Raw genomic sequence first — 144,179 nt, 5'->3', positions numbered from 1 at the left:
ACAGAAATCGTGAGTTGGTCAGGAGTATTGATTGATGGAGGAGTTGAAGCCTCATTCCTCAGCATGTTCCCCTTCCCTCTTCCAAATGCCCATCTTCAAACTCTGCCTTTGCCCCTTGGATTTATGTAGAAACTGCCTCTAACTCTTTGAAATAAGGGCTGGATATAAATCCTAAGAAATAAATAATGACTAATATATATTGAGAGCCAAATCCATGCCAGGCACATTGCGTGCAATAACTCATACAATGCTCACAATAACCTCCCAGTTGAGTTATTATTATCCCCATTTTCAAGATGAGGAAGGAAGGATCTCAGAGAAGGTGCAGCTTCCAGTGACACTCGGGATTTGAACCCAGGCCTCTGTGCCTCCAAAGTCCTCCTGCCTTTGCTGATGCTCGCTCATTAATGGAGCTGCCTCTCTTTCGTAAAGCTCAGATAAAGTTTCACTGGGAAACTGCGATTTCCGGTGGCTCATTCTCCCTCTCCCTGGTCTTCAAAACCGGTGTCAGAAAGGTAAAGGAAGACAGCGACTACGATATCCACCAGTCTTGCCCCCTTTTATAAAACGTCCTGGGGGAGACCCAGAGACGCTGGACACAGAGAGGTGTGTCACTGCACCATCCCAGCCAGGGTCTTGTCCAGAGCAGCAGTGCTTACGTGGGGACCACGGTGATAGGGACAGATGTCTCCTGGGGCTTAGGTGAAGATCAAAGCCGGAAGTGAAGTCTGTTCCACAAGGTGAAAGGCAGGCCATCAGCCCACCTACCCTGTTCCCCCACCTCACCGCAGGGCAGCAGACAGCCCCAGAACCCAGAGCCATAATGGCTGCTCTCTGAAGCCATTTCAAATGCATCTGACTGCCCGGGTTTCATTCATCTCCTTTGAGGTTTCAGGAGTTGACCTGACCCTGGGCTGCAGACCCGAGGCTCACCTTCAAGGTCATGAGTACGAAATACAACACCGATCCCTGCCCCCAGCCTCCAGTCAATCCCCAAGGTCTTGGACAGCCTGCAGGAGCCCAGGAGGGGCGTGCAGACAGGCTTGACCAGGGCGAGAAGGGAGCACGTGACCCTGCAGGGCTTCTCATGCCACCACATTAAAAAAACATGCGATAGGTCAAATTTCATTCATTTCTCCTGGTTTATAGAAAGCAAGTCTGAGAGTTTGGGCGGGAAGGCAACACAGAGGAAGGTCCCTTAGGTACAGAAACCCAGACAGCCTGTGTGTACGGAGGGGAGGGCGGGTGACACACTGTTTGACAAAGGTGTCATGTGATATTAAACACGGTCTCAGACCTGCAAACACTGACCTTTGCCCCCTTTCAGCCCCACCCCCTTCTCCCCCCAGCTCCTCACCCCCATTTCAAATCTGAAATGTAGATTTAGCTTGAATACAAAATACCTTCCACCCACCAGAACTGAACGTTTGCATACCCGACTGCATTGAAATGATACAATGCCGGGGTCAGAGTAACACAAAATACTAGGACCACCAGACATAACACAGACTCTCTATTTCTAAACACCGTTCTAGCAGTTGGCAGGCCCCAGCCCCCACCCTCAACCCAGGGCTCAATGGAAGAGAATTTTCACTTTATCTCCTCAGGCTTGTTTTGCCTTCACTTTCATTATTCATTCAGTGTCTTGGTGCTTTCTTTTTGCTTTTATGAAAAAAATATCGGGACCTGATCTGGCGCTTCAGCCAGCCTTTTGAAAACAGCCCCAGTGCAGGGGAAGGCACCTTCAGAAAGCGTGTGGAAATCTGTTTGCAACGTTCTAGAGTGTAATTCTAAACCACAAGGAAGACTATCCTTCCGCCCTGTGCAGCTGAAAAATTTAACAAACCACAACTGCCTTTCCCACTCAAAGGCAAGATACCCCTCCAGCTGAAAAACTGGATTCTGAAGACAAGGACTTACAGGAAAATTACTCACAAAGAGGACATGATTTTCTCCAAAACACTCACCTTTGAGTTCTTAGTGTCTAGCTGTGTGTGTGTATGTGTGTGTGTTTGAGTACGTAGACATATGTACGCATGCGTACATATTCGTGCAAGTATGTACAAGTGAATAAGTATATATAAGTACACATATGTGAATGAGTAAATTATGTATGTGCAAGTGTGTATACATATGTGTACAAATGCACGTGTTGTGTGAATGCATTTGTATATGTGGGAGTGTAAGTATATGTGTATATGTGTTGGTGTGTGTTCATGTATGTGAGTTTATGAGTGAGTGTGTGAACATATGTGAGTGTGTGTTCCTGTAAGTGACCATACATATGTATGCGTGAGTAGTGAGTGTGCGAGTGTGTGTGTCAGTGTGTATTAGTGTGCATGCATGTGTGCATGTGTGTACGTGTTCATGTGTGTATGTCTGGGTTTTTAACAGAGAAATCCAGCATCTGATTAATCAGCTGGACTAGGGGTCTATTGGCCCCACCTGGAACCTGCCCTCCACCCCTTGCTCCTTAAGTTAGGGCAAGATGGGGGTTGAAGTACCTGAAGGTGTGCCATGAGCCAAGAGCCAGAGAAATACAAAGCAGCGAGCACTCTAGGGAGCCAATTCTGCTGTTGTCGAAGACACTCTTGACATTTGTGGACTTGGCCTTGAGTCGCTGGAAAAGCCTACCTCCAGAGGGAAAGCCTATCGCAAGATGGGGCCATGCCCTAGAAGGAAGCAGGGGAGAGGGCGGGACTCACAGCACAGCTATTTGCTTGCCTGGCTCCTCAGTTGGTCCATCTGCCTCAAGTTCACTGGACCTCCTACAGGGGAAGGATGCCCAGGCATAGGGCCTCCTGCATTTCTACTTTTGTGGGGCGAGAGACTGATACTTCCTGATACATCCAAACTGGTTCAAACCACCTAAAACCCTCCTCAGTCCGCCTCTACCCAAGCATTATCCTCCATCCTTCCAAGTCCCCAGCACTCTACCCACCAAATGACAAAAGACTCGGAATTAAATTTTCCTTTTTTCCCCATAAATTCATGCTCTTCACTATATATTTCTAATCTCCCAAACTCATTTAATTACGTCCAGAGTAAATTAAACTTGCTATCAGGGGGCATCGGGAAGGAAAGTTAATACATTTTAATTTGACTTATACAATGAATATTTGATCCCACATACAATGTGTGGGGTGGTTCTTGTATACACACCTTCCTGCGTAATATGCTCCTGGGGATCGCAGGTTGCAGGAGGTGCTTAGGGTGGGAGCTGGGAGGATTCACCCAGACATGCTAGGAGACCACGAACAGCATGTGGACAAGACCTTGGGGTGAAAAGGGATTAGTGGGGAGTATTAAAACTGGGAAGGGTGGGGCTTCCAGAATCTCAAACAACCTTTTCACAAAACAAAGTCCCTGAGATTTAAAACAGACAAAGATCTTCCTCACGAAGAATCGAGGATTTGTATTTCCTTTTAAAAGCAGAAGGGAGTGGGGCAAAAAAAAAAAAGATATGTGGCTTGTACTGAGCCTCCCTCCCAAATTGAATTTTTAATAAGGCTCTTTTCTGAGCTAGCCTGGCAGGGAAAGGTGGGCACAAGCAAAGGTCCCCACATTCGCATTCCGAGCAGGGGTAAGAGATGGGGTGCCTGCCCACCATAGATACACACCATGTCTCTGTCCACACACGTGCCAAGCCATGCCCGCATCCCCTGTAAACCAAGAGGAATGAGTCCACATGACTTAGAAAGAACCCTGAGGCTGGAGGCACTGACTGGGTCCTGCTAGACACTTAACAGGCTGTGTGACACTGAGCAAGTCCCTTCCCTACTAGTTCCCTATGACCAGCTAGCCTCAATTTGACCATCTGTGAAGTGCAGAATTGAATGAGAAGCTTGCCAAAGGCCCTCTAGCCAGGATATTCCGTGATTCCATACCTTCTTGCTTCAGACCTCCCAGAGAAATGTGCCTCCTGGTGAGAAGGGTTGTAGGTCAACCTCTGCTGGCAGTAGAGTTCCCCAGCAAGGGACAGTAACCCACATGGAGACAGTTAGCGTAACCGAAATCTAATCAAATAAATGGCTAAAACTTAATTGTTAAGTGGGAGCCTGCCTATGCCATCTGACAAATGGCACACTCCCTAATCCTGCAGCTTACTGCACTGCTGGACTCCATCTGAGGGACAGGGTGGGACCGAAGCAGTTCCCGCTCACCTCCCAGTTGGCCCCAGACCACTCACGCTCATGCATTGCTGAGGCCACTTGTCACCAGAAGGCCCCATTATGCTAACAAGCAACCGAGATTAAACGTGTAACTATTTGAGGGGGCGAAAGATCCCTGGTGGGAAAGGCTCATGGTGAGAGAACGCACCTCCCTGGAAACAGATGTCCTGATCCTATAACACAAATTGCAGTATCACATCCCCAAAATACAAGCCCTCCCATAAATCATTCAGGGGAGCCTGTTTCGTTTTCCTGTTCTGATGAAAGTGACCCGTGTGTGGGGCTCAAGGCCAAAAGTGCCACACTCGAACGACTCCACACTTCCCCACAGCTTACTGTAAAGGTGCTGACCAAAACCACTGTGGCGGGGACCGCTTCCCCGGCTGCCCTTTCGAAGTTGGCATTCCCCCGGGTTCTGTCCACAGCCAAGCCCCTGCCCTTCCCCTCCTCCTGTGCCAACCCCAGCAAGCCCTCAAGGCCCATCCACGCAAGTCTCCTTTCTCCCCACCTTCCCAGGATCCTCCCACACAGAGTTGGGAGCTAGGTCTCATCTTTAAATTTCTGTGGTTCTCCTTCTGCCCCGCTTGTTTGGGCATTCTCTCTTACTCTGCCTGGCAATGTTTGTTTCATGCCAACATGTTTTCTCTCTCACTGTTACAGTAGTCCCCCCTTATCCCCAGTTTCGCTTTCTGTGGTTTCAGTTACCCACGGTCAACTGCGGTAGGAAAATATTAAATGGAAAATTCCAGAAATAAACAATTCATAAGTTTTAAATTGCATGCCATTCTGAGGAGCATGATGAAATCTCATGCCACCTAGCTCCATCCTGCCTGGGACGTGAATCATCCCTTTGTCCAGTGAATCCACGCTCTATCCGCTACCTGCCCGCTAGCCTGTTAGTTAGGAAAAAACGTAGTATATATAGGGTTCGGTACTGTCCACAGTTTCAGGCATCCACTGAGGGTCTTGGAAGGTATCCTTCGTGAATCAGGGGGACTACTGGACATTTTCTTTAGTCAGCTTTATTAGGTGTGATTTACATAAATAAAGCTCGCCAATTTTCAGTGTGCAATTCAATGAGTTCTGACAAATGTACACAGTCATGTAACCTCCACCACAGTCATGTGTAGAACATTTACGTGACCTCTCATCCCTTTGCAGTCAACGCCCCCCATCCAGGCCCCCTGATCTTGGCATCCTGTGATCTGTTTTCTATCACAATTGTTTTGTATTTTCTAGAATTTCACTTAAATGGAATCATTCAGTGTGTACTCTTTTGTGTCTGGCTTCTTTCACTTAGCACAATGTTTTTGAGATTCATCCATATTGTTATATGCATCAGGACTTCTCCTCTTTTTATTACTGAGTAGTATTCCCTGTATAGCTACGTCACAATTGGCTTGCCCATTCATTAGTTGATGGATATTTCAGTTGTTTCCAGTTTTTCACTATTACAAATAATGCTGCCGTGAACATTTGAGTACAAGTCTATGTGTGGATGTATGTCCTCATTTCTCTCATTAGCAGAGGAATTGCTGGGTCATACGGTCAGTGTATATTTAACATTATAAGAAACTGCCCAACTCTTTTCTAAAGTGACTGCAGCATCATGTATTCCCGTGAAAGGGAGTTCTAGTTGCTCCATATCTTTGCCAATGCTTGTTATTGTCTGTCTTTTAAATTTTAGTCATTCTAGTACCTACGCAGTGGTATCTCTTTGTGTTAATCTCTTTAATTTACATTTCCCTAGTGACTCATGACATTAACTAGCTTTCCACGTGTTTATTTGCCACTTATATATCTCCTTTGGTGAAATGTCTGTTGTTCGTCTTTTGCCTATTTTTATTGGGTTGTTTGTTTTCTTATTATTAAGTTGTAAGAATTCTTTATTTATTCTGTATGCAAATTCTTTATCAGATATATTTTTTACAAATATTTTCTCCCTGTCTCTGTCTTATCTTTTCATTTTAACAGTGCCTTTTGAAGAGCATAAGTTTTCAATTTTGATAATGCTCAATTTATCAGCATTTTATTTTATAGTTTAGTTTGTGTATGTGTCCTATTTTAAAAGTATTTGTCTCACCCAAGGTGGCATAGATTTTTTCCTATGTTTTCTTTTATAGTTTTAGCTCCTACATTTATGTCTATGATCCGTTTCGCATTAATTTTTGCGTTTGGTGGAGATTGAATGTTTTTTGGGTTTTTTTGTCTGCATATAGATTCTAATTACTTCGGTTCATTTGATGAAAAGATTATCTTCTCCCCATTGAAGTATCTTTGTATCTTTGTAAAAATTCAACTGATGATATATGTGTGGATCTATTTCTGGACTCTATTCTTTCTACTGACCCACATGTCTGTCTGTACACCAACACCACAATGTCTCGATTATTCTAATTTTAAGTCTTGAAATCAGGTAGTATAAGTCCTCCAACTTTGTTTTTCTCTTTCAAAATTGTTTGATTATTCTAGGCATTTACATTTCTATATAAATTTTAGAATAAGTTTGTCAATTTCAACCAAAAAACCCACCGGGATTTTGATTGAATATGCGTTGACCCTATTGATCAATTTCTCTCCCCATTATGTTTTAAGCTCTTGGAGGACAAGGAAACTATCTTACATTTTTCTATGGTTTCTGAGTCAAACGTCTACCTCTCTGTGGAAATGTGGCTACGGTTGGGGGCAGGGAAGGCAGAGGGTAGAATGGGAGAAGGCAGAGCTAAAGGAACCCAGGCGAGGAATGGTGTGGAGTCAAATGCAGACCTGAGAACAATGAATGGGAACTCTTGGGTGGTGTCATATATCCTGGAGGTGGCACAAGAAGGTAGTAACTAGGAAGAATCCAGTTTCTCTCACAACCAAAGTCACTGTGTTTCACAATAAGGGAAAGTTCCAAGATGCCCAAAACTTGGAAATTCTAGAGGGAGAAGCTGGGGTTCCCAGAGGCTGGAATCTGATCAATCACCGAGAAATGGAATAGAAATTGATTTCATTTCTGTCTGAATTCAGCTTCCCCCTAGAAAGAGTGGGAAAGGTCTAAGAGACCATCTAGTCCATGTTTTACAACTGAGCAAAACAAGAATTAGAGAGATTGAGGTCACAGAGTTAAATAGTGAGTTAGCAGCACAACTAAGACTAGAAAACAATACCAGTCTTCTGTCCCCAAGGTCAGTGACCTTCCCATTGTATCTCAACCTCTTTTTTTGGCAACGTGTGTCCGCTCCTGTCTGTCAACTAACAGAGCCATTTGCTTCACAGAACTGGGGCTCTAATCAGATGGTTCCCGAAAGTCAGAGACTGGTCTACGGGTTCGCCTGATACTTCCTCCCTTTCTGTCCATCCTACAGCAGAAGCCATTTTCAAGAGACTTTAGTGGCTTCGCCTCAAAATCCTCAAAAGGAGCTAGTAACCTAGCTCCTTCTCTCTGCCATATGCTTCAAGCCGTCTTTGGCTTTCCCAGGTGCTTTGGTGAAACAGGAAAGGCTCTGAATCAGAAGTCAAGAGACCTGGTCTCTGGACCACCTGCCCCCCGCTCACCAAAGTCACTGAACCTCTCCAAGCCATGGTTTTTCTCCTCTGTCAAATGAGGACTGTAACACCTACCCTGTCTGCTTGAAGGCATCGTGAGGATACAGTGAAAATAGAGCAGAAGTGCCCTCCAATGCCTGTCAGGACTAACAACGGAGATTTAGGGGCATGTCCTGCATGTACGCTTTCTTCCTGCCATTAAACTCCCTCCCTGCTTGTAAGAAAACCTGATTTGGCCCTTTCATTTCCACTGTGTGTGTGCTTGGAGGTTTTGTTGGGGGGTGGGGGGTGAGTGAACATCCCAGCTCTCTGACAATCTCTCCATCTCCCTCTCTTTCTGGAAATAGGACCCCCTATTTCCACAAAAAAAGAGATATTTAAACTCACTTTTGCTCTGGTCTTGGAAGCCCCTCCCACTCCCAGATAATTGTGCTTCTCAAGTCCTCAACTCGCAGCACCCTACTCCACCTCTCCAGTCACTCCAGTGTCCTGGCCCATCGCTTGAGAGGCCTCCAACGGTACACTGATTTGTCTCTTCAAAGCTGCCCCAGGCAACCCATGGCTAAATTCCCCCATAAGCCTGCCACCATGCCTAAACTGAGGTTGTTCATTCATTGAACAGAGATTTGAGCCCACGTAAGTATTAGTAAGTGGGAAAGATCCATGAGAGCCATCAGTGGTCCGCTCCTGATACCAAGCACTGACCATTCTAAAATATCCCAGATAAAACTCCATCTGCTTCCCAGAGATGTGCTCCTTTCGCTTGCCTTTCTCTCCCCAGAAAGGCAATCCCCCATCTCTGCTGAGACTGAACCCTGCTCACATGAATATCCTTCTTCCTGGTGACGCAGGATTCAACTCCCACTCCCGAAAGGCCCAAAATTCAGTGTGCCTGGAATTGACCCCAGGCTTTGCTATCTCTCCTGCTAGTAGCAATTTAATTACTAAATTAAGGTAATATCATTGTTTTCCTAACCACAAATGGTGTTAAAATAATCAATGTCACTAATGGGTAGCTGAATCTCCCTCCAGCCACCTCCCCCCCCACCTCCTAACCCCATCCAGTCCCGTCCCCACCCTCCCACCCCCGCAAGGAGAACCACACAGTCTCCTCTCCTAGTGAGAGTGCCACATTTCCATGCAAATTGAGTGTCCAGAGTGAATGGGGTGGGGGTGGTGCCGGACTTTCTCCATGGCTGAGTTGTTGGAGTATTTGCATAATAAAATGCATTAACAGCTTGGAATTAATCATCGCTGCTACCCTGGATGGCCTAAAGAACTATTTTCCCGGCCTTCTTCTGTGAAAACTCTGGATGGCATTTGTAAGTAATAGAGCCTCTGTATATTTTCCTAATTATCACTGTATTTTTCTATCTGTCTCCAAAATATGCCCCATCCCAGAATATCACAAACTGTTATAGGCTTGTTAGGATATTTTTATTATAGGAAAATCTTTAAGGCTCAACAAATTAAACCATGCATGCCTTGATGCATGAGGATTACACTGGAACAGGATGAGCAGAAGTTTGCATGATATAGGGGACAGAGTACAGGCTTTGGAATCCAAACTACCCTGGTTTGAGTCTTCCTCCATGGATGATTTAGGGGCAGTCACACATCCTTCCTAAGCCTTGGTTTCCTCTGCTATAAAAAGGGGATGTGGTAGGCAGCCTTAAAAATGGCCCCAATGCCTGGGCCTTCCGGTATTCACACCCTTGTGTGTCTCTTCCCCTTGAGTGCGGGCTGGACCTAGTGGCTTGTTTCCAACAAAAAGAATATGGCAAAAGTGATAGAATGTCAATTCCAAGATTAGATTACAAACAACTGTGACTTCTCTTTCTCTCTCTCAACTTGCTCACTCTGATGAAGCCAGCTGCCATGTTGAGAGCTGCCCTATGGAGGCCCATGTAGCAAGGAACTTAAGATGGCCTCCAGCCAACAGCCGGTGAGGAACTGAGGCCCTCAGTCCTTCAACCTATGAGGAACTGAATCCTGCCAACAAACACTGAGCAAGCTTAGAAGTGGATCCTGCCCGGTTGAACGTCAAGAACACCTTGATTGCAGCCTTGTGACGGACCCTCAGGCCACCTAAGCTGCACCCGGATTCCTGATCCATAGAAACTGTGAGATAGTAAATATGTATTTATGGAAGTGCTAAGTTTTGGGGTAATTTTTTATGTAGCAATAGATAACTAACACCGGAGATCAAACTATACAAGCTACTTCACAGGAATGTTTTCTCCTATGAGGTAATAGGGTTTTATATAGTAAGGCATTATACAGATGTATATTATCATTTGTTTTCAACTCAAGAAATAAGTTATTTTCCTAAATGCTTAACTTGCCTCCTTTGAATAGCCAGTGGAAGTTCTGCTTGCCTCTTAAAGTCCCCATTCATATATTTTTCATGAAGTTTTATCCCTGTGGTGACTTTTGCTTCAGGGCTTGGGGTTCATTTTGTCCGGATTGTGGGCAGGACCACCTCACAGAAGATAGTGGGTAGGCAACGGTGGGAATGTATTGAGAGCAACCAGAAGGCTGTCCCCACAAAACTGTTGTTATGTGAGCTTTGTCACCAACAAACTTCTACTACTAGTAAATAATAAGAATCATAATGATAACTACTACCATTTATTGAGCAACCACTATGTGCAAACATTCTTTCAGATCCTCACTACAATCCTGAAAAAATTCAGAGGGTTTAAATCACTTGTGCAATGCTGAGAAGTTAGAATGTGTCAGAGCTGAGGTCAGAACCAAACTCTTGTTGTGTGTATTTATTCCTTGTCTTTCATGTCTGTGTGCCTAAATAAACTATTTTTAATAAAGTTAGAATTTATTTGTTTTGTGTCCATTTTTTTCTTCTTAACACTTTATTGTGAGCATTTTCCCATGTCATTAAATATTTTTGAAAACACTATTCTTTTTTTTTTTTTTTTTGGTGAGGAAGATTGGCCCTAAGCTAACATCCATTGCCAATCTTCCTCTTTTTTCTGAGGAAGATTAGCCCTGAGCTAACATCTGTGCCCATCTTCCTCTATTTTGTACATGGGATGCCACCACAGCATGGCTTTATGAGTGGTGCTTAGGTCCACGCCCAGGATCCGAACCTGCCAACCCCAGGCTGTCAAAGCGGAGCACACGAACTTAACCACTATGCCACCAGGCCAGCTACGAAAACACTGTTTTTAAAGGCAGCATAATATTCCATTATCCAACAGACTGACCTTACCCTTATTATTCAGCATTTAGGCTGTTTCCAGGTGTTTCGCTATTATAAATTATGCTGTGATAAGCACTCTTGTACATACATTTGTGATTGCATCTCTGATTATTTCCGTAGGATAAAGCCCTAGAAGTGGGACTGCCAGGTCAAATACGGAAACGTTTTTAAGGCTAGTGATGCACGTTGCCAAATTGCTTTCCCTGAAAGGTTGTACCAATTCATATTCCCAAGGAGATAAACATTTAACTTCGAAAGCAAAGGGAGTTTAAAAATGTGAGAGAAGTCAGCACCTTGTTTAAAGGAACAACTCCTTAAGTTCCCTGCAAAGGCCCTCTGAGAACCCCTGTGAACTGCTGGCTGAGGAAACATTGTTTCGCCTTCCTGACTGGCTAAATTCCCATCGTCCCAGATGTCATTTTATTCACAGTTATAGGAGGGGATTGGGTGGGGTAAGAAGGGAAATGGAAGCATTTGCATGATAATAAACCTGAAACTTAATAATCATGCTTTTACAAAACATGTATATGGTCCTTTCTTGAGGCAGCTTTTCGAGAATTGGATGACCTTCTCCAAGGGGATAAGGATATTTTTCTCTGCCAGATCTTAAGCTAGGGCATTGAAATTATTTCTATACACATACACAAAGAGAAGGAGGAAGCCAAGGTGCAAATATTTAGTCACCCAAAGATAGGAGAAAAAATACCACGGTGGCATTAATTATCTAGATGCTACTTAAGGCCAAAGGAAGATTCAGAAAGAATTTTTTTAATTGTTAAAATTCTCCACCCCAATTTGTTATGCGTTGACATAGCCAAAGAATCATTGGTCTATTTTAACCTTTGAACATTTCCATTTTACTTCTATAAATTGGGAGAGAGAAGGGAAAAGAATATTCACAAAGACAATGGGGGAAGGATGGCTATGGGAAGCAGACAGAAACAGAAGAGGGGAAAAGGCTATTTCAATTCCCTGTAGTTACATGAGTTTTCAAACCATAGGCTAGGTCTTAAGAAATCGAAGTTGGCTTCACATACAGGCCAGGTAGGGCAGGGACTGAGTGGTATGGTTTTAAGAGGCCAAGAAGATTTCAATATTCTGCTGCTATTTGAAATGCCCTTCATTGGTCAAGGTAGGCCAACTGCTATAACAAACAACCCCCATTTCAGCAGCCTAACACAATAAAACTTTATTTATTGCTTGTATCACTGTCTGATACAGGTTATCGAGAGGGTGGGGGGTGAAGGAGGGCCTGTTCCACATCATCATTCAGGGATCCAGGGAAATGTGAATTAAACCAAGACCATACCATTCTCATCCATTGGATTGTCAAAATTTGAATTTTTACAACAACAACAACAACAAAATATATACACAAATTGTGAGATTCAAATAGATTTTAGAAATTATAAAATGGCTGCTCAGTGTTCTGTGCCCCCAGAACATATAGAGAAGGCCCTTGTAAGCAAAGCTGGGAGTAGAAGTAGAATTCGACGAGGGAACCACCTGCATTGCTCCTCAACTCAAAAGAGGTTTAGAATAAAGGGGAAAATTGGCCCCAGCCCCAGAAAAAGGTGGTCATATCCCTACAAAGAGTAGTGACTGGCAACAAGGAATAGGCTGTGCCAACACAGGCTCTTTTAGACTCCTATGGCCACTCTCAGAACCCTCCCTCCAAGAATAAATCACCCAAATCAGGACATCTCAGATCCTGGGCAAGAATCATCCATACCCACCTCTTCCGGCTCCTGCTCTCTTGTGGTCCCACATTTCTTACTTAGCAGCCCAGTCAGAGCATCAGTTGATGTTACTTGTTCCCAGGCCCAGGGTGAGTGGTGGGAGGGTATGTGGGAACTGGGGCATTGGACTCAGTTGAATCTTCCCTCCCGCCCTGGACAGGTGAATGCTGGACGAGGAGGCAGTGGTGAGTGAGAAGGTGGTTTCAGGGACCTTTGGTGCAAGACCCATTAGACCAGGGCCACACTAGTCTCTGGGATAGGAAGTTACTCAGTTACTCAGGCCTGGGGACTGGGGGAAGTAAACCTTTCATCATTTAAATTTCAATATTTGTCTAACAGAGACCTGAAGAGACTTCCAGGGAAATACGGTAATTGCCAAGAGAAATTGGCACTTTCTAGAATTTTTCTCATCTCTTAGTGATACCTTCACTGGCCCTGACTGAGCAGCACCTTAACGCTAAATTGGTGGACACTGTCCTTCTTAGTGCGACCACCTCGTCCCACTTTGCCTAGACCTTTGCCGGTTTTAAAACTGAGGGAAACCCCTCCATCTCAGGCAAACCATCATAGTTGGTCATCTTAGTGCTTCTACACAATTTTGCTCACAGCATCAAATGGGAGCTGTTTTACCCAAAATGACAAGGAATTAGGGCTGAACCGCTGACATTCTCACCTAGAGGAGTCAAGATGAGGGTGGGGTAGGGCCACTGTCTGTGACTCTGACACAAAGTGGCATTATCTATCCTACGAGGAGACTGAATTCACAACTTTGGCCTGTAGTCATAGACTTGGGAGGGAGCTTGGAGATTATCTAATGCAACCGTCTAGATGGCAAATAGGGAAATTAGGATGTAGAAACATTAAGGAACTTGCTTAAGGCCACACAGCAGGACGGTCCAGGGCAAGGCTTCTTTTCCAATCTGATGCTCTTTCCGTCACAAAAACACCCAAGCAACCAAATTAATGGGGCCCACGAGATAAACCTGGACATGCCTCCCAAATCCCAGGAGAAATGCTCCCAAGAGTCACCAGCAGTGGCCAAGGAGAGGATGACGGTGGCAGGCTTCCCTTGGGGAGCATCAGTGTGGTGGCTAAGAGGCCGCACCACACCACCGCAAGCCGCCGTGTCCTTCTGGGGCCCCACCCCAGCCTCCAACCTCTCTTGACCAACGGTGGAGCCCAAGCTTTCCCGTACTCCCCTCCCATCCCACCTCCTTGGGGTTATACAGGGCTAGGAAAAATGGTGAAAAGAGGGGTCATGGGGTGCAATAAGTCAGAATCACCACAACAGCCTCCCCAAAGATTTCTTTAAAGTTTATTGGCAACTTTTGATAAGCTGAATGATGTACCCTGCTCAAGTCGACTCCACAGAAACATTATTTCTGTTCTCACAAATCAAGCCAGCAGCCAAGCAACTACTTCTTCAACCATAGAAGCACCTTCTTACAAACGTCTTATTTTTAAAGGGAACAAAAAAGCTTTTGATCACACACAGAAAGGAGTCTGTGCAGCTGGTAACATATACCCCTTGGGAACACAGGGCTTTTAAAATCATTACTCTTATGGCTTCTCCTATTATTATTTCAGATTTATTAAGCCTCATCTGTGTAGATGTACCTATAGAAAGGTAACTCAGGTTGGGTATAATTTCAGGAAGCATGTGGAAATTGCCATAAAAAAGTAATTATTTTATATTCTCACCCCTCCCAGCTCTCTTTCTGGCCTTAGAGACAGTCACTACTAAGGCAGATGGAAGTAAGACAATACAGGTTACTGCCACCCTCTCCAATATTTTGGGGATTGAAAGGCCATTTCAGGTAGATACATTTGAATTCAAAAGGCTGTGACATTGCAAAAGTTAAGGTAACTATTCTGGTTTTACCTCTGTACCTCACTGTTCCCCAGCCACAGCTTGTCTGCCTCTCCTCTCTGTGCTCTGTCCCTGCAAATCTTTCCTATGCTCTGAGATCCAATTTAAGATCCTCCCGAGACATCTCGCCAAGTCTCTCCAACCCACATCATTCTCCCTAATTTGAATTCGTGTAGCTCCGAAAGCAGCACTTAATTACAAAATGTTATATTGTACTTTGTTTCATGACTGTTAGATTTGTCTCCCTTGGAGCACATAGAATGCCCCACACAAGGCAGCATGTTTGATGGGAAATGCTCAATTAATATTTGTTGCATGAATGAGTGAATAAGAACAAGGATTTTGGAGTCAGAAAGACCTGACTCTACCTCTCACTAGCTAGATGACCTTTATCAAGTCACTTAACTAGTTTAAGCCTGTTTCTTTATCTGGAAAATGGCAACAATACTCCGTAAGCTCAGAGGAATAAATGAAATACCAGGTGCTCAAGACCAGAGTGTGCCCTTGACCTTTGCCCAAGTGCCCGATGAGTCAGCATTCATTTACCAATTGTCTAAACCAGTTTGTATTCCAGACTCTTTTTTTTTTAAACAGTGTTTGTGCCGGGACATATCTACCAAATTTTGATTAGGAGAAAGTTTGGCCTATGGATCGTGAAAAAGTTTCCAGAAACCAAGACCAAGTCTTGTAGCAAAAAGACATATGGAGGTCACAGAGTAGACATGTTGATGTGCCTTCTTATCTGAGAAGGAAAATTCACAAAACTTAGTACAATTCAGAAAATGATTGAGTCACCTGCTGTGGCGCTGGTATTGCTCATTGCTGTTTCCCTCAAAATATCCTGTACTGTGTCTTGCACGTAGTAAGACGTAGCAGGCCCTCTGTTTTGTGTGTGTAAACTGAATTATAGCCATGATTCAAAAGTGTTGGGACTTCAACTAGTTGGAGTGGGAGGGAATTGTATTCAAAATGCATTTGATTCTTTTATTTCAATGAAACAAAACTCCAAAAGATCACCCCAAGCTGTAGCCTAAACAGCCCTGGGCCACGAATTGTTGAATGGTGTCCTTTCAACCCTGCCGCATAAATACTCCCAGCCTGATGAACCCATGCCCCCGAACAGCCCCTGAACTGGTCTACTAACCCTAATACACGTTAAATTTATGATTTCTAAACAACATAAAAGACCTGATTGGATTTATTTCCTTAAAAAAAAAAAGCATTCCGTTCCTGACCAAGTTGAGACCCTGAGCTGGGTTGTTTGCTATCAGCACCTACTTGCCCATCACTTAGGCAGAACCTCCTGTAGCTTCCCTGGTCTTTTTAAGAGTCACCTTGCTTCCCCGACTGGCCCAAGCCTATCCTCTCACCGTGGATGGCTCCTGGTAGCGACTCCTCGTGGATTCATTGATTCCTCCTACGGCTGTGCCAAGTGACTTCCTCTACCCTGGTCACCACCCGGCAGTGTTCTCCCAGGTTTCCCTCCCAGGTTCTCCCTTCTGGGGAGAGTCACAGAAAATCAGAGTTAGAAGTGACCTTAGAATTCATTTACCCACTTTATAGATGAGAAACCAAGGCTCAGAGAAGAAAATGAACTGAAAGAGCAGGAACTAGAACCCAGGTGTCTTGGTTCCACCAAGTGCCACCAGACACGTGGCCTGAAGACGTCCTCAGCAGCCCCTCCCCCAGCACATGTTCCAGTTGGATCACGTGTGAAGTCAGGCAGGTTGCCTTCAGTGCCTCCAGCTTAGCCTCCAAGATGTCTGCCTGGATAGGTTCGTTGTGGCTGCCACCCTCCCTCCCAACGCCCTGCCCGCTCCAGTGTTATCTTAGCTGACTTCCCTGCATCTTGTCTTCTCCAGGTCAGAGTTTTTGCTTTTGGAATGGTTCAAATGAGATGACAAAAACCTCACAAACTAATCCACCTGAGGAAAGGAGAATATGAAACAAGGGCCTTCTGAGGGAAATGGCTTGGCTATCCAGACCAGAACAGTAACTTTTAAAGAAGGCATCTGAACTCGGAGGGTGAGGGAGTGAGCTGCCCTCTTAGGGGCAAGGCGTAGGAGCTGGCCAGGCTCAGGAGTGGCCCAGAGGATGCAGGTTGTACGTAGATCCTCCTGCTTTCTCGGCCTGAATGGAATCACTGAGAACCACACATCGGTATCATGAACGCAACACTCACATTCCTTCCTTCCAGGAAAGGGTCTGTCCTCAGTTCCCATCACCTCACCGTGGCAGGGTTAGGACCAGCCCCGGTGCGAGCATGTCAGCACCTTCAAGAGCCACTCCCTAGGCCCACACTTATCCCACTACTTCCAGCACCCTCCCACTAGCACCTAACATGAGTCTAAACCCAGGAATGGGCATGTCCAGAAAGGACAAAATTAAAAATCCCAAGGAAAATCTGCAGGATGGGTCACAGTACCTGGGTCCTAATCCCTACCTGTTCTCCTAACCAGTTCTGTGGCCCCCAACAAACCGCTGGACTGCTCTGCACCTCAGTTTACTCATTAGAGAAATGAGGCTAATGCAATACCTGGATAGCAAGAGGACAAAAGGAGAAAATAAAAACTCTTTGACGAAGTTTAAAATATTTTTCAAAAGTATGATTATATCATTATGTTACTAGTAATAATACAATCACTTCCTTGCCCTCCTCCCAGACATATACTCACATTTCTTTGCTCAGAGAGAACTCCCAGATTAACCAGGTAGCTCATATGAATTAGCCTCTACTCCTGCTTAAATTTCCTTGCAGCCTGTATCAACTGATTTTTTCAAAAATAAGATAAAAAGGGAAGATTTGACCAGGACTCAAGACCCAGACAACAAAATCATTTGGAAAAAATGAATTCCAACTGTCTGCCTCCATCACCAGAAAATACATGCTGAATGCTTCCTGAGAATAAGTCACAGTGTTGAGGGCTCAGGGTCATTTGCCCTGGTCTCAGAACGTTAACTTCAAGTCTCTCAAGTTCCTTTGCTTTTGAGGCCAGTTCTTGACCTTCAAGTTCTTAAAGCCCAACGGCAACCAGACAAAACTCTTGCCTGCACTCCGTTTTATCTCAGTGTTCACACCTTGCATTCTGTCTACAGACTTGAACCTTCAGGGCTTGACAGGCAGGGAGTTCGACGGGTGAGGACAGTGATGCAACCAACTTGTCGCTTAAGGGTGAAAAAAAGGGGGAGAGAATTCTAAACAAACAAGCAATGACCACACAAATTAACAGGCTGGGTGTGATTTAGAATGTCTTCCCTGATCCAGCCTGAGGACGTGTTAGAAAGCCAGATCGTGCACTTTTCTTAAGGGAAACTTTTAGAATGATAAAAGTAGATTTCACCAACTCACAGTAAAGAGCCCGGTTGTAGGGAACATCTTAGCTGTCTTTGGAATGCGCCCTGAACTTGAAGGGCCCCCACTTCTTGCGCTCCCTAAGTGCTCAGAAGTTATTCAAAAGTGAGAATATAATTAGAGGGAGCAGCAAGCGTGGAATTTGATGACTTTTCCCAGTTTCCTCCCCAACAGAAGCCCTCCACTAAAGTAAATGGCTCTGAGGGCGCAGTTCATCTGGAAAGCACTCATATCAACCACCGGCCTTAAAATGGACATTAATATCAGGTCAGTTTCACAGTCGTTTATCCCACTCTCGGGATAAAACACATAAATAAACTGGAAATGGACACTTCTCCCACCCCAGGGAGGTGATCCCGCCCGGGGCTCTGGGCACAGTGTCATTTAGTGAAAGAAAATCAGCTCTTCTCTGGCTGAAACTGGCTGGGCTGGTTTCCCTGCGGGAGTCTTGGACCTGGAGAGTGCTAGTCTCCCCCACAAGCCTGCAGACCCCCAGGCAAAGCGCTTCCCAGCCCTTCCCTTTCCCTCTCCTCTTCCATTTCCATGCCCTTTTCTTCCAGGCCCAGCCTTTACCATGTGCCCTTTACGCTGTGAGTCTCTGCTTGCCTTGCCTCCTCCTTTGCTTATTTTGTTGTTTGTTCTTGTTGTTTTCTGTTTGAGTTTTGTTTGTTTACTTTTTTTTAACAGTTTTTTTTTACGGTGGTAAAATATATATAACATAGTATTTATCATTTTAACCATGTGTAAGTGTACAATTCTGTGGTGTTAAGCATTCACAATGCTGTGTACTCATCACCACCATGTGTCTCCAGAACTTGTTCATCATCCGCAACATAAGCCCTGTGCCCCTTCAACATCCCCCTTCCCCTCTCTCCCCGGACCCTGGTAACCTCTATTCTGCTTTCTGTCTCTACGAGTTTGCCCGTTTTACGTACCTCACGTAAATGGAATTATACATCATTTGTCCTTCTGCGACTGGCTTATTTCACTAAGCATGTTTTCAACGTGCATCCACATTGTAGCATGTGTCAAAATTTCCTTTCTTTCTGTGGCTGAATAGTATTCCATTGTGTATATATACCACATTTTTTCTATCAGTTCATCTGCTGATGGACACTTGGGTTGTTTCCACTTTTCAGCTAGTGAACATAGGGGTACAGATATCTGTTTGAGTCCCTGCTTTCAATTCTTTGGGATATATACCTAGGAGTGGAGTTGCTGGATCATATGGTAGCTACCTAGCGCTGATGAGATGCTTCCAAAGTTTGCCCAAGGAGAAGGCACTGAACCAACTTATTGTCTTGGAGGGAGGAAAAAGCAAAGCAGAGGACTTGAACTTGTCAGAGAAACAGTGGTCTACAGATCTCGTTTTATACCATCCCTACACAGTACTGAAACACCTGCCCTGGGACTTGACTTGACTTCTAACTAGCTGTGAGATCTCAGGAGAGCCCCCAAACTGCTCTGAGCCTCAGTTTCCCTGTCAGTGAAATGGAGGTAATAGTACCTGTCCTGTATCTTATCACAGGGCTGCTGTGAGCACCAAATGAGAGAATGTTGTGAACTTTTTGTAGGCAAATATTTACACAAATGCAGGGAGTAGCAGTAATAAGAAAATGGCTGGGAATCTAAACAAAATTAAAGCCCTCCATGAACTTCTTCTCATGCCTCCTCCAAAAACCAGGGGCAGCTTCCCCAGGACTCCACGGCTATCACTTGAGCACTTCTCTCAGGTGCTCAGGGATTGTTCATTCTGATCACACACGGCAGAGTCAAGCACCTAGAGCTCTCCCTTCCAAAGGAAGCACCTGGAGAGATGGCTTCTCAAAGGTCAAACTGAAACTGAGGCTAGAGCCCGGATCTGAACTGTTGGAAAAACATGAGCCTGTTAATCCACATATTTAGAAACGTTAATTAACAATCCCATTTCCACCCCCTCCTCAATCCCCTGCCCATCTGAGAGCATTTAGATCAATCTGATGGGGTAATCTGAACTTTGAGAGCCTCATGAAAAATATCTTCTTTGCTTTTAAAAAATGGAAGAAAAAAACAAGTAAGTTACTAACTCCAGAGACCTGGATGCATGTGGGCTGTCCTGGTGATAACACAATGAGTAAAATTCACCGGAGCGGGTTGGGATTATCCCACCAAAGGTCTTTTTGGCCCTTCCAAAGGGCCACTTACATCTGGGCATCTGTACAGAGAATTATGTGCAGACACTGTGCTTGCTCCAGGGAAAGCCTCAAAGTGTGGGACAAGGACAAGTGGAGAGATAAGATATTTAAATGCAATGCTCCAATTAACAAAGCCCTAGGAGACAAGCTCCTGTATGTGAAATAACTTGGGTTTAAAAACAAAAAATAAAAACCTTCATTGAATAATGCAAAACTGAGCTGTGGCCTTTGCAGCTGCATGACTAAAATTCTTCCTTAGATACTTCCATTCCTTTCCTCAGTGTGAAGTAAACTGGGCCCCACTCATGGCTACAAGAGCGCAGTCTTCAAAATTCATGTTCTGCACCCAGCCCTCTTCTCGTTTTAGCCGAGTCTGTCAGCCCAGCAAAACCAGGGCAGGTCCATCTCTTCATGTGTCGAGGCTCGAGGATTGATTGGCTGGTTATTCTCTAACTCATTCACACTTAAGTACTACCTCAACCCAGCCTTTGCCGTGTAAGCATTTTTCCCTCCTAACTGAGTTATGAAAAGATTTTCATCTTATTAAAGGAATGTCAGGCATCGGCAGGTTAGTGGGAGCAGAGTTAGTCCAAATAGCCTCTGAAATCACTGAAGGCTTACCCAGCCTGCCTCAAGGTCAGCAAGTTTAATCATCTAAGGTGGCCTGGGGGTCCCCGCCCTCTGCCCCTTTCCTCTCCTGCCTGCCTCTCTAACTTCCACTCTCAAGGAGGCTGCTGGCAGCCTATTTCTGGAGGGGGCTAGGCAGGGGCAGACCACCCTTACGTCCACAGCTTCTTCTAGGACTTCAGCCAACACCATCACAGCAAACATGTCCCTTCAGCAGACCCTCTGTGCCCCCATGGGTTGGATGTCCCTTCTCTCCCCAGCCAACGTCAAGGTGACCCTGATGTTGTCTCATGTAGTATTTAATGGTGTGTCATACTTGTGCCCTGACAACCTGCAATGCACCCCTATGCTTCCTATAAGATTTTTTTCTATCACAAAGATTTGACTCCCCACCCCCTACCCCCCCAAAAAGTAGATGTTTGGAGAACTCTTTCTTCGTTATACAAACCCTACAAACCCTAAATGATAAATGCCAAATGAGGCGCTCATGCAATAGGTCAGAGTGTGGGCTTGGCTATATTTCTCAGAAGTTAATGCACATCATTAAAGTGCAGATCATGACTCAGTAGCTCTGGGGAGAGGCTGCAGGTTGTGCATTTCTAACTGGCTCCCAGGTGATGCCCACGCTCTGTGGTCCACTGATCGCACTTTGAGTCTTAAGGGGGAGAGATCCCTTCCCCCAGAACCTCCAGGTGAGGAAGGCTTCTGACAGGAGGCGAGAGCTGAGGCTGTTGAGCCTCACAGGAATGGCCACCTGGAGAGATACGGGGCACAACCTCACATTGTCACCCTGAGAGGGAAGCATAATTCACCTACTCAGGGGTGGAAGTGGTGGCAGGAAGTCCGAGTACACCCAGCAGGCTGTTTGTGCCACCCGAGGAAAGAGGAACTGACCTTTTTCTTATGGGGAAGTGCATCTTCTCTTCTCCAAACCACAGGCTCACAACCATACCAGCTCAAGTGAAGTTCCTGCGATGACCACCGGGCGTGGGCCTGCCTCTTCTGGCCCCCACCCACAGAAGCTCCCTCCCCACGGGCCTGGACCAGCCCAGCAGGGCCACCATTCCACTGCCCTGTTGTAGGTCCCCAGCCTCCCCGCTGAGGAGCACAGCCCCACTTGCCTTCCCACGCCAATGCTGTGCCTCCAAGCCCAAGACAGGAAAGAAAGCTGTGTACACTGACACTTAAATTGGATCCTTGCAATTATCTCTCAATCCTGGCTTGCCCTGTGCTTCTTTATCACTTTTTTTATAGCTAAAGTTACTCGCCCTCATTTTAAGTACATTGTGCAAAAGGCATAGGCCAACTTCTGATATATTCCCACAAGCAAAATTAAATACCAGTAACATGTGTTTTAGTGAATTGGGTCCCTCAATTTGCATCTTATAATAAGGATGTTATCATACTGGTTTATGGCTCAGCTCTTTAGTTTTTATCTCTCTAGGGCTAGATTCCCCCTCATGAGTTCAATATAAGTCTATGAACTAATGCAATTTTTTAAATACTTTTCTTCTGTGTTAACATTAACACCCTTATGAGTGGAAAGGTTTTACTCCCCAAAGTGTACAGAATGGTTTCGTTCACTGGAGGATGGGGGGGATATTAGCCCTTAGCGGTATCCGTGGCTGCTCTTAAGTGAAAGAAGTTGAGTCAGTAATCTGGTCCGCCACTGCAAAAAAGCCTCTTTCACCTCTCTGTGCTGAGACATAATCTCTCGCGTGTTCATTCCCTTACATTTAGATTAATTATAAAACATTGTCACCAGAATATTAAAGTATGTTTAATACACAGAAGGGAATAAGGTATTCTGGAAAATGCATAATTTCCCTATGACGATTTTGCCAGTTGCATGCAATATGATCTTTTGATTGCCAGCTATAGAAATATTGTGACTAAGCTTTCACTAGCTTTTTATTTTTGCAACCATCCTGTCATAGCACTTTGAAAACTGTAAGCTTGGCCCATCAAAAAAAAAAAAAAAAAAAAAACCTAAGGGTGCCCATGCTAAAGAGTTCTCTCAGCTTGGTTCCAAAGGAGGGTGGTGGAAGGAGAGGTGTGTGGTATATGGTAGCAACCTCCACTTCACCAGTCCTAACACAGCTGGGCAGTAGAGAAGGGATTGACCCCCACCCTCTGTACAAACCCAACACACACATACACACACGCACACACACACACTCCATGTCACTTGAATATGGGAAGGTGTCAATATTCCTAAATGGAAATCTCAAGTCCTCTCGCTTGCTTCAGATTTTCCAAGCTCTGCTGCAGCCACACACCCAGGAGGGACGGTCTAAATCAACACAGAGCAGCAGCAAGTGGAATGTTCCTTGCTGGTAGGGGCTGAAATGGGACCAACACTCCTCGGGGGACCACTCCTGGGGATTGGTTACCTCAGCCATCTCCCTCTAGGTTGCTGGGCTCGGCCTTGGCTGTGTTGGTTAACAACCAAGTGTCATCACCAGCGGAGGGCTCCTGTCCTTCGAGGTCTCCCTCCAGGTCTCTGCAGGTGAAACTTTTCCAATTCAGTAATTTTTTTTTTTAAATAATAATAATGACAGCAGAAGGAGCACTCCAGCCCACACTTCTTCCCACGAGCACTCACTGGGTAAATTGGTGTCCCCATTCCTCTGTCACACCACCAAGAGTGCTGGCAGACTCTTCAAACTTTTTAAAACTGGAATTAATTTTTAAATATGTGTTCTATTTATCCATGCCCCCTAACGGCAATACGTTACACCTGCCATCTTGTTTCCATTCTCTTCAAGGCTACCGACACGTCTCTGCCCCCACCCTCTGCTCTTCAAAAACATACTGGTTGTGGGGTCGGTCCCGTGGTGTAGCGGTTAAGTGCGCGCGTTTCGCTGCTGGCGGCCCCTGGTTCTGATCCCAGGAGCGCACTGACGCACTGCTTGTCAGGCCATGCTGTGGCAGCCTCCCATGTAAAGTGGAGGAAGATGGGCACCGATGTGAGCCCAGGATCAGTCTTCCTCAGCAAAAAGAGGAGGATTGGCATGGATGTTAGCTCAGGGCTGATCTTTATCACAAAAAAAACATACTGGATGTATATAGGAAAATTAGCCCTCTCACGCCAAAAGGCTCAGAGTCTGGAGGTTTAATTACCTCTCCATTTGCGACACAGAGGCCCCTTGGGTCAGAATTAAATGTGATTTCCAGTAGGAGAGAAGATACGTTTACGCCACTGCCGCCCATTGCACATCTGCTCTGTAGACACAATGACTCCTCAGGCCGGGAGAAGATAAACCAACCCTCTATAGCCCGGCTTTGGGGCCTTTACTTTCAACTCCTGGAGAAGAGTGCGAGCCCAGAGTGAATTCAGTTTCTGAAGATATGACTCGGAAACTAGGGGGTGGTGAATATCAATGATCAAAGCCCAATACCATCACTGGGATCATCACAGTCATTACAGGTGAGTGTGTTTTCTGGTCTGGAAAAATGTGTGTACTGGCGGCACACACAAGACATGAATATGCTCATGTTATAAATAGATGTATACATAAGGAATTAGAAGTGTAATTGTGCATATATACACACTTCCTGTACATACACCATAATTCTGACCCACGGGGAAAATGGAAAGGGTGATTATATGCAAACTGTTACATTAAACAACTATATGGACACTTGCATTTTCTAACCAAATATATGTGACGCTCAGGGATTATCATTTTGTTGAGGTGTGGACTGAGCCCTGTGCTGACATAGAAGAGGAGTGCTCAGCTACAGAAGGGACATTTGTCTTCTGCTCCGCAGACTTCTTCTCACAGAGACCTTACTTACTCTCTGTCCCCTAACAAGGTCTGTAGGGAATTCTTAACTTTTCGGTTATACTTTACTCTTTTTCAGTGGGAGGGGAAATATGGGCCATAGTGGTAACATTAAAGTGTTTTCACACCTCAGGGGAATGTTTCCACGTGTGTTGAACCTCTTGGGCAGCTCCCAGCCATTCGCTTATGACTGATCCTTAGCATGTACAGTCATGCGCCGCATAACGACGTTTGGATCAATGACGAACTGCATATACTACGGTGGTCCCATGAGATTAGTACCATATAGCCTAGGTGTGTAATAGGCTATACCATCTAGGTTTGTGTAAGTGCACTCTCTGATGTTCACACAATGAGGAAATTGCCTAACGACGAATTTCTCAGAGCGTATCCCAATCATTAAGCGACTCATGACTATTTACATCCTTATTGCCAGATGACCCTCCTGAGGGATGGAGCCAGTGCTGAGGCTTGTGGCTGTGGACAAGTCACAGGAGTGAGGAGGAAGTTCTGGGAGAAATAGAGAGTTCACAACCCAGCGCCAAAAATGAATTCTTTATGTGCCTTAAATGTTCTGACTATGACATTAGACACTCATAGACACAATCCTGCCTCCAGGAGGAACGGGGTGGTAGGCTGGGGGGAGGGAAGTATGGAAGGTTACCAGATGATATGACTGCAATACAAAAATGCAAAAGTTTCTATTTTTGAAACATAACCTCCAAGAGACTGAAGCCCCAGCCTGCTCAGCTTTACTTTGCGCAGAGAACATTTCTCCGATTCCGTGTAAACATGTTCGCTTACTTTCAATTCATGCCTTCATTATGAAACTCATCTAATGCTGTGGCCAAATGACAATCAGATCATATTATTACAGGACACGGCATGTATCAACAAGCATATTGCAAAGAAAAAAGCAGCATAATACAACTTTTACAAATAGTCAAGGGAATCAAAAAATTCTTAAATTTTCCCCCCAAAAAAGAAAGTCCTTGGAGCCTGCTGACCTACAAAAATCTTGTAGCTTTCTCTTCTTTTTCCAGTTGAGTTTATCATTTTCCTTGAGACATGATGTGTTAAATGCTAAAGTGTTAAAAGCTTGATGAGACATGATGTTTTCCCTTTGTACTGTAGAAGTAATCAGTCTCTAGGAACTAACCAACCTGTTTGGGCCTCAAGGTCTTTATCTTTAGGCTCTTCATTGTGTGGGCTTCTAACAACAGTCAACATATGAGAAAGACCTTTTGTTGGCTTCCATAGATGGTCTGGGATGGTTCCAGACCAGGGCAAATGGGGAATTTAGATATATCATTGAACAATGGGGTCATTGTCTGCTTGGATGTGGTGAGGATGGCTACATAGTTTGACCCAAATACTGCACTCTTAGCAGAGCCCTTCCTCTAGGAAATTGTCAACACCTTCAAGGATCAGCCTCCTACTGGTTTCTTGGTCTCCTCTGAGTTCCTCTTCAATCCATTCCAGACCCTGCTACACTGTTTCTAAAACTTTTCTATGGGCATGATTTTGAGAAACTACTTGTTGACTATAATACAAGCCCCTCAGCCTATCATTAAAAGGCCTCCATAATATGGCTCCAAAGTAGTTTCCAACCTTACATTCCATGATTTTCTTAGACAAGCCTTCTCTTCCTGCCACACTGGTCTAGCCATTGCCCTCCAAGTACCACAGCACTGCCTTGAACTGGTTTGCTCTCATCCTTTCTTTTTATCTTCTAAATCCTAGCCTGCATTGATGACCAACTAAAAGCCCAATATCTTTGTGGGCCCCAGAGAAATTATCTTCTTTCACATTCCTACAGTTTGTGTCTCTCACTTCTGAATTAATCATATTGCATCCTTTCATTGTTAATTATCTGCTTTTATGCTTACAATCTTATTCCCCCCATTAGCACCAACTATAATCCTTTTGAGGACAAAGGTTAGGTCTTACTCTTCTTTAAATTTGCCCGAAGTGCCTAGAATACCACCTCGCACACTGTAGGTGGAGAAAACAAACTTATCTTGTGCTGATGTTCTGAAAGACATCATAGGACTGCACAGAGAAGAAGCAAAGATTTCTTTGTCATGTTCCATTTAGACTGAATTAGTGGTAGGTAATCAGTTATAGGTCAGCTCAGAGGGTTGAAATACAAGGACTTACCCCTATATGGGTCACTTATCACAGGACAAGAACTATGTTTCTATTGCTACCCTCCTTCTAAATCATCTGCTGTTATTTTTTACAATAAGAACTGGGCCAAATACTTGAAGAAACATCAATGTATACTCATCTCTACCATTTGAAAAACAACTTTTCAGTGTGCATCCTACTGAAAAGGTAGAAAGAATAACATTCCCATTCGTTTGGGAGCGCTGAAGCCCCGTTGCCTGGGACTGCTGCCTACACTGGTAAAGTGAATGATATATTAGCATTTTAGAAGGCCCACTGTTCTCACCACATCAGCTTAACTAAGACTAGTTATTTAGTAGGATTCTAATTAATTTAATTCTCCACTGGTGGCAATTTCTGATGGGCAAAGACTGTGCCTTTTACCTCTTTGCATCCCCTCCCCAGCACTTAGCTCTGTAGGTTGCATATAGCAAGTACCCAATAAATATTTGTTGATTGAACAGATGAATCAGCCTTACTGCAGATGGAGAAGATGCAGGAGTGAATTCCTCAGATATGCCTCACAAAATCAAACTGGTCCTCCCAGCACCAAGGACAGCCAGAAGTGCAAGCAGCATGGGAAACACTGACACCAGCCTTACTCAATAGTTAACAGGACCAGAACTCTAAAAGAAAAGCCACTTTAAGTATGCTTCCTAATTAGTTTAATTAGCACTGTTGTCATTTTTTTTTTTCATATGGTACCCTCAAACTTGGCATTTCATATGGTGACAAAATTCTAGAATGAGATAGATCCTGGAAGTCAACATGCAGAGGTTAAGAGTGAGGATTCTAGAGTCATATATCATAGTGGCAGTACCAGTCGTATAACCTTGGACTTGTCACTTAGTGTCTCTAAGCTTCAGTAAAATGGGAGTAATAGTAGTACCTACCCCACAAGACAATTATGAAGAAGAAATAAGAACACGCGTGGAAAACTCTTACTGCTGTGCCTAGAACACAGTAAATTCTCAATAGACATTAGCTGTTATCACTACTTCTATTTTAACCTATATTTTGCTCTTTACCAGACAATCTGCCAGCTGAGGATGAGAAGAGTTGGGTGTTCAGAGATCACATTTTGGACATGTCCTGGCCCTCGATCTCCAGGCAGCAGCAGGTGTGTGGTGCTTTGCCATCCTCAGTGAGATGCACAAGGCCCTGTGGGAGTTGGCTGTCCTCCAGTGCTGCCCTCCCACTGGCCGAGGAATAGAGAGGGGCCTCCAACCTAAAGATGCACCAAAGTGAAACAGTGCCCTCTGAGCACTGCAAATGTAGCCATTTCAAAAATGTGAGCATTTTTTTAAACACACTGACAGCTTTAGATTCCAAACAAAAATCACTGCAGCTTTTATTTCTCTGTGACATAAACTTATAAAGGAAACGGGTTTACTAACCAAAAGCAAAGGAAGCCCCCCTTTAAGATGGACCACAATCGCTCTTCCCCACAGTTATCGTGACTGGATGCGCTACGTAGAGTCCGGAGCCCTCGGATGGCTCATACCATTGGGACTGTAGTGTGCTGTGGGCAGTAGGAGATAGGAAGCAGGGTGCGTCCTTCCTTTTCTGGAGAGAGAGATGGGCCTGGAATGGGGTCAAGTACAGAGAGAGGGGATGCCAGGTGGGTGAGCACGGCAAAGAGAACACCAGGATTACAACCCCAAGCTGCAGGCTCAGAGACTAGCGCCATTCACTGGTCTGGACCAGAAACCCCAGGGGTCCACCCCCAGCACATCAGCCTGTCAGGAGGAGAAGAAAACATACTCTCAAAGAAGCTGAAAAATAAAAAGAATTCCACAAATAAGGCGTAGTGGCCACAGGCAAATCCACACAGAGGGCACCGCTTTAAAGGGAAATCTCTCGTGTTCCTGAGTTCTGAGCTTTGGGTAAGTTTCTGAAGAGGAGTATTTGCATTTGGGTTTTTCCCCTTTGTGTGGTGAAGCAAGCAACAGGTAAAATCAGGCCGTCTGAAACAGGAGCCTAAGCAACTCTGCAAATCTTAGAGCCGAAAGGAAGGTAGTCGCCGCGTGCCTCTCCGCAGGCTTTCTACGTATCTGAGAAGAGGGGACAGATCAGCAGGGAGAGAGAAGCAGAAGGGACCAAGACAGCAGCAGAAGTTGCCTGTGTGCATTACCAGCTCAGGAAATTCAGGGAACTCTCGCCAGGGAAAAAAAATCAGGCAAATTGCTTCCTCTTAGACCCTCCTCAACAGGGAGATTTGCTTTGCTGTTGCTCTGTGAGGCTTCCCGCTGCCCTGCTCCTATGTCAGGGATGACTTTGCCCGTGCAGGCTCGAAACGGCTGCTGCTCATGGAGATGGCAGCCCCATCAGGCCCCAAGACATTCAAAGTCAACCCATGTCCATTCAAAGAAGAAAATGTGAATCAAAGGGTGGCTGGCAAGAAAAGAAATGGCAGCAGAAGAGCTGAACACAGCAGATCTAATAAAGGGTGAGGCAGAATTTGCACATCTCTAAACAGAGCCAGGCACCCCTGATCAAAATGGAAAATGAGTAAGACTTCATCTCACACAGAAAAAGAATGCACAGCCTAAATAGCATATTAAGTGGAATGATCCTCACAACCCAGAGTCGCGTATCATTTCAATCAATCCTCCCTGTCTTTCGTTGCCTTTTCACCACCTTTGACCTCAAAATTAAATATCCCCGGTAACAAGATTCAGGTCATGCTATTGGCTATTTGGATTCGCTAACAGGATGTGATGTGGGCTCGAAATTCAAATTAAGTGGGTGTTTCTCTTAAATCCTGTCTAGAGAATGGAACAGATTGTGAGATCTATTTAAGTCATTTGAGATGAATTTGGTTTGATGAGTAGCTCTTTTTTATGCCCTTTTAACTTTAAAAGCTGTCTCCCAGCAATTCTTGGTCCCTAAGTTTATTTCTACCATCAGAGGAGTGAATTAAAGAAAGAATCCTTCCAGGTAGTGACCTAAATGTTCTCTGTCATCGGGATGCTGCTTAGAAACCCTTGAAATAGGGGACATGCTCACATGCTCCCCACTAGGACTGGCACCAAAACAAGGTTTTGATTTCATTCTTAAATCCCTTTGCAGTGCACACTTTTCTGCCGTTCCTTGTTTCTGAATTTAGTAGGTCACAAGGGAGAAATTTGCCATTTGAATTCCTTTGCACAGGAGCTGGAGGCTTGGGTTCCAATTCTGGCTCAGCCACTAACTGTGTGGTTTCAAGCTTGGCTCTGACTTATTTCACAAGCTGTTTGGTCTTAGGTCCTTCCCTTCACCTTTGGGTCTCTGTTGCCCCGATCTGTATAATGAAAGATTGCTGTGGTTCCTTTCAGCTTTAGTCTCTCCTTTCCTACCTAATATCTAGAATCACTAGGAAAATTGATTCTATCATGTCTATACAAGTGCTCTATAAATTTTAAGTATTTCCTAGGAGCATTTTTAAAAGTATAAAGCAAGGGGAAAGGCAATGTGACTTAACAATAAGTTATCTTAATTTACACTAAGATAGGAAGGAAAACAATGACTGCTTCTGGATTTTGCTGGAAGCGAGAAGTTCTCCAGCTTAATGTAACCTGGAGGAGTGCAGGCTGAAGAGTGCTGTCTCTAGTGGGGAGTCAGAGAAAAGAGACATAACATTATTGTTTCCCTGTTGGGTAATAACTCAAACAGGACCGATCCTTGAAGAAGGAAGTTGTGCATGCAACATTTGTTGTCTCGGAACTTTCCATTGAACTTCACACTGACTTCACAGCCAATACGTAAATTCCTCAAATCTGTTTCTCTCACACTATACCCAAAAAGGAGCCAAACCTATGTGGTATGTAAGAGGAGAAACAACAGCCTACAAAATATTTCAATTCTGATTCTCTCTACCACTACTTTCCGGGACACTGATTTGTAGGATAAGAATTTTTGATAGGAAAAAACATTAATTCTGAGGGAAAAAAACTGTTAATTTTAATAATCATCTTCTTCCACATTAACCTCACTATCTAGCCCTCAAAAAAATAATCATATCAATACACACAAAACTTGAAAGATATTTCTCACCACTGGAAGGGCTTGGCTCTAATACAAATGCTCTTGGAAACTCCAAGCAAAAGTGCCTAGGAAATATTCTGCCAAGGTTTGGGGCACTCGATTAGACCTCAGTAGACTCCAAATTTGCTCTCCTTGCCTAAGATTTTTCTTTAAACTACCACCAGTTTTTGATACGTTCATTTCTGCAACACCGCCCATATTCAAAAGGCTGGGTGCTAGTTGCTGCGAGAGTTACTGAGTCTCGCCATCACAGACCCAGCAGTCTAACAGACTTTTTTGTGTGGTGTGACAATCTGGATAGACCACAAAATTAATGTACGTAGACCAGGCTTGGGAGTGTAAAAACAATGTCCTGTGTTTGGTCTCCACGCCCCCAAGCACCAGGGAAGTGTCCTCTAATCCGTGCTCGCCCCCAAGCACCAGGGAAGAGTCCTCTAATCCGTGCTCGGTGCGTGCTGGGCAACCAATTACTCTCTCTGCAATTTGAAGTTCCACTCTCGAGAGGGTACAGGGAGGACTCCAATCAGATTTGTCAGTCCCTTCTGCTGCTTCAACCCTTCACAGATAACCATGACCTTGACATATCGCACAGGGAGATGTCTTCCCAAATCATCAATCCTGTGTGGGTTTACAAAAGTTCTGGCCCTAGCATAACACCATCATTTCATAATGAATTTCATAAATGAATTTTGATTTTCCTTCAACTAAAAAAGGTATGGGAGAAGAGATGGTCTTTTTCTTTTCTTTAATGAGGGAACTTTCTTCTCCAAAAGGGGGAAAACCAAAAGATATCCTTTACCCACTACCCTCACCCCCCCAAAAAAACTCCCCCGTCTAGAGATATCCATTTATTTATGAACTGATTCTGAGAAGAAATAAGAGGTGGAGGTGGAAACACAGACCAGAAATGAAAGTATAGTGAACACCAAGTGCAATTACCAAGGCTGAAGTTGTCCAAAAAAAACCATGATTGTTCTGTTTCGGTCGGGTCTCCCTTTTGAAGTGGTGCCACTCTTTCTAGGTATCAACAAGGAGCTTAGCACATTCAGGGAGGATGTTGTCACAGAATCCCTAATGGTCTTAGGTTTCAACAACACAAAGGCAGAACACAGGGCAAGGAGAGTGTCTCTCCACGAAATAAGTCTTGTCTGGAAGTCCCATCTCACCTGGGTGAGAGGAACACTCAAAAACTCATCAGGGTTATTTATTTGCCATGGAAAAGTCACTGGAGAAAGGAGATCGCAAGGAGGGACCCTTGCTCCAAGCTCCCTCCTACAGTACACACAACTATTGGTAGGAAGAGATAACTTTGCATGCTCTTAACAACGGACGTCTTTGATCTGTGTGTGTGCGTAAGCCATACATGTGTGTGTTCCCCATACACGTGTGTGTTCATGAACATTTATGACTTGTGTGCTAACACAGGGAGAGACACTCCCTTTGATCAGTTACAGAGTTCAGCTGAATTAGCTCTGGACTAGACACCAGAACACCTGGCTTCTCTGCTCTCCCTGCCATTGACGTGGCCTTGGGCAAGCCCTTAACCTTGGTGACCCTCAGTCTCCTCATCCACAAAGTGGAAGTTGTGAGATCTGTCCTCATGAGGATCAGATGAGATCATGTACATGACTGCACTGTATAAAGTATAAGGCAGTACACTACTGTAACAAGTCATTATTTATGATGAATAAGCAGAAAAGAAGCCAGATGCCAATTATTTTGCTATCTTCTCACTAGGCTAGGTAATCTAGCCAGAGGGTGAGTGGGTAAGATTTTCTCCACTTATGTTCACAGCCAATATGTAAATCTACAATACACAGGTGTCTGAGTTCTATTATTTATGAACCTGTTTTAATATGCTATGCTATATTGTTTCTAGTTCTCTTCTGGATCTCCAGGCAATAGAAAACACCACATTGAGAAAAGTTCTTTGCAAATTAACTGGGCCAGAGGGAATTTTTATCACCTGTTTGTAGACCTAACTTATTTGTGTCACTAATTTCTAAGGAATGAGGACTTACTATGATTACAATAGTGTGTTCTCATGTGAGCCTCTTTCCTCCTACAATTTTTTCCCTTATAAAATCTGCCCCAGATTTCCTCATGTAAGTAATAAAGAAGTTTTATGTTTGTTTGTTTGTATGCATTAAGATATATTTGCTGAAGGTTTGAGAACCTAAAATTAGAATATTTAATAAGCAACTACTGACATTTATCACCTTCTTTGGGATTTACCACTAACCCAATGACGTTATCTTTCTTGAGCTAAATTAAAAGACAAATTCAAATCCTGCATGGTAGCCACCAAAAGCATATATTTGAAAAACAGAATTCAGCATGCCATATTATGCATTATTTAATGGTATGCAAATTATAAGTCAGACAGTTAGGAAAACCACACTTCAGCATTAATAAACAGCAACACTACTACTACATTAATTATGATATTGCTATGATTTATTCCCAAGTTTTGCATTTTGATTCTCCTTGAAAATTTATGCCATCTGATAAGCAGTAACCTATTTCCCCTCCTACACCTTCTACCATTTCTCAAATCTGGTCCTCCTACCCACCCAAAGGATGTCTGCAGGAAACGGGTACAGAAATACAGTCATGAGCAGCTGCATTGTCTTATAAGCATTTATAATTAAAGAACAAGCAAACACCACCTAAAGCTCCAACATTTATTGTGTCAATGTTAAGCACACTTTTTAAAAGACAACATAGAATGTATAGAAACAAGGGGTCAGGGACTCATGCTCATTTCCACAATACGGGTAATTAGGTTGGCTGGTTTCAAAAGGGCCAGGATGTCACTCAGGACAGCGATGGTCCATGGGCCCTCTGTATGGTACTGATTCACTGTTCCAATGTGGGTCTGTTTTTTTGTTTTTACTTTTTATTAAAAAATATAAATAAAATGGCACTGCAGGCCCAGGCAGGAAGGACTCTGCAGGACTCTGTTTTCGCACAACGGCTTCTTGGAGGCTACTGTCAGAAAACATCACAAACTAGCAGGATGACAGACCACGCAGATGTCGGCTGGGCGGCACGCGTCCACCCCGCCCCTGGGGGCTTCAAATTTTCTCAGAACTTAAGGGCTCTCGAGCTTCCATCCGAAAACTGCCACACATCTTGAGCTCTCTGGGTACTACGCCGAATGGGGGTGTGTGAAGAACCTAGAAAGAGGTTGGAGACAGAGGAAGGGGGAAAAAAAAATACAGGTGTGACTTGGCCCAGTGATTTTCTGTTCTCTAACTAGCTCTTTAAAATTATAACTTAAATCAACCACAGGTTGAGCCACTGGCATCTTAAACACGATTTCGAACTCAATCCCCCCCTAAAAAAAATCTGACCTCTGAGTGCCTTTCCCACACCTCCCTCCCTTCTTTCCCCCAAAGGACCCAGACCCCCTCCCCGATCATATGATAGTCCTAATAAACTCGGGACACACCTGGAAGGAAACACTTTCCCTTATGACTGAGAAAACTGAGTAGGAAACAGTCCTTTGGTTGAGGAGAACAGGGGAGGGAGGAGGGAAGGGGGACATTTCCTTAAAACAATAATAAAATTATAAAGAAACAAAAAATCAAAATTGATGTAAAAGCAGCACAACGAAAACATGAAATGTCATCAAGTTCAACGTCAAAGCAGCCAACGATTTACAAGAGGCGAACAAATCTCTGAAGAGGAAACCAGAACCCAAAATAGTTGCTCCCAAATTGCACCAAAAACTGCCTGTAGTTTCTTGCAAACATGCAGTTTTCTTTTCTGTTTTTCTTTTTTGGAAGGGGGAAGGCAATGGTGAAGGGAAGAAGGGAGTGTTATTTTCCTCCAGGGTTCCTCCCTTGCTGTGGACATTGACTTGAAGCAGCAGAACTGGGAGTCCGGATGTGGAGGTGCCGAGGAAGAGGGCTACCACTGTGGCATTCCAGCCTCGTTGCCATGGTGACCTGAAGCAGGGGCCTGGGGCCTCCTCTCCCCTGACTTGGCGCCGCAGGAGGCCCAGGGTCTGGAGCTCAGCTGCTCTCACGCATCCCCCCTGAGCAGTGGAGACCTGGGCTGAGGGGCCTGCTGTGTCCAGGTGGGCTCTGGGGAATCCCATTCCCAGTCCAGCCCTAAATCACTGTCATTGAGGCCCCTTTAGCTGATACCCCCATCAAACCCCTTTGTCACACCTGCTGCCAATATTTAAAGCCATAACACACAAAGTATAGCATGGGCATGTTCTGCATTCATGGTCACTTAAAAGCATAGCCCCCTATGGGTTTGAGGGGTCCTGCTTTAGAGGATAGACTTTGGGGAAATCGCTTAATTTGCCTTTTTGGCTGTCTCGTAAAAGACCTGATATATGCTCCCTTTAAGTAGTTTTTGCCACTTTACAGAAAGGAAAAACAGTATTTGGATCAACTGGATGGCATTGTGTTCAGCCAAGTTTAGGTACTTGAGTACAATGACCCATGTGAACTGTAGTAGTCTCCTTTCCCATTTGAAAGGGAGGAATTATTCGCATCCCATGACCATAGATGACATTGGGAAATAGAGAGAGAGAGAGAAACAGGCCCATCCCCTTAAAGGCTGATTCAATGGCCATGTGTTTTACTCAATGAAAAAGCAGCTAATGGGATAACAAGCTGACAGCAAGCAAAAGTGCATATCCAACAACCCATGGCTACAATTTGTAGCTAGAGCCGCCCTGAAATAAATGTATATAATCCCAATTCCGCCTATGTGTTCTGATGTCCATTGCTCTAAAAATGGGTTCATTTATTCTTAATTGGGAAAGCTGCAGGGCCTTAGGAAAATTTGCTAAGTGGCTCATGCCTTTTAAAAGTTAACAGTCTTTCAAAAAACATTTTTCCAAGCAGGTTTAAAGAACACTGTCAATCCCATCCTCATACCAGCAAAATTCCCACTATTTTTTTTTAATGGGAAGTTGTCTGAAAAGGAGAGGATGGGATAGGTACATTCTTGAACACACCAGGCCCAGGGACAATGGAGTAACAGAATCATAATGAAGAACACACGATTACAACACAGTCATAATAAATCATGTTTGTGTGTGTGTATGGAGTGGGGGAAGAGGTTTAAAAAAAGAAAACATTGCATTTCCTCCTTCACTCTCTGTGAGTATTTGAAGCAGAACAGGATGGGGCCTGAGGCTTCTCAACTCCTTTTCAGGAAGGCCTGAAATATCCCAGTACCTTTTAACAAACTTTTAGTGTCTGTGAATAAACGAGCTCATTTCTTTATTTCTCCAAACGAAATGATATCTAACCCCCACCACCACTTCCTTTCAAATTCTCACTTCAAGCATTATGAATATATACAGCATGTACTTATTGCATATACAAAAATGGTATTCAAATAAACAGTTCTATCACAGAACGCCCTGGGAAAAACTCCACTACGTTACACTTCCCACCATTGCTGGTATGAATGAAGAAGCATTCACCTCACTTCTTAGCCACCTTTAAATGTGTTCATTTCAGTCCTCTTGTAGGTCTTAGGCAAAGAGAGGACAGTAAATGGTCTCAAGATGGAGGTAGTACATGCACTGGGAGAGTTTCTGGGTTAAAATCTGTGAGAAATAGTATTTGCTGTATTCCTGTTTTTAAAGTTGTTCTCAAAATGAAAATAAAAAGGAACATTTTAAGCGTCAGGAGTTCAGGTATGTAGAGAACATTGCATCAACATGTAAGCAGTGTCACATAAACTTAACTTGAGAATTCTGAAAAACGTTAATATCCTTAGTATTTCCTCATTTAAAAAATTTATCATGAATTCATCCTACTCTTGGAAATGTTTTTTGTTATTTTACACTGAGATTTTTAATTTTAGGGTCCAGAGACAAGATGTCCTTTAGAAGTTATATTCTTGTTGCCTGGGTTTTCATGTTTCTATTGTTCACTTAACTTCAGAACTAATATTTTATAAGGGGGCTTCTATAAGTCAAGAGACTAAGTACCCTGAAGAATCTGTCTCCCAATAAATTTAACTTTGGGGCCATGTAATCAAACATAATCTGTGATTTATCACCAAACGTTTGCACCCCTCCCCCTTCCCCATTTGATTTAAGAAACTTGAACGTACAAGTATACAGTATCCACCATTAATTCTGTCTGTCAGGATGCAAAACCTAATTACACTAAGAGCACCATATACTGAGAAATTAAAATGAATACTGTATATGAAACCTGCACAGCTGTACTCATAGCTCCTAATAAAAGAGTAAAAGGGACACACAGTGGCTTTATGGACATTTAATATGGTGGAGCAGAAGTTGCCACGTCTACAACTGGCATGGCACTGGGGAATATTTCTATCTATCTTGAACAGCATTCTGGATTCAGTTGTGAAGTAACCTAATCTAAGACACATATATCTCCTCTCAGTTAGCTGCCGATTATCAAATTCTGCAAGGTATTCTCCACCCCATCCCCGCTCCTGTACAACACTCTCCCAAATGCTCTCTGACCGATTCCTCTCTGCCTCCACTCTCTGCTTCCCACCCAAATGGACTTTAAAAAAATACACCTCCTTTCTCTATATTTTAGAAAGATAAAACTATTCTTGCCTCAGATAAAAGGCATTACATGAAAAGGCCACCTCACAGGCACCAGGGCATAAGAACTGAGCAACAAAAATGCTACCACAAAAAGACAACAGAACGGCTTTTGTTTTGGTTTTTACAAAAATAAGAACGATGTTGTATCCATCATCTACACTGGGAACAGGGAGACAGTATCACAGAGGTATGTGTTTAATAAAGCAAATAGATGCTGCAACATGCAGTATTTGTAAACCCGACAACAAAGATTTCTAAGGAGGGTTTTTAAAATAGACCTAACTTGCTTTTCAAAGACGTTGTTTCCTTTCTTAAATCTGTTGGCCAAAAGATAATTGAAGGGTATTCCCATCCTCATTTGCTATCAGCCAGGAAGACCTCAAAAACACCTAAAAGATCTGTCCTGCCTGGGGTCCTAGAATCTCAGAATCACAAGGCAAAAACCATATAGCTCAGGAAATCAGCAGCTGATTCCACAGATTTGGCCACATCTGGCTAAACTCCTGGTCACTGCTTTCTTTCTTTTCTCTCTTTCTCTCTCTTTTTCACCTGATGCTTTCGTTTCTGGCTTTTTAGATTGGGGGGACGGTGGAGTTATTTTGGCATGAGAAAAGACTCTTATGTGGAAACAAAAGAGCTGATTTTTAAAAAAACTGTTTTTACATTATGTTCTAAGATACGGCAGGGATGGGAGAATAGAAAAGAACTTTAAGACAACAAGAACAGCAAAAAATCCAAAGGAAATAAAAGTTTAAGATGCTATTACCCGTTTTCATTTATCTCTGAATGGATTACTACTAAGAGATGGAGGGAAAGTTTTTAACATCAGACTGCAAACACCTTCCATTTCTTGAAAATTATTCTAGAACTGTAAAGTCTAAAAACTATTTCCATGGTTTGAGATATGTCTATTTTAATATAGTAAGTACTTTATATTCTTTTAGGGTATAATACATGCATCAAAATGCCCATAGAAATAATCTGAAAAAGACTGACTGGCCTTCTCTTAAAACCTGTTATTTTCTTGAAAGTAATTTACAGAGTGTGTCAAATGAGGACACAAGAAGCTTACATTGTGTACTTTAATTTTTTTTATTTTTTTCAATAAAGGGACAAAATGGGTGTATGAACAGGTTAATGCAGACAACTGCCAAAAAAACACAGACAGTGGTTTTTCCAATAGAACTTAACAAAGACCAGAAACAAATACAATAAAAAGCCAGGTTGTAATGACCTTTGGTCATCCAAATAAAAAAAAAATAAAAACAAAGAAAAATAAAAGATCAAATTAAGTGCCTCTGTTTTGAACAGGGCACATAAGCAATAATAAATAGTGACTCCCATAGTAAAAGATAAAATTTCAAGTTACGACAAACAGCTTTCATTACAGGAATAGAAAAGGCCAATAACAAAATATTCTGCATTGCCATTTACAAAAAAGTATTGACTGAAGCGGGCTTTCTCTGTAATATGCTTTGCATATGAAATTCTTTCCAATCTAAATATAAAGCACCATTTAGTTTTTGGCAATGAAAAAAACTGCAAAACATTGTTTCTTTTTTTTTTTTCCTTTTTTTTTTCTTTCTTTTACTGCATATGAAGGTAAGATGCTGGAATGTAGGGTGATAGAAGAAAGGGGACAAAAAGCACACTACATAACAAACCAACGTTATTAGCTTGCAGTACTGCATACAGTATGGCAGCAGGAAAAAGGAACAAAAAAGGATATGTACAACCCCTATGACAGCCATCCGTGTGACATTCTAGCAGGCTCCCCCAAACCGCCATTATATGGCTTCTCGTCTGTACAATGTCACACTTTTTTGTTTCTCTCTTTTTTTTTTTTTGAAGCATACAAATAATTTGCACTATATTATCCTGCCAAATTAAAAAAATATACTGTGGCAGCCTGTCTTTTTTTTTTTTTTCCACTACCAAAAAAGGTACATTGATACCTTTTAAGAGAACAAGCAACAGTTAAAAATACAAGCTTCAATATAAATACTATAGTGCCTAACACTAGATGAACATTTAATTCAAATACCATTCTAGAAATACAGAAAAAAGACCATAAATGTGTTTTAGCATAGGAATCAACATGAGTGTGCATTTTCCTATATTTAAGTACTATATAATCTTAAACCTTTCCCCAATGTATGTTTTTTTACAACCTGAAGAGCGGTGTGTATCCAAGGCATAGAATTTCCACTACCATTTTCAAATGGATAACAAGTCTTGTAACACCACCAAGACAATGGAACCCTAAAATGCAGTTCCCCCCTAAACATAATGAAGTGTTTTTTTTAAAAAAATTTTTCTTAACATTTATATTTAAAAAAGTTTTGTACAAAAAAATCCTTGCACTGTAGAAGCAAAAGCAATCATTCATTTCTATGTTAAGTGTATTCTGTTCTCCATTCACAGCGCTTGCAATGTTGAATCCGAGTAAGTAAGCTCATTAGTCAAGTAAATGGCTGGCAAAGTTTTTTTTAAAAATGCTCATCAATGAGATTGTGTTCAATTTTTTTTTCAGCATTCTTGCAACTTTTCCCTTAAGTATAGACCTGTAAACTGGGAAAATTGTACAGTGCACTTAATTGTCCTATCTGAGCAGGTTTATTTTATACTCAACCTCTGTATCTCTGATTAGAGAAAAGATACAGATATTACAGGCAGAGTCAAGTGCTATTTGAACACCAACTGGGGCAGATGCTAGCTTAATAAAAAAGAAAAAATTAAAAAAATAAAATAAAAACAATGAATCCTCTTCCATGTTAACACAAATAGCACACAGTGTATGGAAAAGAAATGGAGTACAACTTTTAGGGAGCACAGACATATATACTGCTACTCTTAAAATTCTTTCTCTTCTTTTTTAAGAACGTCACATTTAAACACAAGTCTTAAGAATTCATAGTTAATCATCATTGTATCAGTATTAGCTTATACACCTGTTCTAGTTTAAAATGGCAAATAGTACCACGTTGTGCTAATAAGTCACACATCTTTTTCCTCTGTTACCCTCTGTCGAACTCTATTGTCAGCCTCTTCTTTTTAATCTGGTCTACGAGGTCTTCAAGTTTATCATTTGATTGTCCATTTGACAACCAAGTGGATCTGGATCTATTTCTTTTGGTGCCAGAATTTTTTTTAAAAGACATTACTGAAAACAAGTCTCTTCATAAAATGAATTCCTTACTAATATATTTAATCACGTTCCAGGGCTTTTGCACGGTGCACATTCAATTTAATCATCATTTAAAAAAAAATAAAACTTTGGGCAAAACAGCCCATTTCTTTTAAGCTCTCACCAGGAGCAAAATAGCTTTTATACTGGTATAATCAGTGTCGCTCACAAGATTAAACTAAAGGGAAAATGATGATTAACTAGGACATAATGGGTCATATTTTTAGGTAGCCATTGTTGTGAGAAATACAATATAGAATTATATGCTAGGTCCTAAGGTTTATTACCTTACCCAATGCTGAATTAAGCTACAAGTTTATAACAAGTAGAAAGAACCATCAACATGGTTTAAATAGATCCAAGGCACTCATATTTTAAAACCAAATGATAGAATAAACTTGTTTTATTTTTCTGTTAATTTGTCAATTCAAGGCCTTTTTCTCCTCTCCAATTGATACATTTAACCCTTTAGAGACAGACATTTAGCTCACAGAGATTTTCTTTCAGTGCTGTCTATTCTGTCTATAGAGGGTTAATCCAAAGACTGTTTTTCCTCCTCACATTATAAAATAAAACTGTACATGATATGTATTACAGAATGTATGCAGCATGGTCTTTTTCTCTCTCTCTCTCTTTTTCTCTCAGAATGGAACTGGAAACAGCAACATGTTTGCTCAGCAATGAATCAGGGACAATTTAAAATAGCCATAACATACCATACATGCTGTCTAAGTTTAAAAAAAAAAAAAACATACACAACATGTAAATTATTGCACAAGAGAAAGGCTCAAAGTTTGCGTAAAATGCAATAGTATTGCCCCATACAGATCATGCATTCAAACGGTGAGAACATAAAGGAAAAAAAGAAAAAGAAAAAGAAAAAAAAAAAATAGGTGTGCTGGTGACAAGCACTCTCATATTCTTAGCTTCCGTTACTTCTGTTTGTTTGTTTGTTTGTTTGTTTAAATCACATGGGACTAGAAAAAAATCCTAGAGGGAGTAGGGCTGGAGGGCGATGGGGAAAAGGAGTGGTGAAAAAAAGAGGTGTCAGGTGGGAGCGAGGGAGGGGTATTAATATACCTCTATTCAGTTTTTATATCATTATTCAACACTCGATCACTGTGCCATTTTTTCATGTGTTTCTCCAGGGTACTGTACACGCTAAAAGGCATCTTACAAATTTCACATTTGTAAACGTCCTTCCCCACCTGGCCATGCGTTTTCATGTGCCTGGTGAGCTTGCTACTCTGGGCACAGGCATAGTTGCACAGCTCGCATTTATAAGGCCTTTCGCCCGTGTGGCTTCTCCTGTGGACAGTGAGATTGCTACAGTTCTTGAAGACTTTCCCACAGTACTCACAAGTGTCGCTGCGTCTGCCCTCTTTTGAGCTGGGCCTGCCCGGGCCCGGACCACTAATATGGGGCGTGCTCCCTCCACTTCCCGTGCCGCTGCGCCCCGAGATCCCTCCGTCCAGCTCCCCGGGCGGCGTGGAGAAACGCAAGCTCCCGTTCTCCGAGGAGTGCTCCGACGAGGAGGCGAAAGGCGATTGTCTGGAGTCTCCGAAGCTAAGGAAGGGATCTTTGAGCTGCCTAGAGGCCGCGTAGCCCGCGAGCCACTGCGAGTACACGTTCTCGGTGTTGGGCATCGCGGCCGGGGGCAGGTCGAACTCCTTCTCGAGCTTGATGCGCTTGGAGAAGGGGCTCAGTGAGCTGGGGCTGCCCAGCAGCAGCTTTTTGGACAGGCCCCCCGAGGCCGACTCGCCCGGGGAGCAGCCGCGGCCGTTAACAGTGCCATCGTCTATGCGGTCCGACTCGCCGGCCACCGAGTCTTCGTCGCAAGTGTCCCTGTGGCCCTCGGCCTCGGCCAGGTGGCCGCGCTTATGCTTCTCGCCCAGGACCTGGTGGAAGGCCTCGCTGAAGTGCTGCATGGAGCTGAGCACCATGCCCTGCATGACGTCGGGCAGGGCGCGGCCCTCGTCGCCCACGCCCACCACCGCGCCCCGCGAGCTGTTCTCGTGGTGGCGCGCCGCCTCCAGGCTCAGCCCGAAGCCGTAGTCCACCCTCTCGCTCTCCGTCAGCTCCTCCTCCTCCTCTTCCTCCTCTTCTTCCTCTTCCTCGTCGTCCTCCTCTTCCTCCTCATCCCCGTTCTCTGGGATCAGGTTGGGGTCGTTCTCGCTCTTGAACTTGGCCACCACGGACTTGAGCGCGCTGCTGGCGCTGCCCACCAGGTCGCTGGTGCCGGGTTCCGGGGAGCTGGCGGTGGAGAGGCCGTCGTCGGACTTGACCGTCATGGGGGATGACTTGTGCATGTGCGTCTTCATGTGGCGCTTCAGCTTGCTGGCCTGCGTGCACGCGTGGTCGCACAGGTTGCACTTGTACGGCTTCTCGCCCGTGTGGCTGCGCCGGTGCACCACCAGGTTGCTCTGAAATTTGAACGTCTTGCCGCAGAACTCGCATGACTTGGACTTGACCGGGGGCTGGGAGGGAGGAGGGGCGGATTGCAGAGGAGGGAGGGGGGGCGTCGCCAGGAAGGGCGGCTTGCTACCTGGCTGGAATGGTTGCAGTAACCTTTGCATAGGGCTGGGCCGGCCTGGGGACAGCGGTGGGCTAGACGTGTTCCCTGCCAGCTCTCTAAGTCTCCTAGAGAAATCCATGGCGGGAGGCTCCATAGCCATTGGATTCAACCGCAGCACCCTGTCAAAGGCACTCGGGTGATGGGTGGCCAGGGCCATCTCTTCTGCCCCCAGGCGCTCTATGCGGTGGGGGTCCAAGTGATGTCTCGGTGGTGGACTAAACAGGGGGGGAGTGGGTGGAAAGCGCCCTTCTGCCAGACCGGAAGCCTCTCTCGATACTGATCCTGGTATTCTTAGCAGGTTAAAGGGGTTATTGTCTGCAATATGAATCCCATGGAGAGGTGGCTGGGAAGGACATTCTGCACCTAGTCCTGAAGGGATACCAACCCGCGGGGTCAGGGGACTTCCGTGTTCGCTTTCTAAGTAGATTCTTAATCCATGAGTGTTCTGTGCGTGTTGCAAGAGAAACCATGCACTGGTGAATGGCTGTTTGCAAGTTGTACATGTGTAGCTGCTGGGCTCATCTTTACCTGCAAAATAATACAACACCAACATCAATGTTTAATCACTGAGGAGGGCATCAGCAATTGCTTATTTATGTTCCACCTCCAGCCTTCCCTGCCCCCAGCCCTCAACCCCAAGGCATAAGCTCTCACTGACATATCCCCTGTGCCTAGATGGTGCCTGGCACATCTGGTGGTTGGTACCCAATAAGTATTTGTCAAATCAGTCTTCCCGCCATTTAACTCAGTTCTAAGAATTTTAAATCCAGTCTCCAAAGCAGAAAAATCTAGACCAATTCAAGCTTGAGGATGAGGAACCCTACATTCTAGGGAACTTCAGCAAACATCCTCTGAACTTTCCAGTCTTCCACCAGCTGTGGTTTGGGGCATGCCATTTCATCTCTGTGCCTCCATTTCCTCATTTGTTAAGTGAGGGACTTGGACAAGGTGACCTAAGGGAAACTTTTCTGCTTCCTAAATCCCATCGTTCTATTTCCCCCCCGGGTGGCAGGTGAACTTTCTAAATAGGCAATCATTTCATAGAGATATCAAAAAAGAGAAGGTCAACTCATTACAATTCTCTATGGCCCCAGAGATGCTTTTAATCTTAGCCTGAAACACACTAATTGTTGATATTGTTAAAAATGTGAAGGTACTCATAAAATAATTCTGTGAAAGAGAGAGACTAGCAACATCCTCACATCCCAGCCTGTGTGAGGGTCAGCGAGTCCCAATTTTGGTTCCACAATACCCCACGGGGACTCTCATTTTTACCTCGAGGGATGTTGTAAAATCTCAAAACAGAAATTTAATTCAGATTTAACCAACAGGCTGTATCAAATCTTTAGGAGTTGTCCCCCAGTCGAACAAATGCAAGTTAAGAGAAATTAAGAGGAGCGGCTGGTGTCAACTTAAGCAGACACAGCATCCTAGTTAAGAACAGTTAAAGCAGCCAGCACCATGACGGGCAGCAGGCTGAGAAATGCTACACTATCCTCCTCCTCATTATTTTGAGAGGCTAACAACGTGAACCAAATTATACAACATCCTGCGCCCTCGGCTGAGCCTCAGCTCCAGTTGAGAAAGAAACAGAAAGATACAGTTCAGCTAGTCAACTCTTTGGCCAGTAGCCAAGCCGTCTGGAGAGGGGCCCTGCTTAAGTCACATTATTTCTCTCTCGCTGAAAAGAACCCGAGAGTGGTAAATGCCACTTTGGCAAAGAGGGGCCAGCTTGACTTCACAATCATTCATTTCAGGAGATAGCTAAATTAAAAAACATATATACACCCAGGGAGTAACTAACAGTTTACCAGTCAACTGCAGCATTAAAAAGGGCACAAATGTTGGTGGGCAAAGGACAAGATGAGAAAAATAGATAAATCCTTAGGGATTCCAAAAAAGACTGTATAAAACACAAACGAGAAAAACAAACGTTTTAAAAGGGGGCTAGAGGAGTTCCTTAAGGCCACAGCTAGTATTTGTCAGTACCCTTTTAAAAAGGAAAAAATTCACCATGGAGCTAAAGAGAGGGAATGAGGAATTAATCAATTATAATTCCTCCATTTAGCAAGTCAGAAAGAAAAGCTGGCAGGGTCTTCTCAGGAGCCCCCAACACTCGCATTCCAAAACAAGCCAGACTCGCTCAAGCGCTGGTCTGAATGATGGACTCCCTGCCCTGACCTCGTAATTTACTTTACAATGAGTTTATAATCTCACTCAATATATCCCACTCCTGGGTAAATCTCTTTAACAAGATTAGATGATCAGATACCAAAATTAGGTTTCAAACATTTGCCTAATGTGGAGGGGAAAAAAAGGCAGAAAGATTTTGAAAGAAAACGCTGACATTAGTATCACATTATCTGCCTGTTTTTGTTTGCCTCCTCTCTTCAAAGGGAAATAAAAAGCATCGAGAGTATTTTCATAAATTTTTTGTTGTTGTTGAACAATGACTTGGGTCCTAAATAGACAGGAAAAAAACTATCTGGTTCAGACTACGCGACCCTCTGTGGCTTTCTCCTTTGCCTCTCTAGGACTCTGTGTTATTATCATACATTTAGCCTGACAATCTGAATTGGGTAAGTAAAAAGCAGATTTGTTAGCTGAAGCAAGTCCTTAACACTTTCATCACTCCAAATGCCTTAAAATCATGTTTTACCTTATACTATTCTATTGAAACCCAGGACTGGACCCATAATTAGCGATGCTGGTTTTGCATGCACCCTGAATGCGGCCATTGATAAATGCTGAAATCTATAGCACTCCATCAAGGATCTTGTCTGCATCCTTTCAAAAAGGCTTAAATGAGAAAAGTCCATTTTATTTTGCTGCCCTGAGCTTCCTAAAATTTTGTTTTCAGAGCCAGTTATGTGATGATGCTACAGTATGTTAACACTGTGCTGTTACCCTCCCCTCTGTCTCATACATCAGGTCAGAGAAAATGGCATTTTATCTCATAATGAGCATACAACATACAGTTTTCACTATTGCATTTTAGTATTCCCATCAACTAGATATTCTAGATCATGAGGGCAGCTAGTGTAATCATAATGTCAATGAGAAGGGCTGTTACGATTGAGACTAAAGATTACATGGAAAGAGCTGCTTTGAAACTGGTAATTATTACCAGGCCACTAATAGCAAATGATGCATTACAGTTTCATCATATAATCTGTATTTCACTCAGCTCATGCCAGTGCACCATATTATATTACAGTGCTCACAGATTCTAAATTCCTAAACTGCAGTCATCAATAAATGTGTTACTTGCCATAATTTGTGAAATTACTTTGTTCATAACATCTTTGATGGTTTAGAAAGACCAGAATTGATTTCCTGCGTGGCAACATTAGGGCTACATTGATTTATTGACGTGTAAAATATAATAATATTCTTCATTTACTCTGATGAAAATCAACTTCTCAATTTGAGAGCCTCATTGGGCATTCACGGGAATTGTTTTGATTTAAAGCAATAAACTGAGACCCGGCCCCAAGCATGGGAACTCGAGGCATCAAAACGGTTAAAATCAACTAGTAGCTCACCTACTGGCTTTTATTTTATTTCACTTTATTGTATGGGAAGAAATGACCCCATTTCTAGTTTGTCACAGGACTTCAAAGTCACATGATCTGGGCCTCAGGATTTAGAAGAACAAGGTGGTCTGACGCTGGACCCCTGGCTCTACTGTTTACTAGCTTGTGGCTCTGGGACAGTCACTTAAGTTCTCTGATCCTTAGGCTTCCTGTTTGTAAAATAAGAATAAAAACAGTCCCTTAAAGAATTGTGAGGCTCAAATGACAAACATATATAAAAGCCCTCTGTAAACTATCAGGTCCAACATGAATGTGAGTTTTCATTACTACCAGGCTTGATTAGTTACCCAGTGTGATGACTAACCACGTTACACACCCAGAAGGGCTTCCAAAGGAAGGTTGGAATCCAGAATCCAGGCCTTACTCCAGGCCGAGGGGAGGCCCTGGTTAGAGGAAGGCAGGAAGGGGCGATTTTAAGGCCTGTGACTGTGGTCCACCAGCTGGGAGGCTATGTGGTAAGTGCCAAGTGCTCTGAAAGCCAAGGGCAGCTGGTTAAGGCAGCTGAGTGAGGTGGGGGGTCAGCTTGGCTCAAGAGCTTTCTGGAACCCCGCAATCCATTTCCACATACCTTGTTCTGGTCACTCCTAAACTGGTCCTGCCAGCACGGGCACCACAAACTAGGCACCCTCCCTTTGCAGGAAGTGGGGGAGAAGACAGGGGTTCCGTATCAGGCTCCTAGTTTCCTACCCCTCAAATCAAACTCTCTGCCCTTAGGAGGATCAAGCAGGAGAGAGAGAGAACTAAACTGTTTGCCAGGCTAGCAGCCCCTGGCCTCTCAACTCCAACTTCCTCTCAACTGCCCCACTCCGTTCATTGCCTTCCCTCCAAGGGTGGCTCTGTTCCCACAGCCAAATGTGGGCCCCAGCACCCCCAGCAAAATGAGGAGAGCTCTCCCCACCCAGTCAGCATGTAGGGACTCGAAACCTTGAGTCCAACCCCCTAAACTCTGCAATCTGTGACCTAACCCAGGCTTAGGCCCAGTCTAGTGTTGAGGAGGAGCGGGGGCAGAGGTCGTGACTTTAACCCCTGCACCACCCAGCCCTCAGGACCCAAGGGCTTGTGAAATTCACACAATAACTCTTTGTTACCTAGGATTACCTAGGAATTAACAAAAGTAAACAACTGGCTTCCAATTCGGTCTCAGGGTGCATGCCCTGCCCTGCAGACACCATTCACAAGATGATTAGGTCTAATTTACCTCCCATCTGAAAACCAGCCCCCTTCATGGCCCGAACTCCTGCATCTTGCTCTTCATTATTCTCTTTCCATGACACCTTCTCTTTCTTTTTTTTCCTTCCACAAGAGGTTATTTTTCATTCACTTTTAAAATAAAAATACTTTCCTTAAATAAAAATTAGATGTCACACTTCTTTTTTTGTTGACCCTGCTTTTTTGCGTTTGGGGTGGAATCAAGTCCCCCCCATCCAACTTTTTAGCCATGCATGACTCATACCATTTATTCCTATATAAAGAAGCAAACTGTATTACCTTCTAAAACAACATCTTTCAAAAACATTTTTATAAACATACAAATCTAAATTTCATATAAAGTTCCCCACTATAGAAGTTTGGCTTGAACAAGTAATTGGGTGGTGGTAGCAGTAGTGATGGTGATGATGGTATCTTTGAATTTCAGCAAGAAAAACAAGTAGAGAAAAACAAGTAGAAATTATATATATATATATGCACATATATAATGTACCATGTATATATAAAAATATACCATGTTTAAATACACATGTAAATGCATATATAACATGCATGAGATAGAACTCTGGAGAAACTAAACTGACTTTGTTTGGTTCTGGCCTCTGCTAAAGAGGTATGCCACGGAATAAGTCCTAAATGAGGCCATGGGAGTGAAGGTCCAGCAATAAAATGGGCCCTGAACACACAGACGTATGCAGTCACCAGCCATGGAGCCAGACAAGACCCTGGGGAGGAGACCCACAGGGACGACCTGCTGTCAGCTCCATGCATCAGTGAGGAAAGAAAGAAAAAAGTGGAGGGAAAAAGTCACTGGGGGGCTGAGTGGAGTGAGGGAGCTGGTGCCAAGTGAGTAATGGAATAATACACATGTGGATGCCAATCTATTTTGGAAGTAACTCCTTTCAGTACTTAAAAAGTAAGGGTAATTTCCAGAAACTCTCATCTCTAAACACATGGACATTTGTAGAAGAAATAATGCTCAACTTACAAATACCCTGCGGGGCATATTCTGCACTCATCCCGGGCGTAGGGATTAGAGCTCCGTGTGCAGAACGAGGGGAGGAGAGGCCCCTCCAGTGCAGAAGTTTATCTGTGAAAGAAACCCAAAAATAAGTACTAAAGCCATAAACAATGTGCATCGTAAACCACAGGATATCACATTTCAATTCCATTAAAATAGATGAACATCATTATAACAGCCTTGCAGATAGTTAACAGGCCCAAGGCCTTTATCAAAAGAACAGTGGTGAATTATTTCCCACAGTTCTGTTTTGTTTTTAATTTTGGTCTTTTTTGACAAAAGGGAAGGGGTTTGTTTTAGGTATGGTAGGGTTCTTTGGTTCATTTGCTTGTTTGTTATTGTTGGATTATTGTCTTATAATAATGACATGTGTCAATAGCAATGGGACAATTGGCAATATTATAGGTAGGCTGGTAAACGGAGGGGATTTATCTGCAAGGCTGGTTTACAGGCATACATTTACTTTACTTTATAGACAAGCTCAAGCAAAAAAAAACAACATGCTAACAGGAAATGAGTGGATTTGTGAATCATTTCTTCTAGATCAGAGTCCCACTCTGCCTTCCTGTCCGTGCCACTGGCCCCCCCCTTTCCTATACTGTATTTATGACAGAACCTTCAGTGATGGGGAAGCCTTAGGCATTTCAGGACTTGGTTGTGCTACATTCTAGAATTGTATCAGTGGAGTACCCCATACAGACATGGCTTCTTATAACACAAAGCAGTGGAGAATAAAGATTAGACTTCTAGGGTTAAAGTAACTTTGGCCAAGTCCCCACCTTGAGGTTGAGGAATCCTACCATTAAATGACAAGAAGAGAACAAGCATTCCAATAATAGCAGCACCCCGAGAAAGTGGCCCACCTTCTCCATTCTACTGCACTTTGAGGCAAAATGACTTCTCACACTAATAAACATAAATCTAGCAGTAAATCAAGCATTTCTAGCACTGAGGTTTGTGTGAGAAAGGAAATATTTGGTTTGTGCAACCTGGGAATTATATGGTTTATGTGGTAAGTTCCTAGCTTTTCCAAGTCCACCTTGAGCTAACCAAGCATGGAGAGGTCAACCTTGAGAGAGTGGAGGATAGACGGAGCAGCAGACGCTGGGTGTGTTCTAGAGGCTTGGAGTTTACGATGATTGGGGGAGGCAGGAGACAAGAAAAACAGACTTTGATGGTGAGTAAACAGAGTATGTTTTCCATTAGCTTAATATTAAGAGCACTTAAAAGTGTTGTTGTTATACTCGAGGATAGCAGGTCTCGAGTGTAAAATACATCCTGTTCTCCTTTATATAGATCACATTGCCAAGAACAGCCAGGGCAGTCGGCACAAGGTTTCCTTTCATGAGGAGGCTGGTGGGTAACAATGGGGTGTTGCTCGTGGAAGCTCTTACACAGATGCATAAATCTGTTGTTACCAGATCTGCAAAGGGAGGCTGCTGCGGACGCTCCACCTAGCCCGAGGCCATCTCTAAAGGCACGTCTTCCTCTCTGACCCAAAACGAAATAAAAACTACAAAATGAACAACAAAAGCAGGAAGATTGGACTTAAAAAACACGTATGTCTTCATCTGACTGTTTATGTTAAATGCACTGAGAGTACAGGGTAAAATTAACCACAGATTCAGTCACAGTGTTTTCAACAAGAAATCTGAGAACCCATTTTTGCACTTGTTCTTGCCTCGGCTATTTAATGTTTGTTGGTTGCCAAGACTGAAATCCTTTTCTTAGGAGACCACACAACTGAGGTGCCTCTGTGACCCCAGAATAAAAGCAACGAGGTACTTGGACCCTCACATGGGGAGAGTCTCATTTCAAATTCCCTGCCACTTACTCTGGGAAGAGACCCTGAGGCGCCTCAAAAGGCCTCCAGCAAGAAATGGGAGAACTGCTAACCTAATCCAGGCCTGGCCACTTGAATGTGCCTCTCGTTGACAAACCTGTCCACAAACCCAGTGGCCCTGAGCAAGGTGAGCTTCAGTGGCAGCAGCCTGGCCCAGTTCTCCACAGCGCCAGGCCATGTGGCAAAGTGAGGGCACATCAAGGAGAGTTCTAGTATCTGGCATGGTGGTTTGGTTTGGTTTGGTTTGGTTTGGTTTGGTTTTGTCTTGTTTTGTTGGTGAGGAAGATCAGTCCTGAGCTAACATCTGTGCCAATCTTACCTCTATTTTGTATGTGAGTCGTCACCACAGCATGGCTTGATGAGTGGTGTAGGTCTGCACCCAGAATCGGAACCTGCAGACCTGGGCTGCCAAAGCAGAGCGGGCCGAACTTAACCACTACACCACCGGGCTGGCCCCTTGTTTTGTTTTTTGAGTTGTAAAAAACCTAAGAGATCATCAAGACTATGCCTTCATTTTACAGATAGAGAAACTAGGCCTTGAGAAATTAAGTGACTGGCCCACAGCTATACTGATGGTTAACCACAAAGTAAAGATCAGAATTCGTCTCCTAGGGCCGGCCCCATGGCTTAGTGGTTAAGTTCACGCACTCCGCTGCTGGCGGCCTGGGTTCGGATCCCCGGCGCCCACCGCTTCTCCGGCCATGCTGGGGCCGCGTCCCACATACAGCAACTGGAAGGATGTGCAGCTATGACATACAACTATCTACTGGGGCTTTGGGGGGAAAAATAAATAAATAAAAACTTAAAAAAAAAAAAAAAAAAAAGAATTCGTCTCCTGACTCACCCCCAGTCCAGTGCTCTTTCCTGGGATATCCATCTCTCTTCTCCCCTCTGCTGCTCTCGCCCTGGTCTTCACTGCCCAAGGAGTGCCAGTGAGGAGGGTTCTCAGTCTCCTGACCTATTAGGAGAAACCACCTCTCTTAACAACCCCTTGGGGGAGAGTCCAGCCCAGAGGTGTTGAATGGGCCTTTCACAAGGTCCAAATGAACTGACTCAGTTTCAAAATTGGAAAACAACACCTGTTCTGCTTCCTGTGTCTCTGGGCTCACCCCCACTATTTTCACCCTCTACCTCTGCATCCCCTGCAGAATTAACCAGCTGAAGAGAAACAAACCATTCCCATCAGCCTAACAAGCCACCAACATAGTCTCTGTGAGACAGACTCATACTCGTATTTCTCTTCTTCAGGAAGAGCGTCAGTCAAAGCAAAGGCAACGGGGCACCCCAGCTGCCTCTCCCGCTGAACACATCCACAGTATTCTCCTTGGTAAGCAGAATCGACATTCCCACAGGAACTGGGAATACTAAATTGTTAATAGCCTCCCTAGGGTTTAACTTCTTGCTATGATGCTTTCAATTATTTCATCACAGTTTAGGCAGAGTAAAGACTCACAATTAATGCTTCCAAGCATCACATTCAAGGAGCAGCTCTGCCTTTCCAGGCTGCCCCTGGTTGAGGGCCTGTTCTCCTCCCCACCGCCTTTTCATTCTCCCCAGGGAGAGATGGGCTCAGGTGGCTGCCTGGGAAGTGGGTGGTCCAGCTATGCTCTCTTTATTTCCTTAGAATATTCTTAGGGCAGTGGTTCTCAAAGTACAGGCCCAGGCCCAGGCCCAGGCCCAGCATCAGCATCACCTGGGAGCTTGCTGGAAATGCAAACTCTCAGGCCCTGTCTCAGACTTACTGAATCAGAAACTGGGGGCGCAATCTGTGTTTAACAAGCCCTCCAGGTGATTCGATGCACAATCCAGTTTAATAAGCACCATCTTAGGGTAAGGGGAGGCATGAAAGCTGGAATCTTTGATGCTCCCCTGGCAGAGATCCAGAAGGGCTATGAGGCTGGCGTCCCTTCTGTCTGGGACGTACTTCCTTTAGGACTGAAAAGTCAAAAACAGAGAAAGCTTAGGAAATCCCTAAGAATCCCTCCATGTGGAATCCGAGGTTCCACCCTCCCTCATTGACAGGACAGGAAACAGGCCCAGGCTCTCTATCAAGTAGGGAACCCTCTTAGCATAAGACAACAACCAAACCAGCTTATGTCAGGCAGGAGGTGTTCTCCCTGCTTCCATAAAAGCTGAAATGTTTGAGAAGGCAGCTGTGGCTCACTGCACGGATGGAGCAAGAACTGGACTTTCGTTTCCCTTTCTGGACTGTCAAATGTGACATGTTGCCCTCTTCTGAATCAATCTCTCTTCAAATGCCTTGCACTCCTCTGGAGAAAGATGTTTAACCTGTTCGGTTTTATAAAGGTCTCTCTAGACCCAGTATTTCCATTTCCACTTGGGGCCTCAGAAATGCCTCATGCATGAATAGGTTGCAAAGCTTCCTTATGGCTGAATAAAAAATAATCTTACTTTTCAGGTCTCATTAAAAATCTACAACAAATTGGGAATGGCTTTTATTTAGTGTTAGACATTGGTCACTTTACATTTCTATATATACTGGGTACCAACTTTTGATGCAGAGCTCTGTAAGCCCAGTGGCATGTCCCTGGAATTTAAGGTCATTAAAGCAAGTTTCAGGTTTCCTCAAGAACACCTCCAAGATTCCTTTACTATTGACATGCTATTTGTTTCTGAAACTAATCACTGAGCATGTAATACAGCCACATTACTGTCCACTAATCAAGTAATACTGTTGATTTACAAATGTGCCAAAACAGCTAAGCACAAAGCATCATTTCCAACACACTAATGACTGACTACTCCAGGTGCCCAACTTTTATCAGGTATTAAAACCCCAGGCCTCTCTAAAGAAGTACATAGATGTATAGATGTTTGCTGTTCACTAAAATGTATATGTGTACATATATATTTTTTTCATAAACATGATTTTTGGATAACTTCCCTGTTTTTCCAACGTGACAGGACAAAGAGAAGTTGAACTATCCTCAAGTGGAATGGCTACCTTGTGAAGCAGTGACCTCCCTTTCATCTTGGGTCTTCCAGAAGAGAATGGATAACAACCCACATGATAGGGAGGGATCTCTACACTGGTGACAGGCCAAAATAGAGGACCCTTACAGTCCCCTCCAGCTCCAAGATTCTCAAGTCCCCTCCCTGCCCAGCCAGTAGGCAACTTCTAGACTACACTTAAAATGCATCCCGAGAGTTTGTAAACTTCCCCGAACGAACCAATTACAGTTCTATCTGTATTACTGGATCCAAATCACAAACATAACTACAGTGCTGCTAGTCTAGGCTAGAGGCTTCTCTACCCAACCAGATAGCAAATCCACTGAATGTCCTTCTAGCTCCTGACCCTCTGTTTACAATAGAGACCAGCTCTTCTCTCTCAGATTCCATGACTTCTCCGAGTATCACAGAGCAACCATTAGCTGCGCTTATGTCTTGAGTCCTGTCAATCTGAACTGAAAATGTGCCAGCTTCACCATCGCTAACAGACTTCTTAATTAACCTTCTGATATTGTCAAAATCGCACTCCCTTTTGTTCTAGAAATGAGCATTTACATCAGCATTTTTTCCATCGCTGCTTTTTTACCAGCTAAGGTTTTACTGAATCGCAATGCTCTTTAAAAAGCGTGTCCTGTACAAATGAAAGAAAGCGAGAATTCTAGAGACATCACACTACAGAATTTCTTTGCTACAACTTGCTCATGGTCCTTATTTTCCCTGATACTTCATCACTGATTTAATCTCATCACTCATTTAAAAGCCCTTTTTCTTTTTTTGACCAATTCTATCCTTTCAGAGCCTTAATTATCTAAACAACTGGTTACTACTTTCACCTTTCAAGAGTTCTCATCCTAGGCATTCGCTCTACGAGAGGGGAGGGAGAGAGGACATCTTTCATGCCCCTTTATCTATAAAAATGCAAAAAATGCAAGCCACCAATCTGTCAGGCCTAAACAAAATTTTCTGCAATCTGTGTCTTTAACATAAGCAAAGCATATAATTCAAAAAAAAAGAGCTTGCTTTTCTGAATAACTAAGTCAAAGACATTGTGTTTCATCTTTGTGTTGAAATGCAGATTTCCCACTAAAAAGGCAAATCCTTCATTTCAAAAGGTTGAATAGGATGGTACTTAAAAAAAGAATTCCAGCTGGTTAAATTTAGGATGTTGAAAAAAGTTCACTCCAATAATATTCTTTGGCTCTGGGCCCAAAGTATTTTCACTTGATCGTGAATTAGATAAATTTTTATTACACTTTAAGCTTTTGCCTTAGAATGGTGGAACTTACTGAGGAGACTGCAAGGGCAGCTGCATAAAAAGACAAATTGTCTTAGGACAGTTTTTTCTTCTTTGTTTAACTGTGTACCTCACTATGCAAAGTGTGTGTACCCAGGATAAATTCCATTCATTCATTCTTTCATGCATTCATTCAACAACGATTTACCAAGTACGTATAATAACCAAAGCAATGGGCTAGCCTCTGTGGGTGACACAAAGAAAACTCAGACACTTCCCTACAGGAGCCTTCATCTAGTAGAGAAAGAAGATAAGGCCTGGACAGAAATTGCTCTACTCCAATGTAGAAAGTGTGTCATGAGAGAGGTACAGATAAACTGCTACGGAAATTCAAAGGAAGAGAAATTACTTCCATTTGGAAGGGAGGAGAGTGGCTTTAGGGAAGAGGTAACCTAGGAACTAGACCTGGAGAGCCAAGAGGAAGGATATTCTAGACAAAAGAAAAAGTAGGTACAGATGCACAGAGAGACGCAAAGGCAAGGTGTGCACAGAGGAAATGGAGCCCAAAAAGTAGTTACATTTAAATCAAAATATTGTACACTGACTCATTCAATTGATAACAGAGGATATGGTCATTGAAATAAACCTCTGAGGACTTCTGTGAAGTCTTCAGCTTTCACAACCTCATATTTTCAAATATCACATTTCCTTAAAATCAGAGACACAGCCATGTGGACTCTTGTGAAACTCTTTATGAAAGTTTATCTGTCCTGTTTTGTTTCCCCCTCATCTTGACTTTTTTTTTCTCCTGACGAAGGGTGGGTGGTCTGCAAAGGCAGAATTCCCTGTGTTTTATTCCTCTGAGTCAGACAAACAAGTGTTGATAGCCATGTTCTTCTCTGCAGTACTGCTTCTCTGGCTTAAATGATCTATTTCAGATGTATCATTGCCAGTTTAAGATGGGCTTGTACTTGCTGACACATTTTCAACAAATGACTGTGCAAGAAATGTGGAGATCGTCCTATACTGCTTTGTCTCTTCAATTACCAACTTGACCTTCCCTCCAAATTTCCCCTCTTTCTTCTCTTCAAAGCCACGGGGAGGGCAGGGGGAACCTTACTCCTGCTCTGAGTCCTTCTTTGAGGATTTTGTTTGTGTGTGGTGGGTTGTGATTGAGTGTGTGTGTGCGTGTGTGTGTGTGCGCGCGCGCAGGCTTGCTTCTACCTGAAGTATTTTTCAGGTTATTCGGGGGAATTTGGGAGCTACTTTTAAAGATGCCCTTGCCCAATGCGTTCCCCCATGAGCCCCACTGAAACTCACTCTCCACATTCTTTTCTTCCTTTAGGACGTCAGGGACTGGCTCCTCTGGAGAGACTGCTGGAACAAAGTCAGGAATCTAGGTTCTTTGGTCCCAAGTCTGCCACTCCCCAGCTGTGAATGACCTTGAGTAAATCCCTTCCTTTTCCGGCCCTAAGTTTTCCATCTTTAAAAAGAGAAGCCTGGATTAGACGGATGACTTCTCTCTCCTGTTCCCCATGCCAGTTGGAGCCTCTTAGAGACCAGATCTAGGACAAGGTCTTGGATGCAGTTAAGAGACCTACTATGGGCCATCCCAGAAGCTGACCCAGATGGGCCTGTGCCCCTTGTGACCTTGTAGGGATTAGAAGGAACCTCCAGGCCAACGTGGGCTGGATCAAGCCACCACGTTAACTCTTAGACTCAGAGAGTAAGCCTGGTGGAGGATTTCAACCTCCTGGGGCACAGTCTTGCAATGCTCACCTGTCTGAGCTTCAAGGAGGAAACCTAGGTGGGTCCTGAGCCAAAGAGATTGAAGGTCAGAGAGAACCAGGAAGAAACTTCCCACAAACTCAGGCTAAATGTCAAGGGAAAAGGTCTCTCTCTGCTGCCCGTGCCAGATGGCCAGTGGCAAAGCTCGGCCTCCTGCCAGAGCCCGGCACCCGCTGCTCACGAGGGCACACACAGGACTCTAAGAAAAGCCAGAGTCTTCTCCTAGCTACCTCAATCCAAGGAGGCAAGGTCCAGTGTCCTGTAGTCCCTGCCCTCAACCAGCGTGAGGGGTTCCTGGAAAGCCATGTGTAAAATGGATTTCTGTAAACTGAATCACATTTGCGAACCGACATAATTTCAAAGATGTTTCATCACCCTTCTAGGCTCATCGAAAACTGGCAGGGCTTCTAACATTTTACCTTTTAAGTGCTTCTTCCTCCACCCCCTCCCCAACCTCTCTGTCAAGTAGTTAATGATCTGTAAACAAACACTTTAAATTCAGTGGGGGAGCTCACTATTTAAAGGAACCCTGTGGCGAAACCTTTTGAAAAGTTAACAATCTTTCTGTAATATGAAAAATCACCCTCTAATTTATCAGTTTCCATTGATGAGATTTTTGTGTGTATTGGGCTTTCTCAAGGTGGGGCTCAACAGCAATACCTTTGTGGTTAGAAGAAGAGGTGAGTGATGAAAGAAGCTGCCTTGATGCATACACAAATGTATTCGAAGACAGCACTCACACCTCCCTATCCCACCTGAGACATGAAGAGAAGGATGGAAAATCATAGTCCCGACCACCTGGAAAGCCTTGAAAACCACACTTGAGTTTCTCCTGATTTAAGTAGTAGATGCCTGTGGAGTGTAGAATGAACATTTTCAACTGAGGGGAGGAAAAGGCATTTGGGCTGTAAAGATGGATCTGATGAGACTGACCACTTGCCTAGCAAACGTTTAATTCTGATAACACCAGCCAGGGCAGAGAAGGACTTGTCTATCAAAGCCAGCAGAACATGCAACTCCCAAATTACTCTGAAGAGGCCACCCCGAGCCTTTTGATCTGTGTCCACTCACAACAAATGTAATTTATGCCTCTAGATCACCATTTTCATCAGTCTCGAGAAAATACCAGAATAAGCTTAAGAAAACCAAGTTTAGCACTTATAAGAAGACCCTTGAAGTTTTCCAGGTGTTCTTGGGCCTTGTGGAGGAGGAAGTCTGTGGGGTGGGGGCAGTGGCGCTGCTGGAGGGACAAGGGAGGGGAGAGGCGTGGTTGAAGATGTGAGCAGGCCCAGGCAGCACTGCCACCCAGCCAGCTGGAGAGTTTTCTGGTCTTATCTTCCAGGACTGATCTGTGCAATCCTTCAATGGAAAAGGGCCCAGAAGAATGGGCAGCCCCAGGAAGGCTCTGTCAGACCTCCAAGGCTGGCCCTTCTTAAGGAAGTATGTCCTGGCCTCTGTGAAGGGCTTTATCTTCTTCCCAAAGCGTTCTCCTCACATTCTGGCCCCCAGCAATCCTGTGGGATGAGGGAAGGTGTTATCCTCACCTCCCCAGAGGGAAACGCAAGATCTCAGAAGCCTCCAGCTGCAGGTCATGAGGGCAGAGCTGCAACTCAGAGTCCTGCCCACCTTCTTGGGGACTAAGCTTTGCCCTTCACCACCACTCACCTCAGGGGCCCTCAAGGTGGGCCAAGGCAGAGCGTCTTGTCTGGGCACCAGTCTTACAGGCAATCACTTGCCTTCCTGGGACTAACAAGTGGTATGTCTGCATCTGGGGAAGTGGGGGGGTGGGGGGGGCATACTCTATGGGCCTAGTGCTCTGGGACAATCTTGGCCCGGAGAGTCTTAGAACCAGAATTGGCCATTCTCCAGAATTAAAACCTATTACGTCCTATGGTTAACAAAGAACTGCTAGGAAATGATGAGAACTAATTTAAGGCTTCAAAGCTCTAAAAACTAAAAAAAATGGTCTAGCAGGTCAGACTGACATTTCTTCAGGAACAAAACTAGGCTGCCCTCTCGCCTGAGGTGAGATTAAATCCAGGAGGGTTCTGGTGCTGCGAGGCCAGGCCTTGTCCCATGACAGCGAGTTCTTCCAGAAACACGCCTCTGCTCGCCACAAGCTTCTCCAACTCCTGCTCCCACCTCCTCAGTCCCTCAGCACCTTCTGCCCTAACCTCTCTGACACACAACAAAGGAGGGGCAGACACAGTCTGTTTATTTGAGGGCTATTTTCTTGGCCTCATAGTTATTTTCCTGGCTTTTTACCCAATTTCTAATCCTTCATTTATATCACTGACCAACCTGGAAAGAATTTCCTGAATAAAAAAAGCAATGCCCACATGTATAATCTGCAATCATTCAAGAGGCCCCAATCCAGCCACAGGGTGGTTGCTGCTGGCTGTTCTCGAGTTCACTGACTCTACTGATTCAATGGGGGTGACACCCAAAGTTATCAGACACTTCCAAGCTCCTCAAACCAAGAAGGCACCATCTCAACTCCTTTCTACCCACTAGATAGGGCCGCTTGGGAACTTTGCCAGAGGGGCAAAGTGGCCAGTCCTGCTTTCCCTTCTCCACAGGCATCAAGTGAGGGCTCAAGGGACCCCACACCACAGGGAGACCCCAGGATCATTTTCTATTCTGATCTCTCTAAGAGTCAATGAGATTCTTTTTTTTTTTTTTTATAATTTTATTTATTTATTTTTCCCCCAAAGCCCCAGTAGATAGTTGTATGTCATAGCTGCACATCCTTCTAGTTGCTGTATGTGGGACGCGGCCTCAGCATGGCCAGACAAGCGGTGCGTCGGTGCGCGCCCGGGATCCGAAGCCGGGCCGCCAGTAGCGGAGTGCGCGCACCTAACCACTAAGCCACGGGGCCGGCCCTCAATGAGATTCTTTATTTTGAATCTCATTCCCTGGGAAATGAGGTCTGGGAGGGCTAGCATTCCCCGCCACACTCTATTTCCATGCAGGCCCAACCGTGAGACTGACCTGGAGCCACCAATGTCAAGATCTCTTATGTCTACTAGGAAAGGGAGACACTTCACTTTCCCTAACAAGCCCCTCAGGCTGAAATCCTTTTGCTTCCAGAGCCTCAACTTTCGACTGCTGGGTAGAAAGCCCCCTCTGTCAGCGGCCCACAGATCTCCACCGCCATAGCACTCAAACCCTGTCAGGCGGTGGGGAGCGTGGACAGCAGGGCTTCAAAGAGGCCGACCAGGCAAGAACCGTCCTGTACTCCTGCCCCGGCTCTAACGCAATAAAATGTCTTTTATCAGTGTAATTCAAGGCAAAGAGTCAAGGGTCTGTCACCATTTTAAAGAGGCTTATTACATGGCCACAAAAATTTGCCTCAGGCTCAAACCTGGCATGTAAGGTATCAGCGTGGGACAGGTTCTTTTGATTTGATTTTATTTTCTTACAAAATCTGAAAATGAAACGCTTCTGTCCCTCCCTTCCACCAACCGTTTTTTGATTTATGGGGAGAAGGAAAGAAATCTGAAGTTGACAGGTTGGGACAACTCCACTCAGCTTTCTCACTCAAAAGCTGCTTTTGTTAAACCATACTTTGCATCTATGGCCTGCGGCTCTTGGCTGACTCTGGCAGCTCCCCTGGCTGGGGCAGGCTGTGGACTTCCCCGGGATGAGGCCCCACTGAGATTACTGCCCACCTGAACCCAGGGCAGGGGCACTGAACCTCAGGGGGCTGGGGGCATGAAGGCCCCTGGTTAGACAATGGAAAGAACAGCAAAGGATGTGCTGCCACTCTTCTGTCCTCAGCTCCACACTACATTTCTCCAGGGCTCCATGTGATCATCATGTATTTACCACCACTGGTTCCCCAACTAAAGTCTAAGCCTTCTGAGAACCAAGACTGTACTGTCCACCTCTCATCGCCCGGCACCATTCTGGGCAAAGAAGAGCCCTTCAATAAATACTCAGAAATTGAGCACTGTTCAGTGGGCTTTTCTTCCTATGGGAGAGCCACTCTAAATGACTGGGATGGAAGGACCTGCCATGGAGCCACAGTGACCAAGGGAACCTTCCCTTCCTGAAGTCGTTGAGGTCTCTCCAGTAAATGATTCACTAAGCAAGGAGCCTCCAGGTCAGCCTTGACCCAGGAGATGATTACAGCCCCTTGAAAGTGGCTGCTCACCTATCGGTTCACTGTACAATTTTGGCAATCTGTAATTGTATATTTACTCAATGGTTGTTATGGACAATCAGGTTAATAATTTACTCTCCAAATGCTGTGTAATTACACAGTTGGAAGAGTTACAATAGATGTCAAATTTCTTTAAGACTTCTGATGAATTGGTCCCAATTACCTAGTCTGGGTCCCTTTCCTCTCCCTCTCTCAATTTTTTTTAGCAATCTCCCACACTTTCCTCTATTCTCATCCCCCACCTACATCCCTATCTTTCTGCCCCGAGAGAAAGAACAGTGTGAAGTCCTGCAGTTAAATAATCCTATTTAGAATCCATAGTTTTGTTCCACTAAAGGGGCTTAAAAATCAGGCTAGGAAGCTAGCCATGGAAGGTGCATTAAAGGCTCGCTGGCTGATCTCATCTGCCTTCCTGCCTCGAAGGCAGGAAGACACCTGCAGCAGCCCACACCTCATCATCTAGGCACCAGATTCCGGCACAGCCCGGCAGAGGCCCAGGGAAGAGAGAATGCAAAGCCCTGGTGTGCTCTAGGAGGCTGGGGCTTCCCAGCCAAACGCTGGCAAGGACCTGGAATGTGAAACCGTGGCCATGGGCTCAGGAGACAGCCCTGGCAGAGATTCCCTTCCCACCCAGAGCCCCATGACCAAGCCCAGGCCTCCACCTCTGCTTGGGACATGCTGGAGAGTATGAAGAGAGAAACAGGTACATCCTGAAAACAAAAATGGGCAGGTATGCCAGGAAAAGGAAAAACATTCAGAATGCATGGCCTCCTCTCCATCCCCCAAGAGCCAAACCAGGCCTTTCACACCTCTGCTTTGTGGTTTTAACACACTACACCTCACTCACCACAAACATATAAGCTGCTTTCAAGGATCAAAGCAATTTCTGCCCCCCAACAGGGTAATGTAGTCAGCTGACCCACGTCACCCTGTGCTGAACTGAGGCCGCCCAGGCCACAGCTGCAGGGCCTAGCAGGGAAACTCAGGCAAGATGAGGGTCCTTGAACACAGCCAGTGAAGGAGGAGAGGGGACAAAGGTGACACAGTTGTGTCCACTGCTGGCTCCTGGCTAAAAATGATTGCAGCTGACACAGTGTACTTTCTCCATTTCAATGGGTGGTGATTTTTTTTAGTCACTTTTTTGATGCTCTACCTCCTACATCTTTCTCTCTCCACAAGTGCACATAACCTAGAGCTCCAGTGTTTTAAGGGTGTTTTTTTTTCCACAGATGAGATTAATTTTCTAAGAGACCCTCCCCCCCAGTACATTTTATGTTATGGCAGGATAGGCTTTCGACCACTACGTTGTTCTGGAATCATAAGAACTCAGCATACTCTCTGGGAAGTGAATTAGGAAAAGGACAGACAGACAGACAGACAGCCCCACAGAAAATCCTTGAACTCATAAAACCCACCTAGATACAGAGAACGTCTCCAGAACCTCTAGTCAGTTCTAATCTTGGTGTCAAAAGAATGGGGACGGACTAATGTTTCCCAGCTGAGGACTTGGCTGTCACTTTCAGATCTAACATCCCGCTCATCAGGGGCACTCCTGATGCCCAGAGAAGGGAGCAGTCTGTTAAAGGGGGGATTTCTATACGTTGAGAACATTTGGGACCATTCTACCTAGGGAGTTTAGTTTGGTTGGAGTTTTTTTGTGGTTTGTTCAGATTGTTTCTTTTCCTGCATAAAAAAAAAAAATAAATTTGGAGCCGTATTTGTTTCCTGTTCACAGCGCGGACAGAAGGAGGGAGTGCCGTGGAGGAGGTGTGTGGGGAGAAGGCTGATAGATGGAGCAGGGCCGAGAATATCCGGAATTGGAGAAAAGTGAGAAATGGCGCTTTTTCTTGGCTTCCAAACAGTTGTAATTTCTACTGCCGCTGCTTAGATCCTGGGCACCAGGCATAGAGAGTGGGAAAAGGGGCATGTGACAACTTTGCACAAATCAGGATTTGGCATTTAAATCCACAGGAAGCAAGAAGAATAGAGGGACTTCTTATTTATAGATTTGCAGATGAATTGAATGAGATAACCAAAATGCACTTCTCGTGTATCTGAAAGAGCAATTCCATTTTCAGACTTGGAAAGTTTCCCATAATTGAGTATCACCTGACCCCAGCAGCACACTGCATCCCAAGGTTAAGATCTGCTTCCTGAAAACCAGCCAGAAGGCTGCTGCTTCAGTGGTAGCTCAAGAATTCAGCTATGAAGGACAGGTTGGTACCACACTACATTTAACTGGATTCAGTTCATCTGATTATACAGTGCCTTGCTTTCTGGAATATGTAATCATCTCTTTCTGATGACATTTTAAATATCCAACTAGACAAATAATTGCAGCAATAATTGATAGCAGAGTCAAGCTGGAAGATCCCTGATTGGCAGAGTCCCCACCGAAACAAATCTTCTTTCTTTCAAACATCACAGGAACGATGCTTAAATCTAACTTTTGCTGATAAATGCTCAAAATCTGATTTACTGACAAAAGCACTGCAAGAAAACCTGCACTTCGGCCTGTGATTACTTTGTGAGCTGTTTGAGGAGAATCAGGCAGCGTGATTTATATTATTTTATTTCCCATGAATAATTGCAAGGAGAGTGTGGGAAGTTTGGGGGAGAATCAACGCGAGCAAGAGTGTTGCTCCTTAATGCTGTACTTCCTGAGCAATGTGGGCCAGCATCAAGGTTACAGCCCTTTCCCCCTCAATATGTATCCTGCAGTAGAGACATGGTCTTGACAGGGGGAACATCCAGAAAGGAAAAACACACAAATGATCGGCTCTGCTCAGGCCTTTAAAAGCTGGTTTAAATCAATGCCGCAAACCAGCACTCAAATTCCCCTGCCCTGTGTAAAGCGCCCTGGATGGGGTCAGGAGGCCGGAGCTCAGGCAAGTCCCCAGGTATAGCTGCAGTGCCCGCCAGCCCCAGTCTGTTTCTCCGTCCAAGGTAGAACCCAAATCAATTGTTGTCTGCATCATGTGTTCTGATTGTAATATTCAAGTCCTTACAGTTTGGGGCACTGCTTTCAACAATTCAGCCCCTGTGGAATGTTGCAATGGTCAGAAATAACTCACGGAGGATGCTTGTCTCCCGGAAACACCAAATGAACAAGCTGGCATATTAGCAGACATAGATTACAGTAAGGAAAACCTAAAACAGGAGATGTATCTGAATGCTTTGGCTAGAAACAAAAGCAAGGATTCAGGGATGCAGTCTGAGCACTGGCCCAAAGCACTAGCATGAGAATTTCTTTTCATTTTTTCCCCCTATTTTCTTTTCTTCTTCTTGTTCTTTCTTTCTTCCCTTCCTTCTTTTTCAGGGGGTGGCGGGGCGGGGGGGCTTTTCTCCCCTTGAAAGTGAACCATTATCAGCGAGTTCGCCTCATAGCTTCTGTTAAAAATCAGAAGGCTGTGAGGTGTAATGATTATCTGCGTCGTGACACTTACCGCATAGGAGGGGGCTTGTGGAACAGCTTCACTCTAATTTAGAGCTCCTCCGTTAATTAGAAAGCCCTGAGATTTTCTGCAAATTCAGGTCACTATCGACAGCTCATGCTTTTGATGCTTCGCCTCTGACAGTCGTTAGGCTGCCCTTCCAGGAGCTGGCAGGGTTGTCCAAACTCTGACGGTGTCAGAAACGCAGTCACCACGGCTGCTTTGCAGGAAGTTACACACAAGGTGACTGTCCGCACACAGTCTGTTTCCCCACAGTCAACAAGCCTGTTGAAATCTGCATTCACATCCAGCTAAAAATAGTTCGTTTCAATCCTCTTTCCTCCTCTCCCTCTTTGCCATCTCTCTTCCCATTTTTCTTTTCCTTTCCACCTCTCGTCTCTCTTCTTCCCACCCTCTTTCTAGCATCTCCCTCCTCTCACCTTCCCTCCCTTTACTCCCCCAGCCATCAGGGTCCTCTGTTCTTGAAAACAAGTCACATTCACCAGAAAGGGAAGTAGGTTTTACAGATAAACCAGGTTGCTTTTTATTGAAACAGCAGTGATTGTGGAACAGAAACTGCCCCCCTCCTTTTAAAAAAATATTTCCTATTTTTTTGGGCCGGTCAGCAGCTGCACCTGGTGAGGTGGAGGTCAAGTCTATATTTCCAGCATGGCTCCCATGTTTTTTCTCAAGGGAAGGGGGACCTTGAAGGGGGAGAAAAAAGGAGGAGGAGGGAAGGAAAGGTTAACAACTCAAGAGAAAATGCATACGGGGCTGAGGCTTTCTGCCCTTATCACCATTCAAGGTAAGACCTCAAAATTATAGGAATTCTCACTTAGGAATAGCTCATTATAAGATAGGTGCTGGGGGGTTGGTTGGAGGGGGTGATGTGTCCATGACCATCTGTGAGTAAACTTGTGTTTATTTCATCAAGTTCATCTAAATTTTATCAAATTCAAGCCAAAAAGAAATCTTCTGTGGCACTTGCCTAAGACTTCACCAAAAAAGAAATCCGTACTTAAATCAAAATAGGAAATATAAAAACGATTTGCACACCCTCTCCACCACCAACAAAGGGCAGCCCCGGAAGAACAAGCTATCCCTTGCCACCATAGTTCCTAAGTCGACTGTGTCGACTTAGGCCAAGCACCATTCCCTAAGCAGATCCAATTCTTCCTTGAGGTCCCCGCAAACAAATGCTGGAGGCTGAGGGTATGGGAGCCTGGCCTTGCAGTTACGGCTTATGAAAGGCAATGGGGTGGGATGGGGTGGGATGCCATAGGCTAGACTGATGAATTCACACAAACCCAGATTAGCTGAAGTCACAGGGACCCCGCAGGGTAGAGCAAGGTGACCCCAGCAAAAATCTCAAGGACAGCATCCTCAACAGCCACAGTGGGCCGCTAACCCCAGCAGGGGCCCATGCCTCCTCCAACATCCTGCTGCTCTCAGCTTGGTCATCAGCCTTTAGACACCAGTCCCAAGAAAGCCCTCGGTGCCTTTAAGCTAAGTGAAAAGCCAGGACTGTGTGAGCCAGGGCAGACTCCCTAATCATTTAGATACTGCCTGTAAGGAAAAAAATAAGAAAAAACCTAGACCTGGAAAATAATGTGGAAAGTGGCAAAAACCAAGTGACTCATTTAAAGAGAAAAACCCTCCACCAACGTCACAAAGCTGCTGAATATTAGGTTCCTAGGAAGCTGTCCCAGCAACCCAGATATGAGAAACAATGCTTGCTATTCTGGGGTGAGAAGTGAAGTTGCCTTCCACTCGGGACTGTCAAACATGGTCTATAAATACCAGCACTGCCCCTTGTGGACAATGGGCTGAGCTCAACCCAGAGAAGGTAAGTGTTTTCCTAAGGTCACACAGCAATTCTAGGTCCTCCAGACAAACCCCTTCACCCAATAGATGGCTTTGTCTTCTCTTGGAAATATATTTGGCTACATCTGATCGCCATTTCAACAGGAGGGCTGGGGAATGAGACTGCACATTTTAGTGTTTCTCTTCCTTCCTTTCTTTCTCCAACTTTCTGCTCTATTTCTCTCCTCTCTCACCACATACACACATACACACACACACACACACATACAATATCTGTTTAGTATATTTAAAGATCTATTTCCATATCTACCCAAAGTTTCTAACACCCTTGTTCTGTCAGCAGGTCAAGAGTAGAGGACAGTGGCAAGCTGTTCTCCATTTTTGAAATGGATTTGACTGAAAGACTGCTGAAGGTCAAGATATCCAGGGGAGGCTGGTACTGGGGCTTTCAGGGTCATTGCTCTGTGGGTGGACCATGGCTCATTTCCAGAGAATGACTTGTGATTTGTTCTCTCCCCCACACATCAAATCGAGACGCCAATCACAGCTCTATTACCTACCTTGCCTCACCTCCAATTTGACAACCGTGCCTTCTTTTCACACAATGAGAGAGAATGGGGTGGCCAACTGCTGAGAGTTCCCTGTATGCACATATGTGTAGTTAAGTTCTGAAGTGAGAAATTCAAGAAACCTATACTTATACTACACACACACACACACACACACACACAATTTAAGAGATAATTTCTAAAGACCTACTAATCTATGATATTGAAAGAAAATGGCTACCTGGAGAAGCCTTGAAATGGTCCCTTTCTACAAACCACAAGCCCTGTGGTGGACACGAGGGCCTCTGGCTTTGAAATAAATAATGCACAGAAATGGGCAGCATGATGGATTAGCTGGTAGATTATTATCAGATACATGAAGCTCCAACTCCACATCAGGATTGGCCTCGAATTTCTTTCAGGAAGAACTTTATAGCATGAGACGGTTGACCAAGGCACCACAGGTGACAGAGAAGCAGCCTACAGTCTTAGAATGACCACAGCCCTTCCCAGAGTGACGTTTCCGCCCAATGCCCTGTGCGCGCCACTCCAGGGCAGCCTGAGATGGCCATTCTGTTCTCAAACCTGGCCACTGCTCCACTGCTCACTCCCCTCTCATGTATTCACCCTTTGCCCTGCTAACAGAAATGGAATCAGAATAAATTAATATTTAATTTTAAGATTACCATTCTATCAGAATCAAAAGACTTGGGAAATTCAAAGCTAAGGCAAACGCCCCTCCTATAAATCTAACTTAGCTGTTCAGACACTTCACAGTTCTACGGACAGTGAGTCTCCCGGCCTTCAATCCGTTATTTGCCACGGGCCTCTGCCACGAGGCGGGAGGGGGAGAGCCAGCGCTACACCTCTGAGTGTGTGAAGTTCTAACCTTTTACCCATGTAATGATCTACTTAATATAATATTTTGTCTTTAATCAGAGAAAGAGTAAGATAATTTGATATCCCATAAAACTCCCTAACCTATATTTTGCAAGTCAATTAGCCAGTCCTTGCACATTAATGTCAGCACATCCCATGTTGCACCTCCAGTAAGGCTTTCGGGTGTCTGCGGCCCTCACTGCCACACACCACGAGCTCGAGAGGAAGACTCAGCAGGGGTAGCGGTGCAGTGGGCAGTGACTTTTTCGTCATCTGTGTGGAAATTGGGAAATCGTCTTCTCAAATGGAGATTATCTTCCCTTGGGATCCTTCTGGAGGGCTATAAATAATAGAACATACTAATCAACATTATATATTAAAAAATGAATACAGAATCAGATGAAGGAAAAACTAAATTATACCATTATAAAATTCAAAGCAAAAAAAAAAAAAAAAAAGAGGCATGAAAAAAAAGTCCTAGCCCCGTCCCCTTAAGTTTCACCCTATTCTCTGGCAGCCACGCCAGCCTTAATAAGTGTTCAAAACAACCATTTCTCACTCCCTTATTTATGAGCAACAGAATACAAAAAGCAAGAGGCTTAATTTTAATGTAGTCATGTACCACCAACTATTCCATCTAAGGAAGCTGCAGAAAGGTGAAGACTGGAAATTTATGAATGTTTTATGAGAAATCTGGATAAGAATTTGGTCTAAATATATGAGAAGGAACATGGACATGTGGCACAAACACAAAATACAAATGTTCCCAACTCCAGCTGTCCCATAAAGTCTGCCTCTAACGGTCTTATGACTCAGTTTTCCCGTCTCTAAAATGGAGTCCCCTAACCAAACCTGGGCAACATTATAAATAACAATTGGATGTTAACCTCTTAGATAGAGCCCTCTCTTTGCTATCACTTTTGATCTGATTTTAAAAAGGCAATAATAACACTTATAACGCATTCTCGTGATGCAGAAACATTGTTACCATGGAAGAGTCTGTCTCATTGGCTGTTAAAAGAGAATGTTTCTTTCTTTCCTTCTAGGAACCTGAGGAGTGAATCTGGCTATTTCATCAAAGCCTATAAAAGATACCTGAGTCATCATTTTAACCGAACAATTTCTCCAAGAATTCAGCCTAGAAAGAGGGAAGAAGCCTGCCTCTGTGGTGTGTTGGGAAACGCCATTGTGTTCTCTCTGATTCCCCTCCTCTGTCCTTGGCAATCCAGTTACAATTTGACAGCATTTAAAGATGACAGTGCTTGAGATAATAGGACAATGCCATAACAGGATTACAGCAAATGTGAAAGAAAGGACACACGTAGGTACTGTCATTTAGGTAATGTCATCTACGATCAGTTTTTGTTTCATTTTTTTGCTGACACAGAAGTCAGTATCACTTATACAATTCATTGTAAACCGTTATGGCTGTGAATACTTTGCTTCCCGATGAAAGGAAACACTTATTATACTGTATGGGGATTTGGTGAAACTTTCTATCTTTGGTTGATGTGAAAATAATAACAAAAAAAAATTTCAAACCAATAGCCAAAGACTCAAAAATAGCCTTTACTCACTACCACCCAAAATGATTTATCTTCAAAGAAAGAAAGAAAAAATTGCTGCTGGTTATAAACAATAGGTGGCCAAGAGGTTTCTGAAAGATGTCTTAGACCTCAACGAAACTGTTGCTTTAGAGAGTTTGGGGAAAATAAAGTGGAAACACCCAACTAAATTCACATTGAGGGAGCCGGTCAACACCAGTCTACCCGCCAACAGGGTCCTTGTCAGTCACTTACGCTATTTCTCGTTCCATTTTCTTTATGTTATTTTGCCCACAGCGCATCCAAATTCATACAATATGAGCCTTCAGAAGTCAGTTCTACTCTACTTTCTAATTAACTTCTGCCACTGTGAGTTTCTCCCCAAAACCACCAAGTCTCCTAGAAGCTGTTATTCCTTTGCAGTGAACACACAGCTGCCTCGCCTACCATTAAAATGGCTTCCTCATTGTCCAGGACAAGGAGCCACGCTGTGTGCCAAGTGACCAACCACAAACAAAAGCATGTTTGACCAACACTTGTCAAAAAAATCCTGGCTAGAAGAGGAAGTACCACAAAGGAGGCTGAAAAGATGTTCTGACCATGTCAAATCCTCACAGAGGCTAGCTCTGTGCTTCCCTGGCTAATCTCTTGAGCCCCAGATCTTCTTTCCTTTCCAGATGCCTATCTACTACCCCTTTTATCAACTCTCCTCTTATTCTATCCAAAAAAGTTCATGAAATTCAGGCTAGCTTAATAACTCCCAGAGTAGGAGGGTGCTATTAAAGAGCTCATAAGGATATAGGTTTTAGTGCCTGCCTTGTTTCATCACATGCCATCTGAAGGATAAATGCCATCATGAAAAACTGTCCAGGCCCTGAACAATTCCCCAAGACAGATGCTCTGGAGGAGAGGAGCAAGGGAACAATGTGGAGCCTGATGGGCTCTTGCTTCCAAACTTCATTCCTGTCCACTCCTCATCAGTAATGTGGGTGAAATGAAAGCTTTCCAAGACTTAAAAGTTCCTCTACATTAATAACAGACCCATTGGCTAGTCTCCTACAATGTTTGGTTGTGAAAGGAAACCCTACAGTCAACCAACTCCATCCTCTAGAACGTATATGTCAACAGTAGAGAATGCAATATGAAGGACAATACAGAAAGAATTCCAACAACCCGCCCCACCCCACCCCTGGACAGAGTCCTCAATTTACGTCTCCTAGACTGCTGCTTTTGTCCCCTGCTCAGATCATTTCGATAGCCTCCAATGATCTACAGGATACAGTCCAACTCCTTAAGCCACCATTCCAGAGCTCCATAACCTAGCCCCAAATTTCTGTTCCAGGTTTAGCTCCCTCTATGCACCAATGAAAATACTCTGCTCAAGTGAAAATCCCTTCCATTCTCATTTGCGTTCTGGCTTTTCTTCTTCCTCTCTGACTTCATGGGATCCTGTTAATACTTGAAGGCCCAGTTAAAGGTCTACTAGTCACCTTGGCATGAAGAACCAATCTCTCCCTCCTCCAACCTCGTAGAGTACTCATTCTCTGCACCACTCTGGACTCGTACCCAGTCCTTACTTCACTGGTTAAATCTTTACGCTGCTGCTTAATTCCATGTCTTCCCAACGTGCTCCTTAAGTGCAGGGACTCTGTCTTCTACGTATTTTTATTTTATTTCAAAGTACTCAGCATCTCATGTGCTATATGATCTACAGATATCCTAGGAATTCAACAAATAGTGGTTAAATGACTGATTTACCTTCCTAAAAGGGAAGTTATTTTTCCAAATGTCATTTCTGCTCATAATGGTAACTTAAACCATCTCTGTACCCACAAACAGTTCCCTTCTGATATCTGCTTGAACTTCCAGATAAAAAAGGCAAGTGGCAGTAACGTGTTATGCTACACAAAGATTAGCATTAACATCCGCCCTCTTTAAACAGCCACCCCACACCCTGGAGAAGAGCAGAAGTGAAGTATACGTGCCAACCAGACCATGTGCCAGGTCAATCGAGTCTGGCTGCCAGAGTTACCAAAAAATAACATCTTCTCTATGTGAAACCCAACTTTAAGGTTGTGCAACTCTCTAGCTGCATTTCAACCACGGTCATCTGCAAAGAAGTTAGGCTCACCCAAACACATCCTGAATGCAAAAAGCTAAGTTCTAAAAACATTTTTTTAATATTCTCTTAAATCCAGCACCACTAAAAAGGACTGCATTTTGATACTGGAGAGCAGCAAACATGGACGTTCCTGGCCCCCTTTAGCTATTGGGTATGGTGAAGGGAAGGCCTAGCAAAGACTAAGGCTGCAGCTAATGTAACTATTATTTGAAATGTTGCCCACAATTCTCCAGGCTGGCCTGACTGCTCACATCATCACTCCACCTGGGCATCCTCACTCCCTCTTCACAGCCAAGACCTGGAGTCTGGCCTTGTGGCCAGGTAGGACCCAGCACTACGCAAGCATAGAGGTTTTCCATGGTGAGGACCCTAATCTATGCAGCCTTAGCACAGAGCCAGGTTCAGAAAAGGCACCCTACACAAGTCTGCCAAATAAATGAGGAAAGTTCAGATACCACATTTATGCTGACTACCTTGGAAACTCTCCATGAGGGACAATTTGGAGAGGAAGATGGATGTTAAAAACAAAACAAAAACTCTCGCTTTACAGGAATTCACCAGTTACACGGTTGGGATCTCCACCCGAGGAGAAGATACATCACTGAATAAGGCTGACTCGAGCACCCTCTCCCCCTTTTAGTTTTTAAAGCCCACTGGAATTCTACGAAATAAATCCCCTTCCCTCACTTTCTCTTTCCCTCACACACTCACAAGTGCTCACGCATGTCTCACACAGGTACACATGCTCTGCTCATGGTGGATAAAGCCATCTCAGTCTGCTTCTGCCTCTCTCTCAGTCTGCTTCTGCCTCTCTCTCAGTCATTACCAACTTCTATGAAATCACCTCAGAATCCAAAGAGTGTTCTGACTTCCCTGAAATGTACTTTGGTGCTCCCTTAGAGACAGCTGGAGTCTGGAGAAGACGCAAACAGTTAAAGGCTAGACACAGACAGAGAGCCTTCCATGATGGTCCAACTCAAGTGGTTGGTTTTTATTTTTTAGCTTTATTGAGGCATAATTTACATACAATAAAAGTCACTCATTTTAAGTATACACTTTGATGAATTTTGCTAATTGTATACAGTTGTATAACCTCCACCAAAATCAAGATATAGAAATTTCGATCATTCTAATAAGTTTCGTCACGCCCCTTTGCCGTCAATCCCCTCTCCTATCCTCCTTCTGACTCCTTTTAATCATTGATCTACTTCCCATCACTATAGTCATGATTTTTCTAGAATTTCATATAAATGGAATCATACAGTATGTCACCTTTTGTGCTTAATTTCTTTCACAGAGCAGAATGATTTGGAGATTTATCCATGCTGCTGAATGTATTACTATTTCATTCTTATATTGATCATCCCATTGTATGGCTGTACTACAATTTACTTAACCATTGAGGTTTCGGTTGTTACCACTTTTTGCCTATTCTGAACAATGCTACAATGAGTATTTGTGTATATGTGTTTATATGAATACATGCCTCCATTTCACTTAGGTAATTATCTAGGGCAACTCAAGTTTTGAGAACATAGAAAGAGTTTTGAGTGTGAAAGTCCAGGGTGCCCCCATTTTGTCATCCTCCAGCCTGCCCCACTTCTACCCCATTCTGCTGGGAGTTCAACTCCAAAGCCTGTATCTCAGCCATTTGTTTGGTTCAATTACCAAATGTCATCTTCTTCCAAGCAGAAGCCTCTTCACTGCTCTAAGGAAGTAATGGGAAGAGACTTCAAAACTTTTTTGTAATGGGCATTCATTTGGACTGAGGCCCCTTCTGAGTCAGGGGTAACTATTAAATGTAGTGTTGAGAGCCCTAAGAGCCCCCACTAAGTCAGAGAGGGAGGTGGTTGACCTCCCCCATTAGCTGTATAGTTGAACAGCAGCCAAGGGTCCTGAAGATAACTTCTACTTTGCCAAAGGCCTTGGGAAGAGAGACAACATCAAGGCCTCTCTCAGACAACACTTGGGGGAGACGGCTGCTGCCCACTGCTGTGGACAGCAGAGAATCAGGGGAAGAAATGAACATTCACCCTCCTCTCCCTCCCCTACCCTCAGTGGCTGCGACAGGGCAGGGCTGGGGGACAACAGGTGAACAGGAAGCAGAAGGATCCATGAAGGAGCTAGAGCCTCAAGACTGGAGCTGCAGTGGCTCCCGGCGTGGCACAGCGGATTAAGGGAAGACATGGGGAGCGGAGGAGAATTGAACAAAAGAGGGGGCAGCCATCTTAAAGAGAAAGACAGTACTCAGGGGGAAGAAGCTGAAGAAAACAGAACAGAGACTGCTACTGGCAATAAACTGAGAAAGAGAAAGTGAAGCCCCATGAGGGAGGCACACCTATACTACTTAGGACCCCTCCGCAGATTCTTACTGCTGGGCAATAGCTCTTTAGCTAATAGCCTGAGGAAGCGTGAGGCGGTGGAGAGGATGGTGCCAACAGTGGTATGGCAGAGTGGGAAGATATGGCTGCAAGTCCTGGCTTCTTATCTGTACATCTCCACTACCTGGCCAGGTGACCAGGCTGGGTCTTTCTACCTCTCTAGACCTCAGTCATCCCACTATAAACAACGAGGTGAATACATGATCTCTAACATCCTAACGTCTTATAAAACTTGTGCCATTTTTGCAGAGATGGGAGTATGGGGAGAAGAGCGAGGAAATGGCCCAGGGCTAGCTGAGATGAGATATCGATGGGGAGGAAAAGTGTTCCTTCCAACTACCCAATCTCCGGTTGGCAAAGCCAGACTTGGGGAGATACAGACTGGTTCTGCGATGACACATAACTCCTGGCTCACTCCTAATGTTTCACCACCAAACTTTATTTCTTCAGCTGGAATAAAAAAATTGACTCACCTGTAAAATAGGAATACAAATAGTTATCTGCTTCATAGGGTAATTAAGAAAATAAAATGAGATAACATTTGTAAAGTACTTAGAACAGAATAAGTGCTCTATATGTGAAATAAAACACATACCCACTGGTATTTATTAGTTAGCAGAAATGAGGTCATCAGCCCCTTTCCAGAGATGAAGCTCTGATCAATAGAAAAGGATGAGGGAGAGAACAGAGGAAAAGAATGTGAGGTTAAGTGGAGGAGTCAACTGGAAATGCAGATCCCAGCACAGTAACTGGTACCTGATAGGTGCCTATATACGACAGATGGATACACAGATGGACAGATGAGAAATGGATGGATAGTGATGAGGTGGGGAGAGTGAAGACAGGGGAGCCTTCACCTCCTTCACAATTTTGGGAGGGATGATCTAGTCCACCTGGTACAGCATACAAATAATTTTATTCCCATTGAGAAATAAAATCTAACTCTCCACGGACAAGAAAGCCTTCTGAAAGAGGCCACCTGAGCAAACAGCCACAGACCCAGAGACCTACCACTCCTCCTCCACCCCACCCCAATCAGAGGCCAAACCCTTCCATGGAGACTTTGATAAAAGCAACTGTTAGCTTGCACCAGACCAACCTGTAAAGTTGTGTTGACCCTGGTGCATTACATCTAAGAGCGGATGTAATATCTCTTTTCTGGCCAATGTTGGGACTTTGCACTGGAATCAGCCACCTGCTCTTACTTGTGCACACCTGGGGCATTGACCCAGCCTGTATCTCTCCTCAGTCATATCACTCTAGATAACGTTCAACTCCTGCCTAGCTTCCTTTCTTCTCACTGGGATCGCACATGGAGTCCAGGGCGGAACCCCCAGAGGTGAGTCCAGTTCAGCCACTGGGGGCAGTCAGGTTGTTTTCCTGGTTGGGGTGCAGATATTATGTGTCTGTAGTGGTCCCGTGGTTTCCCTGCAAGTCAAAATGTTCAAAAGGGACCCTCAATCTATACATATACATAAAAGGTGTTTGGCAAACCCCAATTCCCCTCCAACTCAGAGACGGGCAGTTCAATACTCCTCCCCCAACCCAAATGCCCTGCCACCGGGGGAGCCTAGGGCAAAGATGGCATGTTTACGGCAAACTGTAACTCCAGGCTCTAAACGATGCTGCCGTTTCTCTGAAAGTCTCTAAATTACAAGGATGTTTTCATTCTTCTTAGAATATTTTTTAAAACACCCAAGAAACATACTACAGATCTGAGAAAGATTGCCAGAAAAGGGGGGAACAAACTAAAAAGAAGGGAGCCAGGGCCACCCTCATCTGTGAAAACTCAATTGATAAGGAAGGTGTTTAGGAGAACAGGAGGGGAGATGACTGACTGCTCTGCATGCCCAGAGGAGATGGATCAGAAAAGGGGGGAATAAACTAAAAAGAAAGGGGCCAGGGCCACCCTCATCTGTGAAAACTCAATTGATAAGGAAGGTGTTTAGGAGAAAGGGAGGGGAGATGACTGACTGCTCTGCATGCCCAGAGGAGATGGATCAGGGAAACACAGACTTGCTCATGGAATCCCAGAATGCTAGGACCAGGGAGGGTCCCTGGAAGCCGGAAAAACAAATTATGACCCACATAAGCCAAGTCCAATAAATACATTTCCAGAATGCCTTGCCCAGGGAGGTGGTGCAGGCAGCCACAGGCAGCGGGAAAGGGCAAGGGCTGAGCATCCCAAAGGTGTTACTAAAGGGCAGCGGCTAGCCTTCGGAGGCAGGTGTCCGGGCGAGAACCAGGAGCTTTCTGAAACCACTTCCCAGGCAGAGACAGGGCTGGTGCTGACCATCTGACGATAGGTCTGCCATTGTCCTCTGGTCAACTCTGCACATGGCAAAAGTGAACTCAGAGCAGCAGCCGGAAGGAGAGCAGGAAGAGAGACCTTGGCCACTGGTTCAAGATGTGTATTTGAGCCAGTTACCTCTTCTGGAAGAATCTGATGAGTACATCTCTCCCACCTTGTACAACCCTCTCTACTTAACAACTTCTCTCTCCTAGCAGCCATCAGGGGCCTGGGCCATTTCGGGAGTACAAAACCTGATCACAGAGAATTAAATTCCAGGACAGCCAACCCTCCGCATTCCATTGTGAGCTCTCTCCATGCTCCCAAGAGGAGTCTTAGGCCAACTCCTTCCTCGACTCTCCCTCGCTGTACGCAGTAGCAGTATTCCTGAAAAGCAGTATGTGAACTGAATTTTTGTAAAGCAGGTCCCATTTTCCCATCAACAATCATAAGAAATGAGTGAATACAACTTAGCCCTTAAGTTCTATCTTCACAATAGTGTCTTCACAATTCCTTCAAGAGAAATATTGATTTCAAAGGGACTCTAACTTCTCAGAGGGAAGGAAGCTCGCTCCCTACTTCTCTCCCAGCACTGAGTGCATGGAACACTTGGCAGACCCCTGTTGGCCAACAGATTCTAATTCTCTTTAACTAGCATCTTCTGAGCTAGAGCTGTGAGGTGATTTCCTTGCAGCCTTCCTTTTCTCTACCAAAATCCTTCCATGAAGTTGTTAATGACCTGTAAACACTTACGGGGCTAGGGAAACATTCCATAGAAAAGGAATGCCACCGTGGGTCCTTTTGTAAAGTGAAAAAAAAATCTTTTGTGAAATGAAGCGTCACCTTTTTACAGCTCTGTTGATAAATTCAGGTTTTTCACAATATGGATAACTAGTATTCAAGGATATATAAGTTGTCTTCAGGCCAAACCCTAGAAACTAGCCCTCAATTTAGTAAGCCAGGGAAGTATCAGAGAGCTTTGAAGTCTAGACTCAAACCCCAGCTCTTGAATTGAATTGTAATGTTCCAGGTAGACAAATTCATGGCCTCTAAAATCAGGAATCAGCTGGAAACTCCATCAGTGCTCACCAGTTACCACCCACCTCATTGCCATATCCTATAATGGTGATGACAATGACCATTATGATGATAATAATAATAATAGCTTCCACTGAATGGCACTTTGCAGCTTACAGAGCAATTTAACAACTTCCTTCAAAGGCCTTCCAGACCAGGCCTCTACTCCCCCTTTCTCTGTGCTACCACCTTGTCTTCAGCACACATCTACCCTAGAGGAGTCCATGGCCTCTTTTGTCCCATTTCTCCCTTTGCCAATGACATGACAGCAATCTAGTAGAGAAATGCTCAAAAGGGCCCTGTGCATAGTCCTAAATGAAACCACACCATCAGCAGAGGCCACCATGAGAACCCACAAAGGGCTGGGTGTTGCAGAGATTGCTGGGCACAAAACCCGGCAGGCCCAAGGAGGTGAGGGACTGGGGGACCCACAGGGCAGCCCCTAGAGAGCCAGGTCTGGTCCTTTGGGTAAGGACATTGCTCTGAGAAAGCTGAGGTGAGTCAAAGTCCCTGGAGGAGGGTGGGGGGGACTGAGGCAGACTCCAAGCAAGAAGGGCCTCTGGGTAGATGGGTGTGTGGCTCTTCAAGGGGACACCACAGCCCTGGGTGCAGAGGTGGTGAGTGGAGATAATGCCCACAGTGATAACCAGCAGGGCCCTGGCAGAAGAGGCCCTGGACACTGCAGGCTGGGCACAGCCTCGGGGCAGCTCACGGGATGTGCGGCAGTGTGCTCCGAGGAGAACTCCTCCCCACCGATGACCCCTATCAGCGCCAACCAAGCACATAAGATGCACACCCAGGCTGGGCTGGACACAGGGGTCTGTACAAGGTTGCAGGGTGTGCCCTGGTGGGGGGAGGGAGGGCGGGCGATAGCCTCCAAGCATTGCATCATCCCAGTACCAGGAAGGCACCATGAAGCACTGGGCTGCCCCATACCCACTTCCCTTCCTAGAAGTGGCCTGGGACATTCACAACACAGCCACCTCTGGCACCTGTGTTTGTTTTTCAAATTTAAATAGAAATAGGTTTAGTATCCTGAAGAGAAGCGAGCAGGGGTGATCTGATCTACTCACCTACTCAGCAACAAGTATAATCAGGAAAGAGAGAAGCAGGCTGATGAGGGAGGAGGAGGCCAGAAGCCAGTGGGGCCACTGAGGTCATCTGCAGGTCCAAGGGCGTCCCGGACCCACCCCATTGTTTGCCAGGCTGCTGATTCTCTGAGGAGCCTAGAGACTTTGTTGCTAAGGGAAGCCTCTTGGATTTATGTACTAATACATGTGTACCTTGTACCTATATTTGAATCACCCATCAACCTTGATCAAACTCAGATGATTGTCCAACTCATGCAGAAATTACATTTCTCTAATAGAACAGGAAGCAACTTGGGTGAGGGGTGTGAGGCACGGGCAGCGTCTCTTCCCCATTTTCCCTTCCTCTGACTCTCTGCACATGGGCATCAAAAGGGAAGAACACTACCGCAACAAACCATTGTCTCTGCCTTTTCTGGGAGATGACCCTACGGCACGTCCCCAGGCATAGTTTCCTAGGGCTGCCATCATCTTCTCCCATCTTTGGGCCCAAGCCAATGAGCTGAAGAACAATGTCTGGCCACAGACCCGGGGAAGCCAGGGGAGCTCAGGCCAGCCACGCATGCAGTGCAAGGTCAGCAGACAGCACCCTTCAGCGGGCCATCAGGGGCCCAGGCACACCTCGTCCCCTGCCACACACTTCCAGCTCACAGTGCTTGAGCTGAAGTCAAAAGACCACCATGCCTTATGCCTTCCAGAACAATACTCCTGGGAGAAGACGCACACTCTGTAACACCTCTGAGTGAGAGGTAAGCAGAACGTTTCTTCCCAGTGGACAGGAAAGGTAATTAACCCCATTTTACAGATAAAGGGCCTGAGGCTCAATGGGGTTGATCAGCTTGTTTCAGGCCACCCAGCCAGCTGGTGAAGGAACTCAGATGTAGCTGGCTTTTGAGCCCAAGCTCCCTGAAAGTCCTGCCTTCTCAAGACAATGGCTGCCACCTGCCCTGCACCACCCCCAGCCCCAGGTACAGGTGTCAGTGAGTCACAGGGACCAGGAGACCCCCAGGACCAAAGCGTGGACTGTAGTGAAGAAAACCGCTCAGCTGTGAGAGGAGTGGCTGCTGTGAAACAGCTCTGGGGGCAACAGCTGGGCCATGATATATGTAGGGGGTTGGGGGGGGCAGATGCTGAAGCTGTTTGGTGCGCTGCCATCTCAGTTCTCTCTCCCCTCCTCCTCCCAACCCGCAACCTTCAAGACTTCAAGATCCTGTGTTCATGGCCCCACACACAGCTCCAGCAGCTGGCCGGCCTCCAGCAGGACTAAGACTCTGAGAGAGCAGGCGCCAACCTGACTCCTCCCAGGATAGGCCAGCCCAGGCCAGCCCCTCCAGCCAGGCACCCACCCCACTGCCAGGCTGTTGAGCTGGCTTTTGTCTCTCGTCTGATCTGCTGCAGTTCTCCTTGCTCCTTCTCTTTTCGGTCCTCTGCCCAAACTTGCCTGAGGCTGCTTGCCAGAGCAATTGCATGTCAGGGCTATGCCCAGGGCACTGAGGGTTGGGACTCCCACAGTCTTGTGGCTCTGCCTGGGATGGAAAACCCAGAGGCCCAGAAAGGTCTGGGGTAGCAGCTGAGGCAGCAGAGGAGCTGTGTGTTACAGAAGTGGTCCTGAGAGTCAAACTTCCCAAGTCCAGCCGGGACGGGGAAAAGAACGGGGGACGGTGAGGTTCCCTGGGACCAGTTCCCTCAGGCCAGGCCACCTGGGACTCCTCCGCCCAGTGAACCGCACCCATGCAGGCTGACAGACATGCCTTCACAGCGGGGTGGGGAGCGGCCGTGGCCTGGCCAGAGAAATAATCCCTGGCAGGAATGCACATGGGAGCAGGCGGCCCACCCAAGAGCCAGGTAGACAGTCCTTTGTGGTAGGGAAGGAAGGTGAGGCCCTGTGAAAAGACAGGGAAGAGTGGAAAGGACTAGGGGTACTAAGGCACCCTACTCCTCCCAACCCCTCAAGAGCAAGTCCAAAGCCAGGCTGGCTGTGAGCTAGCTCTAGAGACAGCATCTGCCAGCAGCAGTCAAGGTATAAGTTGATGGGCCTGGAACATCAAACCCAGAGTTCAGAGCAGGGTACATGGGTTCAAGCTGTGGGGGTCAGTAGGGTGAGCATTCAGGCTCCTGAGTTAGATTCGGGAATCTTCATCCACCACCACGTCCTGGCTGTGCAACCCAGAGCAGCTCTTTAAGCTCTCTGACCCTTGATTTTTTCATCAGTAAAATGTGCATGACAATATTGCATGGCCAGCCTCCTGGGGTTGCCGTGGAAACTGATTCAAACAGTGTCTGTGATGCACTCAGCCCAGAGCAGTAGCTCAGGAGCTGCTGGAACTCAGTAACCTTGCCGGGTGGGCTCGCAAGCACTTCTGGGGCTTCATTTCCTCATCTGTAATATGGGAAAAATTGCTGGGCTCCACCACAGTTGACTAAATCAACAACGGAGGACTCCCACTACCACGTGAGCCCCTCCTAAAAGAGTCGCCGTTGAGGCACCTTCCAAAACAAGACCTGTTTCTAGAAAGGTGTCAGTAAATATCCAATTTTGCATTTATTTACACCATCGTTCCAGAAATGCTACCTTCATTCCACTTGATATTCGATGGCAGCCACTTTCTTTCATTTGTTCCAAATATGTGTTGTTAATGGCGGGAAAACAAAATGAGATGAGCCTCATTCCTTGCCCTCAAGGAGCTCCCAGCTTAGTGGCTGTCTTCCTCACTGATCTGTAGATAGACATGGAAGTGTCCCAGAAAGCTACGATCCTTCAGGGAAATGAAGGACCTTTTTGTAATTTGATTACTCACTTCCAAATGGTTTATAAGCTCTCTTTCAGGCTCTCACCTGAGTGGCAAGAGATAAAGGCCTTTCAAAAGCACTACATTGCTTCCTTAATTACAGCAATGTGCTCATCTCACATGAAAATTTAAGAAGGGGGAACAGGAAGACACACTCAGAGAAGTTAGACCAGCCTCTCTACGTTCCAGAATGGCCTCTTCTGGTTATTTTACTTGTGAACAATGGACCAAGGTAATACTAGGTTTCTTTCTACACAGCTTGTGTTGCATTAGGTGAAATCTCAGGCTCACAAGGTTTCAGGGAGGAAAGGCCAGATCGAAACTAATCCTTACTCCATGGAGAAGCTTTAACACCAGAAGTCCTGGAAACCTGACAGCTCTGCATCTTGTAACAACACAACTCAAGCCTATTAGAATCATATAAATATTTGTACAGACACTTATCAGAGCAACAATCAGACATCAGGTCCCTCGAAGTGAGCTGATGTGCTCACAGTTTATGTCCTGATTTGTAAAAGTCAGCGAAACAAAGCGACACGCAGCCAACTTGCTGAGTTCCAAAGTCAGAGAGTAGGTAAATAGCACAAACGTGTTGGCTTCCCTCCCTGGCTCTCTTCTACGGGCTGTGAGCAAACGGAAAAATAAACCATTGGAAAAAGTCTCAGCCTAATAAAATTATACAGACAGAACAACTTCTTGTGGAATTCAGAAGAGTAGCACAGTGGTTCTTGCTAGCACATATCTGCACTCTGCCATCACACGCTTTGTACACACAACTCCCAGATCTTGGGTATTGCTCCAGAATTGATCCCAGTTGGCTTCCTCCCCTTATCTTCCTCCTACATCAAAAAGTATGATTCACACCCAATCCCATGCTTTCTTATATTAAAATATGCATTTAAGAAAATACCAATCAAAAAAAAAAAAAACACCAAATTCAGCTCTGATTGTGGTAACAGAGTAGAGCAGGAAAGCCCTCCACTGGTAACCAAATTACATAAATTCTAGTCCTGTCACTAAGAAGCTATGGGACAAGGAGGAGGCACTTAATCTCTAAGAGAGTCAAATTTCTCATGGGTAAAATGAGACAGGGAAGGGGTGAGGGAGACAGAGAGAGAGAGAGAGAGAGAGACACAGACAGACAGACAGCGCGAGCGAGCGAGAGAGACAGCGCGAGCACTGGTCCATCCAGGGCTCCCAGAAGAAACAGCGAGACTTAACGCTTACTCTCTTCCAAACACCTACCTGTTTTTAGGACCCTGGGTGGACAGCTACTTGCTTGGAGCAAAACCAATGTGTCTGTCATCTTAATATGCATAGAATGTGTTTAAAATAAGGATCAAAGCCAGTCAAGAAGGTATCTGTGGGGAAGGGAGGAGACCCAGAGCCACTCATTGCAATTGCCTTGGGAGTGGGAGCAAGGGAGGAGGCTACCTCCTCCAAACCAGGTCACCCCCAGTCCCAGGAGGGAGTGGCCACATCACCTCAGATCATGTCGGCCCCATTCTAAGCCTTAGCCAACTCCAACCAGGTAGAAGGACAGAGTGAGGTCCAAGCAGGAGACCCAAGAGAGAAACGGGGGGCAGTTGCATAGGAAGGTCACTTCTCCAGGGATTCTGACTTATTAAAACCCTCACCCATGCCACCCACCCCAGCCTGGGAGGGCCTTCCAGGACTCAGACGTCTCCCTGCGAAATAGCTGGCTCTTGCCTCTTTTGAGCACCATAACAAATTCCTCTGTACCCTCTCTTCCATCTATTCCCAGGACGGGGCATGGGGCTCCCGCCTACCAGTTAGCCTTCCCATGCACTGCCCAAGGTGGGAAAGAATCTGTGGTGCTCAGGTCTGAGTGCTGTCCAAGCCCCCGTACCAGTGGCTGTTCCAGAGTTTACAGTTGGTGGTTTCCACGCCCAGCAGTTCCTATCCAGGACTGAAAAGCCTTCATCAAACATCCAGATGGCTCTCCCAGGAAAATGTGACATTTTGTGAGGGCAAATTTAACCTGTTTAGAAGATCTGGGAGACAACATGCAAACCCAACAGCCACTGAGAGGGACAGTATTCTGGATCTTTTGTCAAAGTTTAATTCTTTTTGTAAAGTGTTTTTTTCTTTTTGTGAGGAAGATCAGCCCTGACAATAACATCTGCCAATTTTTTGCTGAGGAAGACTGGCCCTGGGCTAACATCCATGCCCATCTTCCTCCACTTTATATGGGACGCCGCCACAGCATGGCTTGACAAGTGGTGCGTCAGTGCACGCCCAGTCCGAACCAGCGAACCCCAGGCCACCATAGCGGAGCAAGCGCATCCAACCACTTGCACCTCCCGACCGGCCCTAAAGTTTTTTTAATTAAACAATAATTTGCATTCATCTAAACTTTCTGAAAATTGATTACCAACTGCTTATTGATTCATTAAAAAAAGGAAAGAAGAAAGGAAGGGAGGCAGGGAATGAAAGACACTGAGTTTCAAGGCCCAACCAGACCAAAACTCAGCCTGTCCCACTGCCTGTTGGAAGCAATCATGGCTTTGGGTGACACATTCTGAGAAAGGGATCATTCAGCCTACACCAGCCCTGGGCCATAGGGCCCTGGTCTCCTTTCCAACTCACACTTCCTGGCAGGACATCTCCACACAAAACAGAGATGCCCACCAAGCCTTCGCACGAGAGACCAGGGCTGGGTGCTCACACTGCACAGCAGTTTCCCCAGCCATCCACGCACAGCTGCCTGCTGGCACATGTGCAGGAGCGATGATGAAGCTGCACGATCTTCCAGAGGTCTCTCTGAGTCCACCCTTCCCTTTCTAAGTTGCCTCGGGGCTTTGCCCAGCCCAGCCACCCACTGCAAAGGCAGAGGAGGTCACCAACCTGAATACCAGAATATTACACACGCTTGAGCCTTCCACCCTGCCAGCCACTCTCCCAAAGAGGAAGGTATAATAAAACAAACAAGTCAACCTCCGACTACCTGTGGTTTTTATATTTACACTGATGTTCTCCTTGAAATGGAAGCTCAGCGTCCTGGAACCCAGAAAAAGCCAAGTCTAAAGCAATGCAAATGGAAGGCCAAGTGTACTAAAACAACTAACTCCGTGTCTGTCTCTCCAGACCCTCCTCTTCAGAGCATTCTCTCAGCATTGCAGGAATAAGCCCAAGAAACAGCTACTGCTGCTCACCAGGCAATGTACCTGAGCTAGTTACTGAGAAGCTTCTCCAAGTTAACATATCCCCTGGTGCTTAGGGACTATGACAATAAATTCTTGAAATTATATAGAAAGGGTGAATGTCAGGCACATTTCTGTCCCTGCAAACCCTCAAAGATCAAACTAATTTCTATCACCTGCCTCCCCTACCAGTGAGCCCTCCCATCGACTTCCCTGCCCCAGACTGTTCAAACAGATCTTCCACCAAAACCCAGCCTTCCACAAGCCCCGAATGTCTGTGGGCGAGCTGAGGAACAGGTGGAGGACCAAGAGTGAGGAGTCCTGGGCCAGAATTCTAAGTCTATCCTGCAGCTGTGTGAGACCAGACGTGCCCCTTAATCTCTCTGGGCTCATGAGGTAAGGCTCAAATCTGACAACACTCATCAAAAGGCTTATTCAGGAACCATAAAAACGTACCATGAGGGCCAGCCTGGTGGCATAGCGGTTAAGTTCGCGCACTCCACTTCTGCGGCCCAGGGTTCGCAGGTTTGGATCCTGGGCGCAGACCGACCCACCGCTTGCCAAGCCGTGCTGTGGCGGTGTCCCAGATAAAGTAGAGGAAGACAGGCACAGATGTTAGCTCAGGGCTAATCTTCCTCACACGCACAAAAAAAAAAGTACCATGATTTTATTTCTATCCTCATTATTAATAGCACAATGCATGTTTGAAAGGGATGGGCCTAATTTTTCATAAACCAAAAAAAAGTTGAGGGTTGGCAAGAAGGGAAGGAACCAATACTCAGAAATTGTTTCAAGGTTGTCGTTTGGAGCCCCATTCTTCCACATTCTTCCAAATGCCTGCTGCAGTAATAACAGCCCGAAAAGAACACACCACTTTGTCAGGACTTGTAGGTGAAATGTATTGGAGCAGCTGTCATCTTGGGGAAAATCACTCATCAGGTAGTCAACCAAGTGGGGCTGCTCTCGGCTGGACAAACAGTGCCTCCACGCCGGGAATGAGAGGTTTCCCGTCCTTCCCTTGAGGCCAAACCAACTCTCCTTTACCTTCTTGTCCCAACCAGTAGGCCTCCTTCCCCTTAAGGCACACCTCCCCACCCTTCCTTCCAGCTTCCTCATCTCTCTTTCAAGGGACAGAGACCTTCAGGCCACCAAGGCAAGACTGTTGTGAAATAATAGCCCCTCCCGCCCACCCCCACCTCCCAGAGGCAGGGGACACAAGGTGGCCACTCTGTAATGAGAATGGGTAATCCTCCATCTGGGTCTTTAATTTTAGATGAAGTCATTCATGGCTGACCTAAAGGGGAAGGGCCAATTATGGGTATCACCAGGAACAACACTACTACTTGAGGAAGGGGGACAGTATCCCCAAAAAAACAGTGGTCAGAAAAATTTGCATCCAGCAAACACCCAGGAGCCATAGCAGACCCACCTGATTTATCCGCCAGACGCTGTGGGGGAGGCCCGGTGGCATTTGGTAAATAACCCACACAGGGTTGAGGGTACGGGACACCGCACTAGGCTTTGCTGCCAGGGTGAAACCAGATGGTGTCAGAAGACAATGAATTACTCACAGCAAAGGATCTGTTGTTAGCACACTTACAAATTCCTTTTTGCTAGCCATCATTTGACACCCACCATACTAAATCACAGAAAGGTGGGAAGGAACACCTGGACCCCAAATAGCTTGTCCTGTTAGCCAAAGGCTGGGGCTCCCATTTTTGTCCGAGGGCATGGAGGGAAGGTAGCTGACCAGGGGCTGGGGCTCTGACCCTGGTTGCACTCCCTCTGCATCAGAGGAAGTCACCTTCCCAGGCAAGAGCTGTGGGCTGACTTGCCACATCTTCCGCCCCAGGGCTCAGCCAGCAGCTTCCATCCTGGTCCGCAAAATCCCTTGGAACCCTGAGACAGCCCTCCTCAAATTCCAGACAGGGCTGGCTTGGAGTGCCACAGAGATAAACCCAAGTGTGCCAAGCTTCAGCCCTGCAAGGTGACAAAGACCTCACTAGACGGCGTCTGGCCTTTTCAGGCTCAGTGAGCCGGCACGCTGCCTCCCAGGAAAGACCTGGCTATCAAAATGCACCCCAGTGCCTTTGTGTGTCTCTGCTCAGAGCACTAATGATAAGACAGCTCACAAAGAAAATGGCCATGCCCAGCAGCCTCCTAAATTGCAAAGGCAGCATTTACCACTGATGAGCGAGCCCCCTCACGTTTCCTTCTAAAAGCCTGATATGTTTCCATTTTTCTGTCAGCAACCTCAAATAATGTCTATAAATGCTGAGATTTATACACGTGTACTTATAAATGTTATTTCATTATAGCCTCTGCAAAACTACCTTTCCGCCTAAACATTCAATTAATGTAATTAAATCGCTACCTGATGGCATTATCTAATTTAACTTAGGATCCAAACTATTGAAAAGCATGTGCCTTTTAACACCCCGACTGGTAAAGCATGCGATGAACGGAGCTATAAACATGTTGGCATAACTGAGCTGTTTAAAAATAAATTAGCAAACTATAAAAATAAACAGTTACATACATATGTACTCAATTATGAACTAAGTCTAATTTTTGTTCTGAAATACTGCCTTTGACCTTAGTCATAAACAAGCACTATTAAAAAAAACATAATATCTCAACAGACAGGAGGCCAAGGATTAAATGCTAACTTCTAGTTCAGCAGAATGTAAAACAAGGCACCAAAAAACAAGTAAAAAAGGGAAGGAAGGAAGGCAAGAAGGAAAGACGGAAAAAAAAGAGAATAAAAGAAAAGAAAGGGCTTGTCTTTCTTGAAAAGCTGGAAAAACGTGTGTGAAAAGTACAAAGACTGCTGTGCTCTTGTTGATTCGAAGCTGCTTCTGTTCCAGCCAGAGAAGTTAAAACCTGGCGAAGTGCTTTTGCATTTTCAGGTGTTTTGGAGTCTCTCAAGAAAAGAGGGCAGGCAAGGGGAAGCACCGTTTCCAAATGCAGCTGTTTCAACAGCTCGCCGTCTGCATAACAGTCTCTGGTGCACGGGGCCGCCTCCCCACCTGAACTGAGCTCACTGTCCCACGTCTGCTACTGCCTCTAAGTCCCGAGCTTTTCTAAGACATATGGCAGAAATGTGGAAATTGTCTTCCAAATAGCACAAGACAGAAAAGGGGGGCAGAGCGGGGAGGAAGAAGCAAAATCAGGCTGTTGAAACTGTATACAGGACACGTTTTCACACTAATCCAGCGCTCCGGTAACACAGGACAGCATACCATGGGATAATTACCACGGATTATTATTACAGTTTCTAAAGCAAAAGAACAAAAGGAATTTCACAAAAGACATATTACACACGTAGATTTCTAAGGCTTTAAAATCATATGGTCCTCGCTGCTGGTTCCTATGGGGTGACGGGTAATGCCCTAACAGAGCAGGACAGATGCAAACACAAAAAAGAAATCACAATAAACCTGAAATTCTCTCCTGTCATGGTGCTTACTGCCCTTTATTTCACAAACAAAAGTAGTTGAGCAACAGCTAAGTAGTTATTCAACTCAAAGAGCCAACCTAAAATGCTGACCGCCCCAGAGTTGTCTACTGCTCCCCCAAACAACAACTACGAAAAATGATAGGAATAAATAGAAGGAAATTCTAACCGGCCACACTTGTTTCAGAGTGTGGTGGAAAAGGCTTGATGTGAAAGGGAAGCCAGAGAAAAGCTTCTTGGGGGACACGGAATTACGCCCCAGGCCGCGCTCACTGCAGTGGTGGAAGGGGCCGCCAGCAGAGCAGTCACTGAGCCTAACATTTACAAAAACAAGCAGGTTGCCAGTAGCTGTGAGACAAACATCCCCGAGACACAGTTTTAAAGGAATGAGGCTGTAAGGTTCTGGAATAGCCAATCTGCAACTGCGTTGGACTTTTCCCTTTATGAAGAAGACTTTGTTTTCCTCCAGGATGGAAAGGATATGATGGGCGAAGGACAGATGCTGGTCTCAAGCACTTCAGCAAACTGGTCAAGGAGGGGCACAGCTGTGAGAATGAAGACATCAGGAACGCTTCTCAGCCTGGTTCAGGAAGAGGCTGCTTACACAGCTGGGACATGGGAAACGTTGGCAGCCTTTGGACTTCCCTGAGGCTCTCTTCCACAACAGGGCTGGACCTTTGAGCTGGTGGCCTAGACTCTTCTATGGGCTCTCCCTGGGATCACCTACGATTCCAGAATAATTTGTTCTACATGTGGCAAAGCCAGCACCATATATAGAGAGAGAAAAAAACCAGAGGCCTAACTTGAGGGATGTTAAAGTCGTGCTCTAAACGCTGCTACTTAAAGTCTTTATTGAGCAAAGGAGCTCCTTCTGTGATAAGGAAACTGTCGCTGGCAAAAGATGTTCACCTGTGAGCCGAAAGCCTACAAGACCCCCTTAAAACAAAAGTGGCTGAGACAGAAACTCGGACTCCTTTTTCTCATCAGACTTCTCAAATCACTGGCTTCTGGTCTAAAGACTCAAGATGAGGTCAGGGCAAGAAAGCAATTTGTTTGATTCAGGCCCTTGCAAATTATTCCAAATAATTTACTCGGTCCCAGCTTTGGCTGGTTTGGGTGTTATGAGGATTCCAAGAATTATTTTACTTTTCCATTAGAGGGCTCTCCACTCTCCTTTCAAGGAAAAACACTCTTTCTGCCAGCCAAGCTCTTTCCAGGAATGGGGAAAGGGAGGAGGAGGACTTGTGGAAAGGAGGACGACGATTTCCATCAGAAACTCCAAACCCCGGGCTGACCGGCAGACCTGAGCACAGCAGAGCCACAGAGACATAGTCAGGAAAGGACTCTTTGAAGGTATAAGACACAATGGCAGTGGATTCCTGACAAGCCTCAGGCACCGAAGAGGGTGAAGTCCAGGAAAAGATGCAGCTTATATATCCATTTCCAAATCCCATGGTTCACCAGCAGCCCCTGATGGTTTCCCTGAGAAACCATGGTTTCTCTGAGAAAACAAGCTGAGGGAAAGAAATGCAAGAAACAAAGCACATATTCCCAAGTCAAAAGATCAAGTTGTGGGGCCAGCCTGGTGGCATAGTGGTTAAGTTCGCGTGCTCCACTTTGGCGGTCCAGAGTTCACAGGTTCGGATCCTGGGCCGAACCTATGCATCACTCTTCAAGCCATGCTGTGGTGGCATGCCATATACAAAATAGAGGAAGATGGGCATAGACGTTAGCTCACGGCTAATCTCCCACAGCAAAAAGAGGAAGATTGACAGAGGTTAGCTCAGGGCCAATCTTCCTCACCACAAAAAAAAAAAAAAAAAAAGATCAAGTTGTCTTTGGTAGCTAAAGAACAATAGAGAAGGAAGCTGAATAAAATGGTTCAGAAAAACATCTTCCCTCAAGAACTACAAGTTAGAGTCCAACTTAAGTCATCTTAGCTACAAGCAGTCTACCAGAGCTCTCCTAACTATCCATGAGGGCCACACTCCCTTCCCTCCCAATCCTGCCTGAGCAGGGCCAGTCTAACAGCCACCCATGGCCCTAAGCAGAGAAGGAGGAGGAGGGAGGGAGGAGGAGGAGGGAGGGAGGAGGAGGAGGGAGGGAGGAGGAGGAGGGAGGGAGGAGGAGGAAGGAGGAGGAGGAGGCAGGAGGAGGAGGAAGAGGGAGGATGAGGAGAAGAGAGGAGGAGAGAAGAGGAGGAGGGAGGAGGAGGAGGGAGGAGGGGCCCCACAGCTTGGGCTGAGCACTTCCATCCTCTCAAGCACCTCCCAATGCCTTTCCCATCCCAATAAACAGCAACTCCATCCTTCCAGTCACCAAGCCAAACACCTTAGGGTCCACCTTGACTCCTCTCTAACTCTGACACCTCACATCCAATCTGTCAGCCAATCCTGTTGGTTTTACCTTCAAAACATATCCACCATCCCGCCCCTTCTCACATCCCATCACCCTGGTCCAAGCTGCCATCATCTTGCCTGGATTTTGGGAACAGCCTCCTGACTGCTTCTGCCTCATCTTCCTACACTCAAGTCTCAAAAAGCAGCCAAAGTGACCTTCTGGAAACCTAAGTCACATGAAGCCACTCTTCCAGTGGCTTCCATCTCCCTTGAAGTCAAAGCCAAAGTCCTCACAATGGCCTACAAGGTGCTGGTCTCCTCTCCCTGGGACTTCAACTGCTACCCACCTCCTTTCCTCCTTCCACTCTGTCCGCAGGGCCCCTGACTTCTCCCCCAACAGGCAGGCAGATTGTGTGCCAGGTGTCTGCATTCGCTATAGAGAGAACAGCAAATGGACCCCTCTTGGGCCCCTCTTACCCCAGAAATCCACAGAGCCGATGGTCTCATCCCTTGGAGCCTTTGCTTCTGGGTGGCACCATCCATACCATCCTATTTAAAGTGTGCCCAACACACATTCCCTATCCCTCGGCCCCACCTTATTTTTCTCCAAGGCAGTTCAGCCATCTTCTGACACGCTTCATAATTCACACGTTTATTCATCATTTATTGTCTGTTTCTCTCCCCAGCTAGAATGGGACTGCCACGGAGCAGGGATTTTTGAATGCTTTGATCATCACTATACGCCCAACACCAAGAATAGTTCCTGGCACACGGCAAGTGTCCAAAAAAATTGTTGAAAAATGAATGCGTGAACCTCCAGAATTCCAAACTGCCAAGAGGCCAGCCGGCCACTCCATACCACAGCCATAAAACCGCCAGGGGCCCAACCTGGGGGCACTCTGGCTTTGGAGTTTGAATTTCAACTTCCACTTTCACCACGGGCCCTGAGGCCCAGAGGGACCAGCATTCTGCATTATACGATAAATGGAGGGGGTCAGCTGGTTTGGGGAAACGAAAAAGAATGGGGGGCTTTTGAGAGCGGGCAGTCAAGACCAAATTAGAGTCTTTTCCCTAAGGTTTAGGAGCCTCTAGAAGGAGAAGCTAGGAGCCCGAGGAGGGGCCAACCACTAGCAGCTCTTCAGAGCTCCTCCCGCTTGGCCATCCCCACACACTTCCCCGCAGCCCACCACGTGCCCAGGCACACTGAGACGCGCACACTCACACCCCAGGCTGTGCAGGGGGCTGGGCAGGCACAAAGCTCTGAGATCCAGCTTCTTCCATGGCCTTATTCTTCCTCCATGCATGCTTTCAAACTCTCCCTCCTCCTGGTGGGGACGAGTGTTGGGGGGGTCCACGGTGAAGGGACAAATCCCCTACACCTGAGAGCCTGAAATCAGCCAGAAAAGCTGAAGTACCTCTTCCCATCCTGGCGTACATTTTGACAAGCGAATAAATGCTCCCCAGTAGGCAATAACAAGGAGAAGTCTGAATTAAAAGAACTTGCCAATTTGAAAAGTAATGCCATTCTATGTGACTCCACTCTATTCTGTTACCAATAAAACACTTAAAGATGCTATTCATGCAGACATAAAGTGCTAATGGCCACTTGTTAACATGTTTCATAATGCTAATATTTCCCTCTGATTTCCGACAGTTCTTTTTTTTTTCTTTCTTCTTTTTTGGGGCTATTTTAAGTTAACAGAGCGCTAATCTGATTTGAAACTGAAGGCTTAAAGAGCTACACTCTACATAACTGCACTATTAATGACAACCATTGCTTTACATGTTGCACCGTTTCATGAAAACAATCATCATTCAGTCAATGGATTTTCCAAGCCATAGAAAAGCTGTAATAAGTTGAAAACGCAGTAAGCATAGAAAAAGCTCAGAATGTAAGACATTGGTGGGGAGGAGTGCCATTTAATTCTTCTCCAAACTTTGTGCATTCTGTTTCCATGAAGGCAAGAAGAGGATGGTAAAGTGAGTGGGAATTTTTTTTTCTTTCAAAACAAACGAATAAATAAGAATGTGAGGTATTTCATCTGCCACCCCCAATTCACCAACTTGGCCTTCTAGTAACTGGGATGGGTGTTAGGATATGGCTCAGTGGTAAGTACTAACTGGGACAAAGATACAGTAACTCTTCCCAAGAAATACAAGTGTCTCGGTGACTCCAAAATGAATAGGTGTGCAGCGACCTGAGTGTGCCACTTTATCCAAACAACATGGAAGGCTAAGAAACACCTGGAGTGGAGAGCTGCAAGGAAGCTTTGTGCTCACCTTCCCTGGAGAGCTGTCCAAAGAGGAAGCCTGCTTACCTAGGATGCTTTAAAGAGGCAATTCAGAAGGTACCTGGAGCCCCACCTATAACTCTGTTGAGTTGCTAAAGGTGGCTGCCTGATGTGCTAGAAAAAGCACGAGTTTGGGACTCAGAAAAAACTATTGGGGGCCGGCCCCGTGGCTTAGTGGTTAAGTGCGCGCGCTCCGCTGCTGGCGGCCTGGGTTCGGATCCCGGGCGTGCACCGATGCACCGCTTCTCCGGCCATGCTGAGGCCGCGTCCCACATACAGCAACTAGAAGGATGTGCAACTACGACATACACTATCTACTGGGGCTTTGGGGGAAAAATAAATAAATAAATAAAATCTTCAAAAATATTAAAAAAAAAAAAAAAACTATTGGGTTTGCAGCTGAGCTCTGCTAGGTAGCTGAGTGGCCTGCGCAAGTCACTTCACCTCTCTTGGCCTGTGTACTTTAGATTTTCTGGCTGTATGTCTGGCTCTCAGGTACAGGGATTTGCCACCCATGCCCACACATACACAGACACACACACCCATCTCCCAAATGAGAAAGTCAGCTTCACGAGAAGGAACCTGCCTGGTCTTGCTCACCCCTGCATCTCCGGCACCCAGCCCAGTGCTGGGCATAGAGTAAGTGTTCAATAAACACATGGTGAATTAGAAACGAGATTGCAGGCATCTGCCTCTGCTCTCAGCTCTAAGTTATTTGGCCCTGTGAAAATGAAAGCCCCCAATAACTTCATGTTGCTTATCTAATTTAAGAGGCTTCCATAATGTAGGCATCAGGGCATCCCTAGGCTACTTGAAATTGGTTCAGAGCCTGGAGAGGTTCACAGGCTGGTGAAGACAGTTTATTTTCTTTCAGTTTCTCAACTATGAGTCATCTTAACCAAGGGTAGAAGACCAGGCAGGTTTTACTGCAATCCACATCGAAAGTGAAGGAATACACTTGACCACGTTGCTCACCCACATCACATCCATTTGGATGACACAGGAGAAAGGAGTTTTACTGCTTAGCCATCTCAGAGATAAATCTTCCCCAAAACCGAACACCCGGGGCACAGCTAACAAGTCACATTTGACCACATCACCACCTCTGGTTTCTCCTGAGAGAGATAAAGGACAGCCCACAGAACAGTTTTGGGGGAGAGTGTCAAAGATAGCGAGGACTCACCCCTTCCCCCCACCAAAATCTGCAGGCCATAGAGCCTTTGAGGGGTGAATTACTCTCTCTCATCCAGCACAACTCTTTGAAAGGGTCTCCCCTGGGAGGAGGATGACCAGAGTAAGGGACTTGAGTGCTAATCAGGTTTGAGGCACACCCCTACCATGGCCCAGTCCCCAATCTATGTAGTCAACACGGCTTCAAGATGGTGGAATGTGGGACATAGAGGGGACAAGGAATTTAGTCCTAGGAATGGCACTAGATGGAGTTCCTGCCCCCAGGGGCCTACTCCTCAGGGGCGTTCACTGCCAGACAGTGAGGGAGATGCTGCTTCCATGGCCCCCTTGAGGCTACTCTGCAGCAGAAGCCATTGCCCAGTGCCCTAAAGCCAACCACCCCATGGAAGCAGGTTCACCAGCAATGGGTCCTAGATCAGCCTTTAGCAAGAACTCCTGCTTCTTCTCTCTTTGGAGCATATCTTCAAGTCCTGCCAGGATCTTCCCTGTCCTGCCCTCTCCCTTCTGGATCTCCCTATCCTCCTAGGGCTGGCTGCCCACTCCCACCCACAAGAGAATCAACTTATCTCTGGCCAGGATGGAAAAAAAGTCTCCCACTGCAACTAATACTCTCATCAGGCCAGTATCTGGGAAATTAGAAGCGAGACCCAGCTCTAGAACAAAGCACACCCTATGAAGGGGTGCTGTGCTAAAAATACATTGGAGTCCAAAGGGCAGGTGACCCATCTTCTCAACAAGCCAGAGACTCACTGCTTTCCACAGATGGGCACCCCCATGTAAGAGAAGCTGTGCCCTGGCCTGTGGTGGGAAAAATACTCTAGAATGAGTCAGGAGACCTGGACTCTAGATCTACTATCTTGAATTCTCTAAGTCCACAGTCCTAAATTCCCAAAGAAGTGGGGAGGATGGGAAGGGAAGAGGAGGGGAGAGGAGGGGAAAGGTAGAGACAGGAGGGGAGGAGAGAAAGTTAGGAAGGAAGGCTGTCCTGAGGGAAGGCAGGTAGGCTGACCTGGGCTTGGGCTGAAGCGGTACACAGGGACCCCTGGCCACACAAGCCATTTCCTCCCAGACTTCACCGAGAGCACTTCCAGTCAGCTCTTCAAGAGGAATGCTTTCATGCTGGGCCACCTCCAGTGATGTGGGTGGGAGCAGGTGAAAAAGTAACATGAGGAAGGCCATAGCCAAACTAGAAGGCTGTGGGCCGCCCTGGCCACTGATGGGACAGCAGTCTTTACCCTGGGCCCTGCTGAGCAACCCTCTGCTGGACAGTCCTGGGACTTGGAGAACAGGCCATCTAAACACAGAATACAATTGGGATTCTTTTTTCTTACAAAAGAAATCAGAGTTGTGCAAATAAACCTAGTTAGTCTGGATGACTGTCTTCACAACACACTGAAAAGGGTATCACTGTAAGAGTCAGCGAATTCCATTGATAAGAGAGGATTTCCCCACTCAAACGCAAAGGGCTTGCATACACATACACCAAAAAAAGAGTACACGAGAGAACCACGATTTAAACCCAACTCTGCATCAGCCAGAGCTACCAGAAGGAAAGCACCCAGTCCCTTCTGAACACAGGCAATACTCCCTTCTGGTATGTTCTGGGCTGTTTACAGCATGCTGCTCCCAGCTTCCCACACCCCCAGGGATCCCTAGCTGTCCTCCTGGTGTTTGCCTAGCCCTGAGCCTCTCCCACACTGACGTCCAGGTGAGAAGAGGCAGAAGCTACAAGCAGAGAGCTCACTGCTTGGCCTTAGAGAAAAGGCGTTCATGGAGAGAAGGCCACAAAGACGCCACCCCCATCCCAACCCCAACCCTTTCTCATCTTGTCCACAGGCAGAAAGAAGGAAAACAAACTCGCCTAGACTCAGCACCTTTCCATGACCGGGAACCCAGGAATCCAATTCAAAGCCTGGTCTTTCAATTTTCAGTCAATCAGCCTGAACGAAGTACAGTCATGCGCTGCATGACGACATTTCGGTCAACGACGGACTGCATATACAACGGTGGTCTCATAAGATTAGTACCATATAGCCTAGGTGTGTAGTAGGCTCTGCCATCTAGGTTTGTGTGAGTACACTCACTAATGACGCATTTCCCAGAACACATCCCCATCATTAAGAGACTCGTGACTGTATGAATTAAACACCATATAAAAACCCGTATCATGTGGGGTACAAAAATACAAAAAGTAAAACATGATCCCTGCCCTCAAAAAGGTTAAAATTTGGGGAGAAAATACCAACACCCAGGAGGCAATGAGAATAGTACTAACGCCCTCTCACTAATCCCAGAGCGACACTTCCTCCAAAGGGAGCAAACGACTTGCAGCCACTCCCTGATGGAGCCGGGTCCCCACTCAGACACTCTTAGTTACCTGGAGAAATGGCCTGGGAGATCTGGCCGGGGGAAGCTGATACAGAAACAAGCACTCAATGCACGTACATGAGGCCCGCCTACCCCTTCCTTCCTAGAAACACAGCCCAGCGCTTTCAGGCAGGGAGAAGGTGGTGGTGAGCAGAAGGGCACGTGGAAGCAGGCTCTGACACAGACACAGGGGTTCCCAACCGACTCTTGATCGCCCAACTTCCCAACTTCCCCGTTTCTGTGCCTGTCTTGGGACTGTAGGCAGAAGTTCCCAGGCCACTTAGCCCACTGTGAGGTCACACTGTGGGGATTACCGAGTCACCCCTGTGCTGGGCAGAACGGGAAGTGAGCAAGTCAGTCCGAGAAAGATCAGATCAGGGATGTTCTCTGGGCTCTGCTGGGCCAATACCCACGAGGGGTTCCTGGGCTACAAATACCTTGGAGTCTGAAGAGCAGGTGGCCCCTCTTCTCCCCTCTTCATTTACATCTTAACTGATTGAACCGGGGTAGAAAAAAGGGAGGCAGGGATTGAAAATCCAGCCTCGTGGCTCTAAGCCTGCGATTACTCATGCCATGTTTGTGTGCTCTGAAATGCTTTCCCATGTCTGTAATGCTTTTCATATCATCCTACACACTCACTGTCACCTCTCCTCACCCCAGCACACAGAAAAGATGGGCTTTTTCACGTGCACTTAGGTTTTGTTTTATTATTAAACACAATGACCAACTCCTATTATTAAAACACAGGTTGTACTGGAAACTCAAAAAAGACTTGGCTCTGCTGGCTCACAGGGAATCTGGGCTCCGCTCCTCCAAAACCTATGTTCTCCAGATGTCAGCGGAAAGTTATGAACAGTTCTCTCCCCAGCAGTAAGTGAGGCAAGAAAGGCCACTCACTGTATTTCTCAGCCTCCATGAAGTTGTCACTGGGAGAGGAGCCAAGAGGGAGGAGGCAACTTCAGAGACAGGATCATAACTCTTTGTCACCTGGTGAAGCAGAGAAGTGGCCAGTGGACTTGGGACAGAAGTGGAGAACTAAGTTCAATATACACAAGGATCGGAGTGTAGGGGGGAGGTCGGGGAAAGGAGACAGGTGGCATCAATACAGTTGGGAGTGAAAAGTTTAACTGCACTCAAAGATGGCTGACGAAGATCTAGGATTCCTAGTGGACATCAAGCTGAGCATGAGTCATCAACGAGGCACTGGTATTTTAAAAAGCAAGCAAGATACTCGAGTGCAAATCTAGGAGTAAGGAATGTGGAAAACACTAACGTTATCTTGCCATTGTACTCCGCAGCAATCAGACTAGTGTGTGAGTAAAAGATCTGGGAAACCAGGAGGTTCTAAAGAGAGGTACAAAAATAATAAATGGGTTTAAAGATAATAGATCTATGAGTTCAAGTTCAGGGAATAGAGATTATCCAGGAAGGAGCAGTGGCAGGGAGTAGAGCAAAGAATTCTAAAATATGAGGGGTTTCAGCCCAAAGCTGGTGATGAGATACTCTATCTTCTCTGGAATGAAGAGGAAATGGATTTAAACTGAAGCATAAGGGATTTAAGGTAGACAAAAGGAAGGATTTCCCGCTATTGAGAGATACCTTTAAAAATAGCACCTATGTAGTGGAGGAAGAGGTTGGGCTGGCCAGTTCTCAAGACCCTCTGCCCCTGAGAGGGTACAGGTTCCATCACCACCCCAACGCCATCTACCCCATGTGTCCAATGATCTGGACGAAGACGCCAAGCTGTTCCACGTGCACATAGTGCAAACTTCAGAACTGTCACACTGTGGGAGACCCATCAGGAAACACGGCAGGAAGGCCTGCCGGAAACAGGGCAGAGCACACAGCGAAAGGAAAGACGTGCGATGAGAGAGCAAAGCAACACAGCCATCTCTGCAACGGCCGCGTGGTTGGGCGTTTTGTCGTTTGGGTTTTACCACAGGATCCCTAGGTCCGCACTGCCCAGAGAGCTCCGGGATCTCCATCAGCAAAGCTCCAGTTCTGAAAAGCATTCCAGCCGTCACACATAAAAGTGTTGGGAGCAGCACGAGTCTCTCGACAGAAGCACAAGAGGGCCACCCGGCTCCTGCCGGGCAAGCAGAGGCTGTGCGTGTTGGTACAGCGAGCCAGGACGAAAGTGTGAGGCCCGGGCTCTGCGCCAATTCTATCACTGCCTAGTGAGTGGCCACAGGCACATCATCGCTCTCCTCTCAGCCTCAACCTTCCTCATCTGTACAAGGAGAGGGTAAACGATAGGACTTCACAATTCCACACCTGCATTTATTGAAGATGCTCAATAAATATTTACTTCCCCTTTCACAAAGGAAAATGTCTATGCTCAAAGACCTGTAGTCTCTTCTATGACTCCTCAGATACTCTGGTCAATGAGGAACAAGAGCCTTGTCCTAAAAGTCAATTTTAGAGAAAGAGAGAAATTTTTTTAAAACACTTTAAAATAATTACTAGATTTAACTACCTTAATTTAAAAAGACAAAATTAGGCCTAGGTTTTCTCTATCCAGACTCCCTCCGACAAGGCTGGGCCTCAAATCACCTCATCTGGGTCCCTCCATCAATGTCTGCTGAGCTCCCCTGCCACATAAGGCCCTGGAGATGAAGGCCGCACTGGATCAGACCTTCAGTTCCGCATGGGTGTGGGGCAGCCCACCGTGAAGTGAGTCCAAAGAATTTTGTTACTACTTAGCACTAACGAAATTTATTTATTTTCTAATTGTCTGTGTTAGAGCAGACTTAGGATTATGCCTGTAAAATGACATTCCAACTCACCTGAATTTCAATATGCTTACTCAAGTGGAGAGTAAGAGGTAGGGCTCAGCCAGAAATTGCACACGGGAGGGCATCACACATGAGAAGGTCCGTTTCTCACACACATAGACGTGGGGGGACATGGCGAGAAGCATTGCGCTCAATCTGAGAATCCCCGCACACCAGAGGGGAGTGAGAGATGACAATAAACCCACCAGAGAACGTGGAAGATATTTTAAGAGCCTACTCATCCTTACGGAGCTCCCTTAAAAGTCCACCCAGAACCGGAACGTAAGAGGGGGTGCCACAGGGCATCCTGGGGACCCAGCAATTACTATTGCCTCAAGTCAAGCTGGACAGACCTCATCCACAATCCGCTGCTCGATGGGCAAAGATCGAGACACAGTTGTTCACAGCAGTAGTTCATGAGGCTGCTTGTTACTGACCTTTTGTCATTCAAGTTGAGACCTGAAGCTACAGTATCCACCAAATCTGTCTCTCTACAATCCACAGCAAAAGGAGAGTTCATTCTTTAAAAGGGCTCTGGCACCCATCTCCCAATCCTTAAGAGAAATGAAGAGAAGTGGGATTTCTCAGTCCTGACACTCTGGTAGTTAACACCAAGCCAAGAAGTTTCTCATCTCCCAAGTACACCAAGGGCCCCTTTCAAATACAGGCTACAAAAAAAAGTAGGTGTAAGAATGGGGCAAGAAAGGGAACCTAAGGGCTCTGCGTGCCCTGTATATGGGTAGCAACCTCTTCACAGCATATTGCAGCCTTTTTGATTCTATATCCTCCATATTGATGGACATAAAACACTAAACCCTATCCCTGTCAGGTGCTGTGCCCTGAACTATCTCCAGACAGCTGAAGCCAATACATCAGACTTTTAACAACAGGAAAGTTCAAGATTAAAAACATGTTGGGATGCTTACTTTATGCAGCACCAAAAATGTGTCTATAACCTGTGAGGAGAGATGGGTGTGGAGCACCACACGAGGAAGATGACAGCACTCACACCGCAGAGAAAAAATAAGGTCCCCGCTTGCTTTCTTCCCTTCCTTCCATCCTTCTTTCTGAGGGAAATTCCTCCTGAAATGCTGTGCAAAAGCAGTAAGTTAACCACTCCAGAGAGTGAGGCTGGAACCACTGGAATCCTGGGCAGATTTCTGAGGCCAATTCTGTTCTGACATGTGAGGTCAAAACCACTGGTTTAGACATTCACGTGGGCAGGGGAACGTGCGTATTCAGACAAGGGCTCCAGGTCACATCCTGTATTCTCCTGAATTACTCCAGTGACAATAAAAACCCACTGAAAGCAAAGAGACACTTTTCATAGGGCATTGCCATTTGCCAATCTATGACTTAAGCATTCACAGCTGTGCTTAGTTAACTCTCTCGCGACATGGAGTATTAAAAGTTTGCATCTACTTACTCTCCCCTCTTTCTGGCAGAAAAATCATGTCACTGGTAATCAACTATTGTACCTCCTAATAACTCAGCTTAAATTTTCTTTCACGGCTGTACGCATATATGTACAAATGTATATCTGATGTAGTGTTATGGCTACTTTTTTTCCAAAAATGTAAAAATTCAAAAAGCCAAAAATAACATAAATATTGGTATTTGAATACTGGTATGGGTAGAAGCCAAAAAAAAAAAAACTTGCAAAATTATTTATGCAGGAGTATTAAAAATTTCCTCATAAGTTCCCAGGCAAATGGGTACCTCTTTAATTTTCACTCTTACAATAAACTCTTCTGCAGGTTTTATTTATTTTGAGGAAATATTTCACTTGTTTTTTTCAAGACATGAAGTGTGAATGATGCAAAACAGTATTTGGATATGTAAACTGAATCATTTGCATAATGTATTACTAATCGGTGAGTATAAATTCTGGAGTCTGAGGAACTGAAATCAAGTGCCACGGAAATTTTTAAATCTAGACTGTAAAAGGAAAGAGCATCACCCTTCAGTGGAATAACATACACATTTGCATTCCATTTATAAGAAAGAGAAATTATGCCCACAGAGTTTTCTGAGAATTTTAAATAAGTGATGTTGATGGACATTGCTTTGCTCTGACTCAACAGTATGAGGCATAAAGGCCCTAAATTCACAGGCACAACCACACCAAGCACCAAGCACCAAGGAAAGCAAAGATATTTACATCTAAAAGAGCAGACTTCCCCCCCAACTCCATGTTGGTCTGTCTGCTGGACCTACAGCAGTCTGAGATATACAGCAGGACAGAGGAGCAGCCAGACATTCTGCCTACACCGCCCATCAGATCAGCTTGGTCACTACACTGCAATGAGCCAGAAATCGTCTACACCCTTTTTCTGTCAGTTTCCATTGGTGTTTTCATGCAAGCTTAGCCCCTTCTTTGCAGAAAAACACTGACGTGGATGTGCAAACAGCAGAAAGAAGAAAAGATTATCACAGCTTCGTACACTCCCTTCTGTCAACCAAGCACAACAAAACCAAGTTGGAGAAACTATTTGTCTGAACAAATACTTTTTTGGGAAGGGATGAAATTCGGAGAGGAGAAAAAGGAGGTGGAGCCCAGCGGTCAGCCCCAGGCAATGGCACCTTCTGTATTTCCACAGCCGTGGCTTGTAATGTCCCTAACCGCCCAAGAGTCACCTGCATGCTCAGAACTCCCATAGGTGTACACGCGAGCGTGTGCGCATGCACACACATGCACGCACACACACACACACACACACACACACACTGGTCCTTGAGGGTGCCAGGTTACATTTCTACAACAGCTGGTCCTATTGTCTACTGCCAGTGAAGCCAAACCAGCCTAAAATTTAATTTAATCTGCTGTAAACCCAAGTGTCAGGCACTTAGATGGCAGCTAAAAGCGCCACTCTCAGATAACTGAGTGACACTTGCTAATAATAGCCTCTACACAAAGCGAGCGGGAGCGGACATTTTGTGAAACCAGAGGGACCTGTGCCTGAGAATGGCTCAGTGAGGCTGGTCCCAGCTTCCAGGCAGCAGATACGGCAGAGCCCAGGCCCACCCTGGCTCCCACGTGACCAGCTGCACTAAGACCACCAGTGACCTCGCTTTCAAGCTACGCAGCCACAGTCCTGGCTTTTGCTAAACAGGAGAACAAAACGCCCCTTTACTGCTGTGCAATCATTGCACCGCTCAGTGTCATCTTTCAGAGGCTGGGCCCCAGTCCTCCTTTGACTGTGCTTTTGGTCCCCTTCTTCCCCTCCTTCCTTAGACAATCTCCGCTCAGACAAACCATCTTTCTCGATTAGCCACATGAAGGCCCAAGAGCCTAGTCTTCCTCAACACCACCAGGTAAGTGGGCACTTCCTACCTGCTTCTTCCCAATACCCACCCCGATGAAAAGAGGCACCGATACTGAAACTCAATCCAACTCCACCTCCACCCCTTCCTCACGTCCTGAAAAAAACGGTGGCATCTCTTTTCTTCCAGGAAAATGAAGCACGGTGCACAGTGCGGACTCTAAGATGACCCCCTTAAAGTAAACTTTCCAGATACAAGATTTGAGCTCACATGTACTTTCTTCCCCACAGGACACCTGCCCCCTCACCACCTCTGAGCTGAACCCTCAGGGAAGAAACAACACCCTCTGAACAAGGCCATTTTGCTCTGTATCAGTCAGGCAGCACCTTTATTTTCAGGAAAATCTCACATGTATACAAAAGTAGAGAGCATGACGTACATCAACCTCAAGTAGGCATCGTCCAGCTTCAACCACTAGCAACTCACGGCCAATCTTGTTTTATCTATAACCCTATCAGCAACCCTGCCCACGGGATTATTTATGTTGATTCCAGACAGCCTATCATTTCATCAGTAAATACTTCAGTATGTATTTTTAGAAGATAAAGTCTTCTCTTTTTTAACCACAAAACCATTATCACACCTAAAAAAACTAAGCGACAATAAATTCCTTATCATTAAATAGGGGACTGACTTTAGACTCAGAAATACTTCTTTCCATCTAGTTCATGCTTTGGAGGATCTCTTCTACCAACATTCAAGACTGACGCTGCCAAGGAAAGCATTTGGAGAATTCCACTCCCTAAAAAGGGTCATGGACCTTGTTTAAAGCCACCTCGCACTTCAGCCCAAACTCCTGCCTCTTGCAATCCCTTGGCCTATTTGGGGCCAAATGTACCCTCCAGGAGTCCTCTGTGAGAGTCCTCACCCCTCTCAACATCCCATAGGGCCCAGGTCTTCCTCACTCCCCTCCACGTGGCCCACCACCGCATCAGGCAAGCAGGTGCACTCCCGGCGTTCAGAACTGGTATTTATTTTTCTTCAAAGAAAGAGTTTTCCTGGACGGCTCTGCACAGAATTCATTCACAGAGCATGTCTTGGATATACAGCTGACTAGATATGTCAGTTATGTTCCAAATGGGTTTTCACAGGTCAAGGTTCTGCCGGCAAGAGCAAATACTATTTTTAGACAGGATAAGGTCACAGTGCTTTTAGAGACAGTGAGGTCTACAATAAAACCTATTGATCAGCCTCTGGAACTAGTGCTCCAGAGAGACACAGAGATTGAAACAAAAATTGCCTGGCCGTTTTCTCTGTAGACTCAGTGGGTAAAAGCTTGTTGGAGTTAATATCTTTAAGGATATAAAATAAGTAAGAAGTAACTGTGTACAGATTACTGAATTCCATTTAACCAGATGTAGAGGCGGGTCATAGGAAATATACTCACGGCAGAACTCTGAAGAAGGGGACTTCAAGGCAACAAGTGTTGCAGCCACCAAGAGAGAAAGACCAGACTTCTCAACTCAGTGAAGGCAAAAAGTACAGGGTGCCATCCATGACTTCAACTTGGGACTGTTGTCCCTAAATTTGCAACTGTGCCCCTCAATCCAGGGGTATATGAATAACAGACCCTCAGAGACAAACAGCATGAAAACTGATTTTCCTAGGTCGGAATTTGATGAAAAGAGGTACTCACATGAATGATTTTTTAAAACTTCTCTACTGACTATGGAATCATGGTAAATCTAAAGTTCTTCCTACTCTCTCTCTCAATCTTTCCCTCTCTATGTATATATACTTATATACATAGAGAGAGTGTATATATATATACACACACACACACACTATAGACACACACAGACACTATATATACACACTATATATATGAACATATGTATATGTATATACATGTAGTATGTATGTATAAATGTGTGTGTGTATATATATATGTTATATCTTATGATGATACTGTTGATGTATTTGGGGATTTTTTTCAAAAGGGATATCAAGTCTTTCATAGGTGTGCCACACAAAAGTCCAGTAAGGAAAATCATTCATTGCCAGTGAAACTTGAGAAATAAATTTAGAAGTCATACAAACACACAGGACCCCAAGCAAATGAATCGTCAAGGCACAGAAAGTTATTTAACTAGTTCAAAGGTTCATGAATGTACCAAAGTTTTAGCAACAAACCCTAAATAATTTATTTAAGTCAAATAGGAGCTTTAAGTAAAGACATTAATGTAATGGACTATCACATCTTAAACTTCAGCCGGAGATCTAAAACTTTGGAGTCAATGACGTCCCCATAAATACCTCTCCGTTATCAGCAGTGCTTGCTTGTTTGGGAGACTCAGGACCATAGGAACTAGTGTGAAAACTGTAGGGTATCTTCATTTATCATCCACTCCCATCTCACAGCCCAGCTCGTAAACAAAATATGCCATGGTAAACATAATCCATATATCACATTGTGACACAGCTGACCCCATTAGTGAGCCAAGGCTGTCCTGGCGGCAGCATCCTATCGTACATTAACAACACAGCAGCTGATACATTTGCACAATACAGTGAGGGGTAGGAGGAGAAGAGAGATTATCGGGCTATGAAATCCTAAACTTCATATCTGAACACATATTTTGTCGCCTATCTCTTTGGCATGAATGTTATCGTGTTTTCTCCTCAGGTAATAACTGAAGGGCCTCTGCGTGGCTGCCATTCATTCGGACTCTCCGTTATCTTCCTTTGGGTTGAGTTAGAGCTAAACATTTTCCTTCTCCCTGTTTTTTTTAACTTGTTTTTTGGGTTTTTTTGCCAGAGACAGAAGAGCATGCAAAATTTGAAATAGCTGATTATCAGTGCCCTAATAGAGCACTCCTAATAAAAATCCCCCAAAACATTATAAATTAAAGAAGCCATAATTTAATTACTTTTTTTAATTGACGCTATCAATCTCAAGAGTGCCTGTGTCCTACAAGGAACACGTTCTTTTCACAACTTGTTCTTTTCCCCTTTAGTCTTAGCACATGGGATAATGAAAGAAAGTTTTAGATAATTATTATCCAAAGGACAACTTTGAATATTGTTTTTCAGTGTGCTTCTGAAAACATCATTTTGTATCCAGTTTAATGCCACGTATAAATGGTATTATGGTATTTGCTGGACAGCGTAGAAAACAGAAACAACCATGCTAAAAGTCAATGGTAAACACCAAGTTTAGAAAATGGATTGCAAAGATCACATGTCCCAGAACAGGCCATATGCTTTTACCTACATGATGAGTAAAAAAAGAACATTTTCCCTCAATTTATGCTGTCTTCAACACTAACAGAGGGAGAGTTCTTCTAAACATGTTGCATCGGATGCCTTTAACAAGCAAGAATTTGTAACTCCAAGAACTCAGCATATGTAGGCTATGTCCATACAGAGAAACCAGCTTTTGGGGGAGGAAGAAGGAAAATATCACTGAATTCAGTCAGTTAATTGAATTTAAAATACCTGGTTGTTTGAATTCAACTGATTTCTTTGTCGAGTGTATTTCTATTTTGACATAGCTACAGTTGCCCAAAAAAGCAAGCTTGGAGAAAATACACATTACAGTCCTTAGAGTTTTTCAAAAAAACAGCTTGCAACAATTAAAAAGGATGGAGAAATCTTGTAAGGCTGGAAACTTCTGTGAATTATCACCATTCCATTATACCATGCTTCAATCTTGCTTCCAGCAATTTGAAAGTTGCTCTTAAGCTTTCTGCTGAGGGATCATGGGCCCAAGCCTTAATCTCCACCGAAGCGTCCATCTGTGAGGCAAATTAAGAAACTATTCTTCCTTCTTTGCAGGTAGGTGACCCCCACTCAGCAGCTAGATTCCAAAAAGAGCAGGGCAGTAGGAATCTGCCCACGGTGTTCAGAGTATGCTGGTACATGATGGGAGCTTCGAGACCCACCAGTCCAAACTGCCCATTTTACAGATGACACTAAAATGCCAAGAGGCAAAGGGAACCCGAGGTCTCGTAGCTTTGGGTCAGAACCCAGGTATTCCGGTTCCCAGACCAGTGTCTTTAAACTATCATTAAAAGTCAAAGTTTGGTTCTAGAAAAATCTGTAATGTCCTAAAGACCTCAATCCCCTCACCAAACCAGCCTTGGTAATTATTCCATTGCCTTCACGGAAGAGTAAATGTCTAGTCGTAAGGCCTTTATAAATTTTTATCTTTTTTTTTTACTTTATTGTTTGGTAATCAAAAACAGTTTATCACAATGCTCTCAAGTGGACTGTCTTCATATTACAGGCAGATACTGCTATTTCCTAGCAAAGAATGGCAGCAGGGCTGGAAATAAGGATGCATGGGTTTTTTTAAACATCATAGTTTTTCCTATAACAATAATTTCATATTCTAGGCACAAAACAGGTATGGTTTCTCTCACCCTTAACTTCTGCAAAATCTAGATTGGATCAAATTCAGAATCTGGTGAAAATCTCATATTTTAGGACGACGTGTTCTAGCAGAAAGCTCTTGGTTGGCTATGTTTTGCTTTTCCCTCCCCAAACGATTTTTAAATAGTTTTCATTTTTAAAAGGATTTCAACTTCAGATTGTGCTGATGCCAAAGTCTCTATACATCTAATCAATCAATAAATAAGACAAACAAAGCAGCATATGTTTATCCCTTACCAGTTGGGACGTGTACATTAATTACTGCAGATTGTCTCCTATGCATCTCCCCCCGTCGCAGACAGCAGTGCTCAGAAGGGTCCGCAAAATAAAAATGTATGGGGTAATTAAATGGATATTTATAATTAGAACTTAATAATTTGCATCAGGGACAAATGAGCTCTGATTTTAATCTGCAGCGCATTTAGATTAGCCCGAAGATAGCGTAATTTGACAGTTTATAGGCCTCCTCTCGGATTATGAAATAATACCAAGCCTTCCAAGACAGTGCGTCTGTGTCAGAAGTGTCTTAAAGAAGAAGATGCAATGAAAATGTTTGACAACGTGAAAGCAGCCATAAATTACATGACAACTGTGTAAAAGTCATGATGAAACAAATAAAGGGCTGACCTATAATGCGTCTGATTCATTGTGACACACACAACTCCCTGTACTAATCTCTGCCCGGCCAACGCATTCTTAAGCGGGGAACTACTTAGCACGGGGAACGCTGTAAATTATCACTAGTCAACAGCATTGATTTTTAGTCGACATTTCAATCAGGTTGAAGTAGAAATACTACCCAGCTCATCCAACAGCCTCTTAACCAGTCCGTTGCCCCTCTGCGGTCTCCTCAGTTATGGCTTTGTTAAATTTCCATTGCTCTCACCATTCAATATTTATTATAGCTTTGCCACATCCAGGCACTTGGCCTGAAGGGTCACCGGACTGCCTCGTGGGACATTAAATTCGTGCTTACCTTAACGAAGGCAGAACCAAAAAAGAAAAAGAAGGCCACCATCAGAGAGCTGGCCTGATTTTCAAGAGAATGGAGAGAAAACTAGTGAGGGAAATTAGGGGCTCTAAAGCAACGGTATTCTTTCCATCATTTCGGCTTTTCAGGCTAGGAGTCCCAGCAAACAAAGCTCAGAGCTTCTCTTCTGGCGCCATCAGGGTAAACCACCGTGGTCCTGAACCCAGGGCATATAGAGAAAACGTGGAGAGTGAGTTGAAGAGGCAAGGGGGAAGGAAGCCAGGATCCATCCAGGATGAATATGCCAGTCCAAGGGCAGAGTAAGAACTGAAATGGAAGGTTTGGAGTTCTTTACCCACATATATTCTCAGCAGCCACCTTCATCCCCAACCCCCAACTCAGAAGACCACCTGGATCCATGCCAATGACAACTTCTTGGTGGTGGATCTGAACAACCTCCCTTGCTTCGAACACAACGGCTTATCAAGTGAGCAGAGCTCCCAGCTGACACTTGTCAGTGCTGAGGCCAACTCTTCAGCTCCCCCATGGGGCCTCTCGCACTCAGTAGGTGCCTCCTAACTACCCAACTCTGAAATTATATAAATGGTGGTCTATGGTGGCCCAGCCAATTCCAAAGGATGGGTAACAAAAGGAAAACCCTGACATTTGGTTTTGGAATACATTATGTAATCCCTCTGCAACGAACCTCAGGTCTTGCTTCAGCAAATATTAATGGTGTCAGAGCAGCCTGCGGAGTGACTGGGGGAGGCCACCATGCAGTTGAAAACTTGCCTCAGGGAAAGCCACATGTGGATCGTATGGAGTTGTTGACTGTAGTTTCCATTCAAAAATTCCCTCAAGTCTCCTAGCATGCTTTCCGGACTTGCCTTACCACAGCGCTTGTTTGGCCAGAAATGAAAACCTCCTTGAGGTAGATTATTACCCCTCAGCACCCATGGTCCGCAGCACCCCTACACACACACACATACACACACACTCTCTCTCTCTCTCTCTTCCTCACAGTATAATTCTGATTCCCCCCATCCTTTAAAGGTGTGGTCAGCAAAGCAAATGCCAAAGAGACAACAGAACAGAGACAATAGAACAGATGAAGCCAGACTTCATCAGCCCTTAAAGTCCTAGCTTGGTTTCTTGGTCAGCCTACTGCTGTCTCCTAACCAAGTCACACACAAATAGTAAAACCTCCTCTGTCTTCTTCACAAGACCCTCGTCCCATTTCTGGCTCACTCTGGACAGATAGAGAAGGGACTACTTGCAAAGCAGAATTCCTTACATTGCAACTCTTTCCAACAGCTCCAAGGCTCCTCCAATATGCCCAGGACAGCCGCCCAGAGACTGGATGGGAACATTCCTCTCTTTCCCAGAAGACTGAAAAACTTGACCACAGAACCCACAGGAGGTCCAACAATCCAGCACCAGAACTTCCCACCCAATTGGTGCCTGGCCCCACTGCAGAAAGGTCCAAACCTTTTGAGGAGGTGGCAGAGGGTAATGACTAGAAGCCAAGGAACCTGAGTCCTTAAAAACTGTGAACCCTCAGGGAAGTTATTTAACCCTTGATGAGCTCCAATTTCCCCCTCTACCAAATGAGGCTAATAGGACTTCCCTTCCGGGGTTGCTGTGGGATGGAGTAACAATGCATCAGATACATGGTATGGCAATGGCGACTCTCGGAGTACATCCTGTGTGGCAAGTAACTTATGAGCTCTCTCTCATTTACTCCTTGCATCGACCCTACAAAGGAGATAATCTTTGCTGTCTCCATTTCACAGAGGTTAAATGGTTTGCCCAAACTCTCCCAACCAGTCAGTGGTGAATTAGGAATCTGAACCCAGAGTGACTGTGTCACACATCCGGTACACTCTCCTGGTGATGCAGCATTTCTGTAGGGAGAGAGGCCACACACTGAGGGAGCTGCCAAGGGGGAGAAGCCCCCTAAACACCCCACCTCACCAGATCTGCAATGGCTCCTGAACAGTCTCCATGCAATGACCCTTTCCCACAGGCTCCCGCAGGAGCCCACCCTGAAGAAAAGGGGCTTTGAGCACTTTGGAACCCTCCCTGCCCTGCTGTCCTCTCATCCCAACCTGCTCACCCCCACATGCTGAGGAACTATGTGGAGACCCCAGTTCTTAAAGGAAAAAAAAGTTCTAAGCCATGAGTCATAATCATAACAGTAACGGGCTTTTCTCAAGTGCTTACCACGTACCAGGCAAGCATTGTCATATAATGCTCACAAGGTCCCATGAGGTGGGTCCTGTGACTCCCCCCATGTTACAGATGAGGAAACTGAAGCTTAGAGAGTTCAAGAAATCTGCCCAAGCTCACACAACTGGAAATGGCAGCACTTCGTTGCCATTTTATTTCACGCACTCACAGAGGCTGAAGAGGGAAAAAAGGAGGCAAACATATTTTTAAGGGCTTATTTCCCGTCTTTCAGCCCCTCTTCCCTTTCTTACCACGCAAGTTACAAAGACACCTAAGTGGAAGAGAAGACGGCATCTAAGGGCTGGGTTGAGTTTTTTGGGTTATCTGTGGGATAAGCCCAGAGGCCTCCAACTTTTCCCAGTTTCTATTTGCTACTAGATAAAGAGGGGAAAAGTTCACTTCCCTTGTGAGGCTTCAGCCTAGGGAAGTAAACATGATTTTATCATATTTTATATGGATGCTCACAATGGTGCCTTTTCAAGTCTATGGTGGGAAAAAATATTTCTTATTGTGTGAAGTACATTTCAGACAGGCCACTTGAAAGCCCTGGTGTCCCTCAGGTGGAATTCTATGAACCCGGCTTTAGCCCCAGCAGCCCCTCATGTGGGAAGGAGAACATGCCTCCTGCCAGTAAGTAACAGGGAAATTCAATCACCTCGCCACTTGTGGCAAGAGGGCAAAGACGGCACATTAAAAGAGCTAAAAAGTCAGGAAGTTATTGGGCTGATGACTCCTGCTTGCCAACACTCAGAAGTTAATGCAAAATGTCACAATAAACTAAAAAACACAGAAACTGACCAAAGAAGATAAGACAGTCGAGAACAAAACAAGCCCAAACCCATGGGTGTGCCATCAGCCCTGCACCAGAAATGCTGTGTTTCCAACAAGGGCACTTTTCTCCCCACCCCTGGCCTTTCCTGGGCCTGCTTGTGTATGATCTTTCTCAGCCACCAACAGATTAGTTCACAAGTCCTTTCCAACAAGGAGTTTAACTTCAGCCATTTAAAAAAAAAAATTAGTTTCCACCGGTTTCCTACCTGTCCATGCAGGCCCACTCGCCACGCCCTGCCCCGGCTTCCCACACATGTACTCCGGCACACGCACTCACACACGCTGGCCTCCTGAACACACCAAACCCTTCCAATCCCGGGCCCTCGGGTTACTGGCATTATCACAACTCTTTTTTTCCCAATGGCAAGCCAGGAAAGATGATAGAACCTGTGTGTGTAGCCCAAAGACTGGCCTCAACTGGTTCAGAGGGGAAAAAAATTGAGCTGTGTATCTTTTATTTTTTTTCTTGCCTTTAGCCAAAGACCTGGGAGCATTTGATGTACAGTCAGTAGGTATTTAAAAAAAAAAAAAAGAAAGAAAGAAAGAAAAAGAAAAAAAAACCCTGAAAAGGCTTGGCTGCACTGGGGCCCTGACACGCTCTCATCTAAAGCTTGGCCCTCGGCCAAGTTCATCTGTTAATGGACAGCCACCACCAGGGCCCGCACCTCCCCCACCTCCCTGACTCTTCTCTGTTCTCCTACCTCTTTCGAGCTCCTAAAAACTAGACATCGATTATGTCTGCGCTTTTCCCTTTCTATTCAACATAAACAAAGTGCTTCAAGTTCAGGGCACACCCTGGGACCCTTGACAAAACAATCTATCATTCTGTCTGCTAAACCAGTCTGGCTACACCACGGCCGGGAGAGTAACGCTCCCAATGTACAATTTTCCCTTTGTGCTCCTTCCCTCTCACCACTAACCTCTTTTCTTTACCACCTTCTCCGGAGCAGATGGACTTGACCACTTCGCTTAAGCCCCTCCCGGTAACCTCAGAAATTAAAGGAAAGAACGGAGCTCCTGGCGGCCCCTCCTCCTGCCCAGTTTTCCTCCTCCCCCCTGTGGCTCCCACGTCCCTCGGACACACGCACAATCCCCTTAGACCCACACAACCCTCTCGACCCTCTCACCACGGACGCTCACCCAGAAAATAAATTAAATGCAGGGACTGCCCCCCTCTTTTGCTCCCTGCAAGAATATTTTCAGTGAGTTTTGTTTTAAATCATATCCATTAATTTATCCTGACTTGCAATTAAATGCAAGTACACTTTTTACAACCAGTACGGAATGTATTAATTATAACTACAAACGGTCAAGTGAGAGCACAGTCCCCCCTAAAAATATTAATAAAATACATAATAAATAATATTAATGAAACAAAAATAGATTCATAAGCCTTGGCCAGGGCTTTTACTATTTCACGTAAGAGGAAATCCAGCCAGTGAAACTTGCTACACGTAGTTTAGCAAGACTCTGGCCAACCACCACCACTGAACACTGACGAGCGGATTTGTTGGGGGCGGGGGCAGTGGTGCCCTGGTGTGGGGGGCGGGGGGTGGGGGGGGTCTGTGCAGACGCCATCTTAAGAGGCTGATGCACGCACGGCCAGTGCGCGAGGCAGAGCCCAGAACGTCTCATACAGCTTTCCCATGCAGTGGGGTGAAGTTACCCACAGGCTGCTTCTCCTTCCCAAGGCAGCGCAGGCTGTTATTTCAGTGCCCACCCTCCCCTCAAAAGACAAATGAAATCCCCTAGACCCAGAGGGAAATGAGCCCAGCTAAATGCAGAGCTCAGGATTCGGGCCCCATCAGCACCGTTAACTGCACCAGCGCGGGAAGCCACCTTTCTTCCTGCCACACTGCCAGGCCCCTGCTAACCTGCCTCCACATCTCGCAGCCCCTCGCTTCACCCCCGGCACTCCCTGCCCCCTCCCCTCCCCCCCAATCCAACACACCCACCGCACAATCGAATCTAATTAAGATCAGGAAGAAATTTGCATTTTCTTTTCACTGCACCCCGCTAATCACAGAAGTTCTTCAAATTTTGAGAATTTTGTTCCTCTGCTAATTATTTCCCTCATTTTGTATTTCAAGGCACAAAGACAGTCTATCTCACTGGTGGTCTATTAATAGTTTGAAGTTTTGAGCATCAGAAGGTGGGGTGGTTTTTTTTTTTTTCTTTTAAAATTATTCTGTCATTTCCAGTTTTGTAAAAATGGTTTTTGTTGTTATTGTTAGTGGCAGTGGTGTTAATGTTGCTTCCAAAAGACAGCTTAGCTGTGTATTATGATTTGGTCTGTCCCTTACAATAGTAACTCTCTGCCTGGTTTACTGATTTACAGAACCCTGGTATGTGAATGGCAAAAAAAAAAGAAAGAAAGAAAGAAAATTCCTTGGCATAAGTATATGTTTGCTGATCAAATTTCAGATCATGTGTTGTTCATTATTATGACTTTACTTGAAAAACAGTTTGCCACAGTGAGATGGATTCACTTTATATGCTTTCTACCCCTCCACTCCCTTTAAGTACTTTGAAAAACAGTACAGTCTTTTTTTGAGGTACATTTAAAGCATGAACTGGTTTGGATTAAAACAATGTTTCAACATCCATAAATTCCCTCAAAATACATTTTTAAAAGACCTATGCAAAGCCACACATGATTTTGAGGGAGCTAATGAGATTGTCCCACCAACAAAATTTAATGGTGATTTAAGAAATTCTAATACTTTTCATTTACTTCCTGCAGAATTATTTGTGTACTTGACATTTATACAGTTTCTCCATTATATAACCATCTACTCTGGGTACACTCGATTATACCAATCTATTAGAATGAAATTTGTACTCCATATAAGCAGAAGTTTCCAGTCGGTTTTGACTTACCATTATGTTTCAATGTAAAGTGTTATTATAGCATACTATAAAGCACAGCGACTCCTTGCTCACGGTTTTTAACTCTAATGCTGTAATCTTTCTTGCTGCTTCTAGGGCTGTGTCAGTGTTTACATTCCTGGAAGTTAAATAAACCGACATGGCAAAACTTCTGGATAGACTGAATAATAAGGCTTGTGATGACTAAACTGTTTACTTTTTACCTTGTTAGGATCCCTTTCTTGTAAAGTTTTGGGAGAGAGACACAGAGAGAAGGAATGAAGGGGGGTGATATGTGATAGAAAGAGAGAGATTTACACACTGGCTTCCATATGTCACAAAGACCTTCCTACCCACAGCCAACGCGATCGAGGCAGCGTGCAGAAGTTACTTTTGCCTTTTTCGTTTTGTTCTGTTTTCTTCAATACCGGGTCATCTGAATCACCCCTTCTTTACTACCCTCCCCCCAATAAAAAGTATGAACATTTTTTTGCCCATTTTCAAATAGCAAATTATCCATTAGATTTCATCATATCTTAGTAAAGCAATTACATCAAGAAAATGATAGTGCGTGTGGAATCAATTATGCATGCAGTTGGCCGGAGACCAAAGGCTGTGAAGTCGGAGAGGGCAGAATCGCTCGACACACACAAATAAAAAGCCCCTGGATCTCACAGATGGACCCCATCAGTTCATCTTACTGCCTAAAAAGTTCATGCACTTAATAATTTATTTGTGTTCTGGATACTGTTTCCCAGCTGAATATTAACAACTTTGAACTGAAGCATGCTTTTAGCATGGTATGGATGGAAGTCACGGTAGGGCAGTGCTAGGGTCCCTCGGAGGTTAAAATTGTAGTTATGTTTCTTACACACTGTTCATTTTCCATCACAATTTACTTTCTTTCATTAAACATTCCTTTTAATCAGAATATCAGTTTCAGTGTTCTGATTCTGCTTGATAACCAGTGATAAACTCATAAACCAAAGATGAACATCAATAATACAGCACAGGCTATTCAACAGCAAAAGCAAACACCAAAATCACAGGCTCTCAAAAATCGGAAACCGTTAGTTAGCACCTTGTTTTCACAACCAGGGCATTTGTGTACCTTGAAGGAGGCACCCGGGAGCCCAGAGACCACCATTTACTTTAGTGACTAAGGGAGGACACAGAGAGAACAGCTGAGAGCAGACGCTGAACAAGGCCGCAGGAAAACTTACTTGAGCTAAAAGATAAAGAAGTCAGCCAAACCCAGTCCCAAGACATGTAGGTGCCAGCCGTACACTTAAGAAGAAACCCAAAGCATTGTTAGAAAGGTCTGTAGTTTGTACCTGGCTCTCTTCCAAAGGAGGAGCCTGAAGTCTTAACACACTGGAATATTCAGGTCTCCTGGCCATCAAACTGCTACCAATGAAACTGCCCGACGACTTGAGTGGGGGAACGGGGACAGGCAATACATATTTCTGAACGTATCTGGATGTGCCTCAATCATACACTTAAATTTTACAGAGTTCTCCCCAAATGAGAACAACTTCCAGCCAACACTTCCACAAACTGTACTTAACGTTAACAGAAAACGGATAAAACATATGTAATTACTCAAGGTTAGATTTCTAATTCCTCAATTCACTAAAGGAAACTTGGCAAGAAGATGCATCATTTTGCTCCTTTCTACTGGGGCATCCGAGGAGGAGAGCCACTGAGGCAGCTAATACACAAAACATGATCAAAAGTGATTAACAACAGCTTCATATGCAAATTGCATTAATGAAGGAGTGCAAAGTCATCATGTAAATTAAATATGTCAAATCTCTTGGTGAACTTTCAATCTTGAGAAGAAAAAACACTGCTTTAATTTTTTTACATCATCAATTTTGCAAGATTGAAAATCTAAGAATCTTGGTGCTATAAACAATTTTCACCTTTTTTTTCTCCTTCAGCAGGCTGACAGGCCAGCCTGATGTGCACCGAATGTACATGTTAATAGGCCAATCAAAAATGCAAAACAATTCGCAATTACTGGAAGGACCTAATGGTCATTAGAATTTACAACTAGGTAATGAACTGAAGTCTGCCCACACCATGCATATTCATAAAGCAATTTAGCCTTTGAAGATTAAAGAAGTGCTTAAAATTCAAATGAGCTTTAGCAAATTATCAGTAAGATTCATCCAAAAAGCAAAGGGTTTTTCTTCCTATGATTTCCTCATTTTTTTAATGCAAAATTGTTATATCTTCCAGACTGAGCTTAAACTAAACATTGAGCTTCTAGTGAAGCCAAAGGGGCTGAGAGACAAACAGAGGCTGCAAACATCGTTACGGACTTTGTTCATAAAACTAAGCCCTTAAGAGCCAAACGTATCTCTAAACATGGTAATTTATCAGAAACAGCCCAGAGTTGCTCATAGGCAATACTGCACAGTCCTCCAACAAAACAGATTAATTCGAGTCCCACCACCCTCCCAAAAAGCCTTTTTCCCCTCAAGTTGAGTCTCCTGTGTAAACATCCACTATGGTATAAAAACAGCTTTTTTCATCGGCTTGGAGTGGCATTCATTTTAGAAGTTTCTGCTTCCAAAGGGAAAAGAGCAAGAAAGAAGAGGCCATGAGGCAGAGGAGCAAGATCTGGTTTACTTCTGAGGAGTGAAAATCCTGTCGTTTGGTATTTATCTTTCTGGGGGTTCCCCCATCCTGCACTGGCAGCGTTTAATCCGAGAGGAACAGGTCATGCAGGCATCAGCTGACATGCAGAAAGTTGTGGTGTCCACCCACCACCACCACCCCACCCTGGTTATTAGAGAGTGTCATGGGAATTTGGATTTTCAGGCTTCTCAATTACCAGTCTGGAGAAGAATCTAACTCACACCTTGAGTGCTAACTCACACCTTACTAACCTCATGACATTTAAGAAATTCTAGTGATGGAATTCCCAGTGAATTCTTCCCCTCTTCCTCCATCCCAAACACCCAATCCAGGTAAAAGCACCAAAAGTAGACGTAAGTCCCATCTCAGTCAGTGTACAAGTCAGACTGAGAATAACAGCTTTGAAAGGACCACACACCCGTGCTTACTGCTCCACTGCTGGACCCAAAGGGCTCTCCGCTTTGGTGATTGTGTTTGAACCCCTACTGAAAATATTCCAGTGCCTTCTCTTTGCCACCGTTCTCCCCCTCCATCCCCCAGCAGCAGACATTTTCCTAGAATTGATCTTACCTGAAATGTAGCTATATTAAGGAAGCAGGAAAGAGGAGAGAGAAGGGAGAAAACCTCAGGTACTACCCCTGATTCCCTGACTCTCTTATCCATGGGCCCTGCTCAGAAACGCGCCACATTGTAACGTTTATTAGAAGGAATAGGATGCAGAGGTGCATGTAGCCCGTATCCACAACCATCTGTATGAGCCACAGGTCCACAGTCCTGACCAATTCCATTTGACACTAATGTTACTCTACATGAGTAGAGTTCAATGAGGGTTGATATGGGATGTGACAGAGTAAATCAGAATTAGATTAAAAACAAAAGTTTAGAAACCGATGCTACACTGCAGAGCAAATGGGACTTGAAGGCCAAATTTCCCCTAACTGCCTTCAAGTCATTTTCCCTATTAGAGCAGTTGCCTGCCACCCCCCTGCTGGCAATGCCCAATCACATCAGAGTGTAGAGTGGAATGCATATAGGAAGGCTTGAGATATTCCTCTTTAGATACAATACCTATATATTTAATATATAGCAATTAACTTCTGGTCAGTAGTCTGCAGGCAGCAAGCTGCCCCAAGCAGATGGGGGGGAGGGGACCCAGAGCTGGGACAAGCACAAAAGACAGGTCCAACAACAATGCCTGCTGTCAGCAGCTGAATTATTTTTATACAGGAATTTTTATCTCTATTGTACAAACAAGTACGTGTCTGTGCAGACTTGTTAAGCAATCCACTTGTATGTAGAATAAGATTTTTTTTTCTTTCTTGCTACCAGTCACACAGCTCCAAGATCAGAAGAAATACATAGTCTTTGAAGCTGCTCAAATGTTTTAGTTAAAAGGACAGCAGTTGTTTTCAAAGATCCAAGAGTATCTTTATCAGAATTAAATTTTTCCTTATTGATTTTTTTCCCCTTAACATAACAAAAACATAACATGAGAAGGTTACGATTTATTATTAAAATTTTTCTCAGCCTTTAAATCATTCTTCAGTAGCCAATGTTCACTTTCAAATGTAAAAGAATAATTTTTTTTTTAATCTTAGGATAGGATGGAGTAGGAGAGAGAAACTCATGAGATTTAAAATTTAACATTGGTTAATGCATTGTTTTAACTGTGAACTCAAAGACTTGGGGGGGGCCAAAATGAGCAGTAAATGGCTCATTGTGAGCTGCCCCCTAAAGGTAAATAAATCATGAAATCATGGTATCCCCTGAGTTGGTAAAGGGAAATGCATCAGATTTTTTTTTTTTTTTTTTTGGCCCAAAGAGAAACTCCACATTTAAAACGTAAAAGATCAGATGTGGCATGTAGTGCATTGTGCTCCAACTAAGGTAAGAATCCAAGCTACACCTTATTTCCCTAAAAATTAACAGATGTGATTTTTTTTGCAGCTTTTTTTATGCATCATTACATATCAAGAAAATGAACAACTGATGAATATAATTTAAATGCCCTGATGCTTAGCAAGAGGCTTCCTTGTGTTTTTTAGAAAGTCCAGAAAGAAAACAGAAAGCCAAGGGCGGGGGGCCGTGCGTTAACAGCACCTGTGTTCTTCTTGAAAGCACCTTTGCAGGTTTCACAATTATTCCATTCTTCATTTTAATGGGAGTTTTGAATCGGTGGACTCACCTCTATCTAAAACTAAGATCCAATTGTAGGTGTAATTGTTCATCGCCAAGGCTAACAACAGTGAAGATACAAACAGAAACGCATTGTGAGTGACCGAAGGTCCCCAGGTATCCCCTTCATCAACATGCCTGCTCCAGGTTCCCACTGGGAATTCCCTGGCGGACGGATCCAATTCTGAATAACACGATGCCAACCCTATGTGGAAAAGGGTGTGGAGGCGCCTTCTCGCCTCTTTTACAGGAAGTTTAAACCTGATCACCTCACCTTTACTGGCTATAATTTGTTGTTTAGCACTCTAAGAACTTGGTATTTTATCTATCTAAAGAGATCAAAGAGAAAAAAGGAGGGCAGATGAGGCAGCGAGCTGAGGCCCGGCCTGGCTCTTGTGCACGGCGCACTGCCTCCGAGCAGCAACCTGTCCAGGTAAACCCTCCAGCGGCATTGCGTCAGATCGCCTCAGATCAGTCTCTAAGGTGAACCAAGAGATGAAACACTCCGGTTCCCTGTCTGCAAACTTATTCGCCAGTTCTTGGCAGCTTATTTTTCCAAGTGTTTTGTTTCGGGAAACGTGTGTATTTTTATTTGTACGTTTTGTGGATTTACCACAACTGCTTCTGACAGCTGTTGATTTTGTTAAATGAACACATTATAAAAATCCTCTTTAAAACCTCAAGCAACAGTGGACTCAAAAATAATGGTAAAATATTTTAATGGAGTTCCAGTTGAGAGTTGGTTAAAAAAAGTACAAATGGAGGCACAGAAGTCCTTTAAGTCAGCACTAGATTTAAAGTGAATGTGTGTGTGCATGTGTGCGCGTGTGCATGTGTTTAATGGGGAAAGAGGGGTGTTGCAAATCACCACAAATATTTACACTGTACTCCCTTTGTTCAAATCACATACTTTTAACAGGAAAAGCTGGAACTCTGGCTATTTAAAATTTTAAATATTCAAACGCCTGTAATTAACCATATGAAACAAATTATGTCGCATTTCTCCATACCAGCACATGCAAAAAAATTCTGGTGGTGGATTGGGAGGTGGCAGAGTTGGGGAGACAAATCCAAGAGGAGGAAAGGATGATGTTTTCATTTTGCTATAGATCAAAGGAGAACAAGAATGGAAACTGTGGCATATCCAGCATTTTTACATCGCTGTCTTTCACACTGGGCTATCTAAGTTTACACAATTCCCCAGACTAGCTGCATATTAAGCTTGCTGTGTACAGCTTTCTTATGGTGCGGTGGTGGAAGAAGCATTAATATTCCGGCTCCGCATCTGACAGGGCATTTACATGCGCCCATCTGAGCGGCACCTGAGAGCTCCTCCAAGGTACAGTAACTGTGCGCCTATTGTAAAGGCAAATGAAGCTCACCTATTCCCTGCTGGGGTCAGAAGTGACCTCAACACCCCCCATGCCTCAAATCCTTCCCTTGCCAACCTAACTCAATGCCATCGCAGAATGACGAATGAGCTCAGAAATAGACCCCAAGTTACTAACCCTGCTAAGAACAGCAAAAGCCTTTGCTGAAATGTTTTAAAAATGCATAGGGAGTGCAGCTGGCCAGTAAAAAGCAGAGAGGCAAATTCCAGCGAACCCAATATGGAATACGTTACATTCTAAAACTGATTAGAAATACAGTCTGATGTTTACTGGCTTCAAATTGAATTTGGCATCAAGCATACTGGCTTTAATAATGCTGGCATTTTTTTTTTATTATTATTTTAAATCTGCCTTTGGTCTCTAGGAGCACATGTGGAGAGCTAAAGCATTCTTATTCGTCAGGTTACATTTCCTGGAAATTAAGTTTGTGACAGAAAATGACTCTAGTAGCAATAATATGGTTCGTGCTCAAATTAATTAGGTCATTGTTGTAAAAACTACATGGCAAATTACGTAGGTAAATTTACTGATATTGGCCAGAGCTCTATACCCTGGAAGAAAGAGGGAGAAGCAGTTTAAGGATGCTTATTTACCTGGGTAGGAGAAAAGAACAGAGGAGAGAGGGATACAATGGCCAATTTTGTATTTGTATTATAAATAAAAAATACTAGTCATTATACATTAAATTATACAGTCTGAATACATTTTATGAACTTTATTAATGTCCTCCAAATTGACACATAAAACAAAAACCTGCTTGATTTGAGATGTTAAAAATGGGCACTAAGTTAAAATCTTTTTTTTAATCCTTGTAATGACAACACTGCTGACATAACCATGACCCAAATGAAATCTGAACAAGCAGAAAGGTACTAAAGACCCTTGGTGATTAAATCTCTGGCTAAAAAAGTGGCGAGGTGCCAGGCTGGGTCCAGCTTGATGCTAAGTGCTTTTTATTGCACAAAGCTGGTACTACTGTATGTAAAAACAGACTTGGGCTTGGGGTAAACTTTGTCAAATGATTTCTTTGTGCAATAAAGGGTGTGAACAGACCAACCAAAGTAGATTAAATTAACATCGAATGACGCAATCTCGGTGCATCTCCCTAGCTGTGCTACTTTGGTTAAATGTCGTATTTTCCCCCAAAGGAAAGCCAAACTTTCTTCCTTTCTCACTGACTAGTGTGTGGAGCCACCACTCACCTCTTCTCCTTTATTAAGCACTTTCACTAAGAAATCACGAAATTGTGAAAAATGCTTCCCTAGGATTTGCACGTTTGTTCTATATTCCAATTTAGTCCTCCCACATTAGCCAAACTACATTGATGCTGCAATGTGAAATTAATGATTTTCCAAGACTCTAAAATGTGCCATTAATATACATCCAACTCGCCTCTTCCCTGAGTTGAAGGTTCGCTGTCCTGACATCGCCTGCCCGTTTCTACACCCAGTTGCATTTTCCAGCCCATGGGCAGCTCCATAATTAAATCACTAGGAGCTCACTAGGAGAAAGGTGTGCAAAACAGATTTCAGATCCTTTAAAAGGCACAACTTACAACACAACAAGGAATGAGTGATTTAAGAAATTACAGCACTGTTTTTTTAAGCTTTCACAGAATAAACACAGAGAATGGGAGGGAAACTTTCTCCCTCTGCTCCTGTTCTTGAAGTGAATACATATTTGTGTTTCCAATAAAAGGCCATTTTTACATTAACTGTCTGTAACAGCAGGAGACAGAAAAACTAACACAATCTCCACATCACACACAGGATGATCTTCATATCACGTGCCCCTATTCTCAAAACTATTATTTATAAAAGACAACTAGGAAAATGCACAGGGCCTTTTTTCTGTGTCACCAAAAGGGTAAGAACTTTGGGATCTTCCACATTTTAGATTTTTTTTCTTTTTGGCTTTCCAAAGTAAATTTAGCAGCCATGTGGGCCACTGTGTTTAATTAAGCTTTCAAAAGTCCTCTGACAATGCCAACAATTGTAAGACACTTCTGCAGCTCAATCATGCAATCACTGTGACAGTTCTATTTACAATTTGTCTTAGAAAGAGTTTCTCTGACATTGTACTTTGACAAAACATCCGAGCTGCCAGTTCACAACCTTTCTCTGTCTTATTTACAAATACAGCTTGTATACAGGATTCCCAGTCTCATGAACATGAGTCTTTGTGTAGTGGCCTCACAAACATAGGCTCCCAATGAAAATCCGAGGTATTTATTAGGAAACAATATTCTCTATTCTCTGGATTCTGAAGGTAAATAAAATGTTCACCAGTATATTGGGGGTTTTTTGTTTGTTGCTTTTTTTTTTTTTTAGCTGCCATGCTAAAAATTCATTTCAGAAAACAGTAGTTTTTATTCAGAATCACACAAAGAGAAATGAAAAATAAGTAGTCATAATAGAATACTATAATTTATAGTCTCATTTACAATTACACCATAAAGTAGACAAATACATCCTCCAGTTGAGTCTGAGCTAGGAAAGCATTAGAATGGGTACAAAGAGAAAAGGCAAGTTGATTTTCGAAATTCTGAAAAGCATAAATACATTATACTTGATTTTCCTTTAAGTAACATGCTAATGTATTTCTGTTTTGAATTAATAATTCTCACTTCATTAGAGAATCTGTCTTACATATTATTATCTAGATATGAGGTATATTGTCTAGGGAAATAAGTTTTAAATACTCTGAGATAAATGTCTATGTTCATAATTTTAAGGAGAAAAATGTTATATATCAATTGTGGTTAACTCTACTCCATTTTATAGGACTTGTCATATTTTATCCCATTCTCTCAAAAAGCTAACTTTATGATAGCCCAATTTAAAGATTTTTATGTGCAATAAGCCAAAACCTCAAAGCTGACACTGTGGGATAATATTTTTTGGCCTTTTCTATAAGTGAACGGTAGTTTCACATTCACTAATCTTCAATGACTGTTTCCCCCATCATAAAATATGAGACTAGAAAACAAAACAAAACCCATATTAAAAGCCCTGACTGCCAGTCAAAGGCTGCTGATATCTGATGGTGGATATCTGACAAATTGATGAACTGGGCCCTGCGCAATGTAACTTGCTCATTTCCAGTTAAATTAATACTATTTCAATGGTCTCAGTGGATCACGGTCACACAATATTTTAAATATTTGAATAAAATGAAACGAGCAACCTGATCAATACGTATGTGTGTAGGTAACATGTGTACATGGGTGAAGTGCTACAGCACATACCCATCTATTCACTGGGTAAAAATCCTCCTTTCTAAAAAATACTCAGCTTTGAGAGGCCTACGTACAGTCAAAATGCATACCATTTTACTGAAGATTTAAAGAACTCTACCTTATTCTCCTATTTGACAGCCCCAAATTCTAAGCTTTATTTATCTCAGGAAGATCTGTCACTGTTTTAGTCCTGCTTCCTGCCTATAAAATGGCACAGAGCACACAGTGAGCTCAAATCCAACTTACATCAGTTTAATAAAGCCTTTCCTACACAGCGCACTTAAACGACTACCTTTTATGTGGTTGCCAAACATATTCTTCTAGAGATTCATCAATATATCTCTTTCCTAATACAGAGCATCGCTTCTCCTTTCTTTTTGTGACACAATTCAAATATCTACTGAATGATTACTCTCATTGTTTCCTTCCTCACCATAAAAAGAAAAGCAGACTTGGAATTGTGAAGACGTGCTTGAGAGAAATGGGCTGGGAGTACACAGCCGTCTTCCAGAACTTCGCTTCAGAGGCACCTGAGGGCCGCGGCATCTTAATTTATGTGCAATGGTAGAATGTTAATTTCACCGTAGGAAACTCTTAATTCATTACTGTGAATGATGAGAAGTCGTGATTCTAGTTACTGACATCTCGCTTTGAGATGTGACCACGCTATTTATGTTCAGCCAATTCCAGGGTGGGAACAGGTGATTAAACACAATGAAAGGAATCAAGACTTTGTAATTATTCGTGCATGAAAGGTTTACCTCACCTGGGTCGCAGCATTTGTGCACCCATTGAATATCTTAGATACCTTAGATAGCTTTTCATCTCAGTGAAATGATTTAGCATTAGCCCTATAAAACATATTTTAAACATGCTTTTTTTTTGCTCCTCTGGGCTCTGCTGTTGCACTAGTTCTTTAAAAAAAAATAGGACCTTTATGACAACCAGGGAGTTAAGGAAAATGTCTTTTCTTTCCGTACAAAGATTCACAACTGTAACAGTAAAAAGCCTTCACTATAGGGCCTTCCCCCCAGCTTTTAGATTCCTCCTCTAAGTACAGAGGCACAGAATTTTCGAGCTGGTTGATCTGAGACTGAATAACCTATTTGGGACCTCAGTAAAAAGTGTGGTTTTAATTCTTGCTTGACAGACACTGTGTTTTGTCTTTTAAACGAGCAGCTCGATATGTAAATATGATGTTACATCACACAAGCGTTACTCCATATTTGGTGATTTAGAAAGGCTTTGGATCTCCGAAGACGACAATCCCCTTCCGCTTGCTCTTGCTTCATTAATCATGCCTTACACTTCTGTTCATTTTCCTTCCAGTCACAAGACAGCACATGGAAATGGTCATTGCGGTATCCTACTGGGGGTGGGGGGAGGGGGGAGATAAAATCTCAGCCTACATGTCACATAAGCTACATGTGGTGGAGTCGAGAAAAATATTTTGTAAATGCAGCTCCCCTGGTAGCAGATTTCTCATTTCACTAAAGGAAAAGTATCTGAGTATTATTGCAGGAAGCTTTCAAAAAAGAAAGAAAATGCCACGTTTGATTTCAATGATCAAATTCCAGAGGGGGAGAGGAGAAATAATATGACATTTAATCCTCTCCAGACCACTGACCTACTACAGTTCAACTTTGTGGTCAAACCAGGGTGGGGAGACAAGTTCCAGTGAATAAATTGATGATCAGCACCACCTTTCCTAAAACTGAACCAGCCTCTGCCTTTGGGGGGATCAGGCAGGGGAAACAGAGGAAAGTGATTTCACCGACAGGCATGCCGTTTTTGTCACACAGAATCTGCATCCACTTTGTCTTATATGTTCAATCACTGTTGTTTCATAAAAAAATGTTTTAAGGGTCACTATATAGTGTTGCTGTTTATCACTCAGAGTAGGGATTTAAGTCCCTCTGTTAGCTCTTAATTCCTTTTCCCTTGAGCTGCTGAGAAACCCACACACCTAGCTACCTCTCTGCTAAAATTAACCAGAGGAAGGAGAGCTGTTGAATATGTGTATGTATTTTTCCAGGAGAATTTTTACATTGTGTTATAGCAGAAACAGTGGAAGTCTGGACTGGACATTTGTAAGGGTGACATGTGGTTGTGTAAACCACAAACAAAATCAAGATACATCTGTCAAAACCACATCAGAGACAAGAGAGAGCACAGAGAAGCATTTATCATTTAGCTGAGGAGGCAGGCTGCAGGGAGCAGCCGTTCCTGTCAAACCAACCTTTTGAAATTTCCAACATGCCCTTAAACTTTTCGAGTAAGCATGTCTGTGCGCTTCAGCAACTGCCCTCTCTACTCTGGCCTGGCCAGTCGAAAATGGCATCTTAAAGTCAAGGTCACGGTGTCATCCCACCACGGGGCTATGTTTAATTACAGCCCCATACGGACTGACAGCCAATATGGATCCAAGGCTAGCCCTGAAGCTCAGTTAACTCTTTCCACTCCCTCCAAAATGCCCTTCCAGCCCACCCCACTTCATGGAAGCCCTGAGAACTAACTGCACCCCCTGGGAGGCCTGACCAGGTATTCTGACTCAAACAGGTCATCGGCCAAACTACAAATGCCTATATGGCCACTTTGCCTCTGACTTGTCACCAAGGCTGGAAATGGACATTGGAAACTGGGCTAGGTATAGTAAGGGTCAACACTTAAAAATGAGAAAGGGAAGAAAAAGGAAAGGAATTCAGAATCAGCAGATCCAGAAAGAGGGTATCAGGTGCGTGTACCTATTCCGCCTAGATCTGATTCAGTGAAGTGGAAAATATTTATTTTTGTGTGTTCTGGACGTAGGCAATGGGAATGATTATTTTAACATTACAGAGCTGTCATGGACAGTCACATGGAGAAATACAGAAAGCACTTCACCACTCCTTAGTGCCTGGCTACAACGCCTCTGAAAAGGAAAAAACAACATGCAAACCGCTTTTCTCCTTGCTTCTCATTTACCTGCTATGTGTTCCTGTTTGGGGCAAATTCCTCTAGATGACGTTGATAAACAATCGTCATCCTCTGGCGTGACCTGGATGCCAACCTCCACGGGATTGGATGCTTTTTTCATCTCGATTGGTGAAGGGGAAGGTGGCTTATCCACGGCTTTTTCTAAGCAGAGGCTGCCATTGCATTGTTTCCGTTTGTGCTCGATAAAAATAAGAATGTCCCCCAATGGGAAGTTCATCTGGCACTGCCCACACGTGAGGAGGTCATGGTCCCCTTCTGGAGCTCCCAAAGGGCCGTGGTCTGGTTCATCATCTGTAAGAATGGCTTCAAGAGGTTCGGCTGTGGTTGGAGAAACAAAAGCACAATTAATAGAGTGCCAGAAAGGAGAGAAAAGGGGGAGATACATTCTCAACCCCACCCCATTCCACCACATTATGTAAAGTGTTTCTAGGCTCCTCCATATAATACCCAGAAAATGTGAGCACCTAAAATGTACACGGATGTGGTAGAGCTTATCAACAAGAAAGCAAATTTATGAATGAGGCAAATCATCATATATTTAAAGAAAACTGTCTGACTTGCATAACCCCAGAGAACAGATACACACACCTACACACATTACAAATGTGTCTGGTTTGTGAGTTTAGCAAGAATGTGACTTAAATAAATAGTTAACACAGGGGACATAAAGAAAGCTTAAAAAATAACTACCCCCGTCAAAAAAACTGGTAAACACATGGATTGAAAACAAATTTGTTTCTTTTTTCCTATAGACTAAGTTGTCTATTGTGCCAAAGAATAAAAGGAGAGGTAAATAAACACACACACCCTTTGTGTGTGAATGTGCGTACTCCTAGGTATACAGAGACATAGCTTCATAAATTAGAAAGCTTCTACATCACACAGAAAGTGTGCCACATGTACACCGCCGTAATAAGAAAACCACTGCATTCACCTGTGAAACAGATCTAAATAATAATCATAACGCAGCATCATTCACACCGCCAAAAACCTTTCTGATCTCACTCACAGCAGTGCCGCAAAATCAAAGAAATACCAAATTCACTGGCAATTCTTCTCAGACACATTAACTAAATGGGATACTTTTGAGTACTTAAGAAAATAAGCCAATTAGTCATTTTTTCATTCTGAAGAAAGGAATGCCTAAAATATTCTAAACATGTTTGCACTTGGTGGCTCCCATCACATAAAAATCAGAATGGTCAAGCAAATGCCACATTTCAGAACAAGGCTGAGAAGTCCTTTCTTTAGACTTGAAATACTTTGCCTAATGTTGTCAAAGTTGACTAATTTTCTGAATGAGCTCCAAAATGTTTCATTATGGGACTATTTCTGCACACATAATCACCAGCGGATGGTATAACAAGGTAGGTATGTCTTTCGATCCTGTTTCCTCCTTTTTTTTTTCCAACTTTGCACCAAAATACTCCAGCATCTATTTGAACAGCATCTATCATTTTTTAACCTTCCAACAGAGAAAAGAGAGTTGGTAAGTATCTGTTCCTGAAACCTTATGCTTATGGTATCAAAAAAAAAAAAAATCACAAAATACAAAACACATCCAGGATGCTGCCAGTTAATAAAACTGAAGCAGAAAATGTACAAGTCTTAAACAGTTAATCAGTCTGACCTTCTTTAGCAAGCTGCCAATTTCACATTTAATGAACTTAAAGCCACAGAGAATCAAAAAATAGATTTTAATTTGAGTGTAGAATATTGGAACAGATTTTGATAAAGTGCAAAAATCCAGTGAACTCAGGTTAAATTTATTTCAACCCTACCCAGGCTGAATATTGAGGGGGAAGATCTGGAGTAACTCCCAGATGTGCTGGGTGAAAAAATATTGAGAGAGCCCTGCCTAGCTGCACCTGTGCTCAAGTAGGACATGTCATAATTTCTAGCCTCTGGTACTCCTCCTAACTTAACATAAGGTCATCACAGGAATATGAAGGTTATATTCCTACCAATAAAGACAGCTAGGTAAGCACTTATGTTTCTTTGCCCAACATACTGACCAAAAGATAAATACAGAATACACATGCATACTTGCAAATAAAAGGAGACAAACAGAAGTGCTTTTGCATTATGGCTCTGTGTCATTTTTCTCCTACATTTGCTTTCATTTTGACCAAGGGAGGAACTGAATAGGGAAGTCATTCTCCAAGATCCCTGCTATTCGAATTAAGGATTTTAAGCACACATTGACAAATGTGGCTTTTTGTGTTCAGCATTAACTACAAGTTCTGAGGTTTGGAGACTGAAGAAAGACTCAGGGAAAATATTTTATTTTATTAAACTTAGTAGTACGTAGAACCTTTGCAAAAAACATTTTTTTAAACTCCACCGGTAAGATTCGTTTTTTATTTCCAAGGCCTGACACATTTCTGAAAATGGAAATGTTATTTAGGAGCAAAAGGAAATATTCTCCTAGGTATCAAATAGTTAAAGGTAATTCGGTACAAAACAGACTTGGTTGAAGTCTTCTAAATGTAGTGACTGAACTGATTTACAATCAAAACCAGGAAATGAAGTGGTAATTCAGAGGTTGCTGATTACACCTCCACATTTCACCTAATTAATTTTATAGGAGGCAAAGTTCTTGAAAATAACAAGATGATCAAATGTACAGATATAAAACCTGTAACCTCAACATTTTCTATGCTCTTAACGTAAATTATTGCTAATTAACAAGAATTATATCCTTATGTATGAAATACATTTAACATCGGGTTCCTTGCAAAACATTTGGCTAGTGACGTTCAGAGAAATACCAAAACGTGTTCTTACTATTGCTGCTATATTATTAAAAATCAGAAGTGGGGCACAAAGAAAATATGAAAATATAATTCTTTTGGTGTCGTCTACTGATTTGCATTGACATCTTTTCTCAGTGGCAATCAACATTTCCTTTCTGGGCATCTGATAATTTCTCTGTATTTTAATGCAAATTCCTCTTTCCCTAAAAAACATTCCTAACCTCAGCCATTTTACCCCCTCCCTCATTTCAACTCCATCCTCCTTCACCCCCACAATACCATCGTTTCTAAGCTCTGGCCTAAGCTCCGCTACAAAGCAGGGAGTCTAGGATTGAAATGGAAGGGAGTGGGCAAATAATCATAATAATTAGTCGCGAATTCTCTACAAGGGGAGAAAGAGACAGAAAATAAAATGCTTCTGCGTTCAAACAGCAAGACAGACTGGAACGTCTCAATGCCCCAGCGGCTGACTGAGATCTTCCTCTCTCTCTGCAGTTGCAAAGGAATAAATTTTAAAAAAAAAAGCCTTAGAAGACATGTAGGGAAGGAGCAAGGGAAACGAGGGCTGCTGGGGGAGGGGGAGGGGGGAAAGAAGCTCTGCCTTCGAGTTTGCTTTCCAAGTCCTCCTTCCCTTTGATTGTCTTAACTGGGTGAGGAAGCAAACCGATGCTGAAATGCAGAGAGAAAAAGCAAAGAAACAAAAGCGAAGGCAGGGGCGACAGGCCCGGGGCAGGGGGCCCGGCAGGGGCGGGCTGTGCAGAAAGTGAAGTTGGGCGCCGGGACTCGGAGGCACAAAGCGAGCAGCGTGCTGGCTGCAGGCTCCGGCCGTGCTCGCTGCGAACACGTGCAGCGGCGGCCGCGGGGCCGTGGGACCGGGGGCCAGGGGCCCGGGGGCGGCGGGCAGCCAGGAGCCCGGACTGCCGCCTCCACTCCCATCCGGCCTGGCCGCAGGGTGACCACGGTTCCCTCAGCCCGCCAGTTGGAGAAATGGAAAGTGAGGCTTGGAAAACTCGGCTGGTTAACCTGGTGCGGTCTCAGTATCACCGCACACACCTCAAGCGCGGCTCCTGAAATTCATTCTGTGTCCACAGGCTCACACTTTTTACTTTGGGGGATCTCTACAAATGCGTTTCTCCCGAAATTCCGGACATCGGTGTGCGCAGCGCGGCGGCGGTTGCGGTTATTCATTATTAATGACGCTGTTTGCCCGCATCATTAGGATGATAACTATTACTATTGTTGTGATTTCGGGCTCCGAGGCGAGAACTACAGGAGGCGGGGGAGCCGAGAGTCAGGCTGCAGAGCCGCCCTGCAAGCCTGCCGTGGCCGCCGTGGTCCGTGCTTTGCGCGGGGATGAGGGGGTGGAAGAAGTGAACCTGGAGTCTAAGTGCAAACTTGCCGATCCCGCCCTTTGGCCTTGCCCCAAAGACGGAGAGCGCGCACTCCCCTTTCCTCCCTACCAAAAATGCACGCCCCAAAAGAAAGCGAAAACTGCACGCCGCTCCGCGTCCGGAGCACGGGGGTGTCCGCCGCGCTCCCGGGTGCTTCTCTGCTGCCCTAGCCAGAAGCATTTTTAAAGTCAAAATGAAGAACAAAGACATAAGGGGTGATGGGGGGAGAAAGGGAATTCTGCCTAACCGTCCGTTTCCCCCACCCCCACGCTCGCAATGCTGTCCCTCCCCGGCCGAGAAACGCAGAGCAGGGGGTGGGGGAAGCTCTGGTACAGGTTCAAGTTCGCTGAGCTTTCTTGATCTTGTTCTGCCTCCTAGCGACCGAATGGCTCATTCATCCCAAGAAGCGGAGGACGGGGGGTGAGGGGGTCCTGAAGACTGGAATGGCTCCCGCCCCCTCTGTGCACCCAGAAAATGAGAAAGGAGCGACCCCCGCAACCTCTCCAAACTGGCCCCTTAACACAAAGCCCTCACTGAGACCGGGGGAGAGGGGCTAACCCACCCAGACTGGAGTGTCCCGAGATAGACCCCGGGATGGGGATGGGGGTGGGGGTGGGGGGGTCGGGGAGCAGCCTGGACTGCAAGCCTGTCTGTCCTTTGAGCCCCCAATGCATCCTTCCGAAGAAGGGCCCGGCTTTCCCGAGTCCTGCGAACACTGCCCATCCTTCCCGCCGGTACCTGGCCGGGCTGTAACTTCACACCGCCGCGCGCCGCGTCTGCTCCGCATCCGGCGCGGCTGGGGGAGTGGGGGGCGGGGGAGAGCGGCGAGGGAGGGATGCGCGGGGGTGGGGAGAGGGAGGGCCCCGCAACGTGCCGGGGCGGGGGAGCTTCCAAAGTGTGTGACAAGTTCCAGGTCTCAGTGAAAAATTCAATTCTCTGTGCGCACTCCCCACCCCTTTAAAAAATACAGAACTGGGTATAGGTGGTCCTTTAAAATTGCATCAAAAATTAAAATAAGGGTCATGAATGAGGTGAGGAAGGGATGTGGGCCCTCTCACGCCTTTCTTTCTCTTGCTGCCAAACTTTCCTAAGTGCCCACTGTCCACCTTTCCAGGCGCACTCTGTTAGCCAGGAGACAGTCACACACCCCCTTATATAGATTCACAAGGAGCCCCCCCACCCCGACTGAGCCAGGCCCCGGGTGGAGGGCAAGAACTCAAGGTGGGGTGCGCAGAGTCCCGGGATTTAGCATTCCCAAAACGCATACTCGAACGTACTACTCCCCTGCCCACTCCCCTACACACACCTCTCCCCCCACCTGGCCTGGCTGCGCTCGGGAGTCGGGGGCTGGTGGCAAGGCCGGGTGGGAGGGGGGCAGGGAAAGCACGTGGTGACCTCCCCGCAGTCCTGAGCTGTGGACAAGAATCCGGGGGAGCGGAGAGGGGGGGCGCAGAACACGCTTTTTCAGTTGCTTTGCAAAATAAAAATGCTTTGCAAAGCCGAGTTTCTCCCCAGCCGACTTCGCAGTCGGGTTGGCGGGGAGGAGGTCTGGGCATTGTGCTGTGGGCGAGAGGGAACCATGGACCCGGCTGGCGCGGAGTCGCGGCACGGCCTGCTGCTGTGCCGGCGGGCGGGCGCCGGGCGCCGAGTGGGCGATCCCGGGCGGGGCGGGGGCGCGGCGAGGCCCCGGCGAGGCCCGGCCGCCGCCGCCGCCCGCTCCCGGGCTGCCGCGCCGCGCTCGGTCCTCTGTCTGTTTGTTGGCAGCAGGCTCCCGCACACGCGGTGCTTGTAAACATTCAGACACGAGATTTTTCCCAATCAAAATCCACTTCCACTTTTTTTGAAAATCTTCCAAAAAATAGTAAGAGGAGGGAGTTCCTCGCTCCCTCTCCGTGCCGCCGGCGCTCTAAGTTTGCAACTAAAAGGGTTTTGGGGAAGGGGGGTAATCGTATTTTTTTTTTTAACTCTGGTAGAGATTGTGAGATTTTTGCAGGGGGGGGTGGGGGACTCAAAAAGGAGAGCGTTGCAGAAAACCGCCGGAGGAGCGTTTGGCTTCTGGTTTGGGGCAAGAAATTTTACCTTCTCTTGCCTTGTTTTATTTTTATTTTATTTTATTTTATTTTGCACTTCTTCTCGCCGCCACTGAGGTTCGGCCGGGAGGGGCAGGCAGCCGCAACCCGGGCGGCGGCGGCCCAGGCGCCCTCCCTCCCTCTCCCGCTCGCCCCCGGCCCTTGCTCCTGCCCTTCGGCGGCGGCGGCGCGGGAGGGCAAGCGCGAGGAGCCGGCACAAAAGGCAGCGGGACAAACACCCACCTCAGGCCGGAACAAAAGGCGGCAGCGCCGGCCGCGTCTCCCGTCCTTCGCGGTCGCCCGGCTCTCCCTGCCGCCGCGACACCTCTCCAGACTCGGCGGACTCCAGAGCGCCGGGGGCCCCCTCCCACAATCCCACTTTCTCACTATTGTGGAGATGACTACTTTCTCCCCGTGCACACTTGACCGTGAGCGCGCTCGTGTCCGAGGGCCAGTCTCACCTCTTTTCTCCCTGGAAATTGTTTTTTAGGCTTGGGCTCCCTGCTCCCCCACTCCCCGTTTTCCTTCCTTCGTCGAGTGGAAGCAACCCCCCTTTCCCCTCCAGGTCCCTCCCCCAGGTTTGCAGGAGAGTTGTTCGCATCCATAGCATTGTTCATTATTTTGCAAAATTGGAGGGGAAATCATTGCATTCCTTTCCGAAAAGCGAAATAAAGCAGCGGAAAGCAAGAAAGAGGAGGAGTCAAATTTTTGTAAAATTAAATAAAATTAAAAGGTGCGTGCAATTCCAAAGTGTACATACGGCTATGGTTCGGGATGGGATGAGGTTTGGGGTTTTTTTTTTCCTCCCTTTAATCTCTTTTATCCCGACTCTCGGAGGTTTTTCTCCTGAAAAAATTTTTAAATGCATGCACACACCCCTCTCTCCCCCTCGCTCTTGCTTCTCGTCCTGCGTGCTCTCGTGATTATTAATAATTATTATTACTATTATTGGGTTACTTACGCGAGAATTCCCGTTTGCTTAAGTGCTGGGGTTTGCCTTGCTTGCGGCGAGACATGGTGGGCTGCGGGGCGGGCGGCGGCGGCGGCGGCGGCGGCGGGCGGACGACGGCTCGGTTCACATCGGGAGAGCCGGGTTAGAAAGAAGGAGACTCCAGAGAAAATATCTTCATCAGTGCCTTTTGACATCCAAAATAAATTAGAAATAATACAAAGATGGCGCAGGGAAGATGAATTGTGGGAGAGCCGTCATGGCTTTTTTTTAAGCAAAAAAAAAAAAAGAGAGAGAGAGGAAAGATAGAGGGAGAGAGAGAGAGAGAGATGAAAAAAATGGCAAAAGCCCCCCTGAGCTGCAAGTTCAAGTGCGGACGTGACGTCCCTGCGAACTTGAACGTCAGGAGTCTGGATGGACAGAGACACACAAAACATGGGCAGGGCGAGCAGGAGAGAAGGGGAGGAGGGAAGGGGAAGCTCACACCAATGGACACACATCAGGGGCTGGACATGAAAAAGAGACCAGGACAAGCCAATGGCCAGTGCGGGGCGGGGGAGGTGCGGGGCGGGGGGCTCTGCAGACGCCAGACGCGGCCCCCGGGGGAGGGGCGGGCGGAGGGGAGGGGGCGCTGGGGCCGCGGGCTCACCAGTGGCCGCAGCGAGCGCAGAGGCGGCGGCGTGGCGGGGAGAAAAGAAAGGGGCAGCGAGGGTGGGGGGAGCAAGATTTGCACCCTGCACCACCACCCCCGCACGCCCACCCTAAAATGAAAGATTATTTAAAAAAAAAAAAAAAAAGGCAAGAGCGTACAGGGAGGCTGCAGCCCCGGGCCGGGGAAGCGCGGGCGGAGGGAAGCCAGGTAGAGTTGCTCCCGGACACCCTCCTCCTTGCGCACACCCACTTCCCCTCACCGCCGCCGCGGCCGCCGCGGCCGCGCTCGCTCCCCGCGTGCGGCCGCCGGGGCCGAAGTGAAAGCCTTGAGCCCGCGGCTGCGCTCCGGAAACTTTGCCCGAGGAGAGGCTAGCAAAGAAAAATCACCCGAAGTTGAGAGCGGAGCCTCCAAGTTACAGCTCCGCCGCGGGTGAGGGGAGGCGGGAGGGAGCGCGCGGCTAAGCGGAGTCCAGCCCAAGTTTGGAGGGTCGCGGTCCGGAAGGGCAGCGCCGGGGCCTCCCGGAGCCCGGGCGGCCTGGAGAGAGGGGGCGAAGGCGAGGAAAGCGGTGCAGGCCCGGGCGGGAGGGCCGAGAGGGCGCCCCCAATGCCGAGCCGGGGGCCCGGGGATCTGAGCGCCCCAACAAGCGATTGGGTCTGAATGCAACTGGAAGCACAGAGTCGAGGCTCCCAAGGGTCGCAGAAAGAGAGAGAGGCCAAGGAATACAGAAACGAGGAGCCAGACCCGGGGCACTCGGAGGGGAGCGCCAGGGCCCGAGGCGAAGGAGGCGCCGAGGCGTCCACCTCACCGAGGGACCGCGGGCCAGAGGACAAAGCACGGGCAGTCCTGGGAGTTCCAGTCCCTGGGAACGTGCTCCCGGCGCTGCGGGAGGTCCCCGAGCCGGGTTCCAGGGAAGGACACACCCCCTCCCACTCCAAAGCAACTGCAAACGCGCAGAGGAATGGAAAGAAAATGTTTCTTACTGGTAGAGCACAACTATTCCTGTGCTGTTACGCGGGGAAAGAAAATGGGGAATGGAGAGAACGCGACTGGCTCGCAGGAGCAGCGGGGAGGCCACGGTGGTGGGGTGACCGCCCTGGGTCAGCGCCGCGCTCCCCAGGCGCCCCGGGTCAAGGCGCCCACTCTGGAGCCCGAAGCCTCCTCGAGCCTTTCCGCAGAGGTTCGCGGGAAATTAGGGAAGACCTGTTGGAAATAAACCCCTGTCTCTTTAATGCACACACGCGCGCACACACACACGCTGCCGCTGTCAAAAAGCGGGCTTCACTCTGGCGTGGGATACTTTCAGTTTTACGTAAAATGTACAGCAACAGCACCCCCTGCGATTGGAAAGTTTATTCAGAAACGTGCCTGCAAAGTCCCCCGGCGTCTCCCGCCTCCCAGCCTCCCTGCCTGCCTGCACCACCCTGTAGCCTCAGCCGCCACCACCGCCTCCGAGACCACGCTGCGATTCCAAATCCGGAAGGGCAGGGGGGAGAGGAAAACGGACTCAAGTCCAAGGGAGGAGCGGAGGGTGCAGGGTGGAGGCGGGTCGCCGCGGCCCGCGAGACTCCGAGCTGCAGGTGGACGTGTGTGAGTGTGTGTCTGCAGAGCGAGGAGCCTTCCTTCCCTCTCCTCCAAGCGGCTCCACAACCCCTCGTGTCTTCTCTTCCCCCTCCTCAGTCTAAGGGACCTCTTTTTCGTAAATTCACCCCCCGGGCGGGGGGCTTTATTGTCTTAAGCGAGGGCCCCGGCTTGCACGCGCGCACCCACCTCCCAGCCGCGCCGGCAAGCGGCTGTTTATTCATGTGTTGTCTTAGTAAAGTTTCAAACCTATTAGAAAACGACTGGCTTGCCTGGCTCGGCGAAGCTTCGGGCCCCTCTAAGTAAGAAAAGGAGGTTTTGATGCTCAGCGTTAGGAGAGATGTGGGCTGAACTGGGTTTGTGTAAATGTGGTTTGTTGTTATTGTTTGCCTCCAGTTTAAGGGGGGGGGCTCAAATCCTGTTTAAGAGGCAGGAAGATGCACTTGCAGTAAAGCTCTGTAGCTTGTGCGTTGCACCATTTCCCCTTTTTCATGAGTTCTTCAGAGCAGGTCAGCATCTCTCTTCCACTACCGTCTATTTTTTTGTCTTGTTAAACTAGCCTTAGAGTGACCAAAAGAATGTCATTGCGGGGGGGTGGGGGGCTGGCGGGGGGGGCGGGGGATGAGACTTGGAGGAGAATGGTTGGAGGAAAGGTGAAGAGAGAGAAGAAAGTGCAACTGGGAGGCCTTTGAAAAATAAATAAATAAAACAAAAGCCCCTTCAGGTAACAATAGTAAGTCAGATTCTTTCAGAACCGAGCTTTTCAAATTTAAATATTTTTCCCATCCATCCATAAAAGTCCATATATAGAGAAGGTGTATAAATGGGCGAATGTGTGTTGTGGAAATATATATGTATGATTTATATACAATGGTGTGTATAAAGCTTTTCAGAGTTGGCTGTAGTGTAAAAAGTAATGACTTTATTACCTCTGAAAGGTTCTGTGGTTCACATTTAACAGTCTTCTGAATTACAATTCATTACACAATTGTGTGCTCTCTAAAACCGGCACCCTATCAGGGCCGCTATCTGTGGTTATTTCCAATAAATAACTGGCAACATTTTATTGATTTTCTTTTTTAAAAAATCATAGGAAATTAAGCACTTAGTTACAAGTAGGTCTGCTATGTTATTGCACTTGTTTCAGATTCCAGGGGGTTCCTTCCAAAACCACATCTTAAAACACACATTAAAAACTCAGTTTTGCAGCTGCTTTCCCCGGGTGCCAATGCCGAGGTACGCAGCGACGTTTCCACCATTAACATATATTTAATTTCACCATCATAAAATGCCCAGAGTGAAATAGTAGCTGCCCTCCGCTCACGCCCCTCCCCCAGCCTGATTTCACCCAGTCCAGAAAACCAGGGCTGTGTATCGGCATTTGATCCTCCTGCTCCGGGACCCCCACTCCCGGTCCCTCGTGCTCGCCCCTACGAGCGACGCCCCCTCCCTCATTGCTGCTGGATGCTCGCTAAAGCGCCCCAAAGTGGGGGAGGGGGAGGGTTTGTACATGTGTTTAAAGAAATAAAAATATGTTGTTTTAAGAGGCTTAAAATATTACATAAGTACTGATTAATGATGCAGGTGGTTTTGTCGAGGGGTGAAAGGTCACTTTAAACGCGCACACTTGGATACACAATAAGTATATTTACCTTTCCAAAAGTGGCTTTTAGAAAGTAATAAATTATGACAGCGTTAAAATTTTCTGGCCGTTCAGTTAACTTCATTTGGAGCTGTCGGACCTTGGCGGATTCCACTGAAGGGGTAATTACGCTCGGTGGGCTCTTTCCCCAACCTTTAGTGACGACACTGCGTGTAAACTCCAGGCCGACGGACGACCCCTCCCCTCCCCTCCTCCCCTTTTTTATCTTGCCCGCGGAGGAGACTCCCCAGGACTTCCTGCAGTCTGTATTCTGCCTCTGATCTCCGTACTTAATAGCCAAGTCCTGGTTTATGCTTTATAATGTGTTGACAAGTTTTCTAACAGACTTTCTGAAATAATGCACATATATTCACGTCGGTTAGAAACCCACCGTATTTTTAGAGTCGAGCAGCTCTATACCCTAATGCAGTGAGAGAGTGTAAATCACAGAGGATTTCATAGTCCTTTCAGTAGTTTTCGGTATGAAGTATGAGCCGTGTGGCCTCCAGACGTAACCTTTAGAAAAAAACACAGTGCTTTTATTTTATGGTGTAAAGTGCTTTTAGCTCCAGGGCTCTGAACGTGAATGTGGTCAACAAACAGCTCCAGGAAGGAGACTTCACACAGTCCCAGCCCTCGAGCCGAGGATCGCCTGGCGCGGGGACTCGGGCTGAGCAGGAGAAGGAAGGGTTAAAAGGTCTGTCTCGATGGAAACTACAAGATTAAAATAAAATATTCACTGTCTGCCTTTAGGGGGAAACACCTTGATAGACTTAAAGATAAATAAATGAATGACTGAATGAATGGTTAAAAATACAATCGGTCCCACCTTGCTTTTTACCTCATTCTTCTCTCTCTCTCTTTTTTTTTTTTCTTTTTTTTGCCTAATAGCAGTTCAGAAAATAGAGAATGGGCAGTCATCTTCATAAAAATAAAACTTAGGTTTCGATTCTACCCTTGGCATAGGTTTTGCATCTGGGGTTCTTGGGGGTGGGAGCGCTAGGGTGCCATTAAGACAAAGGAAAAATCGGTTTAAAAAGCAAGAAGAGTTGTGTGTGAGGAAGGAGGTGAGCTTTATGAGGGCACCCTAAATTGAAAGGTGAGCAGAAGGGCCACCATCACCTCTTCTCCCCAGCCTCCCTCAGTCCCCACCCCCATAGCCTTTCTTCCTCCTCTACTCCAGGTGTGATCCAGAGCCTGGAAGCTAAGGAGGCCCCTGGAGGGAGGGCAGTGTCCACACCTTCTGCAAAGGCACAGACATCCCCCAGGGAGGTTCCTGGGGGGAACAGTTAGTCTGGCATTTCTTCAGAGGCTCCCTGGGCCTTTGGCTACCTGGCAGGCTACTTGACATACCTGGATGGACCTGTCCAAAAAAAAAAAGAAGGAAGGAGAGAGGAAGGGAGGGAGGGGGTAAAGGAGGGAGGAAAAAAGGAAGGAAAAAGCTGAATCTGCTCTAAATAAGTCTATGCTTGCCTATAGACTGGGCTGCTGTGTGCTGAGTCAACAATGTATGGGGAAGGGGGCAGCAGTAGTCTCACTATTTAAATCAGAGGCCCCTTTGAAAACAACAAGGAGTTCTGGTTAGAACACTGCTAGGTGAAATCATTTAGCATTGACATCAAAGACACATAGGTGCTGGGCAATGACACCAGCCCAATGTACTGTGTCAGCAACATCCTAGTGCGATACTCAGCACACAGTAGATGCTTAATAAATGGTTTTTGAGTGAATAATTCCTATCACCACATAAATGAAACCAACAAAACCATCCAAATTCTATTAGTTTCCTCTAGAGACCAGTAAGGCTTTGATCAGGCAACCCTATTATAAGAGTGCATTTTAGCCTAAAAGTGATTCCCACCAAGGAAGGTGAGCTCAAAAAGATTATCCCAAATATCAGAGCAGCTGAATAATTAAGAATACTATGCAAGATATTTTCATCATCTCTAGCAGCCTACATTACCAAATATCTTCCAAGTAAACTAGTATCAAGAATCCAATATCAAGAGATTCATTTCTTTAACAGTGCTTTTTGGATATGTACAAATCTGGTTTCCCAAATGAGAGCACTTCTAAAGGAAAAAATACAATCCGAACAACCAAAAATAAAAAATATCTCAAACTTCATTCTCTGTGCCCCTCCATCATGAATCTTTTGCTTTTAACAAGGGAATAATTTTTTCAATACAAATGTTTTACACTCAATCTTAAAAACAAATAAACAAAACAACAAGCAAAAACAAACAAAACAAAAACTATTTGCCTCTTTTTGGGGGGGGTGTAAATAAAAGGAAAAGCAACACAACACACACACACACACACATCTGGTCTGACATTTTATACAGCAAGTTTCAGCCCAATGTGATTTAAAACAATGTGAGTAAAAACCTCTTAAAATTTGGGTTTATAATGGAAACGCTGACAGACTCTTAATTATAGCAGCCCTGCCAGACACTGCTATAATGAAATAGTGGTGCTTTCATTACTATAGAGGCACTATAGTTAAGGGTCTGTCAGTGTTTCTATTATAAACCCCAAGTTTAAGAGGTTTATAACTTGGGCTATTTAAATGGCACTAGGTGGAATTCAAGTTATCAGTCCAGATGTGAAGTTGTTTTATAAAAGACAGAATAACTCAGCTGAGGAAGCTTTTGGAGATCTCTTTCTCTCTCTCCCCCCACCCCACCCCCTCTCTCTCTCCCTCCTTCCCTCTCTCCCTCCTTTCTCCCCTCCCTCCCTTCCTTACAGAACATCACAGAAATGATTTTTAGTGGTTTCAGATGGTCTTATTGCCAACTTCTAGCTATGACTTCACTGTCTAAAAGGAAATTTTATAGGCAGTTAGTCCTTTATTTGGACAAGTCCTCTTTGCCATTATTATAAGTTTTTAGTATTTTATTATCCTGGAATATACACAGAGAGAGAGAGAGGGAGAGAGAGAGAAACAACTAAAAAAGTCAAGACTATATGTCAAGCAATGCTGCAACCTCATGCACCTACACAGAGGTATCCATTCTGTGTTACATTCTGATGAAAAAGTATCAATTTACTGAAGAGGAGAAATAATGCACCTCAGATCTTTTTTATTTCGTCTATCAACTGTGTGGTAAAAATACAAGAGGTATTAACATCTTATTTCAGAAAGTTGTAGCTTTCCTGATATCACTTGGTTTGTTCAGAAAGCAACAGCTAGCATGGTGCAGTCAGCACGGAACTACCCAAGGACTATACACAAACACCATATATTTCTTTGCTTGATTTTGATCGTTGACAGATTGCTGAAGAATTTATCTTGGATTATCTAATGGACGAGATTTTTTAAATATGTTCTATTAACCTGGTATACCACCACCATAATATATAATTAATGTTTGTTAGTGATGATGTGGCTGATGTTGATTCTATTGTAAGGAAAACAAGGATGGTGGTGGTAATGTGGTGATAACGGTGGTGGTGATGGAGGTGGTGGTGAAGATGTTGATGGTGATGGTAGTGGTGGTGATGGAGGTGATAGTGGTGGTGATGATGGTGGTGGTGATGAAGATGGTAGTGATGATGGTGGGGGTGGGAGATGGGGGTGGTGGTCGTTTCTCTAGTTAACATGTCAATCTGAGGGCAGTAGAAGTAGGATGAAAGACGAAGGTAAAACGCTCAAACCCTTGCTTCTCCAACTCTTGTTGCTTTAGAAAAGCCATTCCATAAAGATCAGGTGGTAGACGAGTTAAAATGAAGTTTCGAAATGCATGCTGCTCTGTGCCCCTCCCCCACACACACCAAGATGTGGTCTTGGCTGGGTGTTGCTGGCAGGCCCTAAGGTCACTGACTTCATACAGAAAGACACACCAAGTACTGTGCAGCAACCATGTCTGCATTTAGAAACCTTTTCACTTCTAGAACAGTTCCTTTTCTCTGTTCTCTCTGACTGAAATCAGACCACCGAATCAGGCCATCAAGTACCATACAGCCTTGATAATTCTCACTTCCCAATAGCTTTGGTTGGTCTCTTCTGGAATTCTCTAGGTGATAAAAGGGAAGCAGCCATCAAAACATGTCACTAGGCTCAAGTTCCTTCTCTGCCAGTTCCTCATACCACCCACAAATGCCCAGCCCCACAACCCCACTCCAGATGTATGCCAATCATTCCTAGAGGTCACTGGATTCCTTTTCCAGAAATTAAGACACCATTTTTTCCTGTTAGTTAATCATCAGTATTTTTTTTTTCTTGCCAAATTCAGCAAAGAGAACTTTTCTGGTGGAAAATGCCTATTCCTATTTCATCTTTCTTTGGCAGCTCGGTAGAGGATAAACAACTCTCTCTAGTCTCCCATTCCTGGTTGTATACAATTTGCCTGTTTTCTCTTTCTCTCTTTAAAAAAAATCCCTTCTTACAGCAACTAGAAGGATGTGCAGCTACAACACACAACTATCCACTGGGGGTTTGGGGGGAAAAATAAAAAATAAATAAAATCTTTAAAAAAAATCCCTTCCAAAGGTCAGTTATCTAAGCTTCCAGGTTCCTATAAAACGAAGAATCTGGTCCTAAGAATTGTTATTCTTTCTTTCTTTATGGAGCACCGCACTAAGCAGACATGAGAGGTGGTTCCTGCTTTTGGATGGCTTTTCTTTTTAAGGCACCAAGATACACATACACAGACACAAGCATGTCACATACAGTTCACAAGTCACACACGCCAAAGCCACACAGATGCACATTATTATCCTCACTTTGTATAGCCCTGGCTTCACAAGGCTGATTTGAACAGTTCTAAGCCTTCAGCAAGGACCTGTTTGAGGGAACATAGCTCTGGTCACTTCTGACACCAGATTTTTACTTTCTAGAGAAAGAACTTGGTTTCCCAGAAATGAAAATGGTAAATAATGACGTTTGGTCATGGATATCTGTGATAATATATTGTTTTCAATTTTTATGATGTTATTAAATAGCTTAACTAGTTACTTTTGGGAAATGAGTTTTCTGTACTACATTTGTTTTGTGGAGAATACTATAGACTGTTTCCAGCATGCATTTGTGAATGTATCATTTTAAAAACAACATTGTTTCACTTCCCTGACGCATAGTGGGCATTTAATACATTTGTTGAATCAAGGAATGAATTCTACAAGTGCATTTTCAGTTGCTGTCCCGGGGTGAAAAAGACACAGGTATTTGTGTCTGCTCACTAATAAATTAAGTATGCATATAGTGGAAAATTATATTATTTCACTTTTTAAATAGTTAAGAGGTAAGGGCCATTTGCACTGCTATCTAACCTACACATCATAAAATGCAAGCCCATTTGCGTCAGGTGGAAACAATTGCATGTCTCTCTGTGTATATTTCATATAATAACTTGTGTCATAAAAGCCACCGCCTGACTCAAGTCCTGGGTTGTCAGTGCTTATAGGACAGAGCCTCTGTCAACTTCATCTTTTTTCCCTCTCAGCACAGAGTAGGACCATAGAAAACTGGTACATGAGTAAAGACTTACCAAGTAGATCACTTAGATTCCCAGGAACTTCAAGATTGTATCTACTATAGATTAAATGTCCTTTTTATTGTTCTCAATTCTCAGATTTTGAAATGCAATAAAATATTCAAACGGCCAAAATCCAAGTGCGTTGTAACACAAAGTAACTCTGAGAGATGAATTCTGGAGCCTGATTCTCCAGATACCACCTTCTTTAAATATCAAGGCCTGTTCTAGCTGGTTCCCATTTGAAAGAGGCAAGGCTCACAGAGCCTTATACAGTATTGCCAACCGCCCTCCCACCTATCCCCCAACAGTGATCTTTGTGGCCTTGCTCAGGGACCAAGGAAAGTATCAGTATGTGCTCTTCAAACATGAGGGAAAAAGAATCATGACCCTCTCTTCTCAAAATATTGAATCTTGAACTCTGAGCTTAATTAGTAGGAGAAAACACAAGACTGGTGGATTTTCAAAATAAATTGTTTCTGATTGTAAACATATGAGGGGGGAAAAGCATATACATTAATTATTTGACTAGTAAGCACATAAAGGTGTTTTGCTAAAGATTGCAGACCTTTTGCATGTGTTGATTTAAAGATTCTAGAAAATTAAAAATATGCTCATTTTGAAACATATGTTTTACAGGAAGTCAGCCCTCCTTAATGGGAACTTACAACTCTCAATTTTTTTCTTGTCTTTTAGCAGAAATAAATCAAATTGAAAAGCAGCCTCAAACCAAAAAGGAACTACTTTTTAAAAAACATTGATACGACTTTAGCTTTAGTGACATCATCAGAATTCCAAGCTGGATTGTTTTATTTCCACCGATCTTCACATTTAAGGGTTTCATCCTCTTAAAATTAATGTGACAAAAAGAAAATTTTAAATGCTGAGCCCAGGCTGTGTTTTCAGCTATTTCATCCTCAGTAAGATTGACGTGATACCTGGTTTGTAGAAACGTTCAAAATTAATACATTTCTGACAATGCTAAAAAGATTCATTACTTCCAATTTTTAAATATTCTAGAAAGAAGAAGCTTTTCACTATGGGAGCTGAAGGGGGCAAAAGAGCCCCTGATTTCAGGTGGTATCTTTGCTTCATTCTTTAGGGGCAAGAGATTGACCAGTAGCAAGGAAATAAATATTAATCCTGAAGTATATATATTTTCCAACATAATACCAAATGCCTAAACGATGTGGATAAATTTGCACTGAAATAATAAGATGATGGCAGTAATTATTTTAATGAGAATTTCCCTAGTCAGAATAACAAACAGACATATCACCTAATGTTACACTGAAAGGTAGTACGTACATACGCACACTGCTGTGGTGACTAATGTGTGATAAGAGAATCCTCCTGCCTGCAGTTTGGGCATTTATGTCACCATGTGTTATTGATAGCACATATTATTTTTACTACATGGTGTCTTTATTATGTAAAGTCTAATTGCAGGAAAAATTATTTTCACCTCCTTGATTTTGATAGGCATTTCCATAGAAAGGATGGGATACAGAGAAGGCTGTATACTGTGGCATTCCACCATCGCTGAAGATGTTGGCTGATGACTGCTGATAACAGTTCTATGAACACTGAACACTGGCCATTTAAGAGGGAAGGAAATTAAGTACAATAGACTTGTGATAAAATAACGATGAGGTTCTGATGAAGATACACGGAGACTGGGCGACTCAGAATTCAAGCTTCTGCCCCTAAATTTCTACGTTCAGGTATTGCCCACTAAAGAGTGTGTGAAATCTCCCACTGGACTAAAACCTCTGATAAAATATCACATTAACTGCACCTTGATCCTGAGGTAGAGATAAGATTAGATTTTTTGGGGTGTAATTTCAATTATGACGCTTACTTTGGTGGAATGCTTTTCAAGAGAGCGAGCAGAGTAACAAAAATCTGGCATCCAGAACCAAAGAAGCCTGAGCGTCTGGCCCATGTACAGTTTCCACAGAGAAGGTCAAAAAGGGCTGAAAGAAAAGGTGTATCAAAGGTATCCTTGGAACTCAGAGCCAATAAAACTGAAACTATTCTCTTCTGAGACCTAATTAACTTTTATATCCAAAGCTACACTGCACATTTGTTCATTGCTTATGACTAGGACTAAAAAAATATATGTGCCATGGAACTAGGCTTTTAAATGATCTATTGGGTGGCTTTTCCATGTCTGCAAGGAATTTTCTCTTCTTTAGAGGTACTCATTCAATGATAAGTAAGTCTATGCTAATTTTTTTCCCTCAAAATGTTAAGT

General features: G+C 44.9%; 1 protein-coding gene across 9 annotated transcripts; it reads right to left on the bottom strand.

Moving 5' to 3' along the window:
• Positions 1-33,347: 33,347 nt before the first annotated feature.
• Positions 33,348-132,977, bottom strand: BCL11A (BCL11 transcription factor A). Of its 9 annotated transcripts, none has more exons than XM_014791485.2 (5): positions 132,589-132,977; positions 125,400-125,729; positions 48,795-48,896; positions 41,635-43,529; positions 33,348-33,850 (listed from the first exon to the last, which is right to left on the bottom strand). In XM_014791485.2, exons 1-5 carry the CDS (start codon positions 132,641-132,643, stop codon positions 33,749-33,751), a joined length of 2,484 nt encoding a protein of 827 aa, XP_014646971.1. In that variant the 5' UTR covers positions 132,644-132,977; the 3' UTR covers positions 33,348-33,748. The 9 variants fall into 9 exon arrangements, with proteins under 9 accessions (XP_014646971.1, XP_004435717.1, XP_004435719.1 ...); XM_004435660.3 differs by having other exon boundaries at positions 41,787-43,529; XM_004435662.3 differs by having other exon boundaries at positions 43,387-43,529.
• Between the last annotated feature and the right edge of the window lie 11,202 nt (positions 132,978-144,179).

Source organism: Ceratotherium simum, chromosome 11 (assembly GCF_057802395.1).
Source record: "Ceratotherium simum simum isolate JZ-2026a chromosome 11, ASM5780239v1, whole genome shotgun sequence".
In the NCBI taxonomy this organism is placed as follows: Eukaryota; Metazoa; Chordata; class Mammalia; order Perissodactyla; family Rhinocerotidae; genus Ceratotherium; species Ceratotherium simum.
Note: the sequence above shows the minus strand (reverse complement) of the source record. Positions and strands in the feature narration are given on the sequence as shown.

Bases quoted from the DNA above. Each gene is read 5' to 3' on its own strand.
- BCL11A (XM_004435658.3), bottom strand. From the start codon at position 132,643: ATGTCTCGCCGCAAGCAAGGCAAACCCCAGCACTTAAGCAAACGGGAA. The intron at 125,730-132,588 runs GTAAGTAACCCA...CTCCAACCACAG, and splicing joins AAGCAAACGGGAATTCTCGC to CCGAACCTCTTGAAGCCATT. The intron at 48,897-125,399 runs GTAAATGAGAAG...TTTCTTTCACAG, and splicing joins CAAACAGGAACACATAGCAG to ATAAACTTCTGCACTGGAGG.